Source organism: Metopolophium dirhodum, chromosome 6 (assembly GCF_019925205.1).
Source record: "Metopolophium dirhodum isolate CAU chromosome 6, ASM1992520v1, whole genome shotgun sequence".
NCBI classification, from domain to species: domain Eukaryota; kingdom Metazoa; phylum Arthropoda; class Insecta; order Hemiptera; family Aphididae; genus Metopolophium; species Metopolophium dirhodum.
Genome location: NC_083565.1, coordinates 8,792,629 through 8,936,807, shown reverse-complemented (window position 1 = coordinate 8,936,807; position 144,179 = coordinate 8,792,629). Strand labels below are relative to the sequence as shown.

General features: G+C 28.2%; 4 protein-coding genes across 6 annotated transcripts in view; 2 read left to right on the top strand and 2 right to left on the bottom strand.

The window, feature by feature from the left end:
• LOC132946520 (uncharacterized) overlaps nucleotides 1–43,537 on the bottom strand; it is a 58,919-nt gene extending 15,382 nt beyond the window's left edge. For both annotated transcript variants that reach the window (XM_061016557.1, XM_061016556.1), the window contains exons 1-2: nucleotides 43,263–43,537; nucleotides 9,708–9,833 (exon numbers count right to left, since the gene is read on the bottom strand). In XM_061016557.1, the coding sequence (XP_060872540.1) occupies nucleotides 9,708–9,771 (64 nt within the window). In that variant the 5' untranslated portion in view covers nucleotides 9,772–9,833; nucleotides 43,263–43,537. The remainder of the gene's footprint in view (nucleotides 1–9,707; nucleotides 9,834–43,262) is intronic.
• Nucleotides 43,538–63,619: 20,082 nt separating this feature from the next.
• LOC132946386 (extracellular serine/threonine protein CG31145) lies at nucleotides 63,620–132,933 on the bottom strand. Of its 2 annotated transcripts, none has more exons than XM_061016374.1 (8): nucleotides 132,271–132,933; nucleotides 93,395–94,601; nucleotides 79,998–80,122; nucleotides 79,843–79,921; nucleotides 77,897–77,989; nucleotides 75,516–75,823; nucleotides 71,675–71,948; nucleotides 63,620–64,829 (listed from the first exon to the last, which is right to left on the bottom strand). In XM_061016374.1, the coding sequence occupies exons 2-8, from the start codon at nucleotides 93,892–93,894 to the stop codon at nucleotides 64,550–64,552; spliced, it is 1,659 nt and encodes a 552-aa protein (XP_060872357.1). In that variant the 5' UTR covers nucleotides 93,895–94,601; nucleotides 132,271–132,933; the 3' UTR covers nucleotides 63,620–64,549. The 2 variants fall into 2 exon arrangements, with proteins under 2 accessions (XP_060872357.1, XP_060872359.1); XM_061016376.1 differs by lacking the exon at nucleotides 132,271–132,933 and adding an exon at nucleotides 94,950–95,072.
• Nucleotides 132,934–141,374: 8,441 nt separating this feature from the next.
• On the top strand, nucleotides 141,375–142,704 carry LOC132946095 (cytochrome c oxidase assembly factor 4 homolog, mitochondrial). Its single transcript, XM_061015928.1, has 2 exons — nucleotides 141,375–141,577; nucleotides 142,476–142,704. The coding sequence occupies exon 2, from the start codon at nucleotides 142,495–142,497 to the stop codon at nucleotides 142,702–142,704; it is 210 nt and encodes a 69-aa protein (XP_060871911.1). The 5' UTR covers nucleotides 141,375–141,577; nucleotides 142,476–142,494.
• Nucleotides 142,697–143,360, top strand: LOC132946094 (peptidyl-tRNA hydrolase 2, mitochondrial-like). Its single transcript, XM_061015927.1, has one exon. It carries the CDS (start codon nucleotides 142,697–142,699, stop codon nucleotides 143,177–143,179), a length of 483 nt encoding a protein of 160 aa, XP_060871910.1. The 3' UTR covers nucleotides 143,180–143,360.
• Nucleotides 143,361–144,179: the final 819 nt, after the last annotated feature.

The window sequence follows — 144,179 nt, the reverse complement described above, 5'->3', positions numbered from 1 at the left end:
ACATCAAAAACACTAATGGTGTTTAAACGTAGAAATATTGAAAACCGTCGCTTCCGCGTGGTACAAGCTTAAAACATTTATGCAACCATAATAAATGTGAATTAATTCACAATGCGTCGAATTCGTTTTAATTGAAATTTTATCAATTTTTAAATTATAAAATACTACATACACACACAGTCACACATACACATCAATAAACCGTGTGTTCTAACTTTGTGGTATGACTATTAAAGAATAAAATACATTTTTTTTTAAAATTATATAATAAAATGAAGCCCCTAAAGGCTTATTTAAATAACAAAGTCATTTAATGTCATTATTATTTAATTCGGTTTATACTCGGACGAATTGTTTATGTAAACTTTTATTGAAGGAGAACTGAAAATGATGTCATCGCTTAAATCAGTGAGGGTTAAATGGGTATAATGCTGCATGCTAAAAAATAATTGAAAATTAGTACGTTTTTGGTTACACGTGTTTTATATTTTTTCTGGTATCGCCCTTAAAATTAATACTACACATTGTATTATAAATTTAAAAAAAAAACCCTAGTTCTAAAATTAAACTTATATAAATGAATATACCTAATGATAAATAATAACTTATGAATTACAATGCATTTTTCAATGAAGATTTATAAAAATAGACCAAACAAAAGGACATATATTATTTTTCATGTGCAAACTGAAAAGTTTTCCAGTGAATTGAAGACTTTATAATCGAAACAACAACGTAGTCTACCTGGCAGTATCTTTCCACTCAACAAATTAACTCTTAAAATTGTAGGTTGTTTATTACTTCAAGTCAAAAAACTGTAACTAAAAATTCTTGGAAAAGCAATCTGTTTAATTACTTTTTAGATTTTGAACGGAGTGATGATTGTATTGGCTTAACAATGAAATGTGTTTTTTTGAATATTTTTTTTTTGTATCATTGTTTACTTTTTATAGTAGAAAAAATGCTTAAATATTGAACTTTGAGAGTGAATTCTGGGATAGGTTCCCAATACCTACTCAACGAGTTACACTCGACATGTATTATACAGCAGAGCGACTTCCCCGGTTTTTTATATTTTAGATTAAGAGCGGAGATAGGAATATTATGTTGGTGTTTATAATGATATGACTTTTTTTTATGTGTGTGTCACAGTTATCACATTTTTGTGCAAGCAATATTTTTATCTAGTTGAAATTTATTTTTCTTATTGTAATATATAAAGGACTACCCTCTTTTCGAACTTTCACGAAATATTTTAGTCAGTAATGTCACTATATGATAAGAGAGTTCATAATATTTTACACAGTGGACTTCACCTAATGTGGGCACCAGTTTATGGCCAACCACTTAATGTGGGCAAAATAGTTTGGTCCCAACGTGTCCACGTCAAGAAGAATCCACTATATTTTCATTTTCTATACATGCTAAATAGCAAAGTATATTGGCTCCTTTTATTATTTATATTAAACGTATGAAATTTACAACAAAATTAGTTTTTTCCAATTTTTGTTCGTCTTTCAAAAATCTTGAAAAAGTAGTCGGAATTGCTCTCAAGTCGATAGTTCCTTGTATGTGACTATTTAAAAATATCGAAAATACATATATGTGCAATAGTAGTATAGTACCTAGTATATTTAAATAAAAACTAACGATTTTAGTTATTTTATTGAAATTCAAATATGCATTATATTATATTTATATTAATCGCAGAAACTTGAAATTTTTTGTACTACGTATGTATATTATTATTTTCTCTAAAATTAAATTTTCAATCTAATATTTATCAAGTTTATGTATTTTATATCACACCATTGTACAGTTGTACGTTATACGTTTTTAATAATATTCACTTATATAGTTATATAATATCGTTGACTAAAAAGTTAAAAATGAATGACAACGCTATTACTATAGTTACGTAATATAATTATTATTAACTAGCTGTCCTTGCCTAAAATCTAACTTTTTATAATTGATCTATTATGTAAAAAATTATATTATGTTATATTTCTTCTAGGTAGTCATATAATCGTATTAAATATATAATACGTAAACCAATGGCAATCATTTAATAAACGAAAAAAATTTCGCGAGTTGAAAAAAATTCATGCGTGAGCTACCCTTTAGCTATAGGGGTTTTAAGAAATAAGCTATAAACACCCTTCAAACCTCAAGGGGTCTATTGATTTAATTTTTATTGAAAACTGTCTCGTGGTTATCGAGTCCATCAACTCTGAATGAACCAACGTCCATTTTCAGCTGTATAACCCAACTTCGCACGTGAAAAAATAAAAAAATATAGGTCAAATATAGTGCTAAAAGGTTTATCACGGGTTTACTGTACCTCAATTCGTGTGTAAATCAGCGGTGGTGTACCTCAGCTTGTAAACTAATTCGACCGATGTCGACCATTTGCCTGTGGTGGATTGGATATAATATAACACTTGGTTTAAATCGAACGTGACTTAAACTATACTCTCTAAACTTTCCTGATATCACTAAAGAAGTAAGAACGGTTTGAAATTTTTACAAAATTGGTCAAGTAGTTTTGAGAATATATGTTACAAAACATACATTCAACTCTCATTATTTGTTTTAAGATATAATTTCATCATTCTGTCCCATAAACGCTTCGATCTGATGCATGTTTTTGCCTAATCTGTCCGAGTTTCCAATGACAACCATTCATATACAAATAAATAGGTACTTCTATCTTCTATTACTGTTATAATCTGTAATATGTAAATGGCATAAACAATTTTCAATTTACATCGTAAATTTTAAAACCCTTCTTCGTGGGCAACTTTTATAATTTTTCTTTTCGTAAGAATCTCATTCGGACTATAATTGCGAACATTTAAAAAAAAAATGAGACAAATCGGTCCGACTGTTTTCAAGTGATGTGGTTACCAACGACGGACAGCATTTCATTTTTATTATATAGATTACTAATGGCATGATAAGTTTTAAATATTCTAGAAATAGAGGCTGACATGTGCTCAAATTTTTACTTTTTTATATGCAATAGCTTATCATTGAATTCAAATGAAACACACATATTACTGTGGCTCACTCAATAACGATGTACATTCAAAAACCAATGAAAAGCAGAGTGAGTTTACCGATTTTTTTTTTCGATTAATGTTGACAACATTGTTTTTTTCGTAAAAAATTTTTAAAGTAATATTAGGTTGTACGACGTACGTATTTTAATTTGTTCTTACACCAGTTAAAATGTATCAAAATATGTATCAACATTTTTTTTTTTAATTGTTTGAAGTTAAAACTTTGACGAAATTGGATATTGCCATATTGGAATGTAAAATAATGATTTTTCCTTAAACGATTTTAGGTACCTATATTCCGTTGTAATTTAAAAAGTATTTCTTGAGTTCCTTTTTTTGGTATATTATACATATATATTATATATATATATATATATATAGTGAAATTACGGTGTGTTATTATGGTCAATTTAAGAGATTGATTTTCAAACAAAAATCTTTTAATAATATAATGACTATATAGGTTCCTTTACAACCAGCGTTAAGTTGATCGATATAGTACAACGGGACAATTTGTAGAGATTTACTAATCTGAGACGGCAGAAGGGCAACTCCATTATAAGCCTTAAAACGGTAAACCTTCTTGGCAGACATTTCGTACCCACCTGCGTAGTATTATATATAAGGAACGTATAGAAACTCGCACACCTCGCTTGATGGTCTGATCGCTTTTCCTTTAACGCGTTTTCTATCTGTCGCTTAAATACAGGCGCGCGCAGACACACACACACACACACACACACACACACACACACACACACACACACACACACACACACACACACAACACGCAGAAAACGCATTGTGAAACTTTAACGCGGCTCTGTACGAGTATAGCGTTCGAGCAATTATTTTATTCGTTAATCGCGCGAGGAGTGCCGTCGTTAACCGCACACTCGTCCGGGAGAGAGGATATTAATTATTATTTTTTTTCTCCCCGCACCGTATTATATCGTCCGGCCAAATCCCGTGACGTCTGCCGCGAAATCTCACATATACCTAATATTATATACCGCTCCAAGTGTGCACGGCGGACGCGACGATCTGTGCAGGCGGACAAGGTGACACGACGGCCGCGGTATTACACAGGAGCAAGACCTGACCCCGTCCCCGTCGTCGCCAGGGCATTCTGTAATTTCTGCCACGGTCATTTGTCATTGGAGCTTTCCGGTTGAACGTCATCAATCATGGTCTTTAACATTGTGTGCGGCGCGCCATCCGTCCGCCCGTTCGTTTTGCACGATAATGCGACGACATGTTGTCATCATTGTGTGCGTGTCTGTGTGCACCTACCACGGTCACAATGACGACACGCCACTACAACGGGCAAGAATAGTGGCGGCGGCGGCGGTCCCTTGTGTTTTCACACGCGTTTCCGTTCACACGTATCCCATTACCGCGGTATAATAAAATATTTAGGTATATTGTATATACCTGGTGCTGGTTATGCCAGGCGACCGTCGGTATCATTCAAATCGTTCTACCGCGGCGCGTCCGGCTTCGGGCTGCGAAAATCCAACGTTGTCGTTAAACGATATTCTATACTCTATGGGTAGGTATAATAATATAGTAACAGTATATAATAATCGTGATAATAGTAACGGCGTTATCTGCGATGCACTCAGGACCACCACAGACTATTAAAAATGCTCCAGTATATATTATCAATTACGCGTGCTTGTGTATGTGCTTTCGTCGGGTCGGATACGTCCCTCGGTAAGTGCATACGACTGTATAAGAGTCAGCGGTGGGTCGAATCCATTAATACCTATGTAATACTATACGCATACAGTATATAAGGTATTCGGACATAATATTATCCTACCCTCAACCCCGCGGTCGCGATATCCTTTCCACTCTCGAGGCTCGGAGCTATATACAATCGCATGAAGTATGTATTCCCGTAGTTAAAATATCACCTGATAATATAATATTGTATGGGGTAAAAATTATACTATACTTTATTTGTTATTATAAGTTAATTAGTTATAGTATATTAGTACCGTACCAATACATGTTTGATTTGATGAATATAAAGCGTTTTATGGATAGTGTATTGGTGTGTGGCAGAAACTCGTAGTAGATTCACTTGACAACGCATATTTCAGTTCATATAAGTAATATAAATACCACGTCTGACTTTCGTGAAATGGTTCGAGAGAAGTCCGATTTTCGTGAACACCTTCATCGAGCAAAAAGGATTTTCCGTCGAAATCTTATTGACGCCCTTTGCGCCGTTCGTTTTCAAAGACCGTTGGTAGTACCTATAGTGTCGTTATGGAGTTTTACAGTGCTTTTTTTTGCGATGATGCAAAAAAAAAAAAAAACAAAAACTAACGCTCGTCGATTCATCAAAACGTCACACGGTAGCTCGTAGTTGAGAACGACGCCGGAAATGTTTTTGCGTAAATAGAACCACGCGAGACAAAACGCTTTAGACAATACTTATATCGGCGGAGGTGTACAGGATGATTGATTTAACAAGTCACTCATTATTCATAAAACTATAGACATTTTCGAAAATATATATTTTATAAGATAATTAGATGTTTTTAAAAATTCACATAGATTATGATATAAGTATAATATGTCGTAGGTCATTTTAGAATTTAGTTGTTTTGCAAAGAGCCTATTGTCCTAGGATATCTGCAATGAGGCAGTAACTTTGTTTTTTTTTTTTTAAAAGAGCCAGTTGACTATGCATACGGAAATATTATGACTTAAATGGTATAATTAAGCTCTTTGTAAAATGTGGATATTACAAATCTTTTATTGTGTATAATTTTTAAATTTATTTATTAGAATTTAGAATAAGTTATATGATATTTATAAAAATAAATTACGTAATGTATTACATCAATGAATTTTTTATTATTATATTTTATTTAATAATTATTAATTATATTGTAACAGAAAGTTAAAAAAAAATTTATTTTTTATTATTATCTATTATGAATTAATTAAACACAACAAATAATTAATTATTAAATTTATTTACAGCAAATTATTTTTTCATGGATTTTTGAAGTACAAATTATATTAATTCTTTTTTAAACAGCACAGTGGTTCTATCTTTCAGGACACTTTGCATGAACGTATTTTTATATTTTATAATAATTATAAACTAAATAATATACTAAATCTATGATCAATGTATTATATTGTATTGTTATATTTAATTTAATTATTGTAACAGGAAATTAGAGAATAACCACACGATGCCAAAAAAAAAATGTCTAAACATCACACAATTAATAGGTCTTGTAAGGCTTTTTTTGGATGTGAATTAAATTGAATGATTTAAAAGAGTATAAGTATTTAGTGCATCGACTTTTTCTATATAAATTCCTTTTTCATTTTTATATGAATCGCGCAAACATTTTTTTACTATAGATAAAAATAGATAACAACTCTTCTTTTAAAACAAGTAATACATTTTTCATTATTTTAACATTCTTATTTTTTACTAATATCTAGGCTGGAATTATTTTCAGGAACATCAGTACTTATCCTTTAAATTATTGTAAGTTATTTATAATTATAAGATGCATTGTGATTTGTGGCCAATTTTGTATATGTTCTAGACAGTCCAATATTTGGGTCATTCCCAAATTAAGCTGAATACGTTTTAAACAATATGTTAAACTCAGCAAGTTTCAGTTTAATGTTGAAAATGTAATCAAACTCGAAATCATCTCATTGGTTCATTTTTTAAATAAGTTTTATTTTATGCATTGTAGGTAATTCAAGAAAAATAGAAAACTTTATTATTTTTATTTATAAATGTATACTAATTATACTTGTTCCTGTTGCTTTGTCTGATTACATTGTTTAAAGAAATTAAATTTTACATTTATATACTCATCTATCTTTGTTATAACCAAAGTCTCTTGCACTTTTGATTTTTTTGGAAGAATAAGATTTTAATTTCAATCTTAATTATCAAGACTAGTCTGGGCCGTACAAACTTTTTTTTTTAACGTAACTATTATTTTGACTTTACAACTTCAATAAAACTTTGGTTTGAGGTTTATTCTCAAGTTTTCACTAGTTAGTACATTATTATTTTGTTAATATTATTATTATAAATATTTTGTTGCCACTTTTGAGATAATATTAAACAATTCTTATCATACAACATACCTAATATTTTAGTTTTTGCATACTGATATTATATTATAATATCATAATATATTCTGTACACCGATCTTATTAAAAGCTCAGACGATAGATAATAATAATCAATAAACGTGTAAGTCATTCTTGAACAGTCGAATCACCACGGGCGTCCGCGAGAAAAGCACGAAGGAAAATGTGTTGCTAAAAATAGACATCTAGGCTAGATGATCTAGCTGACTTGATATCTCTTTGACCGAATATAAAATACTGTGTAATAAAAGGACTTTATAGTAGATGCGATGGAGAGGATTATTTTCATAATACATGGTAAAACGGTAAAATCCGAAAGAATGATCTAAATATTTCAGCGGGATCATTGTGTAACTATGGTATCAGCAGTTCTTCACTTTTAGGCTATATAAGATTAATAAGATTTTTTTTTTTTTTTAATCTTGAAATTTAATAATGAAAAAAACATTACGTACTAAACATTTTCCGTGGCCGCTCCAGTCGGGTTATTTTTGCTGTTGTTTCCCTGTGTCTCTCGTTCCGTTCTATTTATCTTTGCTTTTATCGGTTTACTGATAAAATATTCACGGGATTCCCGTTACTGTGGTAGTAGTGTAATGCATATCTAATGGGAAATTTACCGGTCGGATTTCAATTCGCAAGAATAGGGGAGGCCGTATGGAACTCGGCAACAAATATGAAGGTGGTGGTTATTTTGCAATAACAGTTACAGAAATTGGAAGAACCGGGGGGAATGGGAAAGTTATTGTACGTATACCTAGCCAACAGCAAAACCAACCGCTACCACCACCGTACGCTCTTCCGGTATACGCGGCGTATAAATTATCGTTAAGAGCGGACAGCGGCAATATCGTTTTCGAAACTATCGGGGCAGGTAGGTAGGGTATACCTAACCAAAACATTGGTACATATATGCAGCATCGGTACGCACGCCTATATACGACCTCTGTTGTAGGCATCAACTTTGCGATCCCGTAGTTTTGTTGAAATATTTTTCAATCGACATCATCTGTACAATAATAATATGCAGATTGTATGTAGTTATTAAGACCGTTCGTGTATACGTTCTAAATACACAATAATAAGTACATTTTTACTATTATATTATAAGTGCAAAACTATTGTTATATATTTATATTTAACGGTAAATGTGATTGCTACGACTTACGGCAAATTAAAACAAATATAACCGAGTTATACCTATGCGACTCGTCGAGTCGAGTTTTTAGTTTCATGTTAAATATTTAAATAGAAATTAAACTTTTAAGACCGGATATTATTTACGCACACGTAATTCTACTGTTTTCCTCGAGGATTTGAAAAGTACATTCAATGAATCAAAAAAACTTAAATAATAATTGTATAACAAAGAAACGTATATATTATTCTTAACCACAAATACGATAAATTATGTATTCCGACATTACAATTTAAGCCAACATAAATAAGTCACTGATATTTATTCAAAAACATTATATTATGTGGTACCTACAGATTAATTAATATATTACAACATCAGATAGTGGTATAAGTACTGCTGTAATATCTACATTTTATGATTTATGAATTAAAATGAAGCGGGTTAAATACAAATTTCCGATTTTAATTATTATAAGATATTCTTTTTTAGGACAAAATATTAACTAATATAATAAATTGAAGACTTTATACGAAATGGAGTCCTGAAATACGTGTTGTAAATGTATTTTTAATAATTATAAATATATTGTCATATTATATTCATGTACAGCATACAATATGTAGTATATAACCTATACCTATAACCTATACCACAGTAGTATAGAAGATGTGGAAGGTTGCATTATGCATTATAATAATATATGACTTCATCTGAATTCTGAATTGGTTCCCACTGGGATACTTATAAACTTATAAAACATAATTTTCCTGTCCTATTTTTTGAATGGAATATCACTTATAACATTTACGACAGTTTAATACCCAGGTATAATAATAGTACAAAAAAAATGTGAAATGCAACGTATAAAAACCAAAGTTAAATTGGTAGGTATTAATTTTAAATAGTTTGAATACAAAAGTTTTGACGAAACATAGTCCTAATATTTTATTTGAGTTTGTTTACAATAGTTAAAAACTTTAACAAATTATTTTTGAAAGCTATAAAATACTCAAATAAAAATCACAACCGAAATCCATTTAAGACATTTCGGAACTACCGATCACAATCCTCGGTAGATGTCTGGAACGCAAATCTAAATTTATGATTTAAAATGATGTGCCTAGGTTAAGTTATCGTGAACTATATTGCGCGATATAATATAATAATCATGTATAAGAAAAAAAAAAACTTTTTACAGCGAGTAGCTAAGGCAAACTACGGCGTTTCTATTTTTATCTTACTATAATATTATAATCGTTACTATAATATGTAAATTATAGCGTATGATATAATATGAAGTTTGCGTGATCATAATATCGTTGTTCATTTAAAATGGAATACGGTTGACGTACAATTATTTACGGTTATGAATATCAGTATCAGCAGTACATGGATCATGAACGGTAAGGGCTTCATGGTTACGTGGCATTGTATATTGTTGGAAAAATACTGCGTCCAATCTTCCAGCTCAGCGTCATCTGCAAAAGTAAACAAACCTTTTGTAGTCTTGAAAAAATAAAATCTTATATTTACAAGGATTTTATTTTATCCGACAATAGTGTTCTCGAATTTATTCGCTCAGCCAATATATGTATTATAGTGGTGGGTTTTAGATTTTTACGATCACGGTTTCCGGTCTCTAGTGCACACAAGGAGTTTTATTAACAGCTGATGAGACACGTCTTCTGATGTGCGCAGGGACTATCCCACTGGTGTTGCCCGAAATGCATATAAACCGTGGTATTTTATGTCTTTCCGTATTTTATTCCGGCCCGTATATTGATTGGAATATGAGTTTAAGTACTAGAATGTCATTCAGTGCGTAGTAAAAATAAATGTTAGGTTAGGACTCGATAGAGATACCTACCTACATTTACGACTTCGATCTAATAAGACGTTTTATTTAAGCAAACGCAAACAGTATTAAACATTTTTTAGGATACAAGAAATAAACAAAACCATATTTAGTTTCAATGAAATATAGAAATAGGTAAGAAACAACAGCAGTTGTCTTATTAATAATAATTACTACCCAACTACGTTAGATATCGTATTAAATACATATATTATTTCAAATTTAAATCAGCTATAATAAATTAACTATTTATCAGCCGAATTAATAATTTACGTATCATTATTAACTTCTCGTCGTTATATAATTAATATTATATTTTGTTGAATGTTGATTACAACATAACGTTATATTTGCTCCAGTAATTACATGCAAATCGATTTTAGTGCACTTAAGCACACTCTCATATACCAGATAAAGACTAACATTAAAATCCACTTTGAACTTAAAGCAAGTAGTAATTAACTACAATAAAATCGATTTGGAATTATGAACTCGATTCGAATAAATACCATGGTAATTTAGTTTTAACGTAACCATAATAATAATTGTATAGTAATGAATCACTCTATGAATGACTAATAAATTAATAATAATTAAAAAATACTGCACTCGCGTATGGGCACGATTGTGAAAAAGTGTGGAATAGAGAGTTCGATGTAAATCTGTGTTACAAAATAATGATAGAATCTGTACGTGACGTTTGAACTGCTAGCTACAGCAAAACATTATAAACCCGCTTCAATTATTAATGTGTTTCCAATAGGTTTTAGTAAAAATCTCTATTATAATAATATAATAGAACAAAGGTTTTCGGAAACAGTAAATTGAACAATATCAATTGTACGGTGTATTTAGCTACAGAATTTGACGAGTGCCGATTTCCAGCGTAGCTTATATCGAAACCACGAACAGAGGTGTTCAGACGGAAAACAAATTGCTACGAAAATCACACGTAGTTATTTATGTACGGAGTTTGGTTTTGATTTTTACAGGGATTTGATCCGATACAATTCTTAAGCTTTAAGCGGTGCGAAAGGTACCAACGAACTTTGCAACTGCAGGCCCTAATAGAGTCTTAATATTTTATAGATTTCAACTTTTGAACTTCGATATTTTATTCAATCTCGGATGAATTAAAAAAAATAAATATTTTATATGTTTGCACTTTATGGTTATACATAAATAAAATATAAATACAGTATGGACATAAAAACGTAAACACTTGCACTATACTAAAAATATAATCAGATAACTTAACATGGTCAGTGGGATGTAAATAATTTTACTACCTAATTAATACGCGTCTGTAATTTATATTTAAGTTTAATTAACTCATCGAAATTTGACATTGATATCATTAAGGCGGTTAAACAATGGCGTCGGTCTGAATTCGCGAGGAAATTGAAATTGCATTAAATAGTTAATCCCGAGTTGGAGATTCAATTTCGAATGTTGTTTAAAAGTTTTGTGTGATTTCATCCGTTTTATTATATATTATATGCGTAGGTATAGCCATGCTTTATAATATAATTAATATATAATAAATATGACTTTTGCAAAAAGTGATGCTCTTTTTATTTTAAATTTAAAAGAAAATGATAAACTATCGCCAACGTTTTTGAACAGAACAAAGTTATTAAAATCGTTTTTCAAATTTAAAGTTCTTAAATAAATGATTTAAAATTTCCAAAACTTATGATATATAATATTAAAATAAGTTCCAATACTTCGATGAACTGGGTTCAACTTTAGATTATTTGACATTTTACCAAGAAGTAATAATTACTAAATATTATATGTATACATAATAATATACAAAATTACAATTACGTTACACAAAATACATTTGAAATCTGTTACACGAATAATAAATATAATGCACCATGATTTAAGCAGTTAAATTCAAAATGTTCATACATTTTTATAAACTTGATTTGACTATAAAAAATGATTGGCTGAGGTAATTTTCTCGATAGTCCAAATTCTAACAATAAGACTATTAAAAAATATCACGATTGTAATTGTAGGTACTATTTTTGGTATAGACTATACTTCTAAAACACGATGTGATTGATTCTATACTAAAATTAAAACTATTTATATCAAGTTAAACATTTTAAATATATAAATTTAAAAAAAAACAGGTTACCTAAATATTATAAAACTATCATTGTAAGTCTTCTTAAGTAGTTTAAACTACACTTACAAACGTACAACATGGAAAATGTTACGTTCACAATAGTATATTTTACTCTGTAATTTCTAAAACTTGAGTGAATTTATATCCTATAAAATTTAAAGGTAAGAATATTATCTAGGTCGTCTTGGAGGATTTTATTGATATTATTATTTATAAGTAAGTACCTAAGTTAAAAACGTACAGTTTAAAAATGGTAATTTTTACTATTATAAAGGTAAATGCACTCTTTTTTTAGAAATTACGAAGTAAAATGTGTCATTGTGACCGTGCAATTTGCCGCGTTGTACCTACGTTTGTAAGACGAAAATACAAATGCCCGCGTGACGTCCTCTTAATAATTAAATATAGTAAACTAGATTGTAAATAATTTGAAATCGTCAAACTATTAATCTGCTAGGTACTTGATGTTGGAACCAACTTTCGTAATATTCTATGCGTTTTTAAATTTTTAACATAACAACATACCTTTGTAATATATATATAGATAGTAAATTGAGTGTTTATGGACCCGATTAGAGCAATAGAGCATCAATACGACAATACTCAATATAATACACATAATATCTTATGCCTATATTCGTGTTGTCTATCATACCTATCACTTATGTAAAATATTCTTTAGTGAATTTCGTAATATTTCCGATTGTGAATGCTCGAACCTGCATGTGTCCGACGGTGTTTTGTAGTCAATATTAATATTTAATATAATATCCCGTCGGTAATACGTTTTGTCTGACACTGTATTTATAGCGTTATTATTCTGTTTAATATATTATATACGATATTCAACGTAGTAATATGTTTGTTCTTCTTAGTATTGGTATACCTATAATACGTCTAGTCTGTTTGATTTGGATAAAGTTAACACGACGGTAGTTATATCGATCGGCGAGATATTTTTTTTTCTACTTTTGGATCCTGTAGGGAGCTATTGTCCTGTTGAGCGTACAACTGTGCACTATACAATGTTATATACATTATGATGCGTGATAAAAAATTTCTTGCGTTTCGTGCATCACATCCATAGGTTTAAAATAAATATATTGATTGTACATAATATGAGTTATTTTTCGAATTTCCCAGCGGCGTGTAAGAAGCACTGCGCAAACGGCGAAGAATGCAATTGTTCTCTCTGTATAACCAAAAAGTTTACATCTATAAATAAACCTAGATCGGCCTGCTGTTCGATGGCTTTTTTTTCAGATTCATACCGAATGTTATATCAGTGTTTTCAGCTATCCCTAAGCACACCCGTTCCAGTGGTCTACTAAACTACTACAATATCAGCACTTTTTGTAGAGTGACGATAACCGATTGAACTCAAATAAAATGTTGCTTGTTACTGCAAATCATGACATCTAGAAAAAGAAAATACTGGAACAAAATATATTCCAACAATTTTAAATTATAATCAGTTTTTATTTTTGTCGTATTATTAATTATGTTGTCAGTCAATATCGCCCGCCCATGAATCCAATTATATTATGATGTTATTACTGTTGCTGACAACACTGCACTACCTTGTGGGCTTGTTATATTATGAATATTGAGCAAGTTAGTACGGTACAGTTATACATTATTAAAACGTATAAACTATATTATATGAGTATGCGTTTAAATGACTAAACGTAATGTCCTATTGAGGATAACAGAAAATGTATTTATTTTTATAATGTCAGATTTGCATATTTCAAGTAATTGCTTTGAATAAGTAAGAACAAAAATAGACCTCGACGGCAGAGACATTATTATAGAAGCGTTGACATAATAATGACCGTAAAGTTGACCCTCCGGCATTACCGATCGATTCGAAACATAATGTGCCCAAACTTGGAAAATAGATTGCAAATAGTTAATTACAAATTAGTTTTCAGAATATTTACAAATACATTTTTTTTATTTTAGTGAATTTTAATTTTTTTTTCCTAGCTCTCTATAAACTTTTTGCAATTCGAAAGATGGGCCAATGATGTTTTTCTACAAATTATTATTTAATATTTATTTTAATTGTTGCAGTCAAACAATATTATTGTAACATTTTTGGAAATTGGGAGCCTACGTCGCCCTCCGTATTGGTATTTTTCAATTAGTTTTAAGAAAAAATTTTCAAACCGATCGGACAAAGTTTTGTGAGGCGGGAGGGCAACTTCCACAAAAATGACATAATATGGAAAAAAAACGTTGGTTATTTATTTTAATCAATAAATGCACAATCTGCCTAAAACGTATGGGTTTTATTTGAAAATGTCAAATACATTATTATTTGTCCGATACGAAAATATTATATTGACATTGCAGGTATTTTTTGCTGCAGTATTTAACATTTTATTTAAAGTATGACTCATTCATCCAACTCATTTTGAGTGGAATATGTTCACACCGTAAAGTTTTACATTTTACTATTATACTATTATGCTTTAATGGATATGCGTTCGTTAAATGTTTTCTACTTTCTAGTACGCGTACACGTTCTGCCTGAAATAAAAATGTACAAATACAAAATTCACGCGTAAGAATAAATTGCACTATTTTATTTGTGTAGGTTTTCATTCATGCGTGGCGTGTTAATCGCCAACGACAGCGAAACTTTTCAACGCATCACACGAACATTTTTACTCCACGTGACTTCAGGGTTCATTCAATCATATTATGTTGTTTGAGCATTTTACTTTTAACTTATCGATTAAAATATGTATTTATAAACTTTTCTATTATATAATAGGTAGTTGAAAATATTTATGTACAATTAAAACTATCCGCATATCGTTATAAAATAATATTATTTTGGATATAAGTAATAATAATTTCGATTATGTACGTGATTTACTTATTGTGGTCGTTTTAAAAGCAATAACCCAACTATAACTGTTAAGATAATATTAGAATGAACTGAAAAAACGATCTTGACGCACGTTCAGCCCAGTCAAAAAATTGTTAATCGTACTCAAATTATGTAAATATTAGTAATACACATTTTATGAAAATAGAAAGTAATTCTGAAAAATAACTACTATTTTTTTAACTAAACAACGTGTACACCGAATATGAAATAAGTTTGTAAAAATTATTCTATGAGTAGGTAGGTACCTATCGTGTAAGTGGACTAATCTTCTGATCGTTTTTTATAACATTTTACGTTTCCTGAAACTGAGATTACAACGGTAGATCAAGTAATCCCTTAGTCTGTACAAATGCAATTAGACATCTCTTGACGTGACAAGCACACTTCATTTATTCATTTCACGCTTGGACTTTTACTGTACGCACATGTTTAACACCTGTTGACTAAAGTTGTAAGTGATAAACATAGAAAGGCATTTTAGGTGTATCTGGAAGATGTGACATTGTTTGCATACGTAGGTAATTTCAGTAAAAAATTCTCAAAACTTCCAGCTGCACACTTTATGCCTATTTATATACATTAAATATCTATAATAATATATTATTATATTTATCTGCTGTGAAGTCAAAGTAAATGATGTTTAAACAACATGGTCCAACATATTATTATAAAATAAAGTACCTATAGAATATGCTATGCTTCCGACTCTCGTCATCACTCAACCAAGACCCCAACTCAATTTTCGCCTCAATCAACTTCGTCATCGCCGCCAACCTACTCAACAAGATATAACTTTAACCTATTAACGTATTACCAGCTAGTATTTAAGTAGCCTTTCATTATAACTCGTATATTGTTATCTATCAGACATATTATGTAATTTTGAACACGATAAATATGACCCCCATTGGCCATTATTGCTGCGGTTTAATTAATAGAAAATAAAAATGTATGTATACAGATATACAATATATTTTACCATTAGGTACCATACTATAACAATCAAATTATTGTTATTCTCTGTTCTCCGCTATATTTGGATATAATTTTTATGGTGTTACAAAAATGTTATGTTGTTCTTTGAATTAACTTGGTATAAGTATACTAATTTTGTCTCCATCTTAATTCTCTTGCCCTCATTCCCCTCTACAAGTGACAGGAAATGCAATTGAATTGTTTTTGTGAAAACTAAACGCACACTTTGGACAATTTCCAACTCAGGTTGGCTATGGAACAAAGCGCTTATAGCCCGCGGACAGGCGACACGGCCTATTGTTCTTAAGTGAAAATCAGTTGGCAAAGTAATACCGCACACGAATCCACAAAGGTCACAAGAGGTGAATTTCTCTAAATTTAATTTCGGCCACACAATCTATTTTATCTATTTTATTTAATTAACCAATTCTTCTAGAAAATTACAGAAACCAATTTCACATAACACCATTGAGGTTCTTAAAAAAGATTATAAAATCTAATCGAATTTAATTGCCGGTGTGGAAATACACAAAACCACTCAAAACGGTTACAGTCACAAGTATAATTTTATATTATATTGTGTTATTTGATAATATTTTATTTATTTTATTATTATTAGTATTATTATTTTAGCACAACCATTAAAGGAGAAAACCTAAAAGCTCCAAAATCATAAATAGAAATAAATAGAACTTTTTAAATTAAATTTTTAGTATTTTGTACGGTTTGAAACTAATAATTTAAAAACACCACAAACACTCTATTTTACATACCTCTAAATATATTAAAATTGTGAACTTGACACTCAAAACTAAGTTCGGTAATTATAACTAACTAATTAAAGTTATTAGGGTGTATTAAAGTTTTCAAGAAATAATGATGCTACATTTAGTTTGCTGCGGAAAGTTATACTTAATACATTTGAAATAATAATTATTTTCTATTATTTTCTTTCACTCACAAGGATGCGCTTACTTTAGTGAAGTACCTAAAAAAAAATTTAAATTGTATTATTAAACAAATATTTTGAAAATCAAACAATCTAATTATGATTTTTTTTTTTTTTCAGTAGAACCAATAATTATTTTTCCCGATTTTAATATGTAAATATCTCTGAAAAATCCTTAGTTATAAACTATAACTTAAAACTTATAATTTATAAACTAGTAGTTTATAATTTTAGCTTTTTAATTTAATATTTAATTTGTACAGTCAGTTATTAATTTTATTCCTTTATAAGCTATGTTGAAATTATTATTATCATTGTTGTTTCTCTTCATTTTCTAACTAGTATGACATATAAACAATTTACAAGAATGTGGCTTTTCACAGAGTCAAAACACAAAAGAAAATTAAGCAACAACAAATCATTTAAGATTAAGACAAAGTCTAATTTTGTTAAGTAGTCAACATTAAATCATTTAAAACTTGAAAGTAGTAGATATATACTAAATTAGCATACAATTGGTGAAAGTCTAAATATCAATTAATTCTCGTTTCTTGAGGTATAAAGTTAAAATGAATGAAATTGAATATTACTTTTATAGCATTGCAGTAGTTAACTTAAAATTAATTTAACCATTTTAGATCAACCAAACTTTGTGTAAAAAACTTTTTCTCGAATATTCATTATTGTTGTTAATTTAAAGACTACTGTGATCTACTGAGATTCTGTATCACATTTTTTTACAATTCTTAAGTCCTCGTACTTTTTGATTAAATGAATAAAACTATTATTACTAACAATTATCTTTAAATAGTAGAGTACCTACTTTTCATTATTATTAGTTAAATTTTTTTTGTTTAAGGATATTTATTGTCATTTAATCATTCTTAAATGAAACGATTTCCCCCATTTCAAATCTCAATAAAATGTATCGTAAGTCTATTATAGTAATATAATATAATGTAATGGTTCTGAGTCAACCGACCGACTATACCATTTGACCGACTGGACAATCGACCGATAGTTATATAATAAAAAGACATACTTAGTCATTTAATTTAATTAAAATTTTTAAATTTATATTCTTATTTTAAAAATCTACTCATATTGAATATTGACAATGCTTCAACAACAAACGTTTATTAGCGTAAAGTGTGTTGAAATTTTTTTATAATTATTACAATATATTGTTCTTTAAATATATTACAAAATCATTTCATATAAATCTGATTTTTTTTAAATGTATTACTTTGTTGTTCATTTCTGCTTGGGGTCCTAGGATTTCAAAGAGGCATTCTGGTAAAGAATTTTCTTTTCTTGCGTTTTCATATTAGATACAGTCTCTTAAAATATGTTTGATTGTAATGTGGATTCTTCATGTGGTACATATTACATTGAAATTACTTCTTTAGACATTAAGAAACCGTGTGTTATCTTTATGTGGCTAATTCTTAGTCTGTTTAAAATAGATTCGTTTTTTTTTTCTGTTCGAACTGTTTGAGGGCCACTTTTCAGTTGTTCTTTTTGTTTCACTGAGTTTTTGATTTTGTTTCTCCATTTTTTTTCTCATTCTAATATGGAGATATTTTATATTTGGTTTTTGATATCGGTGTATGTTTGTATTTGTATTTTATCCTGGTTTGCTTGTGCTATTTGTTTGGATGCTTTGTCTGCTGTTTCGTCGCTTTGAATGTTGGTATGTTCTGGTATCCATATTAAAATGTCAAATTATACTCATCTAAATTTTGTTATTTTTCTTTTTTTTATAATTTTTTTTCATTAAAATTAACGACAGAATGAAAACAAATAATAATTAATTTTTATACATACATCGCTAATTAAAAATATTACTTGCATTTATATTGCATGCTAAATCGTATTGTCATCACTCATTATCTTATATAAAAATTCAAATTTTACTTCTATTGTGTATTGAAAAATTAGTGTTCTTTGTGAAAATAATTTCCAAGTCAAGTTATTTATTTAGGATGCCATATAATACTCCCCCTTTATGCTTTAAAATTTTTCCAAGGCGTTTTAACCTATTATAATATCAAAACATAGTTTTATGATAACATTAATTAATGATAAGTCATAATGCAGTTAATATAAAATATTAGCATAAAACTACTCGAAAAATGTTGCATACCTTAACGCATAAAAAATAATATTATCTGATTGTTCTATAACTAGATGCAGGTATGTCAATATAAATTACTACTTAATGAATGCACTGAAAGATTGAATATTTTGAAAACATCATGTCATTTTATACTGTAAAAGTTATTATTTTAGGTATAACTCCAATTTACGTATTATTATTAATATTATATCTTTTTTTAAGAACTTTGCCTGGAATGTGAATAGCAATGTATTGTTTGAGCGGAAATTACCACGTGCATTATTTTTTTCTCATTTATTTATCTAGAAACATAAATATGGACCACTCCTGCGTGATAAAAGTATGTAGCCACGCAACGTATTAAATCATTAATGGGTACACCTAAACTTTACCTTTAATGTTCAGGATGGTTTCTAAAAGTTCAAAGATGGCATTAAAATGTAAAAAAATCTTTTAAGCGAATAAGAAATATAATTATTTCGACAATTTATGTTCTAAGAGTAGGGGTAGATAAAAGTTTAATCTACATTATAGTACATTTATATGTATATATATTTCTTTGATAAGTATAAACGTGATGGTAATATTAACAGAAGCATAATTATCAATATAAAGTATAAGAAATTCAAAAAAAAGAACGAATTTTCACATTTTTAATGTAACTTTTCCAATATCAATACATATTAGGTATACTCGAGTAAATAATAATAATAATATGTGTATAATATGTGCTATGCTTATCTGTGATGTTGAATATTGAAAACTTTCCGGATAACCTATTGTTCGCGATCACAATTGTATATTATTCAAGTATTAAATAAATGATAAAAAAAAAAATTGAAGATTTGTATCTCAAATGGAAAATATTTTACGGCATTCTTGTACACATATTCTATCCAGAAAAAATATTATTGTTGACAAAAAAAGGATATCAAAACCATGTTATTACAAATTTTTACTTATACGAGTTATGAGAATGATATTATGTAACATTACTGGTACATAACCTTTATTATGCATGATCTTGTACATCAAAAAATAAAGGCTGTTTTCAGATTTGTGGGTAGATTTTAAGTTGTGAGCAAAATTATGGTGTTATTTTACAGTTTTGTTTTTTCTTTCTATGAACACTTTCGGGTAGTAAAAAAAGATTAAAAGTCCCGTGTTTCACCTTTAGAGACAGGAAGCTTTATTTATACAATGCTTTATACAATTATGATTTAAATAATTTCCTTGCAGTTTCCTCAAATTACTCAACAACTATAAAATCCACCGAGAACTATAAAAAAAACTTAATGATACGCGTGTGGGTATAATTTTGATGAAATTGAAAAAAATTTGACATTTAAACTTTTTAACAGTGGCATATACAATTTATCAACATCGAAGTAAATCGATTTTGTTCGGAATATATTCAAATGCATTCAAATTGTATAATAACACTATAAACTAAAACTCTACTCATGCCTATTTTAGCGAAGTGAGCCGAGTGTATTGTAAACAAGATCACACATATATCTTGTAAATTTTTTCTCAGGCTCGTAGTATATGTTGATAAACGTCATTGTCGTTGGTTTGTTGCATTAGTAAGACTTCATCTCTGTTCATTTTTAAAACTGAATGAAATAAAATATTAGTTTTTAAAACGCGATAATCGACAAAAATGTTGCATTCGATATTACCATATTATAAACACATCTATATACCTTTGTATACCTTTGTATACATTTTTAAAATGTATTGTTTTGTATATTTTTCAATATTATACTGTCATATTATTATTTTTTAGTGAACATTTAAAATTTAATTAGAAAATGCCAAAAAGGTTGCACTAACAATGTTTATGTAAATTACTGTCTTTGAATGTGAAACTTATTTTTCTTACACCTTTTAATAATGAACAAAAACAATTTTGTTTTAAAACAAAGAAAATAAATTCACACGAATAAAACAAAACTGTATTTGATAAACATTTATTTCCGTTAATAATAGTAAGCAATGAGTGAACATAAGTAACACAATTAAATACAACACTGTTCAGATAATAATTGGTGTGAATTTACTTATACTACTCGTGTTTATACAGTGTTTATTAGAGGTTTTCATGGTTTAATAATAGTATTGTTATTATTACTTGTTCGGTTGTATGTGAGAGATAAATAGAGGAAAAATTGATTACATTGTTAAAACTACGAAAATTACTGTAATATAGTACTTTATATTATTCAATAAATCGTAACAATACTGTTCTATAATATCAAATTAGTTTTTAAGTTTAATGAGTTATCTCAATATGTATTTAATTCGGTTGGTCTATTAATTGTTTTCTTATAAATTCATTATAAGTGTATGTTCAATTAATTGTTATTGGTAAGCGATAAATTCAATCATAAAAGTGTTAATAACATAACGTATAAATGAGTTATGTTCAAATAATAACTTTAAAATTTGAAAAGATTAATGTTTTTGTATTCTTATATTAATTAAATAATATGATAAGTACTGTTGTAGATAATATATTATGTAGATTATAATAGCTAATATAAAAAAGTGGAAACTTATATAGAATTTTTTTGCGGATATCAATTATTAAGTTTTATAAGAATGCTACATTTTGAATGGGCTAATTTAAAACTAATTTTTAATTATTCACAGGGTTGTTGCATTATATTTAATAGATTTGTCTAAATTTTATTGAACTAATTCATTGTTTTATTTCAAAAGCTACATAAAATATTAAAATTCCATCCTGGACCTAACCTTTTTGGCATTTATCATCAAAATGTTTTTATTATTAGCAGCGTAATACATATAATAAAATATTATATTACGAAAGTATAAAATTATATTAAATATAAAATAATAATATAAAATATGATATATAAATATATAAATCAGAATTTTCTGGTTACATTGTATTTGAGTTATATTTAATAAAATATTTTAACTAAATTAATTAGGTAATTATTACTATAATGTAAATATTACCATACCAATATTAGGTATATTATATTGATAACACACGATTTAAAAATGTCCAAAAATTACACATAAAACACACTAAAAGATACACATTACACAGTTTACAGTGTCATCTTATAATACTGATAACTTATCCATAAAAAAAAAACCAATACTTTATTGACAATTTTCGTTATACCTAGCTACCAGATGATCACCACACACACAGATTATTAGAATATTTAAATAATTCTAAACCTAAACCATGTAATTGATGGACGGCGCCTTGTATAGGCAAAAGTGGTACACTAGTGTATTCAGTGTATAAACAGTAATATTATAATATTATTCTCTGTTAGATACCCACCCAATATTATGGTCTGATCATAATTTGGCGATTACAATTTCTATGTAAAATATTGTAGGTACCTATTTATACTAATCAATAAATATGTATGTTAGTATAAAATTGGAAAACTAGGAGTTTCAAAAATGTCCTGATCTATAATATATTGAATGGCCTACGTAAGTAGGGAATATCTAAAATATTACATAATATTATGGCCTGGTAATTTTATACGATGAACAAGATCTTGCAGAGATATAAAATATGAAGTAAATTTCTAGTGTTTTTAGAGGTACCTAACTAAGTAAAAACTAAAGGAAAAAATGATTTTATAAGTAGTAGGTTTAATTAGGTAGTTAAAAATTACTTCCAAGAAATTTTGATGTACAAATCCATTTACCAGCTTTGGCACTTTTCACTTGATTTATAATGTTAAAATTTTTTTACATTTTAATGTATATTAGGTATAATATTTAACTATAGTTGATACCCAACTTCAGTTATGAGCGTCAGGTATGGGGTGGTCAGAGTATTATGTCGACTACACTGTGAATTTTTTTGTTATTGTGGTGCACGGTTGTGTTTGGTTAAAAGGTATATTTAAGTAGGTAGGTAATCAGAACGAAAGACACACTTAGTACATTTTAAGATCATAAAATGATAGATTTATGACAATACATTATTACGATATATTAATTGTAGTGAATCAAAAACATTCGACTACTGTCACCTATACAGTATGTGCATTAACAATAATATGTAATAAACTAAAATTGGAAACAAAATACTAATAATTCTAGTTTCAATAGTATTATATTTTTATATTTCAAAAGCGTAATATTTGTTTGCATGAAAGTCCCTGTATAATATATGAATATATTATTTTTAATTTCATATAGGATAAGTTGGTCTTTCTATAAATATCCCAGATATAATGCCCAGAAAATATAGACTATTTTTAAAAATATTATTTATATTTCTCAAAAATAACAGGGCAATGTGTAGAATATCAAATTTTTGATATTTCCCATAACGTAATATAGATCAATTCAAACAACCTAATAACCAAAATCATTGAAATATTGTAAATTTAAACCAACTAAATGTTTCCACTAATGAACTATGATAATATATCACGGTTAAAGATAATATACTGCTTACACAACTGGTGAAAGAAAAAATAGCCCTCCCCAGTCCCCGATTAGTCACGAAAAGGCATGTATAGAACTAAACTTGGCGGTCCTGTTAAAAAAAAAAAGTTCAAACAGTTTACGAAGTTCTATCTGAATATCAAAGTTTTATCTATCAAATAATCGCGATAATATTGAATATACAATAACCACGATCGTAGGTATACAACCGTGACAATAACTAATGGTTATCGTAATTTTCCGCTAGAAGCGCTGAACATTATTTGTCCAACATGCATTTGGAAGCCTAAACTGAACATATAATGGAAGGGGCCACAAATTCGTATTATTTTACCTATCAGTTGTTATCAGTATAATATCTTTAATCGTGCAACATATTATATAACTTCTTGATGAACTGTTTACACACAACTACCATTTTATTTTCATACACTCAATTGCCTACATAATATTATGTATTTAAATCGAAATGTTTTTTTTTTTTAAACACGTATATTTTAGTTATAACATAACACCACGTTAAAAAAGCTAAGTATAGTACTTTCGTGATTTTTAATTAAACTTATACAGAAAAACTCTAAAAAAAAAACCTAAAACTAAAGCATAAACCTCTAATAGATAAATACGAAATTAAACCAATTTGAGAGCTCAAGTTTTCTACCGGAGTTATAGGTTATTTTTAGTTATTTTTTATTTTCAAAGGTCTTAAAAACCACAAAGATGTTTTTACTACTAAGAAAAGGTTTGAAGGTTTGAGGCGATAACAATAAAAAAGTTCATTTAATTTTCAAAATCACCAACAACAAAACGGAATATAGAGCTTTTTATCTATTTTTCTATCATATAATGTGCGTGAACATCATAATTACAAATTATTTTTAATTTAATATTTTAAGTAGAAGAACACTATAAATAATAGTTTCAAAGCGTAAGCAAATTTAAGGGTTCAAATTATTGTATACAAGAACGTCAAGAACTAATAATTAATAAATATGAAAATAGCATGAAAAAATTTTAGTTTTAATAAAATTTAAAAAGTTTTATTAAGGAAAAAGGAATGTGATGTAATTAGACAAAAAGAAAATTCAGCTGCAGGTATTCAATATCAATTATAAGCTTCAATTATTTAGAATGATTTTCTTTGAATTAATTAGTACTTAATAAAACATTTTTCATTTTAATTTTTCATCAGTATAAGTTGATTCAATGATTTTATTTGGAAGTGTTTAATATCCGAAATATATATTTTACGGACTCTTGATACCAGGGTATATTACTTTGTAACTCTATAAAGCGCACAAACACTAATATAAATGGCATTTAATCAATATGTTCACTGCTTACGTCAAATTAAATCATTCAAATTTCTGATATAGTACTAAAATTACTTGTGTATTGTGATATTAATAAACTTGCTTCTCTATTGAAGGTAACTTATTCCTGGATTCTTGAAAAACAACGGTGAAAAAAAACTTATCCAATTTCTGAAACTCACCTTATTTATAAATTGTAAATTGCGTCTAATACTTCTTTTTATTGTTTTTCACTATAATATGCGTTATTATCATTGATTACTTAAGTAGTTTTAGATATTATAAAATTGAACATAAGGGTTCCGCAAATTAGTGACTTCCCCTCTCCTGTCTTAAACCATATTTGTTAACTACAATTTTATTTATATATTATGCTTTCTTCATCTACTTCCTTTTTAGAAGGAAGTTAAAATCATATCACTTAATACATATTTGCTATCTGTCTTTATCTTCTACTATTGTCATCCATTGGCTGTTTGGTTCCACCAACTTTATGTCTCTCTTTAGTGAAAAGGTAGTCCACCAATCCTTTATTTTAAATCTACTTTGCCATACTTGACCGTTAAAAAATGTTTTAAAGTTCGTCGTTATGTAGTTCTCTTCATTCACTTGTATAAGCGTCAAAGTATGCCCCATATATTTTTCTGAGTACTTTTCTTTCAAACACCTTCGGCCTTTGTTTTTATGATTTTTCTCATAGGCCACGTTTCAAATCCATACAGGCCAATTGAACGTATTACGGTTGAGTACATACTAATTCTTATGATCTTAAAACGGCTCTTGAGCCAAGAGTTATAACTTATAAGGAATATGTATATTATATAATGTACGGATTGTAAACTGTCTATGTTTATATAAATTTAAAAAAAAAAACTGCATTACTGGATATTCAGAAAATATGCTCGTTATGAATGTAGTGGATTTTCCTATACACTGTACATAATATACAATATTTACTATATTATGTATACATACTTTTTCTTAAAATGATATGTAAATAAATTCATAAAAAACACGATGTTTAGAACAAAGACGTTTATCTAAATTCAACGTGCCGTCATAAAATAATGGTATAATACTATAATATATAATATAATATATACATATTTATAGGTTGAGTCTGCATAGATCTAAACTAGCAACCAATAATGCAATTTGCTTGAATCTTGAACTAACCATATAATATGTGTATAATGTATATGTAATATTATAATTTGCATAGTATTATTATAATATATATTAATTGTATATTTCTGCATATAAAAATGTTATTGTATATATTATTTAAAGTGGATATTGACCAAACAAATTGCACAAACTGTTTAAATTCCGTTGAAATGCTTCACTATGATTATTTAAGTTATCTATGTAAATTTTATACTTACAGTTTTGACTGAGTATACCCTACACTCTTTGGTTATCTAATATCTTCATAATATCTACAAAAGCTGCAAGTTGAACCTTAATTTGACTCATAATTTAATATAATTTTGAAGTCATTATTAAAATGTTCATATCGTGCTATTGATAAAGGAGTAAAATTGTAACTTAAAAAACTTGCTATTGACATATTATTGATTTAGAATAATATCAAAATAGTTATATTGTATGTGTCCCTACATTTATATTGAAATTATTTATTTTTAAGTTACTTTTTAATTTTTATCGTTTGAATAAACAATTTGAATTTGTAAAATAATTGTTATGAAAATTATTTATTTATATTACGGTTTTACTGACATAATAATAATTAATATTACTGGCTGTACAGTATACATTATGTATATTAAACATTATATTTTCATATACAATTAAACATATAATTATGCTTTTTAATATTTACTTGTATATTTAGATAGCATTATAACAATGTCGTATTATATTTCAAGTTATAGGTAATAAACACATAATACATTGTGTGACGATTTTAATAATTATTTGTACACTGTATATTTCTTGTAACTATAGAATAGATAATAAAATAAAAATATATAAATGGATTAGAGGGATTATATATAATTGTATTATCCGTCTATTTAAGATATTTGTATTCAGTATTTATTGTTTACCACGAAATAAATGGACCTAAAATATTGGATGTATAATGAATTATTATGCCAAATTATGTGGGATTTCTTTACTAAATTAAATTTGATATTGATACATCACAATTTTGACAATACGTACACTTAATGTAGATACTTAATGATGAAAACAGCATTTATAAAATAATTGTGCGTAATACAGTACCTTTATGTTTGTTATTTTATCATTAGGTACATTCTTTGATCTGATAATACATTTTGTAACCTCATTTATAAACGTTGAACAAAAGTTTTTTGATTATTTCAAAGGTAAATAATACTAAATTTATTTGTTATGCATACCACGTATATTTAAAAAGTTCAAATAATGCTGCCCACGCTAATGTGTGTAATCCAAGCATGATAATAAATCATATTACCAAAGGGAAATGGAATCAATCATTCTATCTAATGCTTGTTTTTGAATCAAATAGATAAACATTCAGCTGGTACTACACTATTTTTGTTAAACGTGGTGTATGGTGGTGTAAAATAAATTTAAACTTTGATCGATTGATGCAATGTAAACGATCCATAAATGTACTCGTATTATAGATTTTGAGCTTTGAGCGTTCATTATCTTATTTTGGTTTTAGGTAAAAAAAAACAAAAAATTTTGGAGTAGTGAAAAATGCTCAATAAACTACAATATTTAGTATATCTCTAAACTGGAAATTTAATTTAGATAGTACTTTATACGTCTTATATAACACCTATGTTCAAAATTTAGAAATAGAGAACATAACTAAAAAATAGTCATAATTATTCAAAAAATACACGATTTTATCTATATTAAGCGTACAATATTCAGTGAATAAATATCAATTAGCACCAGCGTTTAGGCGAAATAACTCTATGAATCATGATTAACCAATGATATAAGTTTATAAATATTGCAATCAATAACAATTTAAAATTAAGGAATTTCAATAAAATATAAGTATACATAGTAAAGTTCAATAGTAATATTATTACCAAATTCGTTGAATTTTTTAATCGGAAAGGATTAAGATGATGTATTATAATATGTATTGGTGTTGAAATAAATAAAGTTTGACTATGAAAAAAACTAGTTACCTATAATTGTAATTCTTAGGGTTAATCGTACAATATTAATTTTGTTAAGATTATATTTAAAATAATTACAATATTAATTTTGTTAAGATTATATTTAAAATAATTACAAAATATATTTAAAATTACTATAATATAACATTGACTCATCCATAAACATAATATTATATTGACAAACTGATTTAATCGTAATCGGTTAATCGTTGAGTTTTCTCACTAACACTCATTCTCTGATATATTCTTCTATTTTGTAATAATTATCTTGATTCCAATGTCATTAGATAACCGTAGTGTTTTATTGACGAAAGTCAATCGACTAAACGATAAACATCAAATTAAATATTCATAATGATTTAGTAATATTTTTTGTTTGTTTTAGTTCGTGGTTACTTTATCGATCACTGGAAAAATATTAATCAATACGGCCGAGTGAAAATAATAAGAAAAATAATGTGCGAGCATGATTGACAGTTAGATAGGATTGCGTGTAGGTAGAGGTTTATAATATATTAAATCAGTTATCTATATACAAACACTTAACATAATATTATATAGCTAGGTAGGTAATTGAATTTGAAATGCTAAAAAATAAAAATGAATACACTATAATAATTTTGCATACGGTTATTGGTATCATATTGCATCGTAATACAAATGTAATGCATCAGTCAACAGATTTCACTTTTATCTCAAAATAAAGAATTTATATTATTGTATCATGACTAAAAACGTTACCAAAACTTTATAATATTTAAAACATTAAAGGAAGATAATTTATTTGCATCGAATTACACGTGTCAACGAATACTAAATTATGTTGTAAAAACAACAAGTTATCAAATTAAACAAACAAATGGGAAACAACCAAAAACGATATATTCAGAAAATCTGAAAAGAAACAAAAGAATAAAAATTAATTTATGCGACACACCACACACGTCTAATAAAAATATGCACAATATCATTTAGAATTAAATTTTTAATAAAACATAAAATACATCGAAATTTTTTTTTACCGTTGTAAACAATATTTTTTAACGACATCACATGCGTGAGTTATATAATAGTTATGGCTACGATCCCGCATTACTCGACTAACATATTATGTTCCAACTACAACAAACAGGATAGAAAAGGATCTGCTTTTGACAGGATTTTAAAACATAGTCATTCCGATGTAGACAATGTGGACCGTTGGCTTGAAAAACAATATTCGCTGTACTTGAGTGATACACTCAGAGTGATAAAGCATATTTGGCCGAGAAAATTATAATGGTAATAATAATAACTATAATATCAAAACCAATCGCGTCTATATTAATTACAGTAAATATACGTCACGTATATCGCACGCTTGATTAAAACGATATTGCATTACCCATTTCAAATCATTTTTCGCCGATGTCTTTACAATAGTAATTTTATTCCAAACACATTTTGGCTTCTTCCATCATCGCTAAAATGTAACGACCATGCTGCACACGAACTACACTGAACACAGTAATATTTAACATTTTGATCGTCGTTGATTAAGTAGTGATTAAAGTGACAAATCGCAGCACTATGTCACCCGCCGTCTGGTCACGCGTCGCATAATCACACGAACTTTTCAAACGCTTCTCGAGTCTTGGCAAAAGCAGTGTGCACTTGTCATACGCCATTATCAAACACTTTGAGGTACCTGCCACGCGAATATCATGACGTTAAGTGTTTTGGACGTTTTTACTTTACCACACACAATAACCATTATATTGTTATGTGTGTAATATCATGTCGTATATAATATTACGAGTGCGTCGACGGAAAAAAAAGAATATACACCGACCAAACGTTTCGGGCGTCGAAATAACCATTTTTATCGTATCTTATTATACCGTTTGCAACAATAAGGACCGTATTATAATACAATAAGAATATACGTTCGTCCGATTTTAATTCAAATTTTCAAACGAGACACGCGACTCCGGTGCCCGTAGGTATTGTTATTTTATGAATGTATATAATATTATGCGACACGCGACGAAACCAATGGTCACGCGTATAACCGCTGTGGTAGTGCGGCTTTATCGTTTGTAAATATTATATTGTTTACTATAAATAATAACAACAGTATACTACTCCGTCTCGATTCGACTCCTCTAAACGTATGAACTTTCGCTATGGGCGGTGATAGGGAGAGGAGAGTGGTTTACGGGACTTTACCGCCTTAAGTGGTTCTCGAGGCTACTCTACGGGAAAAAAATCTCCACGTTTGACGAATATTATTATTTTATACCTAGTGATATTGGAACGATTTATCATCATTTTTAAATTGGATTCTATTATGATGTATGTTTAGAATCAATAGCAAGTTTTTTTATGTTGGGCAAGGAATTAATAATTAAACTTCAGTTTATAACTGTACGTATTCAATAAAAAGTTGTGCACATTTATTGCTTTTTGTTGCCATATCATATGTTTAATTATTGTCAAATTCTTATCAATGTTATTTATAATATGTACTAATTGCACAATAGATAATATTTATGATAAAAAGTACAAAAATATTTTAAATATTTGATATTTGAGGGGGAGGGGGGGGGGGTATATAATTATTTGTCTTCCATAATTAAATTTTAAATATATTAGATTTGTCTATACACAGTTTGAGCTTCTTCCTAAAATTTCACTAAATTTACAATGGCTTGTGCTTGAAATGTATATGCCTCGTGTATAATATAGGCACTTACTAAGTAATAATATTATATAGAACAGAAATAAGTGTCCGTGGTTGAAAGCTCAAATCCGTTCATATTTTTCTAAACGGACATTTTAGAGTATTGGATGATAATAATGACATGAAAAAAACAATTTAAAAATGGTTTCCAGTTACACTTGCAATGCGATACTCATATGTCTGCGGAGGTGAAAAATGCGATGGGTATCGTTTCACGAATCGCTCGAATCATTCGATTGGACGTTTGCAGATTGATATAGATGTAAAATGTCGGGTCTGGGAATCATCGTACATATTATTATTACTACATGCACCTTTATAAAATACCCGGCGATTGTGTAGGATAAAAATCACCCTTTTTTCAGTAAAAAACTGAAATGGATAGATATATATAGTCGATATTCTATAGTACAAAAAATGTATAGAAACACAACAGTGGATACTAAAATAAAATGTATATATATTTGAGATATCTAAGAAAAAAAGGTACCTAGCCACCTAGGTATGTATTTAAATATTAAAATTTAAAACACTTTAACATTTCTTATTGGTTATTATAAAAGTTTTCTTTATCCAGAGGCAGTAATAGAGGGAAATTCAAGGGGATCATAAATTGTCCACAGTTATTTACAAACTTGTGGGAGTGCTATTATCATTTTTGAAACTTTATTTTTAACTTATTATTTTCTCAAAAATACAAAATAAAGTACCTACGTACTGAGATGTATAATTAGGTGTTATACAGTAGTTACGTTATTGGAAAGTCTGAAGTCTCAAAATACAGTGGCAATGTTTTAGTGACTATTTCAAGTTCAACCCTCCCCCCCCCCCCCCAATGGACACTTGACGAATATATTTGTACTTACATATAATTATAAATTATAATTCTTGTATATTTGCCCTGATAAAAAATTGAACCCTCCCCCATTTGAAATTCCTGAGCACGCCTCTTGTGCCTTGTGGACACTAAATACAAGGATATCCCGTTAATTCTTAGCAAACAATTGTTTGCATAACATGTGTAAATTTAAATTTGTTCGCGTGAAAATAATAAGTACCTACCTAGTTAATTTGACAAACATTTCAGATAGTGGTTGTTAGACAAAACGATCATGCAGCATTTGGCAAATGTCAGTGAACACGCAATTCAGTAGACTGAACACTCAGTTACAATATAGTTATTATAGTAATGTAGGCGCCACTTCATTATTATAAATATATTCAATATTACGTAACAGAAAATAACTAAAATAAAATAAATAACGTACAATTTATTTTAAACGGTTATATTTATATATTATTCATAATAATAATTTAATTAATTTATAATACATACAAATATTATGTATTATAAATTAAATTTCTTAAACTGATTTATGTATCAATGCGTTAAATAAGAAAAAAAATTGTCTTATCAAATATTTATAGTATGACGGTATGTAGTATAGTAGGCATGTCACCAAGTAATTTTAAATACCATTTGTGTAAAAACTAGCTTCAGAATTTCAGATAGGTTACTTTAACATAGGCCAAGCAGTGTGCAAACGCTTCAGCCCACACGTAACGATACCACAATAAAAAATAAAAATAATACTTTACCATACCACTAGAGTCTAGATACTTAAATGCATTATAAATTATTATATTTTCATAGTTTACAATATACAGTACTAATTTATTCAGTTAACTATATCAACTACACGCAATTCAATTACTGACGAGCACTTGGAATGCGGTTAACTCTGCACTGCAATAAGTAAGATTTGTCTTTCGGTTATCGTTGTACTGTATCGTGTCGTAAACTTGTGGTTAACGATACAACCGCTACATAGGTACCTATCTCCGAGCGGGCCGCTACGAAGACGACTACGCCAAACGTACGAATATTGTGCGAAAAAATACATTCACCTAATATTGTCGTTTTGAACAGACGGAAACCATCGCGGGGGTCGATCAGCAAGTCGCCCGTCGCCCGCCCGTCGGCTACTTCCGTTATCGTTTTAGATAGCAGTGGAAAAATTACGTTAAGCATTATGTAATCATTGGAAAAAATCTAATCATTTAATTTACTTTATATTACTATCACGTGGGATTTTTCGGTTTGTATACACCGAGGTATAAGACGTGCACTGCCAGTGAATAAAGCTGTAGATTTCAAATGCAATAAGTGATAATAAATCCTATCTTATACGTAATAATAAATCAACATTTATAAAGTGAGTTTGTTGCCTTTGCTGGCATATTATAATATTATATACCTTACGCCAGTGATACTATTATTATTATGTTAATCGGTTATATTGGAAATATTGGATTCCGGTTTTCACTGCACGAGAAGATGCGATTTCCAAATTCAAAATATATTATAGCTATCGGCCAAATAATGTTCTGTCAATGGTAATTTGGGTCTGAAAAGTTGTCTTCAAAATGTTTTCATAACATTACACTTTCCAAAACCCTATTGAAATAGGTTATGAAAACCATAAACGATAAATTACAAAATTGGTCAAGTTACTGAATAATATTATTATCTTAGTCAAGAGTTAATTTATATTGCACGTGTCGACGTGTTGCCTAGCTAGCAGTGGTAAATTACTTACGGCTTGTGGGTGAAAAGTTAATCAACGGAATCATTGTGTCATAAATGCAAAACAATTAAAATAAAAGTCCTTTTAAGTACAATATATATTATTATCTATAAAATTAAATTAAAAATTAACTCTTTGTTTAATATAATAATAAGTATAATCCATCTGATGAAGTTTAGAAAATGTCAGGTAAAAAATAAAGTAACTAGTAGGTGCAATATTAATAAATTAAATCCATCTAAATTTCAACTTGTTAACCCACGTTGGATAAAAAAGGTTTTAAACATTATTATTTTTAAATAGGTACTCGTAGTTGTTTTTTTAATGTACTTACCAAAAACCCAATTTGACCCAATTGATTTAATTTCCCACAGAAACTAAACAATATCTCACTCAAAGTTATTGTTTATAACTCAATTATTGAATTATCGACTTGAGAGGTTTTAACAATGTGTTTTTACCTGGAAAGAGCAAACATTCTACGTAGATATGTAAATATATCCTAACGTTAAAAACAAAATACAATAATTGTTTAAGTTCACAGTTCTGATACACATTACACATATATATATTTTTTTATTTGAACTCGGCAACCATCACTTGAATTAATTTCCAACAATAGTCGATTTTATTTATATTAATAAATTGGATCGCACTTCGCTAAATATTTTAATTTTTTTTTAAATTAAATTAACTATCTGTGTCATTTTATATAATACAAATATAGAATAAATCATAAATGTAAATATAAAGTCTAACATTAAAAATAATATTTATAAATGAATTCATCTTATTACACTAACTCCATTGTATATTAATACTTGTAAAAGTATACTATGATTGTGTATAAGAGACATGCAGTTGTCATTATGTTTTGCTGTCTCCGTCTAAGAAAAAAAAATTACCATTAAACGTTAATTTTAAAAAATAAAACAAATTATTCTTACATTTCAAATACTTTTAATTTTAATTTTTGATAAATGTATTATGTTTGTTGTTTCATAAATACAGACAGTTCTAAGCATCGGTCTATGCTTTTACTCACGATTTTCTCAAAGCTATTATTTCTATTTTGTTGGGCATAGTATCATCAATTATGTATTTTCTGAGACCATTCTAAAACAAAGAACCAAACCAATAAATTTAGAACTACGTTCATTAAATGTCGGGTGAATGATGTTTTGGTGGTAGACGGTGATGTAATAACTTTTTTTTATCATTTCACTTGAGTGTTCTACGTTAAATTTAAAATAGTTCACTTCTCGACGAGAAATTAATATGTTGAAATTCAATGTACTTAATAAAAATATTTAATTAAGAAAATGTTTAGTCCTGTATTATATATTATTTTTAATATCTGTAATTAATAGTGTTGTTGAACAAAAGTTTTAACACATAAAACATTTTCTGTCACGTTTTAAATTTATATGTACAAAATCAACCATTTTTAAGAAATCAATGATTTATATTATGTAAAATGTTACAATTTTTAAAACAAAAATATATATTAAATAATATTTATATACAGAACATGTACAACGATGAATGAAAACATAACAATAAATGTAGGTACTAATTTTCTTTTTAAAAGTTGGAAATTAAATAAGAACATTTCAAACTATGATTTTTATTATTCAAATATTGAAATGGTACTTACTCAGTTAAAAAATTTAAATAATTAATGAAATGTTTAAGTACCTAAATTATTGTTGACTTTGAATGTTAAAATATGATCATTGTGGAATGCGTATTACATTATAATGCTTGTATTTATGGACAATTTATTTCGTCAAGTTATTAATTCATTACAATATACGACAGCATGTTAAAAACTTGTTCAACATTCTCTACTCAGTCATAAAATAAATCCAATATTTTTATCACAGTTTTTAAATGATTGAATATACGTTTGACATATTCAATCATTTACGAAAATATAGGATGGGGCCTTACTGCACGTTTTACATAACTTATAAAAATCCAAAATGAATGTACAAAATGTTATGTACGATGGAATTTCGTCTGTAGGTGGAAATAGAACTGTGTATTATTGGTAAAATACTGTGATAAGTACTAAAAAAAAACAAATTTAAAAACGATTAAAAAAATTAATTTAATATTATATACGGATAAATTAGATGTTGAAAAAATATTTATATAAGAATACGTCATGGTAATTCATTTAACACTAAATATTCATTTTAAAAAGTATAAATGGTTTTGAAAACATTTTTTTTTTTACATAAATTGAATAGGTATAACATTTATTTTTTATCGCTGAGGGGCCCTGTGCCAATTTTATACAATTTTAAAATGATATTGTTCATTTTAGTTCGTAATTTAATTATAATACCTTTCCACCGATCTACTGCCCGATACCTATTTATAGAAGGGGTTGATACGGTGTATTATGTCAATAAAAATGACTTCATAGGAAAAACTCTCAGGCCTTGTAGAACTGTTGGATTTTGTTTACTATTTTTTCATCTGAAATAAGAATAATTCCTACAGACTGCATTGATGTCCGATATTTTATTTTATATCAAATTATACCATTATTAAAATAATTTGTAAAAAAGGCTTAAATTTGTCTTATTTTTAAAGATATATTTTAAAGTTTGAGATTAAAATATTAAAAAAATAAAATAGAGTTTAATGAGACCTGTAAAATATTAACCTTTATCAGTTAAGAAAAAAATTATCAAATTTGGTTGAGTCTACGGAACAGGATCAATATTCCCGTAAAGTGTATTTTTATAGACAAAATTACATTAGCGCCAAGTACCTTAATATTTGTTATGTCTTTAACTTTTTTTATGATGATATACATTTTTAATTTCATATTCCATAGCAAAACACTTTTCTAAAAATTATAATGTATACAAATTTAATTTCGAACAAGTAGTTAATCAGTTATAAATATTTAAATTTTAGATAAATTGTGTAGTTAATAGACTTTAATAAATTTATTATTAAAAATCACATAAAAATATCGTTTTTCAATAAATTAAAAACTTCAAAAAATAATAACGATAAATAAATTGAAATATATTTGATTATTTTAAATATTGTTATTTGTATAAATATCTTTAACCTATTAAAAAAATTTAAATATTTATAATAATCTGAGATAATGAATGTGAACTATTACAAAGATCACAAAATATCTCAGTACTTCCTAGATGACATTGATATTTATATTCGTTATTATGGTTTCTGAAGTGTTGTGGTTTCCGAAAATTCGTGTATTGATGTTTAATAAACTAAAGATTTAGTAATAATACTTTAAATCTATTATTCATATTTTAAGTCATAAACATAACATTTTATTTTTCAATAGACAATGAATAAGATATTATTAATAAATTGTGTCTAAAAATTCTTCTTCTAAGTATGCAAATTTAATTGATTGGGGCACATAAAAGTTATGGATAGGTATGCTTCAGTTTATGTATTGGGTTCATATAATATTATGAAAATTAAATAAATTAAGTTTATAATAATAACATAATTATACTTAATTTTAAATATTTTCCAAACAATTTAAATCTAATTTTTATTTTTATATTATTTAAAACTTTGAGTTTGTCAAATATTAAGAATCGGTCATGGGGATTAGTAGAAAATAACAGGTCCCATTCCTGACTATCTGAGGGTGTATAATTGTATTAAATAGTAAATATTTTTTTTACATCTAAAAATGTCTGAGTGAGTTCTAGAGAAATTTCATTATTCATAGTAATGTTAAACTAGTTAGTAATTGAATTCTGTATAGCTGACAGTTAAATAATATAGTTAAAATGAAAATAAAAAAAAAATACTTTCAATATACCTAATCTTTCCGTTTAGATTTTGTCAGTTGACATGTGCCAACGATATCTTTACTTGTAAATAATCACAATACTATAGTTTTTACTAATAAAATATGATTTGAGTATTAGGTGTACATTTAATAATTACTTACCACTTACCAATCGCGTTATTAATTATAATCCACTTGATAATAAATCATGGTCATCAGAAAACAATTACTCGAACTCAACTAAAAGGTATCATATTTCGTTTTCCCTATATTTCCGGGGAAGATATAAAGAAACCTAAAATATTTGTATCTCTAAATTGATTTTCCTTATTCGCCGCAGCCGAAGGCACCTCTACTAATGGAATTTCCAACGCTAATCAAGAATGTTACTATGACGAAACACTTATGTCTCAGTCTGTTTTCATTAAAGCGAAAACAAAATGAGTGACTTCGCCCTTTTCATCATACATATAACGCCTTTATTCTATTTGACTGTAGTCTGGAAGTACGTAGTACGTTGTATTAACTATGTGACTCCAACATATATTTGTGCAGGAAAAACTATAGCAAACAATAAAACAAATTCAAGATTTTAACTTACATCTAGATCGATTTCCATATGCTTGGATACAACTGTTTACTCTATCGGAATAGAAATAAAAATTAAAGCATTTCTATCATATTAATATACTATTGATATGGTATGTTGGTTTGCCTCGTACAATAATCTGGAATTAATACAACCTACACTTCTATTTACAATAAAAAGGACACAGTTTTAACATTTATCCTTAAAAAATCTCAGACGCTTTCCTTCCTGGATTGCAAAAGTTCTATCAAACGACTATAACGTATTCAAACTTAAATTTCTCCTTGAAACTACGGATTAAATTATTTTAACACATAAGTATTCAAAGGTATTCTAAAGATACATAGGCATGATTTTTTTTTATAAGCATTTGAAGTATAAACGAAATTTAAACGAAGACATCGTACTATGATAGGTGGTATAATGACTCAAAAGTTAATACCAATAATAAATTGTATACATTTATACTATTATAATTGTTAAATATTATTTATATAATAAATGCAATTTTTTCTACACAAATTATTTCAACTTACTCATACATAGTATTATAGTCTGACTAAACGACAAGGTGCATTGAACGAATGTCAGTGTCTACTGTACAATAATGCGGTTACCTACTTTCCCTAATTTTAATTTTTTTATTTGTCTTAAGATTATTGCGTTTTATAACTCAATACGTTTTAAAATTTAATATAAGACTACAATTTCAAACAAAACTACTGAGCTGAAATGTATTTAAGAAAAATAAAATAAAAATACTTTTAGTTTATTATTTTAATAATAGGAACCTACTATAAGATATATAATTTTGTAATTAAATACATAATTTACTAAATAGGTTAGTTGAAATATTATCAACGATATATTATAAGATGCATACTTATATGTTATTTTAAAATTACATCTTCAAGTTTGTCTACATATTAATAATTATATACAAATATTATTACTTAGATATTCCATGTGATTTTTTCACGCTTACTAATTTGTTATGGTAGACGGTAGTAAGTTATAATAGTTTGATTAAATTTATATTACTCATAATGTAAAACAATGCACAGTTGAATACTTTTATGTATAACTAAATACAACAATTTGTTTTTGTTTTTTACAAAAATAGTCCAAGCAAAAATACATTAAATATTTAAAGAATTTAAAACAATATATATTATAAAACTTTTCTAAGCTACCTATTTACACGAATGTTTACAAATAATAATTTTAAATAAAGTCTAAATGAAAATATTAAACTTTTTTTACAATTTAACATATTTTGTTTTATATATTTATATTTATATACTAATAAACTATAATATATTTCACCTACTTTATCTGAACTATCCATTACTCTTGTACCAGAATTAATTTAAAACGTTTCAAGACGGGATCAAATTATCAAGGCCATCAAAAATTAAAATTGGTAATTAAAATATTAAAGGCATAATGGCTATACCACTATTAGGTCGTGGTAGGTAATAAACAAAAACAAGCAAGTATGCCTATATCTCAAAACATTTAGGGTTAAGTACCTAATAGTTTGTTTTAGAGATGATCCGTTCAAAGTAAACACTTACAATCGATCTACAGTCTATAAAAAATAAATAATAATACTTGCTATGTTTTAGTAATAGACTATTAAAATTATTGCAAAATATAATTATTAACAAAAAGTACAAGATATAAAAACAAAACCTAAAGCCAAGTATTTTCAATACATATTATATTATAATATTATATGCAAAATACAGCCGTAAGACGTGTTGAGTTATTTAACCTGATAGGTACACACTGCATATTATATTATATTATTAGGTATGTATCTAATTCAAATAAATTAAAGTAGAATAAGTTAAATTTCAATAAAATAAATAAAAAGTACACGTGTGATTTTTATACTGAGATAATAATGGTATACTACTAGTACTGTTTGTTAAAATTTATGGCACTGAAAAATGAATAGATGACTTTAATCAAACATATCGTCCACAGTATTGTGTGTGTTTGTCTTAGATTTTAAAATGAAAAATCGAATTATGAATATTATAGTTAAGATCATATAATTTTGAACAGTAAGTGTTCTGTATAGTAAAGCTAAAACAACTGGCGTGGTGGCAACTCATAAACCAGCTAAAGTAAATATGGGAAAACTCTCCTACCTCGTGTTATCATTACAAGTACTTACACTGAATAACAATATTTATTTTACATATTATAGGATCAGTTTATATTCTTACATAATATAAACAGTTTTGCAAACGCATTGTATTCAATAGAATGAATATAATCCTAGCTTCCTCGATATAAATGAATATTCACGTAGTTTAGGAATCCAATATAAAGTACGTGTTGTAGGTGTTGAGTGTACCTAGTCACCAAGTAGGCACTATAATGAAAGTATTAAATTTTAATTCAATGATAAATAATTGTATACGATCAAAAAAGATTCTGATCGATGACGGTCTTATTTATACTTAACTAAGGTAACGAAACAATTATTTTAATAATACAATATTAAAATTGTGAAAAATATTAGTATTTTCACCCCCGATCATTTTAAAAAGTACTGACATTTTTCAATTTTTACCTCTCAAAAATACAAATTACATCAAAGTTTCTACCAGAAACCTACCCCAAAGTATATGATCAAAGTATTTTTTTACTAAAAAAATTATCTTTAGACACAAAAACAAAAAAAAAACCTCACATCATTGTAAAATTGCTCCGCTCAAAACTTGTGTCACCCTACAGATTTATTACGCTATAGAAACTTTGAGTATTCTATTATAGGCTCAAAGTTTAATCTACGGTTTATATACGAAATTATTGTAGGTGGACATAATTATCTAGGTGTAGGAAATTCAATTAATAAAAAAGATGCTCTAGGAATGCATCAAAAAACTATCTCTTAATACTCGACAAAGCAGGGGATTGGTATTTACTATTTACTGATTCGTTACCATCTGTAAATTCATTAATCTAATATGTTAAACTTATTGTTATTATACTGGAGTATGGAGTTTATTAGAATTGGATTTCTGGTCCTGCTTCAAATGATTCAATGGTTAATGTATCCCAAAGATCGATGGATAATGTGCCTCCAAAATCTATGTCATTAAGACCAAATCCCAATACGCTCGGTGAAGCTTATCGACCAATTGGGAAGACAAAATGTTAGTTTAAAGATTTTTTGAATGATAAAAGTAAAGTTGAAGAGGTAAAATCCTTTTTACTTTTAAGTATAACTATTAGTTAATATTTTTATTTTTAAAATTGTACTCAGTTAAGTACTGAGAGTTTTAAATGTTGACCACCCAAATGTACAAACTGACATTTTCTACCAGAAACCTACCTCAAAGTTGATGATCAGAGTATTTTTTTATTAAAAAAATTGTCTTCAAAAACAAAAACAAAAAGAAATACACATCATTGTAAAATCTAAAAGTTTCATCCTACAGATCTATTAAGTTTTGTTAAAAAAAATATTTATCGAATTAATCTAACTTATAGATACTAAAAGGTAAATACTCGTATGTTTATATTAGGACATTTTCTGAAAATATTAAAAATGTCTATTCAATATTATTTATCTAATAGTTTTAGAACTTTGTTTAGTTAATTAAGTTTAGAAAAAATATTTATGTGCTTTTCGAATAGTTTTTAGGTAAATCGTATTCGTTGGATTATAAATATTGTTAATATCCCCGCTAATACCTGAGTAGCTGACTATGCATAATGCAAATGACAGACGCATTTACTTTATTGTTACTTTTTTTTATAAATAATTGTTTATTTTTAATGAAAAATATAAATATTAAAATTAAACTGTATGGATTATATTTTAAAATATTTAAATCTAAAACATTGAAAAACTACATAGATATTCCGAACACAGTATATAATATCCAATAGCGGGCAACCTTTAGATACTATTTTAAAAAATATCTCATTTTATATAAGTTAATTTACAATAAAGTGAAATACGTTAGCCTCTAAAAACAGTGCCAACTATATTTTATGCGTTTATCGTTCATCAATTGTTAAAACTACAACTATTTAATTTATATTTATATTCTGACTTGTACATAATTATTTTATGTTTATTTCCGTTTTTTTTATCTAAACCTGTATAACATAATGTTTGTATGTGTTTGCAGTTTATTTTTATACTAATTTAATATTATATACAGTATCAACTGTGTTGATTGCTGTTATAATGTATAACGGATATAATGCTAACATTTGAAACGAATGCTATCATTACAATTTTAACCCTCTTATATTGTACAAACTAAAATCTATGATTAGTCAAGTTTATTCTCAAAAGTTAAATCACTAATAATGAAGAGAATAATTAATGGTTTATACCCCCTTGTAACAATAAACCATTACAAGCTGTGTCCGTGGCAACCTTTATAATATTAAGTGGCATACTATATTTACTTAAAAAAATTAGTTGAAAAACAAAAGTAAAATGTAACATTCATTAGGTATTAAGTATTTACTTAAAGCATCAAAATTACTCCATGGATAATGTTATATTTCTAATATATATATATATAAGTATATCTATCTAAATATTGTTGTGAATCTAAAATATTATAAACAACGTTTTTTATACCTCTTAATCGTGGAATTGTTATAATTTTATTGATTAAGCTTTGTTTAAAAATTTATTTTATACTCTGAACTGTACATTTTAACAACGTAAAACAAATAAAGGAAAATGGTATAAACTATTAATTTTTAACGAAGTAAAATAGTATATATACATAGTTTATTTAAGAGTTTGATGTATTTGAAAAATAGCATAAATTATTACTAAAACAATTTTTTTGAAAGTTTTTTGATAATTATATTATTAATGTGTGCACGTTTACGCAAACGGAAAAGCTTTTTAAAGACCAACGAGAACTTACATTTTATACTTTGCACGGTGTATCATAGAGAAAATTGAGTATCTTATAAAAATCGTAATGACGATTTTACAACGAAGGTACAGCTATATAGTACCTATAGTATCTACCTACCTATACGTATAGTAGTAAATTACGTTTCCGGACACGCACCCATATAAGAAAAAACCGTCGGATCTAGGAAGACGTCGTCCGGCCGTCCAATAGTTCTTTTATATACTTCCACGCTCTAGTTGAGTCATTACTCAAATTCCAATCATTATTATAATCAATACAACAGATAGGTATTATATTATATACCTATAGGTACTATATAATATATATATATATTATTTTTACTATTATGAATTTAGAGAGCAGCTGTCAAAAACGACATCGAATTTTCGCTATATTTCATCCGTATACATATTATTTTGTTAGCACTTACTTTTTGTCTTATTTTATTAAAATTTTTTTTCCTCCCCGTTTGTGGCCAAGACGATCGTTGTAGGTATACGTCTACGATTACAATATACTATAGATTGTATTCGCGAGAGTAAGGTGTACTACGTGAACCACTAGTGATTAGAGATCGACGGTCACGCACTACAACTGGACGCGTTCATCGCGGACGGCGCGGAAAACTTTCGATCGGAGCGAGCGCGTGTCACGGGCGCACGGTTCGGCGGCCGGTGCGTTAATGTCGTGCGGTGGCGGCTGGCGGCGTCGTCGTCGTCGTCAGACTACCTGTTGGGGCGCCTAAAGTATAATATTATACTTAAGGCTGTGGGTCAGTCGTGCCAACGCCGGTCGCGCCGCCGTTGGGTATAAACCATAAAATAATGTTTCGTCTCGAGGAAATCCACGTTTTACCGTAGTCTGGTCACTGCGATCAAACGAAATATTGTTGTAATAATAATGTTACCCGAGATATTATAAATTATAATAACACAATATTCTATTACAATCACATTATTCGTATACGCTGGAGATTTTATTTTCTGTAGTTTCATCGAATAGCGCACAGGCCCTAAGAGTCTAAAGTCTTAACATAAGTAAATATATATGTCTATATACCTACTATATAATATTATTGATGGGCAGATTTAAAATGTTTCCTTGAGATCGACTATTCCTAATTCTTTGTTCTATTCATCTAACCCTAAACAAATTATATAAACTAAGTGAAAGTTATTAAAAACTGTCACATTTCAATTTTTAAAGACATAACTCATATTTATACTAATTTTAAGGTAACTCTAAACCTATTCACACCGTAGTACAGAAAGTACCACTGTGTGAATAGGTTGATGTGGGTTAATTTTTATTATTTATTATTGTATACATATGCAAAGTTTTTGGCGAAAAATTTGTTTAACATACCGTATTACCTACTCATAGAAAAATAAATTGCTAATATTAATATTACAAACAAAATATCAAATATCTTTCGACATAGAGAGTGACATACCGTCGGAACCTTCCAATTTGATCACCATTTTTTTTCGAATACAATGATTTATCATGAGTTCAAATTCACATATTTTACGTAAGAAGAGTGAAGACTACAATAACCTGATCAATCACGATTCAAGGTGGATCTACTATACTGTAGCAGTGCGACTTCTTCGGTTTCTCATATTTTTGATTTGAGTTACCATTGCATAAAACGAGGGAAAAGAACCACCTTCATTGTTATTTATTATTATTATTATTATTGACAAAAACAATTAGGTTATAATAAACAACAAAACTCAATAAATTTAAAAATAATTTTAATATTTTCATGTTTCAGACTTTTGATGTCTTAAAAAACTTATGCAGTATGCTTGCATGCATGCCATAAAATATTTTACTGTTTTTAACTTTACACATTGGACAAGTTTAATAAAGATGTTTGATATGTACTTTTTTTACCTTAAAATGAAATATTTCATGAAAAAGTTTTAAAACCGTAACGGCACGACAATAATAATTATAATCGTCAAGTTATAGTTGTATTCAGTCCAGTGGTTGGAGAAGAGATTTTGTTGTTGGTGGGCGTCAAATAAGTTTTTGTCACTCAAGTTGACCACAAGCCAATAATGGTACGAAAGTAGCAAGAAAAAAAACCGTTTACAACGACCGATATTTAGTTCTCCAATAACCCAGAACCGAAGATGAACAGCACTCAGTTCTACAAGACAGAGACCGACTATTTTGGAATAACGAACTGGCCTAGAGCTCAAGCACCCATGACAGTGAAGATCACACTTTGCCGATTATCTACTGTAGATTTGGAAAGAATTGACGAAATGTTTCTATATCACAGAAAAGGGCTAAGTTTGGTTAATATATGTTGAAAATATATTTTTTAAATTTTATTGTTCATATGTATTCTTTTATTTACATAATATATTATTTTACTCTTTATAATATTATACATACTTTATGTTTTTATTATTGTTTTTTTTAGAGATCACGAATGGTCGGCAGGTAATGTCTCGAGGTTTACGTTTTTACCTATAGAGTAACAGCTTGAACATTAATTTTCCTTGCACGCAGACGCACCCTTATTGCGGTATCACGGCACAACATTTTAGGCTATTAAATTGATTTATTATAATATTTTCCTCTCGACATAAAAGTTTGCTGAAAACAAGAACCTTTTCCGCTCGATTCTTACTACTCACCTTACCATTATTCTGTCAAAATCTAGTGTACCTATAATACCTTTATACGTACAACATCGATTTCCTCTACATTGACCCGAGCACAAATTTTTAGAAAATATATTATATGTTCACTTAGTGAGACACATTAATGTCGAGGTCAAGTCTATAGTAGGTATTTATTATGTAGTATAAGTTATTTATTATTATGATATAGTTTTAGTACATAAAAACTAACAGTCGAACAATTAATATTAAATAAACACGCAGACTTTGAAAATAATATCCTCCTGTAATATATACATACATCTTCATTGAGTTGATAGTTATGATTAATTTAAATAACCATTCATTATAAGAAAATTAAAATGTATTTTCAATTAAACTAACAAAAGTAGTGTTTAAAAACTCATTTATTTCTGAAGAAAAACGTTAGATAAAAATTTAAATCGTGTATAATTCAGTATCGATAAAGTAATTTGTAAAATTTTAAATTTTAAAATGCTCATAACTTGCTTCAAAATTAAAATGTCAAAATAGCATAAATTAGAATAAGAACTGGTTAATAAATATTACCATTAAATCATATATATTATATTATTTTATAGCACCATTCACTTTATTATTATAAATAACAAAGTAAAACGGATTTTTCTTAACGTAAGACATAGTAAATACTAAAATTTGCTTATTTTTTGTGTTAGTTGGAGGGAGACATCACATACGGATTCAACGTAGTTTAAGTGTAAAACATAAGCTCTTCAAATACAAATGGTTTAGTTTTCTGTGTATACACTGATAGTGATGAATTACTGATGATGCTGCATGGAAGGTCTTGGACTCTTTGTTTTTATTAAAACGTTGTAGTATTTTCCAAAAAAAAACGTAAGAAAAATAATAATGACAATAATAATATTATTATGAAACAAAAATTTATCTAATAAGGAATTCGAGCTAAACATATTAATAATACATTTTTAAATTGCGTACTTATTATATTTGTTTTAAATTAGTATAATATTTACATGTATGCTGTAAACATATTGTTCGTTATAATAATAATATCACTAAAAAAGCATTTAGTGCGCTGAATATTGGAATGGGCTTTCAATAATAGTCAAGTTGATACTTGAGATATTTCATTAATATTGGGCGTTAATAAAAACAGTGAATCTAAAACCATTGTTGACAAACAGTCAACAAAAATAATTAAACCCGGACCAGCTAAAATCTATTCAATATTAAATTTATCCCGCCAGCAAAATGTAAATTTTAACAAAACTGATTCAATTTACCAAAACTAAATTGTAGCATGCATGCATTTAATTACCTTGAGTAAAGGAAATCCTGCCAAATATTAAACCATTATAGTGTGAAGTAATGATTAAATACAATACCAAATAAATTCATAAACAATTATATTATGCAAGTTCTCATTTACTTATATAGAGTCAGTTTGTTGTTTGATAACCAAATATATGGGAGCAATATAATACTAATTGCTCATAATTAGTGCTAAATGTATATTTAATTACGCGTTCTAGTGACATATTAATCGTATTGATTTACTAGGTATACCGTTGTCCGGAAAAAAACAATTACTGTGCCATGTATACAATATGTGAACGTAAGTTATTAAATTAGTCAACATTCGAAATTAATAAGATATCAACTAAAGTATTTACAATAAAAAAGCTTAATGTGTAAAACTGTGGAAGTAATAGCGGACATTCCATTTTTCGTTATAGTTTTTGTTTTTTTGACGAAAAATGTGTAAAATTTAAAGATAGATTTCAATCGTTTCGACGACCCCTGCATTTATTGCCAACTCAAAAAGCCCATTTAAGATGTAACTTCTGCCAAATAATGTATTATATTTGTTGAATTTCTGTATACAACCATATTGAAACTTTCCATGCTATTACCTCGGTTATATATTTCTATATACTTGTGCCTTATCACGGGAGAGGCGAATAACGAAAGATTAATTGAATTTAGATAAAAAAAAAAAAACACGCCTCTAGACTGAGGTTGCTTATAATTTTTAATGTTTAACATTGAAACGAAATTATAAAAATATAAATAACTCATAAATGAAACCATTAAATTGTAACGATAACACTTTAATAATCAAGTACAACTATAATTTTTAATATAAAAGTTTCTGGATTCAATTCAGTGGCACTGAACTTTGAAAAAAGTGGTCAGGCGAAATAGAAATTCAACGACCATAATTATTATGTCCAGTAGCGTGGAACATAGAACCCAAGGCAACACCTTAAAATATGTGGGTGGGCATTGATAGAATGAAAAATATATAACATTTTATCAGTACCTAGGTTAAACCCAAGCCTCAGCTATAAAAATTAATATTTCATGCATTACATATGATACTATTGTCTTCTGTTATTTTACCATTACAATTTTAACACAATAAAATTCATATTATAAGAGAAAAAAAAATTTCACAAACTAAAACGAAAAGATAGTGGTTTCTATATAGGTCCCAGATACAATTATATGCAAAGAAAGTTTAAGAAACCGAAACCGAGAATTAAACTTTATCAATAATATACTTTAATGTAAGTATAATAGCATATACTAATAAAGTAATAATATACTATTTTGTATTAATCGACTATATTTTGCATTATTACACCAAATAACTGTTGATCCATATCTTCAGGAAAAAAATATCCTATCAGTAAAATAATAAGTTGTATTACTATAAATTAATGATTTTAAATCAAATCAAAATATTTTTACACTTGCATATTTAATCATCCGACTTAAAAAAATAAAACAAGAAGAATTACTGAACAAAACCAACTTAGCGATTAAAAACATAATTTAGTTATCTATCTTACGTTTCCGATACTAGGTGTCATGAAGATTATCCTGCGACCCCCTATTATACTGTCACTAATATTTTTGGCGACCTTCTATTATGATAGCATTAAAAAGTGTAGGTATTGGCAACCATAAAAAAGATTATTAGCTACTCCCAGTTTGAGAATCGCTGAGATATAGAACTTATTGCCTATCCCACCTTCAGATTCTCTATACAAAAAGTAAATTTAAGACAAAACTATAAAATTATAATCAAGTCACAAACTCTCTTTTGTGTTTTGAAATAATATTTGTTATTTCATCAATTTTCAGTATTTCGTATAATTAAGATTTTGAAAATAGAAGCCGCTTTAATTTGCACGAGATTGTGACTAACACAATCACACGTTTATAAAAGAATATGATATACTATTTTTGAATTCAGTAATCGCTTTTTTATTTTAAATTGTATTTGTAAAGGAAGTTCGATCACTGGACGGTTTCTTCCCTCACCCTTTTTCATGTTCAAACTTATTTTAGCATATATTCGTATTATGCCTATGTGCATAGATTGTATATTATCTAAAAAAAAAAAAAATTGTATTAGTGGACGCCGCTAGCACCACGGCTTATTGATTAGATCTTCAATCATAGAACTCCCAACTCAAGACGTTATGCCTAACACAATCATACATGGGTAAGTATATAGTACATTTGGTAATATATTTTTTATGAAAGAATATAATAAAACATTGTTACTTGAATTATTTGTCTTGTATTTCTTATATATGGCCCGATATTGATGGACGCCGCTTGCACCACGACCCCTCGAACTAGTGAGGCGACCGGGTACGTCTCTTTTAGATAATTGATTAAATACTCAATCAAGTCTTCCGATTCACTGAAGATTTATATTTTGTAGACGGGATAATTCGCAGAAAAACTAGGAAATTGAAGATAAACTGTGTCAGTGGTGGGTCCAGGGGAGGGAGCAAAAGGGGCATTGTTTTACACTGTGTTTAACCAATTTTGTAGCCAATTTTTGTACTTTTTGTACTTGTACTTCCCCCAAAATTAAGCCCTGGATCCGCCACTGGACTGTGTGAAGTAACAAAATATTGTGCAGCCACATAACATGTGATTTATACAGAAATCGAAGAATATGCAACAAGTAAATTAAAAACAAAATAAATTTATTAAGTGAGAAAATATATAACATAACGACCCTCCCAAAAAAAATGTTCTGTGCGCACCTGGTTATCGGTTATTTGCGACAATTTTAGGCTACGTGGATTCATTGTGTGGCGTGTGCCCAGCCCAACACAACGGCTAAATAAACGGCCATAAATAAAAATTGGTCAGGCCGTGGCCATAGGAATAGGTGCCAATGCTTCAATAGTTAAATAACTATAAATTAATAGCAAATATATTTTTTTAAAACAGATACATACCTACTTGTATTATGATTTATGAAGCAATATTATACTTTTTTGAATAATGTACCTATATGCAATTACTTACATAAGACTAACATTATAATTGTGAGCTAAATGAAATTGTTGAATATAAAATATTAATGTCTGAAAACACTCTTAAAACAACTACTTTTTTAATTTTAACTTAAGTATAACTTGGACCTATTTTTTCCACCAGGCCGGATGTAAATGAAATTGACAAAAACGTTTGAGTTTTTGGATAAAACGTAGATCATCTGCTTATATAGGTATTTCAAAATAATGGTCTTATGGAGTGGCACACTCTCATTTTCTGTGAAGGATATCAAAATTGTTTACGACATACCCATTACCCACCAGTGGCCACCGCCTATAAAATACACAAAAAAATAATAATATTTCAATCAATTTTGTTACCAAGGTCTATTATATCATTCATAGTAGCATTGATTATAAATACATAATAGTATTCATAATCAATGATTGAATGATAATAGTTATTTGTTCCTTCAAATAATATAATACCTAATTCACCAGTAAATTTACCAGTCACTATAAGAGCTACCCACCACCAATTTTGATAGTAATGTCGACTGATACCCCTGTACTTACTTCTTTGTGTGCATCACTGGTCTTAGGGAATAATATCAATTTTAAATCATTTATTAATAATACAATATACATAATTTATAATAATTCACACATGGCTTATGTTCATAAGTTTCTAAATCTTTATCTAGCAGCTAATAGAAAATTGCTGGTATATAGCTATTATTTTATATAGCATGAATCATAACAGATTAATAAAAATATGTTCAATATTACAAAGCTATTTTTTTTACTTTCGCAATAAACTTTAACTACTTTTATATATTTAGTGGTTTTCGTGTAATGTATAATGCAATTTACTTTATTATTAGTAAGAAAGTTTATTTAATCTAAATATGTGTATACATATACCTATCATTAACATTTTTCGGTAAAAGAGGTTTTATTTATTTATTTATTTATTTATTTATGTTTTGTAACAAACTAACCAATATACGTAGGTACCCAATTTAAATCTTAAGATATTAGTGTTTATACATTAATTACTTTATATTAAATGTTTGGGCAATATTGCTTATTTTTGTCTGTTTAAAATATTGATATCGAATTTTTCATAATTGTGACACTCATTATCCATAACAATTTCACCTAAAATGTTAGTGCACTCCAACAATTGAAATATTAATTACATAGTAATAAATAATAACTGTGTAAAAACCATACTCGAATTTTGGCATCATAAAATGTGATAGCTACTTGAACGACAAACAATATCTGAGTTTTACCTTATCATTACACCGATTAATCTAATTATTATTATTAACCTATCCACATGATTAGTCAAATTATGAAATATATATTATAGAAGTTAAAATACGTTTTTTTCGACTATAATATAATAGGTATGTATGTGGCTAAAGGCTATATTTATACTATAGTAAAAATGTATAATATGCATTTTAATATTTGTATGCAGTTAAAAAAATTAACTCCATGGTAATTATTAAAAGTGTATTTTTAATTTAAATTTAAAATTTGTATTATGTACGAAAGCAATTGAAATTTTAAATAACTTATCATCTACTATTATATATCTTATTAGTTATCATTATACAGCATATATACATTATTGTTGTAAGTTATTAACTTACTCGAATAAGTTCATAAATGTTTTCATAAAGTATACGTATTCTGTGTATACAATATAAATTAAATTATAACACATAAATTTAACTAGCGTAGTAGTCCCTCGAACACCAAAATTAAATCAGTCGGAGTTAAAAATTGTAATGTTTATGAAATAACATCGTAATAAGCAAAATACTATTACACATATCTCAATAACAAATTTCAGGTGAAAGGTAATTACATTATAATATTATATACATGATAAACACATTTTATCTGTAGATAATTTGCATACTCTAAGAAAACAAATAATATTAATTCATTTTTAGAGGGTAGGTCAACCCTCCTATAATATTTTTATATTTTTCACAAACAAATTCCTCTCACAAATTGTCAATTTGGTCAAGATTAATAATTTTTGTGTTAGGATATTATTTTTCATATTGAACATTCATATTATGACGTATATAATTATAATTTACAATAATATATTAAAGTATTTATTTCCACTGTAACATATATATAAATATAAATCTGTTCTTACAATAAAAAAATTATACTTATGACTCTGATAAGTGTACAATATATTATTACGATAAATTTACAACGAATAAGGTTTATACAATATTATACATAGCTGGTACCTACCTATATATATATATATATATATATATAGTAGGTACTCTGTACGTGTATTATGTATTTATGCATAGTATGCATTATCTGATAGGTATACATTTTGATCGATAGCAGTTAAGTATATGTATAAATAATTTTGAATAAAAAATTAAATATTCAATATAATTTCACCTCCCTAAAAAAAAAAAATAAAATAATCCCTATTTCATCATTTTTCAACTATACAGGATTTATTTTTTACCATTTGTACATATTTTATACTCTCTGAAATAATGTAATAACTTTTTAATTTGAAGACTGTCTAATTTTAAGAAAAATATGAATATATAATAACAAAATTTATTTTGTCCCAATTAATTTTTATGAAACCTTTTAATGGTTGAAAAATAATAATTTATATTGAAATTACAGTAAAAATTGTTAAAAAAAAAAAAATGAATATTTAAAAAAGGTAAAATGCACGTCAAGCTTTAAACTAAAATACATTTTTCAATATCTTACAAATTATTATGTATTTTAAAAAGGTAGCTTATAAAATATTGTGATAATTACTAATGTGTAAATTGCCTATATGTTTTGCAGCAGTCATTAAAATGTATTTAAGACGTGTCACTATTACCGGTATGGTAAATGGTTACGTTTGTTACGTACCATCCTTAATCGCACATAATATCATCTAAACTAATATATCTATATAGCTACGCGTCACATCATATGAGTGAAAAAATATAGTTAACGCCGGTGAATGCGTGACACAATAATAGCATTTAAAATATGATAAATATTTTATGAGAAAGGCGCTTACCGAATACTGATAATGCATAACCAATAATCAATGGGACTCGAAATCATCGTTCCACTGGTCCATATCTGAAATGTAAATCACAATGTTCCAGAACTGTCTTGATGCAATACATATCTTTAGGTACCTATTATATTGAGCCTTAATTCATAAACAAGCCAAGTCAATTATATTGTAAATAGCTTATTATATTTTATGCCTCTGAGTACCTAGTATTAAAAATATATTTTAGCTCAATAAAATTTAAAATCAATTAACGTATTTCGTTTAGTTAACTCTTATTTTAATATGAAACTTATACTCGGCTTGTTGTAACGGCTTGTTGGAGGTCAAAAATAAATTGTAAAGAAAAGTTAATGGGAATATATAGAGATGCAAACTTTTTTCATTTTAGTATATTCTACTATAATAGTGCTACGTGTTTTCAATCCTGATAAAACGTTTAGCTTTTAATAAAGTTCAAACTTTATATTAGTTTTAAACATTAATGGTTATAATTAAATTAAATAGGTAAATGTTTAATTATCATACAAACATACAGTTTAATACTTTTTATTATTTTATTAACGTAAGTACCTAATATTGATACAAAAGATAAATTTATGTTATAAATATTTTTGTTATTATATAATTTGCCAAATTCTTTTTTTTATATATATATTTAATTTTTTCTTAAACTATTTTTTTTAAGATTTATGGAATTATTTAAACAACAATTACGGTTTAAACACGATATCCACAATGATACATTTTATTTTAAAAACTGAAATCAGTGACGTATAGATTATAATATAATAACTCACTTAATAAATAATTATAAGCCATAACATTGATATCAATTCTGGGAAAACATTTCAAGCTCATCCCTCATGATCCTTTACTGCGCAATTTCAAAAAAACGACCTCGTTGACAGTTCATTTGGCAGTTATTTGCTATATTATTTTGTTGAATTCTTTTTGATTTGAACAATAAATTTAATTGTCTTCATTAATTTAAATGTCTAATTAATTATAATTCAGTATACCTACCTGTAGTTGCTATAATATTAGTATGTATGATTTAATGATTATGTCTGTCAAAGATCATACAAATTTGACATGATTCCATGAATGTTCCAGGCGGATAAATTAGTACGAAACAAATGAATAACTATAAAAGTTTAATTTCTACTCTAATAGCTATTAGCTTTTTATATTTTTTTTATTACTAAACCTTTTCAATATTTCAATATTTTATTCTTTAGTAGTTATTTATTTTTACGAAAAGTAAAATAAACAACAATTATGTAAATCCACTAATAAAACCATTGTTAAGGATTTCATATTAAACATTATATTGTTTAATTAATCGTTAGCTGTATACAATATATATATTGTAAGTGTATAATTATACTTAATATCGATTATTATGTATATGTTGTAAATAACAAAAATATAATTTTACAGTATTAACTTTTAACAATACTTTTTTACATACCTATTGTTTTCATGTTTTTAACTGTCACAATATTTCAAGTAATTAGAGTAGGTAGGTAATTTGTTTCTTTATATTCTAAATCAAATTGAAATTTAAGTAATTATTTATATTTTAAAGTGTATAAAATGAATTATTATTTTTAAAAGATCTAATGATAATTGAAAAAACAAAAAACTCAATGATAACAACAATAATAATAATAATTAAAATAACCTTTAATGCATACTTTGGAGATTATTGTCACTTGAAGATTACATTTTAAAACAAGTCAAGTGCGTCTTTTTTCAAATGTCAACTATTATTCAAATTTTTGATTTGATCAGTTGGTAGTAGGATAAAGATGATTGATGCTTTAAGAAGCTACTGTAATAAAAATCCGTGTCTAATATGCTCTCTTTCATTGTCATCGAAATCCAAATATCACTTTTGAATTTAATGTCCAAGAACTTTAATATTTTCTATATCTGAGTCTTTAATAATATTAATCTGGGGTCAATGTAACTGAATATTGTAACATAAATTATTTTGTGTAATTTGTTCATTATGCCAATTAACTGTGATTTTTTTTTAAAGTGATTTAAAATTTATTTCTGGCCAATACAACGAAAAAAGTTTTAAAAATTAAGTAAAAAAATAATATCAGTCCTTAATATTCAGTTATGAATAAATTTCCCTACGCCTTTTTGTTTGTTAAATTGTATACAAAAATGGTTATAATACAAACAAAATTCAAAATTATTACAACATCAAGTTTAAAACAGAAATTCACAGTTATAGTTGTATTGAACCAAATAATAATAATAATATTGTAAAAAATAATAACGTGTTACGAATGTACGATCAAAACTGGATTGGACTGTAGCATATAAATTGAAATCAACTAAGCCATTAATATAAATTATAAGTTAAGTTTAATACAATAGTCTTATAATGTCACAAACCATCCCCTGTGGACTGTGATACTGAAAAATAATTATGAAACGCATCGCTGAAAAAAAAACTATTTATTACTATTCTTGTCAAGTTTTCATTTTAAGATATGGTCGTAGAAAGAAAGGAGGTAAGTACGGTATATTTTATATACATATAACTCCAGCATTATCTACTTATTTTTCTTCGTCAGATTTTGGCGTCTAAAGGAAACAATCCTTTCTGAAATACTGTGTTTTATTTTTTCGGAAATTACATTTGAAAATAACAAACGATTATAATTGCCTCAAGTATATATTATAATAAAAATTAAATCAAAATTATACAAAATCAAATGATATTATATGGAGAATATTATTATTTTTAAAAATAGTAAGGTAATTGTGATCATACCACTTTTTTAAATGGTATACAAATTGGGGATATTGCCCGTATAACATAACATCAAATAATAACAATTTTCTAGCTGTATGCTGCCATACATACTAAACGAGCCAAAGGTTATAATTCTAATATTGATTAAATTAACGTAATAAAATAGTTTTTAATAAATTCTCTCGTATTAACAGGTTAATTCCATTCAATTTTAAAGCGAAAATCACTTGATTTAAGTACCTATTAACTGATGGAAATATATATTTTGTAGTTCAGTTTAAGATTTCTCCACAGAATAATATAATATATCAAATCAAAATCAATATTAATATAAAGTTACATAAAAACACTTTTTGTTTCCAGTATTTTGACATAAACAACGTTTAATATTAATTTCGTTTACCATGAATGTATGGTTTAGTAACTAGGTACTATAGTTGCACTACAACCACCAAACTATTACATCACCATTATTCTCTTTCCGTTTGAGCTCTATACACATGTAAAATGTATGAAAATATAACTATTTATTCGTAACAATAAATTGTAACATCAATATTTTAAAACAAATTATGATTGTAATTCAATTGTATGCCTAGTACTAAGGTACCTAGCCAAATATAGTACCTACCTACACAGATCCCTTTCTAAATTATCACTATCGGTTTCACAATCATTAAAAATTATTACGCATGTCTTGGTTCACTAGACTCTTGTACCAAAATTAGTACTTAAGTTCTCGCAAAATAAACTACATATTATCATGTTTGATTTAATGTTTAGTGTTTACTATACATTTACGAGTTTAACCAAAGTGTTTTATAATATATAAATATATATTTAAATGTTTTGCAATAACAAAGTAATTTATTGAACATAGTATTTTGTGTTTCAATGATTCATAACGTTATTCTCGTCGATGTTACGACAAAGCAATTCGATGATATTAACACAATATGTTTTCCCCTTGGAAACCATTATTTGGACAGTAAAAGTACACTACATAAGTTTCACATAGTAAATTTACCTTTATCGATTGGACAGTGAACTAGGGTGGTATTTTAGAGAGGTCCGTTGCCAAAATCGACTATGGTATATAACTAACCGCATTGTTTTAGCAGTTACTTCTTTAATATTTATGTGAAGCCGTGAAGGTATCTTCTAAACTCAGATAAATATTTATTTGATTGTGAAAATAGTTTTTCAAACATAGATCTATATATATAGCTGCTGTTTGTTTGAGAGCTGCATGTGGGTTACCACTTAGTGGCACTTACCTATGTTTTCATTTTAAAACAAAAATAATATTTGATTTTTGATTAGTTTAGTCATAAGTAAGTAATTATTTAATATATACATACTACTTTTCATATCAGAATTTAAAAGTAATGTTGAATGAATAGTACCTAATTATTAACTTTGCCTCGTTTAAATTTACTATATAAGTCACCAATAATCGACCCACGCAATAAGCACATGATTTACTATTATAAATTCTGTCATTAAATTAGGAAATGCTGTTGGTTTTATGGAAAAAATATGTATTTCAATATTTTTTTCAAGTTCCATAATATCACGATAATAATGTGTAGTATGTTTATCAGAATTTATTAAGGGATGATGTTTTTCTTAAATTTATATTTGCAATAAACAATCTATACATTATAATATGTATATGATTAAGACTTAAGAGTGTGACATGCATTGTGACCCCCCATTAGTGACAATAAACTCAATTAATTTATATTTTTCTTTCTTATTATTTTTCTGTTTTGTTTAGTTTTTTTTTTTGAATTTTTTTTGTTACATTATGATTAAATATTATTATATTTGTAACAGGTCGCAACACCGCTTCCTTTTTAATCTACGCTTAAGATTACCTGATAGTATTGGAATGGAAATCCTTTATAAGAGGCTTGGAATGAGTTTGAAATTACTTATGAAAGTCAGTTCTAAATAAAGACAGCTTTAAAGAAAAAATCTAATATAAATAAAATCAAAGTGTTCCGAAATATACCTAGCACTTCGGCAATCTTCCAATGCTCTACCATAATATATCTCCTAACTAACTGTGCATAATGATTTCATAATGAATTATATGAAAAATATTTTTGAAAAAAGATAATTTAAAATAATAATATTAATTTAATATTTTTTTTTATGGAATCAACTAGTTATTATAGAATAAAAATGACATGCACCAATGTGATAACTCTAAGCGGAACTCACTATATTACTTCTAACAATAATATTATTGACTACATTTTCTCAGATATTTATTTTATTTATTTCAATGGCAACAAATATAAGTTGCTTGGATTTTCATACTAAGTTTAAAAGGGTTTTTCAGACTGTTATTATTTTATGATGATTATAAATATTGTTACTATTGCAATATTCATGAAAAATAACATTTTTTTTTTTTATTATGTACCTAAGGTATTTTTTATTTTTTACTAAAAGTATTTTGACAAGGATTAAAAAAAATAATTTAATAGTATATTGTGTGGCAAGGGCGGAAAGTGAGCTATTTTCAGCCAAGGCTGAATTTGCCTTCCTGCAGCATGAGCCACACATACTATTTTTCGTCACGCCTCTGCATTTATCGATCGCGGTAAAGGTAATGCAGATCTATACAACAACTAAACTATAATTTTACGACAACAATATTTCATGAAAGAAACCATTTGGTTTTATTTATTTTAAGCGTCACGCATGGAGGTTATACTATGAACAGAAGATGTAACCAAAAGCTTATGTTTTTTAAGGACCGTGGACACACTAGTTTTCTATCAATTTTTCCATGTTTTGTAATAATTGTTTTATGGTTTTCCGGATTATTTTGAAAAGCAATGGAAATGTTTACTTTCTCTAATTTTCTACCATAATCACTCTCAGAGCTGAAGATTGACAGATCCTACCCTACAAAATAAAAATTACATCACATCATTATAAACCCAATACATTAATTACTCTGCTCAGAATCTAAAAAAAGGCGTTAATATTAATTTTATTTCAAATGAGCTAAAAAAGTGTTATTATTTTTACTCAATCTTCTTTACACACGTCCGAAATTTGTATGTATTCCTATTTTATCTCTATCTACTGGACATTTACTCAACTATATTATTATAATAGTAGATACAATTAAAAAAATAGGTAGTAATAATATAAAATGTATAGTAAGTTCTTATTTAAAGTGAAGAACTAAAAATGTTATTCCCACATCTAACATTAATTGATATTTAAGTAATTTTATTAAAATTCAATCATTATAATATTGTGGATAATAATAAAATCATACTTCGTCGCATAACCATAATATTATACCAAGATACTTATTTTAGTTGCCTTTCGTTATTACAGCCTATTTCCGGCAGAGGGCATCAGATATACCTGGATTCAAGTACAGAAACGAAATATATCATTTCGATTCAATGTATTGTGTACAATAAAAATATGCTTTACATAATATCATTGCATGAAATATTATAACGTAATAAATTGTTTGGAAAAAATCATAGTTGGCGAACTGCACGTCTAATATTGTACTGTTTAAGTACAGCTTTTTTGAATATTGCTCGGTTCGGATTCGTACGTCGTACCTATATACGTAATATTTGTATAATGCATTATAATCTACAGTACGAGTATAATATTATAATGATTTGGAAATGTATTACTTTTTCATAAAATCTATTAAACATTAACGCACAACATATTTTATAATTTATAAAATTGCCGTCGAGTATTTGAATAAAAGTCTTGAAATACAATATTTATAATTTTAAAAAAGCTTTGATTTTTAACATATAAGATAATCCTTTAATATTACATTTAAACAATTTACTACTTTTATATTTTATTCATTTTCTGATATGAGAAACTTATCATCGAATTTTCACTATAATTTTTTAATAAAAATTAAAACCAACGCAATAATTATAACAAACAAAATAAACTATTTTATTTTAAGGAGCTATTGCACACTATATTTTAATTTTTCTATTGATATTAATGATATTACTTAGATATCAGCAGGTACTAAAAAAGTAAAGATACTCACTACTCTGCAAATATTTCCTATCTATAGCCGACTCAGCTACTTGCATAATGAAATACGATTGTGAGTATAACTTACCTATATAGAATACTGAAGAAGTGATTCTATTTTTTTTTTTTTTTATTATGGATAGAATTATGGAAATTTTATCACATTAGCCCACCCGTATTTTATATTAAGTTGTTCTCACCAATAAGTATAGATTTAATTTGTTCCAAAAAATAAGGCTACGTAGCCTACGTTGGACATCTTTATCCAAGAAAAACAATACAAAGATAATGACACTTTTTATTTTAAATACTTGATATCATATTGACATTTAAACAGAGATATCTGTATTTTTCGATACTTATAATATTACACAAAGAGTAATTTTTTTTCCTTAAACAAATATATACGTCAATTAGTTATTGCGGACGACAATTTAAATTGGTATGAGAACTAAAAAAAATATAATAAGTCTCTAGTTTTTATTGTATAATAATTTGCTATGTAGGTACATCATTATAGGTACTACAGTAAAATTATCTGGTATCTTCATTTGATTATTAAACATTTTTTTTAATGCATCGATAAATTAGAATAAGATATAGTTTTTTATATTTTTAACTGTTATAAATCATAATAACAATATAATATTATTTATTATATTTTTATGTGGAACAATTCTTTACCGTATGTTTTTGTTTTTTAATAATTCAATAAATAATCACAATATTATTGATTTTGATGGATTATTTTGTAATTTAAATAAATATAAAAATGACTTATCACCTTAGTTATTAGTTATTAGTTATTACCTACTATCTTCTGAGAATTGAATATTAATGTATGCTGGTAATATTGTGGTTTTTATTATTATTTATTTTATTGTAATTATTGCAGATTTTTGGTAATGAATATATTAAAGAAAATTTTTGAAACTTCAATCATTAGCTTTATAAACATTTTAAAAATAATTTATATTACAAAATGGAATATAAGTAGAAGCACGTAAAAACCGTTATTCGTACTTAATTAATATTATTACTGCATTGTTTATACTTTAGACGAAACTATATTATTATGTTATTCATCTAATTTTTTTATTAAATTTTAGTTGCTGTTTTGCTTTAAATTATATATTTTCTTTATCTTAAACATAAAATATTTTTAATCTAGTTATTTTTTATTATATCATCTTTATCTATTTTTTTGGTTTGACAGAACAGTGCAATGAACACGTCGTATTCTTTAACAAAAACAATGGATTGCAGAACACTAAGTTTTCAATATTTGGCTAGGGGCGTTTCAAATACAACGTGAATAATTCTTGTAATAGATTTTTTTAATCAACTAGTATTTTTTACAAAATGTTATAGTTGGCCAATTTTTTTGTTAAAACATTAAAAACATGTGACACTCGCATTTCACACATGTGTTGTTTTCGAAACAAATAATCAAATAATTATAATATGTGAATACATACTGCCTATCCACATGTTTGTTAAGCTCGTCGTATCACGACATTTACAATATTTTAAAATTTATTTTGTATATTTTTTACTATATACCAGTATCAATTTTTTTCAAACATATAGCAAGAGTGTATGTTTAAAAATACACCATAGTTTCATTCATGTTAAAATTGTTTTGTAGGTACACGGACATACTTGATATACCTGAAGTGTTCGATATAGCAGGCACGTATTTAAGTACCTATACATTATTGTACCTAATATTTATGAAATGTATAACTTTTTATCACAATGAAAGCAAACAGTGGTTTATAATTTTCTAACTACGTGTGGTCACGGTTAGCTATAAAGACGTATATAATAAACATATCGTTTACTTATAATAGACAACACGTAATATTCCGGCAACAAAAATAACACTTAATAATAATAGTATAAAAATATACGGGTTTTATTTAAACATTTGTAATCAAAATCAAATGTGTAAAATAAATGTTATAATTCATCATACATTTGTACAATATTTAGTTGGTTACCCTTTATACTGTGAATTTCAGAGAATTTTTTTCTGGAAAATATATTATTGAAAATGATGCGTAACATATAAATTAATATAACTTTACTTTAAATAAATATACAAACAAATTTAACATGTATAGTATTATATCACACAAACATTGAACAGTGAAAATGTATTAAATACAGAATCGACAATACATATAGGTACATAATATTATTATCTCAAAATGAACAATACACGCATAACTTACTAGACTTATGACTCATAAGTTATGAGTTTATGACGTATTGAACATAAATCATTTTTTTATCTAAAAATTAACAAACCGTATTATTTTATATTTTATTATTTGTTTTTAATTAAGTGGACTGAGCATTAAAAAATTGATAACATAATAAAAATATAAATATACCTTTAATATTGAACATTGTAAACAGTATCTATTATAATTTATAACTTACAACGTTTTTGGTACGTTTTATCAAATTTTAGTTATTACTGCAATCGTGAATATAATTGTATTTGAAATAATATTAAATATATACTTATAGTAAGGTACCTACGCATTTTATGATATTTATTTACATATAAATAATTTAAAATATAAAAAAAATAACATTATCAAAGTTTAGAACACTGGAATGTCTAAAATAGTATTACAATAAAATATTCTAAAGATTCTACGATAATGTATCTTTGATTTTGTATTGAATATTTGAATCCAATGTTAAACATGACATATATTTTATATTATGTTTTATTTATTTATTATTTCTTAATGATTTGGAATAAAATATTCATGCGAACGTGGTTATTAATATTATTGCAAAAAAATAATAATAATGTATCAATCAAATTAAAAGTGAAATATCTGTCAAAAAAATTTAAAAGTTTCATCTTAATATAAAATTATAAAATGTAAAACAATTTAATTCTTCAAGGCCAAATAACCATAACGTGCTTTAAATCACATAAAAGATGACTACTATCATAGGTATGTGGCAATGTTAGCATTATTTATGAATATCACGTTATTTGGGTAAAATATTACATATTACACGTTTGACAGGCGTGGGGAAGATTATTCAATATAAGTATTATCTACACATTATTTATTCTAATTAAACAATTAAAAATATATAAATAGGAATCCGTTGACAAGTCCGTGAACTATATTTAAAAAAAAAAAAATGTTTTATCATTAAATAAGGTACCTATCGTAGTTTCTACCATAGATATATACAACAACTAGATAGCCGTCTTTATACTACAGTTGTGAACAATGTTGAAGTCGGCCGTCATTTATAAATCAAGCAATGTTTACATTTATTTTACATTCATTCATATACATATCGACTTACATATATTATATATATATATATATATTGATAATATTATTTCGTAAGCTTTGCCTGCTTTGTAAATGGCGGCCGACTTAAATGATAAGAAGGAGACGGCTATCTATTTGTTGTATATTGCCATGGTTTTCGCTGTGACGCTAACACTGACAATAAGTTAATCATCTACAATGATATCAACACGAACTAAAGGGTTCTGTGTATCGTAATTCGTAGAAAATATATAGGTAATAATGGAATATAATAAAATATTATACTGTGGTTGTGGTGGATACAGGATATTGTAACATTATTGTCTAAACACTCTAAACCAATCGTTTCAGACTACAATAATTATTATAGGTATGGGTAATGAATGACGTACGACTAAACGTAAAAATGCGCCTACAATTATAGGTACTTGCCTACATTATGATAATTGTAACGTTTGCGACGCGTCGTTCAAAAACAAACGTTGAAACATATTACAGATAGATAATATAAATAGCACCTATTTAGGTACTTTAAATTGATATCATTCTAGATGAGTTACTAGTTGAGCACAATATTATGCGATACAATAACGAAAAGAGATCAGTGTAGGTAGTGAACAATATATTTTGTTATAATAATTATAACATTACAATGGCAATCGAGCCTCGTCCACCCTATTACCGATTGACAAAAACAGTAGATACGCAGCTAATAATAAATAATAAAAATAATAATATTTTACGACAGCGAAATACGTACAGTACACAAAATATACAACCAAAATATACAACATATCGGACAATCGACGTCCTTTGGATAATAAAACCGCGTGAAATATCGATGCGTCCGAATTACACGCCAAAGAAAATTATGTGTCCGAATTGCATGCCTTAAAATTTAAAAACGATGGCTTTATTATAATATAAACATTATATTGTTATATATTATTTTATTTTTTTATTGATCATCGTTCATTACTTTGACAGCTTTGTCATTAGCGTTACATTTATTTACATTTATATAATGATATTTATTATTATGTACATAATTACTTAGTTACTATAATATTGTATTTATATTGTTTACCTTTTAAAAAAAAAAATTAATTTCTAACATTTTATTTCCCATTAAATGTATTAACTATTTTACTATAGTTATACTGTGTCACAAATAATATTGTACTTAAACCTTAAAAAAAAAATCCGTAATAGTAGGTAAAACAATAAGTGAACTGGGGCCTGTGGGCATAGTAAAACTGTTGAAAAAATATCAATTTTGATTATTTTTTTTAACTTTTAGAGAAATCACGCCTAGAAATTGACTTCCAACATTTTTTTTTTTTTTTTTATTTGATATGTTAAGTGTCTATGACGTGATGTCGATTGGGCCACGGCATCCAACTCGGACAGACCTTTAAGACGGCAAGTAACCCGGACAGACGCGGTCGAAAATATAATATCGTGTTCAAATTGAACGCGCTCGATCCGTCCGGCGGCGGACACGGACATCCAGAGGTCATCAATCTCCGCCTCACGTTTGTTCCCTAGACCTGGCCGTGTATTTGGCTCCCTGTCCCAGATCGCCCATGTCGACGTCGAACGTGGCATTAGTGGAGGGCCCGGAATGGGATTCGTCGGCCGCGTCCTCGCCGCTCATCGTGCTCACCGACAGACATTCGCGGACTTTCTGCAGCACAAGTCCCACGCGCCGGTCGATGGCCGTCAAGTGCGGTTCCCATAGCACGGGTGACAGCTGATCGTCGTCCATGGATTCCCTCATGTGTTCGCTGAGCTTTTTGACGTTGTGAAACCTGAAAACAACCACAACACACGATATGAGTGTCTGTCGCGTATGACCTCGTTGCGGAGCAGGCTGTCAATGTTCATTTTCTACATTTTTAATTAATATATTATGTATACAATTCACGATTATTACGACGGCCGTTGCGCCGTGGTGAACTTTTCAAATCAAAGTCAACGGTAGGTAGAGGTGCACGTGCCCAATACGAAAAAAATGTCCAGTTTGTTTTCATGCCACGAATACCCAGCGGATTGGTTGGTCATCGCTCGATTGGTCAGAAAATTTATTGGAACGTTGTTTCGTTTTTTTTTTTTTTAATACTTTGTCAGGTTTACAACACTAGTTTGTAACATTGATACGAGTCAAAAAACGGTTTTATAAAATAAAGAAACTTCCAACAAATATTGGGCCCAAACCAACAATGACCAACACATATTCTATTGGATGACTTCCAAAGTGAACTATTGACTTTTTTCTGCCAAATTCATATAATCGTACGGACGGTGGGCGTGAAAGTGTAGGATTCGGCGAACTTATAATAGGGGCTAGAGACTAGAGTCTAGAGTACCTTTTGTACTCAATAGAAGTTGTAATGAAGACTGAAAAATATAATACTGCAACAACTGACTGGAGTATACAGCATGAATGATTCAAACTCAGTGGCGTCATTTGGGGGGGGACAAGGTGGGCATTTGCCCCTGTCTGATTTTAAAAGCAGCCCTATGGGCCGGTGTCCAGTTATTGCCGTTTTACCGTTATTATATTTTATTAGCGTAAAAACGTGCCTACAATAATGTTATAATAATATTTTTAGTCAAACATTTGCTGTCTGGGTATTTTATAATATTTTCAGAAAATATTAAAGTATGTACTAAGAAATTATTGTCACAATGATACATTTTTACTAATTGATAGTTGGAATATATTTAGACGTATGCGGGGACGTACACATTGTATGTATGGGTATGTATTTATGTATGTTTGTTTGTGTGAGTGTGTTTTGTGAAGGAAAATGAACAATTAGTATCATAATCTCGTATAGTTTAATTTCTAAAATCTAAAATGATTACAAATTCTAAAAACAACAACCGATTGACGCTCTTATCATTGATCACGGACTTCATAACTTGCGACAGTCGTGTATGATTCAACTATTTTGCGTATTGTGTTAATTTAGTTGAGTACCTAAATTAAAATTAATTTTTTTCGTGACGCATGTTTACATTAATCTTTTAATTTGGGCAAAATATGATCTAAAAAAAATAGATGGGTGGTATTAGGTGGTGCGACTAAAAATATAAAATTACCGCTAACTGCTCGAAAAGTATCGAAAATAATTTCTAACATGTTAATAAACAGACAAAACTTGAGCCGGTAATCAAGCAATAAAAAAAAAATATATTATAATTTAAGATAATATTAATTTGTAAATATATCATATACTTATATAAGATAATATATATATACTTATATACTTATAATGAATCAGGTAAAATTGATTTATAGATAATGCAGTTAATAGATTTTCAAAAATAAAAAAAAGAAGATATCTTAATAAACTACTAATATTTTTGCGGTTTTTTTTACCCATTCGGGCCGGTCTAAACCTTTGCCCCCCTCTATTGAAAACTGAAATGACGCCACTGTTCAAACTTTGTGTACACTTTTGTAAGGTCATAGAGACATTCCTTATTGAATGGGTGGACATACTCATTTGCTTGGAATAGCAGACTCGCCACAGCTAAAGAATACCTATAGTATAATGTTTATCAAAATGTGGTTAAGAGCGCCCTATTTGTTTTATCTCTCTGGCCCACGCGCAACATATACAAATCGCATTTACGCAGAATAATTTTTTCTATGTTTTTAAATAATCTTAAGAGTAAAATCACTCATTACAAAAAAGATGGAAAATAGTATTTTTGAGGGAATATCATATCGATTTGTCTAAATATTGTCTCAAAACAATTAAAACATAATTTAAATGTACAACATTTTTTTGTTTATTTTGAAAATCGAATAGAAAGTCAAATAACAATAAAATATAAAGTCGATATGTCATTCCCTCAAAAATATTTTTCTCTATCTTTTTGGTCATAGGTGATTTTACTCTAAGATTACTTAAAAACATAGAAAAAATTATTCCAAGTTAATGAATTTTTCCTATGCTGCTTTTGGGCTAGAGAGAGAAAACAAATAGCGCGTTGACATCCTCTTAAATACCACGACAGATTACGCGTTTGAAATTTGAATTCGATTATTTCACATTATATAAAATGTTTATAATCGATATGACTTGTATGACTGGTACGACGATTGTATAATTGTACTGCAAGGCCGTTAGTCGTTTTTCCTTTCCGTTTGTTGTGGCGGTAATGTAATTCATTCAATGGCGTTTTCTAACATTAAAGAGAATTGAGAATTACAACACAGAGGCACAAAAATAAATTATTGGTACTCTAATTAAAATGTATGTGTAATACTCAGGTCCGTTCAGAGGGGTGGGATAAGTGAGCTAAACGGCTTTTTAAGTAAAAACATTATATTTGTATTTTTTTCTGAAAAAATTTAGCCCCTCTCCATTTTAGATTTCCAGATCCACACCAGGGTGGGATTTTTTTGACTCTGAGTCAACATTGACCAGGGTCCCCGAAGACCAATAAATGAGGGACCCCATGGTGAATGGAACCAAAAAATCTATTTAATGTAATCTTAAAAAAAATTCTGAGCCTTTACAATATTTCGGTGCCCGTATGTCTACTATTATCTTATTATTATCTATTAAGTATAAATAATAATAACACCATATAAAATATGCGTTATGGTGTGTATTATAATTTATAATTTATGAATCATGAGTTCATTAGTTCTAATTTGTCATATTATAAAGTGCAAAGATAAATGATTATTGTTGAAATATAAAGATGTCTTATACTTCTGATACCTATACTATCAAGTCTCTATTGAAGCATTTGAACTTAAATGGGTCTATAGAAAAGTTTAAGAGCAATCCACAAAAAAAGAATACATTGTTATTTATGCGCCTATATAATAAAATATATTCACCTAATTTAAACACTATAACATATTCCTTTTATTTTCAGTGTTCCACTTCACAAACCCAATTTCATCTAAAACAGCTATTGGTTTCTCGCAGTTCGATTACCAGGAAAATGACCAGACGTTTAAACTTTTCACATATAAAAGTTTTTCTTCAAATTGACTTTTCAAACGATTATATTATCCGACGCACATGTGTATTTTCCTCGGATTGTTTAGGTATTACATTTAAGTTACAATCAGAAATACATTTTATATGTATAGGTACGAATAGACCAAATTTCCCTATACGTAACTTTATTGCATTGTTCTCAATAATATAATATATTATATTATGGTTTGGGTTATTTACGTCCTCACTGCCATCCATTAATAATTGAACTCCCGACCGCTTTTATATGAACTATTTTTGTAATACTTATCAGTTTTCTAAAATAGAATTTTATGATTTTGATTTTCTTATTTTGCATTCTGAATAGTTTATCAATTTGTAATGCATACATGCGCGAAAATTTATTTTATTTTAAAATCATTAAGGCTTATATAATAGGAGTAATGCACCAGAATGTTGTTGATTAACAACACGACTTTACTCATTCTGCAGAATATATTTTAAATGCACACAAAGTTGTATAAAAAAGTTACAGGTGCACAAAAATATTAAGAATATTATTTTGTTTGAGAATTTAATATAAACAAAAATATGGAATTACATTAATAAAATGAAACCCAAAAAATCATTGTGACAAAAATATTAAAAACGTTCATTTTTACACAAATATGTCTGATATAACAATAAAGTATTTCTAATACTTGGATAGCATTTTACTTCGTGTTTAATAATGCAGTTCGCCTTATTATTAAATACAAAAAATAGGATTATCTATTTATATTGTTTATTATAAATACCATCGCTTATTAAGCAATCCAATAAAACTGACGGGGGATAAGATAAGAACGAGAATTAACATAATCATACTGTAATACGGAATAGGTACTGAATTGCGAAAGTACGTATTGAGTTATTAATATTCTAATTATTTACATCAGCTATATACATAAGCCTATAGACGGTTTAAATTCGCTATATTATTATTCTAGTCACTTGGTTAATAATTATATTATACTCTATTTCAACCAATCGTGTTTCTTATTTAATTATTTTGTTTGAAAACAAAAATACGCCCAACAAAACACTGGAATAATCACAATTTATATTGAATGGTCGGTGTTTGAACGGCGAACCGTGGCGACCGGAACGATAATTGAATAAGTAATGTAATAGGTATACGCATTACGCAGTATAATGCACACGTCATACAATAATATTATGTCGTATTGTGTAGGTACTTTTATTGTGCGCACCAACCAGCTTTATCTAGAATTCTGGCACGATATATTACACGGGTATTAATAGTATTGTTGTTACTATTATTTTTGATGTGTTCGGAGAATATTACAATTATTGTTTTTGCATTATTATTGCACGGGTACACGCGCCCACAATAACTGCAGCTGCATTTTAACGCAGTCCGGCAATAATAAACGCGTTTCCTTTGTAGAGCGTTTGCGGCTAAAAGCCGTATCGAGGGTTCAGCGCAAAAGCACACGGTTTCGAAGAATCGCACCGAAACCCGAGTGCGTATTAGGTGGACGTATACTTTCAGTCGTGTCGCGGCGGCGCGGTCGGATGCAGTGGGCAAAACCGCGGTGCATTGCGGTTTTACAATATTATGTTTGTTATACGGACCGAAATAATGGTTTACCGATCCCGTACACAGCTATACCGGAATTATTTGTATATATATATTATTATAATAGTCCGTCGCGATGATAACAGATAATTATGCTAAGTGCCCGTGACGCGCGTACCTGCCAATGTGCAAGCCCGGTGCATAATGCTGTGGTCGGCTCGCACGAGAGCTTTTCAGAACGTCGTCTGGCTTTTTGTCCTCGTTGAATATTTTATCGGGTCCACCTAGTGTTTGCGAATGTCCGTAATGGGTTTTCCCAACCTCTTAACGGCTGCCGTTTATTTAAGATTATCTCTATCGTATACACTATATATGTAATATATAAACAGGTATATATATATTATATAGGTACGCGAGGCATGGACCAATCTCCTTACCACCCTCCACCGGTCGCTGGACGGCATTGGCACGCCGCCGTTTATTCTCTCGGGCCCTTTTATCCGTCGACGTGCAGTTAAGTCCGAATATCCGCGTTCACAACGACTCTTCCACCTTTACCCCCTCACCCCTACACCCTCGATACTCACCGGATGCCACTCGGAGGCAGTGGCGGTGGGCCGCCGGACATACGTGGCAGAAAACAAACACACTTTGGTGGTATTATATATAGATATATATTTATTTATTATGTAACATATATACACATTATATAGGTACAGTGGACGCTCTTCTCCTTACTCACCACTCAATCCCGTCATCACAACTTAAGTCCTGGAACGTTCGTTTGCAAAGCCGTTTTAAATTCCTTACATTTTACGTTTTTATCACAACGTCAATTAAGTCGACAGTGTTTTCGTGCACTGAAGACAATAATATACGCCGTTGTAGTTTAGTGCATAGACTTTATATATTAATATAATATTCTAATCTTGAATACGATGGACGAAAGTACTACAAATAATTTAATATAGACGATCGTTACTAATGCACGATCCTCGTCCCTCACAAGTCTCGATAACACAATATCGTAATATGTATTATAGGAAGTGTTGGAATTGTAATTGTAGTGTGTGAGGGTAAGGGGTTACAAATGGGAGACTGAGTCATCTACTGTTTCTATATTTTGAGAGCAACCTAACTCATTATTTTCATTGAGGGGGACGGGGATAACCGGGTTAAAGACCAATACGCTCACAGTTTGATATAAGTACTAAAATATATTATACCAAATCAATTGCCCAAACAAATATTATATTGAATATTCAGAGATAATTATATTATGATTAGCTAAAAGTGAATACGTTTCAAGTTGATTGAAAATATACAATAGGTAGGTACACGGATTTTTCGTTAATTTAAAGATCTTAATGATAAATCAAATATTACATTAGACTTAAACTTCTTGTTAGTAAAAAGCATTGTGATTTCATCGGGGGAGTGTAACGGGAACTTAGTTCTATTAACAATTTAGCGACTACAAGTCCACAAAAAGAAATGCTTAAAGTCCAATTCATATTTCTTTACTCATGATTTATGAATTATTATTATTAATTCCGTTGGATATCCGATAAGACTTTCAAATCAGTTTATATAATTATTATGTGCGAAGCCTATATGGGTCTGTATTAAATAATTGTAGGCACGAATGCACTTATGCAAAATTCCATGCACATCGTTCTCGTAGACAACGGGAGAAAACAATTAATTGTCCTGTTAATTGAACAAATCGTTTTCCTACACTGCCGATACTTGAGAAGTAAACCTTCTATTAGGTATACTTGTACCCACGGTTATCTTTTGTGAGACCGTTATTAATTAAATGCCAAACATTTTTTATGCGATTTGAACAACATATAATGTTTTCCTTTGTCTTTCTATATTATTGTTTTTACATGACAAAGAATAGAAAAAAATCATGGATAGATCTTTCTGACTGATCTTTCCCGTGCTGGCTGTAATGCCTAAAGGTATGGTTACAGTGGTATACTATTACATACGTCCCCTCTAATAATAATGATTAATTATCCGATTGGAACCACAACGCTTGCGATTTTATTTTATACGTGTTAATGAATGCAGTACGAACGACCAATATAGGTACCTCAGCAAAGTCTCCAGCGTAGACTTTCGTATATGACAACACTGTATGATTGGAGCCAATATACTCATCTCGTCGTGGAACGCCTTGCCAAACGCCCGGCCGTGGTCGAGGTGAATAGGAAATGAATCGTTTCCGAACAGTGTGAACGTTTCGTAATGATGACGGTCCATGTTGCCCATGAGAAAGTCAAACACGGACAAGTCCATAATGTCCAACATCCGGCGACCACTATTGTATGGCGGCAAGTTTCTGATTAGTTCACAGTAATTCGGATCTATATCGGATATAAACAAAACAAAATAACGATTTCGATGAGTGGATAAAGTATATACGCGCCAAACGACGGAACATAAGGATAATAATTTGGAAAATTATAATGTCAATATTTTTGTTTATTATTTGCGTAACCTCGAGTACAATATTCATACTTGACGGTGCCATTTTATCACCCCTACTATAACATAATATTTGTTTGACCGACAATTTACAGACTTTATTCACTCTATAAAAGTATCGAAGACAAAATCTATTTAAATAAAAAATCCTGTCGATCGCAATAATAGATTCTTATATATTTATTTATGTTAACCTTATGTGAACGCATATTTTAATTCCAAAATAATCACGTTAAATAGATTTCCAGTATAGAATTACAGTAAATCCAATTATTGTACATATTTACATTAAAAAAAATAATCTGAGGTTTGAATTATAAATACATTAAGGACAATTATAAAGTTCCGTACATTTGTTTATTAATTACTTTTGTTATCAACAATAAAATTCACTGTAGCGAATACGCCATTAGAAATTAAACGTTCAACATTTCAGTAAGTCAACGCTATAAAATAATAATAATAATAATAATCATATGTAAGTGACATTATTATTATTTATATTTTATTTTATAACTTATTTAAAGGTTCTTATTTTAAGCAAGTTTATAACTATAATGCTGGGGCCTTAGATGAAAAATATTCCGTTAATAAATAATAAGTTGTGAAAGACATTTTCGATAAATAAAATAGTTTATATTTTAAACATGGGTAATCCATAACATTTTCATAAAAAACATTGTCATACCACAATAAAGGCGTAATTGAAATTTGAAATTAAATATTCGCTAACCTAAGTAATAATGTATTAGCATGTTATAATTGTATAATATTCTTATATTAAAAGAAAAATTAAAACTTTTTAACTTAACTCTTTATCATCATTTTTAATGAATTATATTTCTTGACGCATAATAAATGGAAGTGGTAAGCATTTAATAATTGTAAAGATTTAAAATTAATATTTATAGTATTGTTCAGGCAAATATAATACCATTGTAAAATGTCTAGTTGTTGATTTTAACTATTTAAAACAAATAAAGTACCTTCGTTATACAGACTGTATAATAATCAAAAACTCTATCGGTAGTAAGATGTTGGCGTTAAATAAATTATTTAATAATGTTTAATTGTTCCATAATTGTGTCTAAATGCAAGTTAAATTATTTTGTAAGTAAAATATTGGAAAAATTGTCTTAACATTTTGAACACAACCACAGTTTAGTTTTAATTTTTTGAGGATAATTTTTGAAGATGTTTTTGTTGTAGGTTTTAAACATGTCATAATTTGTTTTACAGCATAAATATAAAAACCTTTTTTGAGTTTATAATCATAAACTATCTACTTAACATATATGGCACCTACTAAATATTAAATATGATAAATCACCCATAATACAATAAATTCTTTATTCTTTATCACATGGTTATATAATATATAAATAATATTATCAACTAGTTAACAAAAGAGCCACATTCGGGTTATGGCCGGTGGGTCATTGATTTAGATGTACCCGAAAAATGATCTACGGTCAAACGATATCCGTCGATAAATCTCTAACAAAAAAGGTCACCGATGAGATTTGTTACCTATATAGTATATACCTACGTCCTACCTAGGTACTATAGGAATAACTATATTATAATTTGTAGATATGTTTTGTTTATTATTTATATTTTAATTGTTTTCCAAACAGGAGTTTAAAAATATTTTTTTCAACCATTGTGAATGTAATAAGTAAGTATTAAGTTATAATGTAAAATCAGTATAATCAAACTTCGCCCGGGAAAAATGAACAACATTTACATAATACAAAATACATAATACATACATAATACAAAATACGGTGCTTATCCGTGTACCTCAGTTCACGGATAAATCGGTGTCAACGTACCTCGCTATTTGTGAACTAATTCTACCAAGATGGGAAATCCACCTGTGGATTGGATAATGGATATAGCATTGACATATTTTTTAACGTGGTTTAAACTAGTCACTACATTATCCTGATGTTATTTCTAAGAACAACCTCTGAACATTTTGTCAACATTTGCCGTGTAGTTTTTGAGTACATAAGCTACAAACGTGCATTTATTTTTTAAGTATAAAACGTAGAGCGACCAATACTCATATGAAATTTGTCTTTGGCAAACGGAAATCGAATATTTTTTTGTTTACATAAATTGTTTGGTTACAGCTAGATTATCTATATTATTCTTATTTTTTTTTTACTTAAAAACTGGTTAAGGGAGGGTGGTATAAGGAGAGGTTGGTTTAATATCAAAGGGCAAAGGCTAAAATTGGTCATTCGAAAACTTTCAGGGATTATTTGGAGTAACTGTGCAAAATTTCAGAAAAATCGGTTCAGTCGTTTTCCCGGTTAGCAGTGACAAACAAAAACCGCTTACTACTTTATATAGGTACTTGTATATATATATATATATTTATACATATAGATTTAATTTAATTTTCTTACAAAGAAATACTAATTGAGGAAAACTCGTGAGGGTATTAAAATACTAAAAAGTAATATATTATAGTTATATAGGTACTACCTACCTATTTCTTCTCAATAACGTGGAAGTAACATATTATTATATTTTATAATAAAATGTATACATTTAATACTATTTTTTCTTCATACTTTACTGAACTTTTTATTAATTAATTAATTTTAATAGTAGAAAAACCTTTGATAGTTAAAATGATAAATATCCCGTATTATATATTTCCACGTATAGTTGTATACTTAATAGTAAATGATCAACTAAATAAACATTTATTTTTTTGATAGTTCCTTAAATTTAATAAATTAAAAACATTAATAATAAAAAGAATAAATTTTAATTTTAATTAATGATTATTAGTTTCGATCAACTTTCTAATGTGAGTATGTGACAATCAAAAAGTTGTAACAATACTCCATTAAAATTATATATTTTCCGTGATAAAAAAATAAAACAAAATTCACAAGTTTTAATTGAAAATATCTGCAGGTGTATTATACCATAATAATCAGTGAAATATTCATCAAAAAATCTATTATGTTATAAATTGATATAATATTACATAATATAAGCTATAGCTATACTCACAGAGTACTTATACTAAACGTCAAATATATTTTATTAGTAAAAAAAATTCATTTGTACACCATTTTAAAGTATAACCTTTGGTATGAGATCATTAAAACCGTACACTTTCAACATATTTATATGTGGCTGATATATTTACCCCATAAATTAAATTTGTTCTCTTTATTTCGTTTTATCTATAGACAAAAATATAGATATCCTTCAAATCCTTGCAGTCCTATATATATTCGGTATTTTTTAAGATAATTGTCATCGTATTCTGCCTGAATCATTGTATTTATCATCGATAATATTAAAATATATATAATATTAAATTATATATTTTTAAGGTTTTTGAATTCCAACGTTCGGCGTTAATGTAACACATAATATTATTATTATTTATACATAATATCGTTCTGGGCACTGACCTGTTTCCCATTTAGCCTTCCTCCGCTTGTGGTAGCTGCGTCTCCAAGGATGCCTCCACGTCTTTCTCTCCAAAACATCTTGGGATGGCAAGTACGCGGCGAACGAGCCCTCCAACATGTCGGGATTTCCACAAATGGCATGCGACGTGTCACAGTAATAGGAACACTGTCCGTGAAAGCACACATTTTTGTCAGGTGACACGAAGAATGTCTTCAACAAATCGGACGCGGTCACCTGGGCCATAAGTTCAGACGTGATGTTCACCAATCTGCCACTGACCGGCATTGCTCTCCGAAACCCCAATATCCTATGGACAATATTATAATATTATTATACAAATATTTTCTTACTGAACTCTTGTAAAAACGGTGATGCTCTGAAAAATGTACATTATATTATAATGTATATACATACATGCGATAGGTTTAGTTGGTGTGGAGTTGATCTTTGGTTTTATTTTGTATGCATCTATATTCTATATGTATATCTATAGTAATCGTGATCGTTATAGATCGGATTTGAATTAAATGAAAATAAATTTTAAAATTAAAAAAAAAATTCAAGAGGTTGATCGATGTGGAGCGTGCATCTAGGTAGAACTTTTCGTGTCAAGAGTTTTATTAAACGATTTTAATCGGCTACAGTTTGCGCACATTTTAAAATTTCTCATTATAACCCGGAACTTATTCGCCCACAAAATATAATGCAATTGACCACTCATTTGCGCGATAATATACTATGCATTCATACGCATGGTAATGGGTAATAGGTATGCAAAATATTATTTTAAAAATATTTTTACGAGAGAGTAGTATTTGGTTTTTAGATGATAAACATAATTTCAACTTCACAAATATGTAAGAAACACACCAAAATCAAAATGTATGTACCTACCTACTCACATTTTCAATCGGAAACTTATGGTGTGTATTAAGTACATTAATGTTGATTTTGAACAACTAAGTACATGGCAAGAATATATTATTAGATATCCTTTATATGTGTAATATGTATATTCTATGCACAAATAAGATGTAATTTTAGTAAATGTGTGCAAACTAGGACAGCCTTTTTAACCAACCTCACCCCCACCCCTCACCCACACACCACCGTAGATTAAGATTCAGAATTTATATACGTCACTGGCCAATACTATAAGCTAAGCTCGACGCATATAATATGTGTCGATGTGTACTGTGTAAATACTAAATTAAATACTTTATTTGGAGTTCTGTAATTATTATTGTTGAATGTTGTAACTTGTGGTGATCGATTAGCAACAAAATAAAAATTCAGTTATTTATTATAATTACTATAACAATTTATCAATTGTGTTAGAAAGATGTACCTATTTTTTACCTACTTTGTTAGCATTTCTATAAACGATAAAATGTACGGCAAAACCCAATGACAAACAGCTGAATTAATTACTGTACTTATTATTAAAATATATAAACTATGTTTGATTTATATTCTTAAAACTTTTAAAACATGTAACTAAATTTCTAAAAAAAACAAAATCCATTTGGATATTATATTCCGATCGAGGGTGGATGATATATACAAAGTGAGATGATGGGTGGACGTATACAAAGTAGATGACGAAAAATACTTAATGGTCCATGAAAAGGCATCGTTCTAAACATTATATTATTTAGAAAATTGTATTTGTATTACTTGATAAAATGAAAAAGTAATACAAATAATAATAATATATATTATTATATACATATAATATTTTTAATTATATGTTGGTACACATTGTTATTTGTATAGTGCGCCTTATGATTACATTTAACAGATATGTGCGTATTGTGACGATTACTATGCACATTATATGATGGCTGACTAACATCGTTATAATAATGTTATAAGAAAACGCTCGAAAAAAAACTAAGAGATTCATAATTTCCTAGATGAACCTATGACGTCACCAAAAATAATTATAACTTTATTTTTATGACCTACTGGAGTTAAATAAAGAAAAACAACAAAAAACAATGCTATAGGTACATATTCTAATGGTTATCAAATTTTATCAATTACCCCAGTTCTCGATACTCCGTTTTTGATAATTATCTGAAATTGGTAACAACCACAACATCATTTTTGACAGATCTCACTAAAATTATTTTTTATTCTTTTTCAGACAGCAAAAAAAAAAAGATATACCTATACGTATATAATATAATATAATATATATAATACACATAGTTTATATCATTTTTTGGATCGAACCGCATTGTTTCACAATGTACAACACCGTGATGTAATGCACTGGATTGCACGGACCAAGGAATTGCTTCATTCACAATAACGTTTACGACCGACTATCATTCGGAACTAATGCGTATGATTTTCGTTTTAGCGATGGACTTACCTGTCGAGATGAAACGCAGCAATTTCGGCGTTGTGCCTTTCGTAGTCGGTGAAGTAAAAATGATTCGGCAGAGTCTGTTGTTCTCTTGTGAACCTGCGATCGTAAAAAAAAAAAAAAAAAAACATTTTCAAAAGTATATCTACAACGCGATACTAATAGGTTAATAGGTATAGTAATATACACAGTTGGTACCTAATGTCCTAATGTGTATAATGTATATAGGCATATATCGACTATGGGAATCCTTATGTGCATTATCTTAAAAATAGCTTCGTTTTATAAACCATTTTTTGATAAAATGTTGATATACTATGATCACCTGCTATACATTTGTTAACTGTGTTACAAAACTATGACTTTTCACTTAATACATAATAATATTATGGTTAATATATTATGAATATTATATAATTCCGTAATAATCTGACATTGTAAAGCGGTTGCCACAAAGTGTGCGTGTCAGTATAATCGTACAATAACCAATATGACGCGAAGGTGAACTCAATGGACTAAATCGGTTAAAGAATTTTAAAATGCGTGTAAATAATATATTAAAAATTACAGCCCGATCACCTATATAGAAAGAGAGTGGATGTTTTTTGGCTGTCGTCTCGCACTGATCACCTTGGTGCAACTGATATTTTGCATTGTTATTGGGTATAAATTAGCAATTGTATAGACTATCGGAAATGGATACTAAGCATTTTTAATGTATTACAAAATACCATAATATTATATAAGCGTACCATATATATATTAAATTTAGAAAAAGTCCAACTTTGGCTACTTAGAAGGCAAGGTATTTTATTATTTAATACGCAATACAATTACAATGAAGATGATGGATGATATACAAATAATTAGAACTAACAAAAAATGTGTATATAAATAAATAATTTTTGTCAGTTCTAATAAAAAATCTACATTTTAACTACCTATTTAAAGTCGAATGATGATTTAGTTTATTTTTTATAACTATAATTATTATCGTTTCCGATAATATCAATGATGGAATCTAAATAATGCTTATAATATAATATTATAATACACGTAGACAGGTAGGCACATAAAAACCAACATCTATTCATAAAACAGTATACGTTGTACATTATTCAGTATTCGATCATAAATATTTCCTCAAACAGTACCTACATGTTTTATGTTGTACGTGCTTCCTGTTTTTTATTTGTCCAAAATTATCGGCAAATTGCTAATTTTTATTTCTCTGCAATAGTACAATATAATATGTTACGATTACTGAGTCAATAAATGCCACTTCATTGCAATATAGTTTCGAATAACTTTAGTAGCATTCTAAATAAATATTTAATAAAAATATTTTATCTCAAGCTATAAATCAATTTACTCTAATTGTTTTAATTCTTAAGTTTTAAATGTTTTCATAACTATGAATTTAAATCGGACTTCAAAATTATAATATTGTCTATTGTTTATTTTTTAATTTTTTTTTTATATATATAAATCGTTAAGACATTTTTCATTTTATTCAAATGAAAAACTGTTTTCATAATGTTTAGTAAATAAAATATTATGTAGCTACGGTATTATAGTGGATAAACGAATTTATGAAACGCAGACCGTCGAAGATTCACTGAAAAAAGTGTCAACGTCGCAAAAACAAGATTCAATTTAGAATTTGTTAGTAATTTACCAATTATTTCAACTTAAAAAAATACCTGACGGAACTAATCAACAATAGAACATGCTTTTAAAACATCAACATGTCCGAGTCAGTTGGAAATAATAATTACGAATAGTCCATTTACATACATTAATTTCTAATGTTCAATTAACGGCTACTTTGTTTGATTTTAATTTTATATTATATTTCAATTAAATACTTAAAGGTCATTTATATGTAAATAAATTATTAATACAAAAGACCACCCTCGTAAAAATGTTGAAAAAATACTTAAATAATTTACCTCATCGGTTTCATAAGTGCTTTGTCTCCGTTTGAATACTCTATAACAAGCTTGAGTTGTGTGCCTCCTTCTTTTTGGGCTAAAATATAATATATTCAATATTGGCAAACTAAATATATTATTTTAGCAATAAACAGGTTAATCCGAAAACTCACCTACGCTTAAGATACGCGCACTGGACATGTTTTTTAAAATTAATGGCACATACGTGTCGTTCTTAGGATACATTTCTCTTTTTGATATTCTTGAGTGGAATATGGTTAATGCTGTCGTGTTTGGCCTAAAAAATATTGATATTTAAGATATTAAACACATTCAATTCTAGTAAAGTACATAATATAATAATGATATAATATATATACAATATACATATATGTGTATAAATCATAAATAAAACATCCAAATGTGTATAAGTGTTTAATATTATTTACACAATTTAACTTTTCGGTACTCCTTTATTAAAAAGGACATTTCAAAAGGTATACGAGTCTCCTTATAACGGTTTCGAATGTAAAATTAAATTTAAAAGTAATTAATGGAAACTCTTGGTGGAGATTTCTTCGCGGTTGATTAAAGTGAAAAACGACCCAATTATGCGCCATGTTTTCAGTAATACAGTAATAATAATAATAATAATAATAATGAAATAAAACCATCGGGTTTTATCGCGTGAGAATAAAAATCAAAGATATATGCGCTCTTTTCCTCCTACCTATGCAAGGACTTAATGAGAATTTTCCCATTTTACTTTTTAATAGAAAATATTATTTCTCTGGTCTTAAAAACATTGCAAAATCTCTGAGTTCTTGATAAAACAAAAAGATTTAACTGAACATAATATTTTTATTAAAACCACCTTACAATAAATCTAGTATGTCTGTAGCGTAGAGTTTAAACTATAACATAAAATATTTTACTACGGCAAACACTTAATAAAATTATTAGTTAGGTATTAATTAATATCGTATAATATAGGTGTACACGTCACAATATTACAATAAAACACGATTACAATCTTAAATGCTTCCGATGTTATTCAAAAAATCATTCGTCTTCGACAAACACAACGATTAAGTTCTCATTCATTTATAATTTTCATTTAAAAAGTATTTTCCTTCTTGTTGATTTTTTTTTTTAATTTGCTTTTTATTATGTCGTTTTCACTTTTTACCAATGCATTTGAGAATTTAAATAGTTTTGACTCATAAATGTTGATATTCTTCAATTGTTATCTTTATGTCAAAACGCATAGTTTTACAAGAATGAGTATATAATAGAGTATACAATTTATCATTTAACAAAATATATATGGTAAAAAATCTTTTGTTAAATAAATTTAAAAACAACAAATTAAAAAGTATAGCCATTAACTTATTTTATATATACTTTGATAATAAATAAATTCATTTTTTGTTGTTGTGTTTCAGTTAAACTTGCTGTACAGAATGTACTTAAAGTGTTAAAATACACTGTAATAGGTATTTTTGCTGAGTTTCACTAATAAGCTTTTTAAAAATTAGAATAAAACTTTCATAATCAAACTACATTAGTGACTTAGGTAATAGTAAATAAGTAAAATTTAATATTATTTGAAATAAATATTCCTACGCAAATCCGTATGGTTGTTAATTTGTAAGTTGACAGGTTTTATCTTAAATCTAACATTTTGAAGATAAATTGAAAAATATGAAGTCAGCAATCATAATATAAAACTTATAAAATCTGAAAAAAAACTTGTGTTTAAAATACTTTAAATTTAATATTACATTTTAACACAAATAAACACTAATACCAAGTGCAAAAAAATTATTATTTCAAAATCAATATTTTTTAATCATAAATAACACGGTGTTCTAATCAACAAATATTTAAATCATACTCGATACAATAATAATTAGGAATGCCGAGAATTACAAATAATAACAATATTGAGAACTGTTCTCAATATTAAATGTGGGAAAGCTGCATGTGAAAAAGTTCAAATGTCGAAAAGTGTTACTTTATAAAACTGAATTTACCTTGTTTTTGTATTTTCGGGTATTTTTCAACATTCGAGTGAAAAATGTTTTAAATTTTAACATGTTGATATTGATATATTATTATAATCATTTATCACGTTCGTCATATGGTTTAAATTTAAATAGCAAAGCTAAACGTTATTAAATATAAGACAATGACGTTGTATTAAATGCACCTACTATTATAATGATTGATAATATTAAACATATAATAACTTTAAAAGCCTTCGAGTTTAAATAAAATAAATATTGTAGCAGGGTTTTTATCATACTATGGTTTTGGAACCTAAGTCATTGTTATATTATTTAATTTATGAATAATTTATTACATTATATAAAATACGTGAATATCCATAACCAATATTATAATAAATTGTTTTGAACTTTGTAGTTAAATTATTATATTATAATAGGCATAGATTATCGTACAATAGTCAATTCGTAATCAATGTTCTACATTACTTTGGTTCAATTAAATGTATTAATATAATAACGTTGAAATATTAAGATATAATAACATCAATGTCAAAAATAATGAAATAACTAACAAGTAGCCAATATTTTTTTTTATAAGTACATAGTGATCCAACTAACGTAAGACCTTCGTTACTTTAATATATAGATATCTACTAATAACGTTTTTGGAAATATTTCTTTTGCATAATTTTAAGTCGGAAAAAACAAGTTTTACTATTTTATCGTTATAATTTTGTTAATGGCAAAATGCATTTTCATTACTTTATTCTGACGCAAAATATTTTATTGTAGTACTTTGATGTATAAAAATCAAAGTAGTTTTTACGTAGTCTTAACGAGTAGTTTATGAGATATAAATATTTAAAGTTTAGATAAGCCGAATTGTGTATCCATCAAAATAATAGTCCACTACTCTGATCATTTAAACTTTAAATATCTACTTTTACCTAATAAACTACTTGTCCGAAATACAATATTCACATATGGGTATCGAAATACTTTGATTAATATTCTGCTTCGGCATATGAAATTAAGAATATATGCTGCTATTCAAAAGTGTAAAAAACTTAAGAAACGATAACCATAACAAATCGTAAAAAATCATATTTTTTAACGGATTGAAATTATGTATAAGAAATATTTTTCAAAGTGTTACAGTTTTCTGTAATAATGTGTGTTTTCCGTTAAAGTATCACTCCGTACATACTATATACCATATTATACGCATTTATCTTCTGAAGATCAAAACCAACACCCGAACCCAGTTTATTGTTTACTATTTTTCCAACTATGTTTTTACAATAACTTTTTCAGTTATGACTTTCACAGTTTAACGTACATAGTAAACCGACGGAAGGTCCTAAATCCTAACTGACCACGATTGTCGAAGAATTTTTCGAGTAATTATAATAATATGTTAAAAGTACAGGCATATGTAACGGAGACATTACGAAGAATAGTCGAAATCAAGAGAGGTGCAATTAATAATAAAGTGATAACGTCTTACACGGCATGCTTTAAAATATGATTCTGATACAAAATCGTAATAAGAAACGATACTGTTGTAAAATATAATGCAGTGTAAGTGTGAATAATTATTTAAAACGTATAATCAATTATCTAATTATTTCTCAGAATCAAAATATAATAGATGTATACGAACGTAGTGTTTGACTTTGACATTCTACATGGACACATAAATTAAATACCAGGGTGGTTGGCCAACAAGAAGAGCGCCGTCGTGAGCCGCATCGATAAGTAGATGTACCTAACGCGAGCGAGAACCGACAAAATAATGGTTTAACATAAGTTCCGTTTCCGCTGCAGTCATGGTTGGATGCGTTTATCTCTGTTCTATACCGTGGTCCGCCTATAATTTGTGTTTACTGTTTTTTTGAAATCGCCGATAAAATAGTATGATCTTCGTTGTGTTGTGTTTGGAGCACCGTTAAAATGTTTTGCTTAAATAGTTTTTGTATTCCACATGGTGATAGTATTATCATCACTATTTACCGATTTACCATCCTAGGTCGAAACCGCGAAAAGTAGGTCCAACATGACCTGTATAGTAACAATTCAAAATGTAAGATTCCCAATATATCTATTGGCTTTACATGCGTGTTCGTGTGTTCTTCTCAAGTCCGGGGAAACTGCAGTCAAAAGCAATAACGTACCTGGCCACCTACACGAACGTTTAGCGTTATAGTATTATCATAACAACTCAATTTCTCCAAATAAAAAAAATTAATTTAGACTTTGGTTCTAAAATGTTGAGTTGAATTCAAAAATATAACAGATATGGTTATCTATCGGTCGTTACGAATGGTATTCGAAAAGTCATATCAGTTGTAATTCGTCAGATTACAATATTTTACCAGTGATAAAAAATGTGAAAAATCCACAGATTATTAATGTTTATATTGATCACTTTTCCCATCATAACCCGTTCTCTTCATGTGATGTTGAAAACTACGAGGGAAGTACAAGTATTCAATAGGTACTTCAAAATAATTGTTCGCGATTCCCCATCGCAATATTGTATATTATCCTAATTGGTATAAATGTCTAACCATCCTATTTATTATCATCATTATACACTGCCGTACTACGCGTGCAATACGCCCACGCTGTTCAATGGCACTACGATAGTGATGTGTATTTTACGATCGCCGTGCGACTTAGATAATATGATTTTATTCAGTCACACGACTGCGTTTCTTTAAAATGTAAATGTTCTGTTTTTGAACGTGATGAAATTAAAGATGGACATCCGCGAATAGACGAGTCCTGTATTCATTGTATTATATAATAGGACGGTGCTGCATTTGGTACAATAAACGACATTTGCCGATATCTTCACCTTTTCAGCCGTCCTTTCGTTTTAAGCACGGGTATAGTTCCAAAAACACCGATACAGCCGATAAATCTTCAATCGCGGGAGTGGAGCAGTGTCAAAGAGATAACGCCCCCTTTCCACCCCACCATAGACAATATAGATATCGTGGACGGCGGCGATATAAATTACATAAACGTCGTTTCGTATTCAACAGGGACGGTGCCGGTCATTAATATTCCATATATGTGCGGTTTTTTTCCTCTATCTATGTATATAACGTACGTATACCTTATTTTTTTTGTTTTTCGTCGTTGTTATTTTACCGCGATTTCACGTAGATATATTATTATGTATATAAACGCGCGTAGGTGCCCGCAATGATATTGAAACCACTCGATGGTACGGCAATAAAATAAAACAAAAAAACAATCCGTCTCCGCAGAGGTCTCGCGACGATTCATTGCACAGCGCCAAGAAATTGACCACAATCCAAAAAACATCGACTAATAGACACACAGGGGACCCATAAGTTTCACTGAAGGACAAACACTAGATTATATATTATTTGTTACATGTGTTATTTACGGATATAGATATTTATTGTCGAGCTTCGGCGGTGTATGCATATTGCATATTATATTATAATACACACATATACGTGGATCAGTATCATAATATACGGTGTACATAAGGCGTGCATAATATTATTATTGATATATTATATTTTATGGTACCTAGGCGTGCGTTGTTATTAATATCATTGTTGTTCAGAAGTCCGAAATTATTTTTCTTCGCGTAACATTTCTCAAATCCACCCTACATAGATCACACGTGACGTATGCACAAAGTAAAATAGCAACAGTGAACCAAATACGGATATGTTATTCGTTCTGATATTTAGGTGCATATGATTGAAGTAACTGGCCTAGACGGGCTATACAGTCATTGTTCGAAATTTATGAACAATCATCAATAAAAAAATATATATTTTACAACTGTTCGAAAATAATCATGCGAAGCTTAGAACACATTACACACATACTATACATGTTTGATATTATAACGTTTAGATCAAATTTACATATTTTCAATTCAATGAAGGTATTTCAAACATAAAATATTTTTTTTAGGTAGATAGATGGATCGTTTAAAAATAGAAAACTCTTCTATTATTGTTTTGTTCTTGCCGGTAGTTATTTATTTTGATTATTTTTAGCAATACTAATGTTCTAGGCAGGTTTGCTTAAAATGTTTAACAAAAACATAATATTATTATCTAATTTTTTTCAGCTTTTATATCAAAAACCAACTTAAGAATAACAATAAAGAGGTACCATGTCGTACATTTTGATAAACATAAAGGACAAGTGTATAATCAGACACCACAGATACACGAATTTATTTTGTAATATCTAAAAAAATAATGGTGTCTACATTATACAATATACATATAATATTATATTCTAATATATATTTACCTAATAAATATTATATATTAATATGAAAAAGTATGGATAGTAGGTAAACTATAGAACTCAAAACTTTATAATATTTCGAAACAAAATAAACATAATATCACCATTAACAATTACCATTACCTACAACATGATATAAATGCAATTTACCTATTCTAAACGAATTTGACAGTTTAAAAAATTAATATTTTATCATAAAATATTAAAAATATTATGGTCTATCCATGGTCTACGCTCGCTATTACAAACCAATGAAATGATAAGTCCATAAAATAATTTCACAAACACACGTCGATGAATAATACGCAACATTTTCAATAAAAAAATCGATGAAACCGTTTTTTTTTTTTTTTTATCCTAAATGCATTTAACTTTTGTAAACGTCGAGTGTTTACATAGATTTGACCGGCCTAAGAACAAGTCTGTAATAGAAAATAGCGTGTCCGACAACTACAACATCTCAGACTCGTCACGTATGTGTATTTGTTATTGGTTGGGAAAATGTTATGACAAAACATATTTATGTATTATAAGGTCACAGTGTTTGTTCGTTTACCAATAAGTTACAGCGAGGACGGTACCCATTCGTAATATTTTTTAACGTGATGAAATAACAATGGGAAACATGTTTTTTTCAAAAATTTGTCGCATACAGCTCGAAATTATCATTTTATTTCCTTTTCAGCGTATACGTACAATATTCCGTATAAACATGCATGCGTGCGCATTTGTCACTGCTCGAGACCGCACTTCGGTGTCTCGGTGCAAATCTGTGCTGATGTCAGGAACATAATATTGTAAATTTGCAACCAACGGTAGTAGTTCAGACTTTGGAGTAGGTACTATAGGTATCTTACGTACGGAGCATCTACCTATTACATATTATTATTATTATTATTATTATTATTATTATTGAGATCGAGTGTTTAATTCAATTTATTATCACGCGAAATTCGTGCGGTAGATACCTATATTGTACACGACATACACACTGCGGTACATCATATTCAATTTTATATATAGCCCTACGCCCTACGTCCACCCAACGCATAATATCGCGCACTTTATACGTATAGGTACCTACTGCGCACAAACATATATATAGTCACTGTGTAGGGGCCTATATATAATGCTATTTAATCCGTCAACGTATTAGTCATGTAATTATTTAGTATAGATATCAATGAACACTTTTGTTTAAAATTGATAAAATAAATTCGTTATGATAGTCGTGTCTTTCGTCGCGTGCATATCGTAACAATACGCGTTTCAGCATTTTACACTATACAAACATTTCAAACGATATCGCTGTGGGCGGACGATGTTTTGGTAAACATGAGCGAAATCGTAAAAATAGAACTATGCTAACTTTCTGTGCTCGATATTTTATAATTTTAGTTTTTATATTTTTCTTAATTCTGTATGAAACGAAATGTGAAATTTAAATCTTGATACAATAACAAATGAACAAAATATTTGATCAACTTGACTCGTTCCATTGAATATTCCTATACACGTCTATGTTTTCAAGTATCGTATAACGAATGATTGGACGGAAGTATAGACGAACAATGGCGGCGAATGCGGCTCAATAATATAGATATTTCTCGGTAACAGAAAAAAGTCTGATCACTGATCAGTTGTATTAACAATACCATACTGCAGATCCCCAGAATTTTATGTATTAATATGCACTACAATTTACATGCCAATATACTATAATACACACTTCATAGATACGAGGTACCTATCACATTTCGGTATTTCACACAGAGTTCATCGGCTATATTTGATCAGCCTAGTGTTGAAGCATATTTATTAATTATTCGTATGCATGATATTATATCATGTAATTTTGAAAAATAATATTGGAATACAAAGCCATAAGTGTTCAACTGTATTAAGTGCATATACTATAATAGTGCGTATTGCAATTCTAAATTTTAATTTATTATCATTGAACACAATAAAATAAACGTAACCTAATCTTGTATACAAATATTGAATCGTGCAATTAAAAAAATATTTTTAATTCCTACTTGAGATGAGGACGATCACCGTGGAATAATATGTACGTTTTGCTATTATTCGTTTAGCGACTGCGCATTGAACAGAGTCATACAACACTCGTAAGTACTTATAACTTCATAAGATATGTCTATCATTTAATGATGCTAATCGTCCCATACAAACTCTACTCTGTAACACTAGGTATTATTATAAATTATGATATTATGCAATAATACAGTAATACACGACAATTCTTTATTTCACTTGTTGCGAGATTGCTTTATTTTATTATAATAGAGTTTTAAAAAAAAATGTTTGCTGCTGTTGGAGAATAAGAGTTTTCACCCACCAGAGCTCATAATATTATAAAGTATAAGATACATAAATTATAGTGAATTTCGGTGGGCATTAGTTAATACATGATACCTATATACATATATATATATATATATATATATAATATATTACATGTTTGATCAAATGTTATAAAATGTCTGCCATGCATCAACGTATATTACGTACTATATTAATATTTTTTCGATGTTCCGTATTTCGAATGGCTAAAGCCGATGATTTCATCTAATGAAAATAAATAAAAATCTATTTATTTAAAATATGCAAAGCATTGTGCCGATCTGCCGTGGATTATCAGGGCAAGCTCATTTTTGATTTTCTGCGAGGATTATGTGCCAAGCACTGGAATATTTGGTGCATTTATAAATATTTTAGGATTTTTTTTTTAAATAAAAAGTAATAATATTGTCTTCAACTACTTCGGCGATTCACGCGTATTTTAGCATAACGGTCATCCGTACACTAATGAATATTCATTTATCTACTTACTTATTAATCGAAAAATATTTAATATATATCAGAAGTATAGGTAGACATTAAAATGTGATGAGACAATTTAAAAAAAAAAACTCCAACGGAATTATTTATTATCGAATATCGAAAAATAAATATTAAATTTGAAATTCGATCATATATTTTGGTCACGATTTCGATTTCATCTAATTTATGATAATACACGATGTAATAAGTATTAGTATTAGTATAAGTGTTTTATACCGAAAGATCCAAATAATGCGTACAAAATACAAATTATTATTTCAACTAAAAAGTTGAAAGTTTTTCAAAATCAACAGTTTTTAAATTAATAATTGAAAGTTTATTCAGTCACGTTATACGCATAGTAACCGTCCTTCAAATACTTTAGTTCCAAAGTATATTGATAAACATTTATTTTCAAAAGTTTTAACACAAGCTTAGATTTATTTACTCTTTGCAGTTTTGGATGTTTAGGTTGTTCTATAAAACGTGGTTATGACACAAATGTGTAATTATAAAGTAATTGCGGGAACTAACAATATTAGTTATTAAATTATAATAGGAACGAGATTTAAAGTAAATAGTAACTTAATAGCTTATACAATACAATTATATGTATTATATGCGAGTTGGTCTAGAACCAGATTTAAACATTAATTTACATCGTAACTCATTGTAGTTTAATTTAACAAATTGTCAAATATCCGAACACAAACTTCGCATCTGTACATACCTACTGTGATAGTGTGATCTATTGTGATCTTCTAAAACCAAATATTTCATGAAAATAGACAATAAACAAACCAATAAGGAGGGTCAACAATCACAGGATGTCAGCTGCATAATCATGCATCACGTGCCAAGAGTGCTAATAAATATTAATAATGTAACTACATGTAAGTATGCAACTGCATACTTTTGAAGTACTTACTAAGTTTTCACTTTTTCTGAATATTTTTAAATACATTTAGAAAAAAATATTTTATTTGAAACACTTATTTATGATTTTATATTTAAAAATACAAAATTTTAATAATAATAAAAAAAAGATTAAACATTGTTTAATATGTTTGTAAAATTATATGAGAATTTATCAATTGACTTAGTCTCCACTTAATTAAAAAAATATTTAATCATCGTATACAAATATGTATACATAAAAAAAAACTTACTAATACAAATTTTGACCCAGAATAGTTCACATAAAAATATATTTAAAATATTTTTCCACAAGTATTTTTTTTTTTTATAATAATATTATGATTCTGATGTGCAAAGCAGTGTAGGTACTGTGTTACGGTTACCTACCTTATCGGTGGAAATTTAATATACAGCTATTGGGGGCTAACATTTCAAAATACATAAACAATAAGAAAATGTTTTCGATTCACTTGATAAACCGATGTTACAATTTTTTTTGTTGCAACATTACAAATATATATTTTTTATTTAATAGGTATTAATTATTATTTATTAGTATTATACTTATATCAATATCTATATTTTTACGTGGCAATAATTATTATTTATTAGTATTATACTTATATCAATATCTATATTTTTACGTGGCAATAATTGTTATTTAATAGTGGTAAATTTTCCTGCGTATTTTATAATTTATATTTTTTAAAATAATAGCAATTACAGGTTGTCGAATCAGCTCATAGAAAATGAGACATTTTTACTGAGAAAATATTTTAAGTAAATTTTAATGAACAATATATTCATAAAGATAAATGTAATAATTAATAACTAATTTTCACTTCATTTTAAGAAATTCTTGGATAACTTTTGGGGGCTAATAATCTCCCTCCCTAAATTTTCACCAATGTTGCATGCGTACACGAGTGATTCCGGTATAAGCAATAGTTATTATTATGAGTACTTAAAATCTGTATAATATAGTATTTTCGGAGATGATAATATGAGTGAATTGTGCTTGTGCACTGTACATTAATAATAAAATATAAAAAAACGTAATTGTACGCTGTATTACATCGATGGACATAGGATATTCCGAAGGCACACGAAACTTACTGTGTATCTATATCAGATCTCCATAGATCTCCACACACGAATGCTTACACCATAATAATTTACACACACTATTATCTATAAATTATAATGCATGTTTGGCGGAACCATCGATATAATACTAACTATAACATTATGTAATATTCATTTTATATAGTGATATAGTGCAATACAAAAATACACCATAATATAAGCTTTTCACAATATTATAAAACTATATATACAGTTATATTATACTCGTGCTGAACATTATTAATTAGGTATAACTATTCAATTGGGTACTTTTGACGAATAGTTTTACGATTTAATAACGATGTGTGCTGATTGAACAAAAAACAAATGAAACGTTTTCTGGTTAATACGTTTTTGTATATTATTTCAACGATTTTTGTGCCTATGCGGTTTATCGATTTAAATGAAATAGGTTCGTATATTATTTGACGATGGAAAAAAACATGATGAAAAAATAGAAACATTTAATTTTTAAATATCGTGTGTTTTGAATACATCAATACATTAATAGGGCCATTTTATTGAGTTTTAACCAGAGAGGAAAATGGAAATGAATGCAATTCTGCTTCCAAGCTTCCGCCGCTGCTGATTTAATAACGTTAATCAAATACTTATTGGATTCGCAACGACCAAAAAGCTACGCTACATGATAAGTGTCTGTATAATTTGTAGAGGTATTTTGTGTGTACACACAAACTTCCACAATTTCACTAGAAAAATATTTTTATCCATCATCATTTGATAATAATATACTGCAACGATTTAATTAAAAACTTATTAAAAAAATTAATGCACCGTTAACATGTTGCCAGTATTATATGTCGCAATAAATGGATAATGGTTCAGCACAAACGAAACTATAAGCACAAAATAGCCGTAATAATGTAATTGTATATTATTGTGATTATTATTTACTGTCTCCTATAAGTCACATTTGGAAGTGGATCGTTTCTCCAGAACCGATACGGACCGTGTGTGTGTTTGGTAATTTGTTCGGAGTCTAATCGGCTGTCAAAAATACATATTATAGAATAAAAATCGTTCCACATGAATAATAAATCGATATAATTGTTAATCATGTTGAAAATATTAAGCTGTACGCGTACGCGCATCAAGATAATTGGGGTATAATATTATATTATGTTTTATACTCGACAACAACGCGTTTAATCTGACCTTTTCTTGACCTGACCTCTGATAGCACATTGTCAGTCGGATTCTTTCGGAATAATCGTATTTCATAACATTGACGAATAATAAAACAATATATTAATAATGCAACAATAATGACGAATCGTCAAACAAATTATAATAATAATATATAAACTATAACGACGAGAATCTTGAATAGAAACAAACTAATATAAATCGTACAGCACGAAACGGAGCGTCGGCGTGCTCGTCGTTATCGCTTTTTTTTTTTTTTTAAATACCATACTAGAAAACCGACGGTTAAAAAAAAAAAAAAAACAATATAACATTATACAGTGTGTGCCACCGTGTTTGTGAACGCCGGTGTAACTTTTTCCAACCGGTCAATTCGAAATCGGTGCTTTTTTTTTGTGAATTATAACTGTCCTGGACGGCCACACGTGCGTTTGCTGACGAACGAATACGACAATAAACGGCGGTTCAACACATTTTTTCAGAAAATCCGTACACGCACAACCCGTTCTTTGTATTTCATAACAATATGACAACGAGGACAATCTCAAAGTTTAAATATCGCCAATATGACGATATTATGAAGAATACATATTTTGGCGGGGCCCGTCTGCAGTAATGACGTAATAGCTATGCATATTTGCATCGGTATTTCATATGATCTGCAATGACTGCAGACCACCTATCCACCTGTATGAAAACAATCACGACGGAAAAAAGCTATCTACGCGCAGGAAACCGACTACAATAATTTATATTATCGTATTTCAACGTATCAATGACCCATAGTATTACACCTACGTAGTTTTGCACTGTATTGTGCGGTGTAGTGCGGTATTGTGCGGACGTATGCGTCTAGAGAACGCGTCGAGACAAATGATTCCGGGGAGGTTCACGAGTAAAAAAGTTAAATATGTTTCCACATCTTTAATAAACAAAACGTTGTCAATTTATGATCGTTTGATTATGACGTTTGACGAGTGTTTCTCTTTCGAACTATAAAAAATCGCGAAGGTCAATGTGGATAACGCGTACATGAAACATTTTTTCGTAAACATTTTCGGAAGGAAGAATTAGTGTTCAACCCTCGAAAACCTCATCCCTACATAATATGTTCGTGTCCGGGTAATAGGCATGGAATAGTAAATAATAATACGTTTTATAAAAGCATTGGCGTGTGCAAGAAGGACACTCACCTCAAACCGTCTTCCAAGAACTCGACGACGTACTCGTTGCTGGTGGTGCCGTCGTCGTCCGTGTCGTCGACGATCACGTCCCGGACGACGGTCCAGTCGGCTATGTTGCCGCGATGCCGCCGCGTTTCGGACGACCGGGACAGGCGCTCGGTGAGATCGGCGAACCTGTCGCCGGCGTACAGGTCGGGCACCGCGGGCTTTGGAGGACGTCCGTCGGCGGCGTGCGGATACGGTTGCGGCGCTCCCGGACGTGTCGGCGGCGGCGGCCGGCTTGACGGCATCAGCGTGGACACGACGAACGACGCGGCCGCGTTCCAGGCTGATTGCGCGTCGATGGCGTCCCGGGACCGGTCGGACCGGCCGTGGAAGTGCGACGGAGCGTCGCCGTCGGCCACTGCCTGCCGGCGGGCGTTCTCGTTCTGCAGGTCGACCACGAACAGCACGGTGACCAGGACCAGCGACAGGCAGAAGCCGACCACCACTCGGTCGCGGAGTTTCATGGCGGCAGTGAGTTGTCGTTACGGGTCCGTCGGCGTCGGCGGCTGCGGCTGCGGCTGGCGTGACGGGAACGCGACGCGGCGGTAAAGCTGCTGCAGACGGCGTTGACGAACGGCGGCGGCGTTGGCGCCGGACGCATCGGATCTGCTGCTGCGCGTCGCTGACGAACCGGCACCGGCGGCGGCGGAGTGCCCTACGCCGCGCCCTCCCGCCACCCGACCGTGTTTATACAATTGTTTTATGCTTAAATATTTTTCCACAGATGTTGCAACTATAGTTTTTGTCGCTTTTGTTATCGCTGTTATTATTGTTGTTGTTATCGTCGTCGTCGGTGGGTCACGTTATATTTCAGCTACGCTAACCGTTTTGCGATCGAGCCCCGCGCCCAACGCCGTCACACTGTCGTATCGCGTTCGAGGTCCCGCGATGGCTTTCGGTTCGGTTCTGCCGCCGCTGCCGGGTGCACCGCAGCTGCCGTTATCGCCTCGACCTTTGACCGCCGACGTGGCCGCGTCATCGCCGCGCCGCCGAGTGCCCCACGCGGTCGTCTCTTATAACCGTAGCGCGCGCGCCCCTCCCCTTTCCACCGTCGGACCCTACAACTGCTGCCGCGTCTCGGCCGCCGTCGTGAAGCTCGGGCACATCACGGCCGCCGTTCCTGGCTCTGCTCGGGTCCCGCGATGTGGCCGAGTCCTGTATAATCCAAGTCCTGAAACACACGGTATTTAAATACGTATTAGTGTGGTTATTTCCGTATTCCTATCGAACAGTGCCTACCATTGGCGCGCACATATTTATAAATTATAATAATATTAGGTAACGATTATTATAGCGTTCGTATTTTATTTGACACGAAAGTCTTCCGCTCGGGCGCAGTTGAAACGTCACGAGAAAACCGCACGGCGCTGTTATTATGCCATGTTATATAAAATCGTATGCGTGTAAAACCAAATGTACCTACACCTATGTACACCATAATATAAGCGTAATTCACTCCATAAATAATAATAACAATAGTAATAATAGCATTAGTGTTTGCCAAATAGGTGCTACCTACCTGCGTGGCTTCAACAACTTTGTTAAAATCAGTAAACAATCTACTCAAATGCCATAAAAATCAGTGATCGTTAATCGTTATGACGAAGCGAGTGTCGTCTGCAGTTCACAACAATGTTGATTATAACGCAGTATAATGTATTATTGCTTTACTTGTACGGAAATATCAACTGATATTATAGTTTATGAAAACATGTGCTATTACTGTTTGTTTAGTTGGTTGTGATTTTATGTGTTCTGGCGGTTTTTACAAACGAGGTCACGTGTTCATCGCCGTTACACGCATTATATTATCGATGCACACCTGCGTGACGACGACTCGATGATATATTTATAACACTGTAAAAGTGTAAAACACTCCAATAATTAATACTAAAATATTGTATAGCGATGCATTGCTAAATATTTTCGTGGGTATATGTATTTGTCACGCAAGTAGGTGACAACCAGTGGCGTACCCGTTGGAGGGACGTTGGCCCCACCCCCTCCTGTGAAGATTTTTTAGCATAATTCATATGTAATTTTGGTTTTGAATTCATACTATGGTTGAAAGTGAGGTATATTTAGTAATTTTCTTTTCCCGAAAATCATAGGTCTGGTATAGTTGTGACCTACGCCACCGTTGACAATGGTAAAAACACTGCCATTAAGTCAAAAAAATTTTTATTTCTTGCGGCCCTTATGTTATGACTGTCACTTATTAAATACAACTGATACAAGTGCTTAATACTTTTGAGGATAATCTTTTGTGGATATTTATTGACGTATTGTAGTACTTTATCAAATAAAAATCATGAACACCCGATGAAATATGTGAAAGGAAAAGATCACACATTGATGACACATTTTATTTTTGGAAACTTTAATTAAGAAAAATTAAATTAAATTAAATATGGGTACCCATGAGCACCTATAAGGTAGATAAAAACAGTTAAAAAGTCATCAAATTATTATTTGACATATGCCTGATATTTACCTACTAAACAGGTAGGTATCATCTGAGAATTGAAAATTACAAATAATTAAAGAATATCGTGTATAAGTATCACCACGTATCATCGTGCTTTTAGATTATATACTAACAAAAACTTACAGGAGTGAGTATTGCACTATCGTCATCGTCGTCACACGTATAATTAATTTTCTGCAGTACACGTCATTTTGAGCGCAATCGACTTACGGTCGTAAAAGGATTCTAAATCCTCAACACTTCCCATAAAACAAAAACAACTAGATAGGTTGTGCCTATAATATAATAATATTATGTTGTTACAATATTACACAGAAGCGCGTGTTGAATTGGCTCGAGTTGGCGAGCAACAGGTGCCGCCGTGCGCCGTCCCCGCGAAAGTTATTTGCCCTGCGGGACCGCCCCGCGCACGCAAATATTTAACAAAGATCAGGTGGTGTATCAATCGCTGCTTTTACAATGCATAATATCGCAGAGATATACATTTCATTCATACACAACGTTATTCAAAAATTCTCTCGACTGAACGTAACAAAAAAAAAATATATTTATAGGTATGTTTTTATTCGCTTATTACTTATTAGTCATTTCAACTTATCATGGTCGTACTCGCGAGGGACTGGGGTTCATGGGGTTTAAACTCCCCCCCCCCCCCCCCCAATTGGTCTTTTTTTTACGTTGCAGGGTTTTCGGCTAATATAGCACCCCTACATAATATTTTTCTATAAATTGTTCACCCCCCCCCCCCCCCTTGAAAATTCATGAGAACGCCACTGCCACTTATCCATTCAATTGTTTGAAAACCCAATCGAAGCCCCAAAGATTATTAGTTCGTCATGTAAGTCCGGGCTCGTTCAGTATAAGTCATATTTTCTGCGGCGCAGACTCAACTATACAGTGTATAGTAGTACTGTATTAGAGTTTATTATTATCTCGTATAATACGATTTTCGATTCGTTTTGATCATAGATAATTATTTTCGTTTTACAAAATTCAACCGTTGACCGTATTCTAAACGCGTGTTATAATCACAATATTCATATTCGCGACGAGTGACGACATCTTAATATCAAAATCTTCGTGACGTTAGCTCGTTCCGTTGGTAATGCTCATTATATACATCACTATACATATAATATAATAATGGAGCTATATTCAGCTATCTAGTATCTATGAATTATGATAAAATGTAGGCTGCAGAGTGCAGGACGTCAAAAGTCAAAACCAACACCCAACAGACGATATCGACACCTAGGCGGCTCGGAATAAAGAAGTCGAAATATTATGATTTATCACATTATCCGAGAGTTAAGACTAACATTGATTGTAATCGACTGCATTGGTTTCAATATTAAATAATGTTTGTTGTTTTGATTGTTGATATTATTGCGGTCATAATAAGGTTAATAATTATTGCATGTTCTCAACAAACAAGTATATACAGTGAATTCGTAGAAACATGTAAAAATAAAGATTCTAAAAAAAAAAGCATAAATGTAATAATTATAATAATAATAAATGCGATTAACATAATAATATTATCATGACGAAATCGTAAATGTGACGAACATTTTAAATAACACTATACAGCCAACAGATAATCCGCGCGTTATCGGTCCGTTCTGTGGAACATAAAGTATTAAACAATGACCCCTATATGTGCCACGTATTTAAAATTTTAAGTTATAAAACAATAAATTTCAACAGCGTCGGCTTGGCTCGCTTTTAAGGAACAGTCATTTTAACGTGTTATTATCGACATCTATAGAGAAGTATACTGAAGTATCTATAATAATAATAATATTGATTAGATAATGAACGGTGTGCATAATCGTTTATTTTTTTTTCAATTTAAATTCAACCTATATTTTCGTTTTAATAAACGGTATGATCACTGACGTGTTGCTCGCTGGGATATGTGTTCTTAAATTGAAATCGCATCCCATATGATTCCCGATAATAAATTGTTAAAGTTCTGCGGCTACTCTTTGATGTTGTATATACTGTAAACATATTAAATAATATATTCGTGTTCATTCAAAACGACGTGCAAACAAAATGCATACACCGTTCAAACACATTAGCCCGCGCAAGTACTTATACCTATACCTTCGTATACGAGAGATACTTTTTGCATTTTCAAACGGAAAATTTAATCAAATAGTCAAGTTTTCAAACTTTTTGTACGTTTTGTGTGTGTAGTACACATTTTTTTCACAACGTATAAAGTATCGACAAAAACTGTTACGTATAATTAAACAAATACCTATATATAGAGGTATACTTATATGTTCGACGGAGAATATTGTCTAAAAATTATTAATATATTATTAAAAAATCTACACGATTTCTACCGGGTCTTAGTGACTCGAAATTTATTACAAATATATATTTGTATACAATTACGATTTACACATATATAAATACCACAACGTCTTGTGCGATTATATACCTACGTCCTACATATTATGTGGTAGGTAGGCATTATTAACACTAAATATATAAAAGAATATTAACCATCGCCGTGAAAACAAGAATATAGAATCGTTATTATCCATCCAGCCCTATCCGGGTAAATAAAACACGTAACAGTTTTTGTTTTTACAGACGTCCAAATAAAATTGCAAATTATGTCTGTTTCGACACATCTGTATAAATGACAGCATATTATTATATCTAAATGTAACAAAATCGGTAAAAAAAATGTTTCATTACTCAAAAGTATTGTACTTATTAAAATGTTATTATCTACGTCGTACCTACTATTGAATTTTACTTTTTTTTTTTTTAAATTTTTTGACAAACTTTTTTTGTCAAATGTTTAAAACGGCCTAACCTATCGCATGTATGTAAAAATTTGTCATATATCTTGAAATTAATTTGTTGAAAGTTCCTATACGCAAAAATAAATGGATTAGTTAGATTATTTCTGTCATAATTATATATATATATATATATATATATATGTATCTATATTATTCTAGGTATTTATGGAATCCGCTTAAGTAAGTTAATATAATATATCGTTACCTGCCCATTAATCTTGTGGTGTGGGGGACAAACATTCAGATGACATTCGTGCACATATTATGTACACACAAAATGTAATATTTGGGACGTTTACCTATATATGATGGGTGGCACATAATATATCTCCATTATTGTCAGTTTTGACATATAGGTTATCGTCGTATTTACCGATCTACACAGTAACTCAAATAATTACGCGTTTTGTCATTGCAGGTATACAAATTAGGTATATGTTAACTTATGTAACTTAGGTGTCCGTGTATACACGAATATACTTAACGTGTTCGCATCAGTGTTCTAAAACGTGTATTTACCGCATAAAAATTAATAACTGCGTACCTGCAAAGCAATTAGCATAAATATTAAATACAATATCAAAAGTTGAATATTTATTATGAAAAACATTTATATTGAAACAACTTTAGAGTTAAGACGGAAATGGACTTGAAAAAACTCGTGGTATCTGCATATATAACACGTTATAACGAATCTCAAGTATCTATACACCAGCTAACTTGTAGTAAACAGACCATACAGTCATTATTGTTCATACAATAGATAATATAATTTACTGATTATATATATTTATGTATTAGTAATATATTGTTCATATAATATATTAAACGATCAACGATAATATGATATATACCTACTTACCTCACATTTATATATTTTATTTGTACGTAGTTGATGAATTATTGCCGGTGATACTCAAAAGCGCAAAATTAATTTTAATTTTTGTATCTCAGTAGTGGGCAAAAGTGCAATAATAAATTTTATTAGTTAACTAGTACAATATTGTACATTTGTACTTGTTGCATTATAAGTTTCAGTTTAAAATTAAATTTAACGCTCGTGATATTTAATGAACTTTGTTGAACTCAGTACTGATCAAGTTCAGTTGACAATATTAGTTGTATTACATCGTATTTTATCGTTTTATTATAATCAAAATACCACCGTTTACTGATTATATTTTAGTAAATGTTATTGACAATGACAGAAGATGAGCCACCTTCAAACGAGCCAAGGACTCCCAATGGTCCATATAATCATATCATCATCACTTGAAAGACCGATATTACGATCCATGCCCATCAATGTATAATTATATTGAAGTAATTAAAGAACACCAAGCAGAAGTTTACATATAACTACAATCAAATGAACGAAAAACGACTAATCTCAGCTCTAAAGTCATCTCTAATACCTATCAAAGCATGAAACATGTATACAGAAAAATAATTCTAGAATGAATAACCAAAAGTAAGTTGTAAGTCGGTGCACACTGAATTGGGCAGTCATATTATTATTGTAATGTGTAATGTGTAATGTGTGGTTTTCAGGGGTTTTCACGTTTCACAATTTCCATAAAAAACAATATATTTACATGCATAATATATTGCATTTGTGTTGACATTTTATTGTTAACAACTGGCATCACACACAATGTCATTATTATACTAAAATATAGACGAGTGACTCGTTTAAGCTATTTATAATTTTTTTTTCTGTTTTGAATGTTCTAACCATGCACACAACGTTTACACTAATACCTATACATATATTCCAATTTAACAATTTGTTACGTTAAATCATGGATACAATATTTTATTATTGACCACTTTAAGATTACCAAAGTGATCCATTCTACACAATCAAAACTATGCTAAAACCGTTAATCCCATACACGAAATCGTTTTTAAATTGAATTCACCGAGTAAATAAACTAGAAGCCTTAGAATTTTTTTTTCCAAACCCGTTTGTGAGGAATATTTTATTTAACAAGTACATTATAGACCTGACTGACCCATAATCCTTCAGGAAATGGAATACTACCTCAATAATAAAAGAACCTTAAATTGTATTCACATTATGTGTAATGTTAATAGCATTATACAGAACTAAATACAATTATCATCAACGTATGTGAAATCTAGGCCAAGAATAATATTCTTATCCGAGAAAACTTAACACCGTTTTTTTTATCATACAATCGATTACATATCGGACAAAGCAATTTATTGTGTTCCCTCGATCATTAGGAAAACATGATGTATGAAACATTTCTATTCCACTATTAGCTACTACATTATGACGTACTTATCACACTTTATAAAATATTTTTGAATAGGTATATACGATACTAAAAAATAAAAATTAAGGTGTTTATTAAAAAACTACTTGAATATAAAAGTATAAAATTAAACAACATGCATCAATTGCAAATTTTAATTTTAGTTTTTTTTTTTGTAAAATTTTAATATTAAAACTATCGGATTATAAAAATGTCTAAAACAATTAAAAGTAATAATTTCCAAACTTAATTTGATGATTAAACCAAATCATATAATGTGAAATAGGCTTAAAGTAAATACATTTATTTAAAGTTGTATATGCATATTTAGATTTTAGATTTTAGATTCTGAGCGCTCTGATAAATGTATTGATTTTGCAATGGTGTGTGTTTTTAATTTTTTAATTTTTTCCTGAAAATCACCTTTTAGGACAGTAAAAATACTTAGATTTTCTTCAACAGTATCTTTTCTGATATGAAAGTAAATCTAGTAGGTACTTTGGGGGGGTCAAAAGTAAAAAAATCCTAATAGTTTTTAAAAGCGCAGGGAAAAACAAAATAAAAATTAAAGAAAAACGGGAATTTTTACACAAAATCGGTTTTTGACAATATCAATTTTGGTTATTGGTGTAACTCTAAAACAAATGACAGTAGACAATTTTCTTAATTTGCTGTAATTCAATAACAAATAACCGTAGATACTTGAAATTTACAACATATGTTTATTTCACTAATTCCTATACTCTGTAAAATTTTCAAAATATTTTGACTCATTTTGAAATGTTTACGTAAATTTACAATTTTTATTTTTTTTTTGTTTTTTTCATAAATGTCAATAGTATTGTATTTGTTGGGTCACAAAGCGTGAAAATTTAATACAAGGTTCCTGTATATCCTATTTATATGAACAAGGGACAGTGATGCAGGTTACTATGATCTAAGTTTTTATGAAGTAACCTAAATCTTAATTAAATTCTTAATAAATATTGGAATTAAAGACACCATTTAATATCACCTTGCGTTTTCAATTATTATTCTATTAAAATTAAATAACTACAGAAGAAGGTCTGGAGAAAGAAGGATTTTGAATTTTTCAATCCATCTGTGTACCAGCATAAAGTAAAATAATTTCATGATCTTTTTAAATTGTTTGTATTTTTTACGCTTAAGTTTGTCAAATTCAAAACGTCAACGAATTTGTGTGTAAAATTGATTTCCGGTGAGTTGATCTCCGTTTCGCTCTTCTCCGTCAACTTCGTTTCACATTGGTCACTGGTTCCAGTACACAGTGCACCGTGCAATGGTTCGGATAGTTTAACCATTAATTAATTAAATGTGATTAATGGCCCGAAACACTGATCCAACGTTAACAAAATCTATGATAATTGCTAATGATTTTTTACGCAATAGAAACTATAGTATATTCAATAAAAATAAAAACGTTAGCACTACAATTTTCTTTTTTTTCAGATGAAAAATGATTTTGCTTTTACTACAGATTTCGATTTCTTTGCTGAAAACAAATCATACGATCCTTTATTAGGTATAAACATAAAATACTTGTGACTAAATTAGTGTTACTACATTTTATCATATTTATCCTATTGGATACAGACATGATTTTTAACTAACCATCAATACAATATATTATATTCATTAAAAAAAAAAAAAAAATCAATTTGTAGCATTAAATCAGATGCATACTTTGTTGAAGGAGGGATATCTATTTATTTTGTAAAGTGCTTTAATTGGCCTACAAATACTGAAATGAACGTGTGAATGTATTTTTAAATTCGATATTGAGTTAGTACTTTTTTCTTTTTACTTTTCAAATAAAAGCTTGCAATAATGACCTGACAATTTATCAACTACCAAGAGAAAAAATTGATAACTAATTTTATAACATAAAAACAAACTAAAATGTATACATGGCACATAGTTTTAATTTGTACATAATATTACAACCACGGGCACGATCTAATTGTTAAATCGTGATAGTAAGAAATTACAAATTGGTAATTAAACTCCATCGAAAAGAAAAAAAAACTCTAATAATACAATTTCTACAGGTTTACATTTTAAATCGCATCACCTATATTATTATACATATTATGACCATATCGATTACATTGTAGTCTGTTAATGATTAACATAAAATAGGCTGTAAACATTTTGTCACCAACAATAAAAAAAACCTAAATAGCGCGCATGACAGTTTTATATTTCGTTTGAATTAATATCATTAGAACACGGCAAGTAATGGATGGATGTTCAAGGCTCTATTTAATCTGGTGTACAGTTGGGTCCATTCTACTTGCAATAGGTGAGTCTCAACTGAACTTGGATGACCACAGCTGCTGCAGGTATAAATATTTTGCCTCGTACAAGTACAGGTGCTAGGAAGCCCAACGGGTCAAACAAGCTATTTAAACGTTATGTTGGACGATAAAGTACGCTTGGACCGTTTGGTCATCCTAACGGACGGTGTCTTAGGTTGAAATATGTATTGGAAACATCTGGGGCGCACAACTATTGATATTATAACATTTTTTCGAGGTTTTTACGAATGTTACGCAGTAGGTAGTTGTATAGTTTCGTGTATGTATTGACTGGATAGATAAGTGAAAATATTATTATTACTAGACTTTGACTTTTTATGAGTTATAAATAAAGTATATTTAGATATTCAATATTATCCATACAATTTAAAGTTTGTGATGAGTAGGTAAACAGATAGTAGGTATATTTAATATATATAATCAGTATCTCGTGGAATCTAAAAAATAAAAATACAAATCAACTATCATATTAAAACAATAAATTGTAAAAATATTTTAACAAGTACCTATTTCATTTATATAGAAGGTTAGGTTTAACCTAACCTACCTACTATAAATTACTGATGGATAAAATGTATTAATTAATTAAATGTAAACCATTGTATTAAAAAATAAAACCCTCAAAGCTGTTTAGTATACATCAATCTAAAAATTACTTTAACGAAACCGTTTTTTATAAATAAATAAATATTACAACAGTGGTGAAGTAGTTTAACACTTAGCAGTTATAATTTAAAAAAGGGGAAAGTATAGGTAACCTCTTACCGTACAATAGGTGTTGGGTGTTCTTCGTCGTTGAGTAAGTCACAGTAATGTATAGTAATATGTTAAATGTGAATTCAATGATAACTCATTGCATACGAAAAACGATTCTCAACAAAAACGGCCAAAGTAAGTCACTATATTGTCTATTGCTATAAGTAGGTAAGTACCTATATTATTGTATGATATATTTGTATTGCTATTAATTATTATTTATTATAGTAAGTAATTTATTTTACTATAAGTAATGATATGGTACTGTACAAATAGGCTTAAAATAAATCTAAATATTTTTTAATGTCATTGCGTATAGTAAAATATACCCACTTAAAAGTCCCCACGAATAATATTTTTAAATTACAACCAAATAACTAAAATTGTTATTTTCTGTTTAATATCTAACTTCGTTCAATTCTGAACTTCAATTATCTATAAAAAAACTGTTAATATATATTTTTTTATATTTTTTAGTTTCGGTATTTATGAGGAACTCTATATTGCATTTTCAAATATTAGGTAGGAATATTAAAAATTTTATGAAATTTAACTACATAATAATTTGCAAATGTGTGCAATTTTGGTAAATTCTAATTTTAAACACTTAGAAAAAGTATTGTGACAATGAATTCTCGATATTTTTTTAATTAGCATAATATGAGGAAACTTGTATTCAATTACCAAGTTTTTTGATCAAAATGAAATTTTTTTTGCCAAAGTTTATAAAAAAGTCGATAATTTAAAATAGAGAAAATTATATTAATAAATAACATAAATTATGTTAATATACGTTAACTAGTATAATATTAATACTTGAATTATTAAAATTTAAAATATTAACATTAAATCATTAAGTATAATAGATACCTACAAAATATATATATATATGTATTTATATATTATAATATTATGTATAATGTAAATAAATGTATTTTCAGCCCCCAAAACTACTATAAAAATATACTACGATAAGTTGACTAATAAACAGATGGGTGTTGTTAAAATACGAAAAACTAGTAACGAGTAGATCATAATAATGTGAAAAGTGAAAACTAAACATATCATATTGTATCCTATGCAATATAAAATATATATCAGATCTAATATGGTGTTAAAAAGGTATATATTATTTTTATATTGATACAACAATATGATTCAATCGTTGGTGACAAAAGAATACATGATGTGTGATATTATTTTCTTTTGAGTGTTCGTTATTCGAAAACGAAATAAGAGTAGGTATGTACATATCGGATAACTATATTATTACATAATAATATAGTATATTAATTATTAACACTTTTGAAACTCGAAGATCCAATTTGGTACCATGAAAAGAACACCAACTCTCAAGTTTATTGAACACTTTTTAACATGCACTAACAGTTTTTAAACCTGTTTTTTTTCATTACAATGGTAATATGGTATTGAATAAATACAATTAAAAAAAGTAACCAGAAAGCGTGTTTGACACATTTATTAACTAAATAGACATTGTGTTGTTTGTAGATCGAGGCAAGTTTATCAACCATGTTGTTCAAAATGATCAATATTTATTATTTAGTGAAAAGCGAAAGTGTAATATAAATTTCAATATTAACATTACTAATGCCTGCAGGTATAGTTATAGCTAATAAAGTACATATTATTATAAGTATATACCTATAAGTACCTATATATTATTTTTAATTTGTGTTCATTACTAATTAGGTGCTTCTCATTCTCGAAAATGCATTAATGTAGAATATATTTTTTAAATTAATATTTGATATACATATTAAATCTAGAAGCTTTTTAAAATACATTGAATTTTTAAGAATAAAGTTATTGAAGTGTTCCCTTTTATTTGAAAAGAAAACATATTTGAAAATTAAAAAATGACGAGGATGTAAGTATATTATAATGACTCTGCAGGATAAATACCGACGAAAACCTTTTTCAACTTTTTAAGATATCATTAACGTGGAAATATTACTTTATATAATATTATGTACAGGCCAAAGTCTAAAATGGACATTCATATTGTATATACTTATCAGTCATCATTAATGAGTATAATAAACACAGTTGAGGTTTTACGTTTTACGAACGCATTAAAAATTTGATAAAGAACGCGCGATAGTGTTTTCGTTTTTAGTAAAGATATTAATGCTGGCTGCTCGCACTTATCTATAACTGCACGTTAATTTATTGTACTTGACTCGTTTGTACGACATAATTGAAAACAAATCGTTGAGCATTGGTTAAATATTGAGTCGTTAAAAGAAATGCTTTTCTTTACATAAAATGTATAATGAAACCACGTGCACGGCACTACGGTGTAAGTACCTTAAACTCGAATAGAGAGTACACAAATCGTGGAAGTGTGGAACGTAATTTATGCTATGTAACGCGTGAGACACGCAGAGAAAACGAATCTGGTATATATATATATATATATATAGCATCGTCTTAAAATAGACATTTATAAACATTAGTGTCAACATTGTTATGTGCCTATTGTGTTTTATTATTTTTAATGTTTACACAAAATTTACACTATGATATTGTACCATTTAAGTTCATTATTAATTTATCATATTAATATTGTTTGTCGTTGAAAATCGTATTTTCTATTCACCGAACAAATGTAATCTTAAATGTATTATATTTTTTGAAAGTATTCAAACGACGATTTTTTGCCTATTTGTTGGAGGTAACCAGCCTGATATTATTTCAGCTGGAAGACAATTTCTAATTTTAACTCTGATGATTATAATACTGTATAGGTATGTAGGTACATTATGATAACGTCGGTACATCAAATAATAATTAAATACTGTTTACAAACGTTTTATGACCATTTTAATCAGTTACATAATACATTAATGTTAAACACGTGCACTTTAGCGATATCCACAAACACTATGCTCTGAACAAAATACTTAAAATACCTTTTTGTACTTCATACCTAAATATTGTGTTCAATCAATCAGAAATGATTTTAATTTCAAAAATAAGTATTTAATTTGAATAAATCAATATGACTAGAAGGTGCTTCATACAATATTGATTGAAACCTCTTAATTGTTGGGGGGTTTAACCCGTAACATTTATAATAAAGTTAATGTTTTTCACTACTTATCACAGATACAATATAATGGTTATTATGACAGTTTAGAGTACATTAAATATTTACAAGAAACTTAAAATGGTCTTCTATGCAGTTTATTCAAATAATTTTTCTAAGAAATAATGATTTTTTTAAAAAAAAGAAATGTTAAAAGCACCCTAGATCAGTTTATTTCACTAGAATTCATTAATTTACAAAATTTTATAAATTCTGATTAGAGCGTGTAATGTATTGGTGATGTGATACAGTTTTGTCCGATATCACGTTTTAGAGCATACAATTTGCTTTAATCTTCAACATAAAGGGTGGTATCTGGTAGATGATTTGATCTAGTTTGTATTTTGAGGTAGTCTAATTAAGTCAGTATAGATTCCCAATATACTTTTCATAATAGTTAGGAAAAACTAACGAAATAGCGAGAAAACCGGAATATTTACGCAACACTAGTTTTCGAAGAAATCGATTGTGTTTTTTTTTCTGTTTTAATTAATAAGCCATAGGGACTTGCAATTTTCACCAAATATTTGTATTAGAATTTTTTACATCATTGATAAATGATAATGGAGCAAGTAATCTCAAAAGAAAAAAAAACCTAATTTTTCATGAGACTTACATTTATAATCAGGGTAAAAGTAGGTAATAATAAAAGTCAAAATGATCATTATGGGAACATGCATGATATTTCTGGCAAAACAGTGATCACTGATTCACGTAGAATTGCACATTAATATGGTGATAGGCGATTCTCATCAAAATGTTAATAATCGATTTAGGTACATAGAATTAACTGTTAAAACTTTTAATTTTATATACTCTGGAAATATTGAGCAATACACATGAATTATATATATAATGATATATTATTTTTTCTAAAAATTCGATGTAAGTACCTACTACCTATATGTCTAAAATCAATTTTTTGACTTGCCACTTTACATGGTACTGCTTCTTTACCGAGGATATACGAAATACAATTAAAATATTCAAAACATTTTGGAAAGTATTTGAGTAATTTATAGCAATTTATATTTCAATATAATTTAGTTTTTTTTTTCGATTGAAAAATGTTTAATACGAGATTCCTCATAATTTGTATATATATTTGTTTAGCAATTTTAATTTTTTTAATTCAGGCGTTTGATAATATTATGTAGCATCATTACATTATATATTTATTTGATTGTATAATGTTTATTAGTAAATCTATATTTTTTTAAATGACATCCCAACTTTGTCTGGCATTTGTCCAATACTCGAGTGTCGATTACTACTCGTATGTAAATCACCTATAAAAGTGTATATAAACCATATTAGTTATTACTATAAGTAGGTAAACTAGTATACAGAGTACTTCTGAAAAATATTTCATTCGGTGTAATGATTTATTTTTCATATACAATCTAATTATTGCGATAATTAAATCAGCGAAATCCAAACTTCCTATTTGGTTTGAATTGTTTTTCATAGTGTAAAAAACCTTGTACCTAATAATTACTAATTTTATTATTATAACTTGATTTTTTTCATAAATCGACAATTGATTACATTTATTTTTTGCTTGTGAAAAATTAAATTATAACATCTGAATAAGTCAACGATTTTGATATAAAAACTTGTTATAATAATATTATATAGAATATTTAGGTACTACAAATTAATTTATCATTATTTATCATAGTATATTTCAAGAGCCAAGGGGGCGTCATACTGACGCAATAACATGGTATATTTACATGGTATACTTTCGGAAGAATCCATTAATTAACAATGCTCATAAGTTACTTCAAAATATCCAAAATAATCTACTTGGGGCTCAAATTAATATACTTACATTTAAATGTAGATAATTATAAATTCAACTCACTCTAACATTTAAAATAAATAAATTCTTCTGAAAGTAAAATTTTCTTGATATTAGTAGATCGAGATATCACATAAGGGTACGACGTCCTCTTTGCCGACTGCAATTAATAAAATAAATTATAATGTGATGGTAATTCAATAATAATTACGGGGTTAAATTGACGAATAAATTATAGTTCACCGCAAGGAATCTTGAGCCAAATCCAAATTATTAAATCAAGTTGTTGTTTTTTTTATGAATATCCTATAAACAAAATATCAATGTTTTAACATTGGTTTTTTCTTACCATCAAATTAATATTAAATAACAATTTTGGAATTTAATCAATTTAGAAAGAAACTGCACTATTATATAAATAGTTTTTTACTAGACTAGAAAACCTTCATGATCATCTCAAAATAATGGCTTACATACCTCTTTATTTGATAGAAATCTTCAGGCAGAAGAAAACGGAGCCATAATATTTTGATTTAATTATTTTATTTTATCTTGTAACCTCAATAATCCAAACCTAATTCTCTGACTTGGAATGAAAGGGTTCGATCTTTTTTATTTTTTAACCGTTCTGGATTCAGAAAAGAGATGTTCAGAATCAACCGTTAATATTTTTTTTTGGTTTTTAAAGAATTTATTTCTTTTTTTTATTTAAATACCTATACCTATTACCTACTATTATGTTCTACAAAATTAACAATTGTTTGTGGACTTTATTAACATAGAAAATAGATTTTGATTCACCCAAAAGTGATTCCTGTCCTCAGTTTAATGTTAGCGTTATTCTATAAATATTAGCACTTTTTTCAATATTTTAAATTTTGGGAACATTTATAAAAAATTAAAAGTTGATAAACTTTTAACTTGAGGTTATGAGATATTAACGTTTAACATCATATAGGTTTAAAGTATCAAATCATCTGTATACAGCCTCAATAGAGTAGGTACATATTTCAGTTCCTTCATATCTAGTTTGTTTAAACATTATTTGAGTGATTAAAAACGTTGATTTATAACTTATAAACTGTACTTACATAAGTTATAGCTAACTTGTGTATTTTTTAAAGCATTTACCTATAAATAATATAATTTCCATTTAAATGTCTGAAATTGCAAATTTCCCCCAATGGGAGTATTCTTTATTTTATGAATCATGTCTTGCACGTAATCACATTTACTCATTTTTCAATTTATTTATGAACAGATTGTGAAATAAAATAAAATTTAAAATAGTTATATAAGTTTTAAACAGTTATATTATTTTATATGGGTAGTTCATTTTTCATTATTTTATTTAAAAAAAATTGTATTCTCTGTTTATTTAGACCAATAATTGTATTTAAAATCTGTATTTTCTCCAAAGGAAATGAAATTGTATCCATAATATAGCGTGTGATAAAATGAATCGAGAGTTATTTAAAGGCAAATTTGTTATTTTCTCGTCTTTTAAAATTCATTAATATATCATTAATAATATTCTATAAAATATTATATTAAGGTTTTATGAAATATAATAGGTATTATATAACACTGTCTGCCGTCTGGATACGACCGAGCCAGACACCAGCCACAAACACTAGGCACTATACAGGCAATGGTATAGTGTAAGTACCTATTTCATTTGTATAGAAATGACAACCGTCAAATCGGGATTAATAGAAAGTCATCACATTTTTTACTGGATGGTGAAAATTATCATGTTGAAGTAATATAGACATGCAATTACCCGGTATGTTATCTCATCGATAGTTCTTTGCGGCAAGACCGACTTATGAAAAGTGACATACTCGTGTCATTCGGTTTGACAGCGACCAGATAAAAAAACTTCAATAAGTACTACCTGCTTTAAACATTTCGACATTTTATTAAGATTGTCAGATTTGCATAAACAAAACTGGGCTAAAATTTAGGTCATAATGTATTGTAAAAAAAAAAAACCATTAATTTCTTCATTAATGTTTTTATCATATACAATATCATCCAGTCATAATATGTTATACCCTAGTCACTATAGTTGCTCTATCCTATTATTTTTGCACTTTAAGAAGTACAATTTATTAAAAGTTTTCAAAACAAAAATGAAACTATTATATCATCCAAATAAAAGACGTCCTTCACAATGTAGCGAAACTGACAATACACAAATGTTCTATTTTTTAATGACTCTGAGAAATGAACCAAACAATTACAATTATAATGTATAGAATTTTACACGAGTCAGTATCTAAACAAATCTGTATTTGTTTAAAAATTATTAAAATAATAATGTAAAATTTAAAACCATACAATATACGTCATACGTCTTATACATTGAAATTAACAATGTTATTATTTCATATTTTAGTATTTTACATAACTTGATTCTATTAATCAGTTTCCTAATAAATAATAATCATAATCCATAATAGTTTCATAATATAAATAAACTTGTTGGTTAGATATCGTTTGTCATTTGTGCATATCTTTTTCAAAACACACAATTTTCTATGAAATGTCAATGTAGTTCTAAAATGTGTGCATTTAATTTATAGTTACTCTAGAAAGGTGACCACTGACCGATAAATATTTTTTTCCCGAGTCAAATTAAATGGAACCGATTAAAACAGCTTTATTCTCGGCCGAACTGGTGTTATTATTTTTACAAGGTAGGTGACACTTACATACAATATCGGCCACATGCATCAACAGCTTCAATAAACTTTGACATTGCACGGAAGATGTCACGGGGAATGTTCAATTGGCAGAAAGTAAATTAATAACAATACGCGTCATACGAATCCTACGTTACAGTTAAATTATTTTTATTTAAGAACTACGCGTCATTTATGGTTTGCATTTGAAGATTTGTTTCAAAATGTATTTAAATAAAGACACCATACCTCTATATGCGAAACACGCATATTAATATATTATTGTTGTAAAACAAAAATGTTTCAAATAAATGTTCTGACGACACATTCAATCATGTCTGTCTTATTATACGTAGATATACGTCATAAATGTTCAATACGTGATACACGTATAGGCTCTTATATAATATTATGTTTGCCCGTGTGTATACATCATACATTTTGAGACGAATAATGAGATATTGTTCGTCAAAGAAAATTATATCAACAACCTGTATGCACTCGATTGACAGGAAATGCTCGGTTAATTGTGCAACATAATATTAATGTTTTCCATTAAAACCGTGAAGGTTATAAACGTTGGTATGTGTACACATTTTCCGACTGACCAAACGATTAGCCAGTCATAGTGCATTATTTGTATTTCACAAGTTTTACAAAATTTCCTCCGTATATTTTTTTTTTTATTTTTAATAATAATAAAAAATTAGCCTTTTGTGTATGTATTATATAATACGTATTTATTTTTCGTTTTTTGATGGGACCCGAAATTAGGGTTAGATTGAACGCGTAAAATGTTTTCAACGAAGTAATATAGGCACCTATATAGGAATAATCAAATTGACCGCTGAAAAATGTTTTTCTACGCTTTAAATTAAATGTATTTTATTTATTTTGTGTGTAAACGCAGTATTTGTTTTATACCACTGTATTGATTGATATTTTAATATAATCTGATGGACAACAATAATTGCTTTACGAGAAGGATGAAAAATAAAAATAGAATAAATCGCCCGAGTCAGATAAAAACAAAGAGTATGATTATAATTTTCTAAGAAAACAAAAGAGTATTCTTAATGTTAAACGCATAAGCCATTGGTTAGTAAATGTTCTATATTCAACGTAAGGTGATTACAGTTTGTAAAACGGCTTCAATAAAAGTTTGTTTTGTTCGATTAAAATGCTCTTTTTTATCTATATAAATCGAATACAGCTATATAAAATAACAGATAAAAACAATTTTCCGCACATTTGCTACTATTTTTCTTTTTAATAGGGGGTGATATGTTCAATCGAAATTCACCGGAAATCCAGTTAAATAAAGTAAATGACTTCAATAAATTGTTGATTGTTAATGGTTATTGAAACGTATTTGATTTGATTTGATATTATTAAAATTTAAAACATAATAATGACTAGTATATTAATATTGGTGCTGTCTTTTTTATAGTTAACTAAATGAAAGGAAAATAGTATACGCCGTAAGGTATACACAGGTAAAAATTGAATAAAAGGTAACATTTTTTATTTTTTACTGACCGTTTCAATAAAAATATAACTTCATTACCATTCGATACAACAATATAATATTTACATAATACAATCAAATCGTACTAAAGTTTAAATAATAATATTTCATTATCTATAGAACTTACCTATTATCTTATTTTAAACACAATTTTTTTAACGTGGTGTTAACATTTTATAAATTATATAACCGTTTGATCCACTCAAAGACATCTAGAAAACTAGGTAATACAATTCATTGATGAAGCTTAACTCCATCACCCATTTAATAATATATAACCTAAGTAAATCAATGCAAAATTAATATTAATATATATAAACGTAATTTAATGTAAATTCAACGTAACTTTAATATATATTATAATGTAATCACCAGCTGTTGATGCGCATTAAATAAAATAAAAAATTTTAAAATTTAAATATTTGATTGCATATATGTATTTACTTTACTAGTTGTACCTACAATTTAGATTAAATTTAAAATAAACTAAATTAATATTACAAAAAATATAAGGTAATAGCTTATGATAACGAAAGTGAATAGCAACGATTTTACATTTAAAATTTTCTTTTAAAGTATCAGTACTCGGTTAGTAATATTGCATTATTGCCTTACATTTTACAATTGTATTACAGTCAATTGCACTGTATATTATTTTGTTATTGAAAAATAAAGTTTTATTTAAATCGTATAATAACACAACAATTTACACTTGAACTGAACGCATACAAAGAAACATTAATGTCATTATGTAATGGTTATTGTTTACGAAAAATAATCGTGAAAAAATGTGAGTAGGTATAAAAAATATTATTAAGCTATATAAAAACACTATTCACTAGGTAGTTCTTTAGAAATTCAATCTTGAAATATGTATAGATAGGTATAAGTGTATAACTTTTTATAATGTATTAGTTATTTATTTGATATTTTAAATAATTATATTACAAAAAAATGTTCATAGTCGCATTTAGGTATTTTTACATATGATTTTGATGTATAACTATAATACGTTTAGCCAACAGCTATGTTTGATAGTAATTTTTAACATTTACGAAAAATGTGTGTTTGTAAACAGAGGCTTTTAAGTAAAAACGGATTTGCTTTCAACGTGATAATGTTAATGTAATATATATGAAATAGTAACAAGTAGGTACATGAGTATAATATTGTTCGGAAAATACTTATGTGTCAAATGAAATATGATGTACTATATTTTGTTCGTTCATAATATTGCAAATCGATGTTAACATTTTTCTGTTATATTACTCTATATATGCTTTCCTCACAATTATTTGTAACACCAAAATAATCAACAACAATTCATTTCCTATAATATATAAAATGTCATTTTCAATCAACTGATTTATTAATTCCACTACTAGAAAAATGATCCAATATTCATTTTGTTGCATCGTAGAAGTCACGAACAAATTTCGATCATTCTGTCCGTACTCGCAGAAAACGCCCAATGACATAATAAATCAAATATGACGTTTGCTCCACTATTGTTTAATAAACCAAAGGAAGTTATTTCAATTTTTGAAAAGTTTAGTAAGCAACATTCAAGAAAATACTTTAAGCTAATCATTTTTCCACAAAAATTAATTTACATTTACGTGCTTGTAATAGGTATGTAAAAACTTAAGATGGGTAATTTGAAAAAAAATACTCAACTCGTTATGAGCTTATAGTTATAAAGTTTTAAATAAATATGATGGATAGTTATTTATGTTTACTCAAAATCAGGATAAGTACAATATAAATTATAATTTTTTTATAATACTGTAACTTACAAAAGGTACACTAGGTATTGCAATTATTATTATCGTGACCCGGAATTGTTTATTTTCCCGTGGAAATCAGGATGAGAGTTTAAAAATAATCAATTATAATAATATTTAGTTTAAATTAAATTAATTTCAACTACTTGCTCCAGTTGACAATAGGTCAGCAGTGAGCACTATAGTTGAAATACTTTCCGTTTCAAAACAATCTACACAAATATTTAAATGTTGCATTCAATAGGTTTATGTTACGCGAGTAAAATAGATAGGACAGATAGACTAAATTATGCGCGTGTTTGTGGTGCATAGCTTAAACGCAATCTCGACCGCAAGAGACATAAAAAACACTGTACGATTGTTTAGTAATTTTATATGTTAGGTACATTAGCAATTATAATATTATGTGAATATTTTTTTTTTTTGGTGTTGGTAAACATATATTGGTCACATAAAACGTTTACTATCGGAAAGAAAAAATCGTGTTTAGTTTTTCGTAAAAAAAAAAAACAATTATACAAATACCTATAAAGATGAATTGTTATATCACTTATATGCATTATACGAGTATATACTATAGAGCATACCTAGTAGAATAATAAATATTTTAATAATATCAAGACCAAAATTGACGGAAACAAATATTTTATTTTACAAATTTATTACGATACCGTTTTACTACATTATAGGCGACATAAAACGTCTTGTAAAACAAATATCTCGCCTATATCGTCTGTATTTTACTATTTTAGCCGCGAGTTACATTTATCAGTACCTAAACAGTTGTGTACTTGTGTATAACCATCGTTTGAATTGAAAATTATCGTTCTATTTGTCGAGTACTGTGCCCCACGCTCCCGTGTATAGGTACGTCAAGTTAAGTTTAATAACTCGGAATAATAATAATAATAATAATAATAATAATAATAATGAAATGTTTGAATTTATTCAACGAAAACGCGTAGCAGTTCATTATTTAATTTCAATGGAAGCACCTATACACCTATATACTAAATATAATAGAAAACAGGCGCGTTTCGCGACAGCATCGCCGCTGAAATGCGTCTGCTGCAGATTTTCCCGGCCACACCGTCGCGGGTTCGTCCGCCGTGCCGTTATATATATAATATATATACGTATATAGTTAATATATTTTTTATTATTATTATTGTACCGCACAATATAGAACAGTACACACACACACACACACACACACACACAATTATTTATTACTCACGCGGGGGGACCGGCAAATTGCTCTTAATATTGTAATAATAAACGGGCGACTAAACGGCGCGGCGTTGCGCTGTTACGCGCGACGAGACGTGTGTCGGCGGTGGCCTCCCGAAACGACACGCACCAACTCGGAACGGATACAATATTATATTATTATAATACCTGCTAATAACAATAATAATAATAACAATGATAATAAGTCCTATAATGCCATACATAGACACCTGTAATAGTATAGCGGATAGTAATAATAATAATAATAAATAATAATTATAATTATTATTATTATTATTATAGCAATAATTGGCGACGTGAAATCGACCAAAGACCATCGGCACGCGAGACGCACTTGTTGCTGCGTTGATCCGGTCGGGTAGGTATAATAATCATAACAATACAAAATAAATTGAAAGCGTTTTACACGTAAAAAATATTATTAACACGTATAATTACAAACGCCTGTTGTAATACTACATTGCCGTCTGCGTATTTTATAATATTATGATAGGTATTGTCATGGAATTTACTCGTTTGGGCTGGTTTATTATAATTTATACCTTATATTCGCAATACGAAAATATTGCGAATTCCTCAAATCTCATGAGCAAAAAATACCAATTTTTTTAATATAACCCCTCTCCGTTAATTCAGTTATTCACGATACCACATTTCTGATATTATACATAATAGGTATAGGTACTGCACTATGCATACATGTACCTACGTATATAATATTTTAACATCCCATTCTGGCGCCGGCACTTGAAAGTTCAAAAATAAATTGCACATTATATAATTGAACAGAAATTAATAAATTATAACCGAATAAATTCAAAGGATGTACGGGTTTTTTCGTATAGTATTATGCTAATATATTATAATTTATAGTTCAGTACCTATTATACACGTATACGTATTATATTTATGTCACCACGTAGGATCACTAATATGGTATTTACTCAAGTACCCACCTGCATAACAATGGTGCACCAGAGGGGGCAGACTCTGGGTCCACTCATTCGTAAAATATACAGTCATACTATGTTAATAAAAAATTGCTAGTTTTTATTTTTATTTTACCAACCTATAGTTAGGTAATAAATAATTGTTGATGATATCTATATTATAACAATTTATATTTGATACTTATGCATGTCAGTAATAAAAATGTGATGGCGATACATATTTTCTCAATTATACACATAAAAGAATCCTGGTTGGCCACTGGTAGACAACAATGCCGATAGAATATTCACACCAAAAGGTAAAATTTGATATTCCATAAATTAATATTATGATTTCTATGAAGACATCTGTCGTGATTTAGTATAGTCATTACATTAGATAGGTATAGCTATTGAAAAATAACTCAACTATAATATATATAATGTAATTGATCAGACAATAACTTTAACATTGGCTAATTATTTCACTGTAATGGTTATTTTTTAGCGTGAATAAAATATAAGTACTTAGCATCACCTCTAACGTTGCAGATATTATATTTTTTATTTTTATTTATTACGTTTCAATTGAAATGGTTATGACGAGAAAGCGGCGTAAACGGATGTACGACAATCTAATTATTATTACCTATAACTTATAGAACCTGAAGATACATCGTTTGTCGAAAGTATTCTTCTACTACTATATTGTTCACGTCATCTCAATATTTTTGATACATCTATGATATGTAGTTATTATTTTTATATATAAATTATTTACTCCAAGATATTTTTTTTAAATGTTATTATGACTAAATACAGCTAATTAGTAAATATCAACTAAACATTCATTGCCAACATGATACCTACCATAGGCACGAGATAGTCGAATTGCACGTCTTACTACCTAAAAAGAAATGGTCAAATTGCACTTGAGTTCAAAAAAGAAAATTGTCGAACTGCATTCGTTCAAAAAAAGGAGTTAAAATGTTAGATCACTATGGACGTTCACTTTTATTATTATAATACTATTTGACGATTTAAAAAAAGAATTACTAAAAAAAATTAGTAATATTTAACGATATAAAAAAAAGAATAAAAAAATTATGTATATATTATTACTACAAAAATTATCAAAATTAGTTATAAAAATGACAATAATAATATTTTATGATTTAATATAATATGTATAATATATAATATGATATTAACATAATGGACAATGGTATGTATAAAACAATCATTTTTAACTACACCAATAATTAAAATCATTGTCAGTCCTAAACCTGTAAGTGGGAAGGGAAATTAGTCTATTCTAAACGTATAACCCCTTCAAATGCATGATATTTTTGTCGGAATACCTTTTTTGAGCCCAAGTGCAGTTCGACCACTACCTACCTGCTTTTTACCCATATGCAGTTCGACCATTACCATTTTTAAACCTAAGTGCATTTTGACTAAAAGAAGTGCAATTCGGCCATACCCCATAGGCAATATCATTATTAATTTTAAATAGTACAGAAAAAATCAATAAGATATTAATAATCTTTATTCAAACTCTCATTCTAAATAATTAATCAATTGCTTAGTCTACTTTGTTTATCGAATACTCACTATTTTTTTTATATGCATTTAATTTAACTAACCAAGTAAATTGAAGTAATTGGTTTTGATTTTTAAACCATACCAAATTGTAACTATTCAACTAGAATAATAAAAATTAAAAAGGATTTCAAGTAAGTATACCTACTTAATTATTTAATTGTTTTATATTTAATGAATTTCTCTCTAAGTTATATAATTAACTATAAAATAACAACACACTTGAATTGTTATATATCTAATAATTCTAGCTAATATGCTTAAATTGTTTCGATATGTATTCGTAATACTAGTGTACTATTGCATTGAACGAATCCTTTATCACACATTAATGATTAATAAAAACAAAAATAACTAAGTACCTATTAATATTATGTATTAAATGATATAAGATAATATTATTATCTCTTCTTCTATATTAATAACATTTATACACAAATAATAAACTGTATTAATATATAATAAGACAAATGCCAATACTATACCTCACTGGATAATAATCATGTTAAACAATTATTTACAACAACTTATACTTATTAATCGGTACCAAAAATAAAATTTACTAAAAATTTAAAATGAACTAAAAATTCTTAGAACTTCTAATTTTGTACACAGCTAATCAGGTATCACACCATTCACATTTCACATGTTTATATTATATTTTTTATTGATCTCGACAGCAAAAACTTGAACCTATAATGAAAAAGTTTACTTAAATAATAATTTGTAACCAATATTATTCCATCTAATTTTTAAAATCATTTTCTCGCACTCTTTTTAAATATTAAAATATAATAAATAGGTTTTATTACCCTTTTATACATTATATATGGGGGATACGACTACGGTTGGAACACGTGTTTCTATGTGGAGCAGGGATTCGTTCGATGCCAAGAACCCGGGTGATCGCCCATCCAGGAGTTAGCGACGCTGGACGATAGTTGACCGCGCCACACCTAGCCCATAATTTGGTATTATTTCGTAAATATTCATACATTTTTAATTTTCTATAAAAAATTTAAATCCGTTTTGTAGGTGCTCTGATAATTTTAATTCACGGAGGATGGAGTGGCCGAGCGGCCTAAGGCGTCGGTTGCGACGCGCACCAACGCCGGTCCAAAACCTCGGCAGCGGGCGGAATTTTTCTTTGGGAAAGTCACGGTGTCCGGAGAGAAGTTCCGCCATCCCCCACCCGGGCATGGCAGATACCTACAGGTGCCCAATAAAAATCTGCTAAACCAAAAACACGCGTGTTTTCTAAACCTACAATTTCCTTCCCTACAAAAACAAAAACAGCTAAAGGCCGGGCTTTACAATCAATAAATAAAAAAAAAAATAATTAAATTGAATTCTAAAAAATATTATTATTAACCAGGTTACATCTTCGACTTGTTAGTAGCTAGTATAGGGTGGCCGAACGTCAAGTTCTATATGGAAAAGTATTTTAAATTCTGTCCCGGTGTCCTGACAAAAGCTTTCGGGACGCTTAATTCTCCAGTTTATTTTAAACATGTCTCATTCAACATCTTAAAGTTAACAAAAAATTATGTGACGAAAATTGCAACCGCAGTAGGTGTTGGACGCCAAAGATGCATAAACTTTTACCAGCGGTGAAATATAGGATATACCTATATTAATATCATTATGTAAATACTAAAAATGTCTTTTTTATACAATAAAGCCCGATATTATGTTATTTTATTATTTTATTAAAAACAAACGTTTCATTTTAGTAATTATAAAAGTAATAAGTAATTACTAATCGGGTACCTGTTTAAGTATTTTATATCTGCTCACTCTAAGTTAGTAACGATACAAAATAGTAGATGATATTATACATTTATAATATATGCAATTTTTTTTCTTTACACATTTTACTATTTTTTTGAATACATCACATATAGGTATTCGCAATTATTCAATTGTTGTTTATAATTCCGACGGATTGATATCGTAACTAAACATGGGATTTCAATAAGGTTGATTTCAAAATTTAAATATCTTTGAATTTTGATGAGAAGGAAAAAAAATACGATAAAAATGTGGTCAATTTAATACTATGGGCAGATGAGCGCAATTGTATTTCGACCGGTACGCCGTGACAAATCGATTACCCTCGGTCGGTTTTCAGATGTAATCCTGCTTGTAGGCAAATGGTAACAAAAAAAATAAATATACATCTATAGGGTGGGTAGTGATGTTCTCGGCGATATAGATCGTAGGTATAGTCGTATGGATAACGCACGTGGAAACTGAAAAACGCCACAGAGGCACAGAGCACACTCTATGATATAGGAAATAGGAACCGCCGCGTTCCGATTCGGGTAAAAGCGTGGAGTAATCGACGAGGAAAAATACCTCTATATAGAGTAAATTGTAGACTATATTATTTTGATCCATTATATTATATTATTATATGCACGTCGTATTGTTACGATGGATAAAACACATGTGGTTATAGTATTATATAGCAATGTTATTATTCTATTATAGATATTATATAATATTATAATGTACACGTTCCCGGGCAACAAGTAAACACGATTCGGTTTAACCGTGGTACCTAGGGACCTTATAGCATAGTATAAACGGTCTATGGATTTAACATCGTTTGCGGGACATTATACCTATTAGAGTGTTCATAGCAGCGCGTGTGATTTTCGACTAATGTAATTAAATATATACACACAAAGATAAGTCTGACGTTGAATAATGATAATAATAAGAATTAATGAAATGGCTTTAATCAATAATATTGCAATCGCTTAGGGTTCAGAATAGATGAGGTACCTTATATACTCATTATAATTTATTATTGTACAATATTAAAGGAAACCGCGGGCCAATAACGTATTATTATTCAATGCTGATGATATTATGACCCTTGTTTAATGGCCCTAAAGTGGATGCATCTGACGGAATGGTATAAGAGTCATATGCTGAAATTTAGTGAATTTTAGATGGAAAACGCTTAAATTATTATTTTTAAATAATTAATCTTAAATTTACATAGGGAAACAAACTCACATAGCAAGAAACTACCAGTTTTTCTAATAAATGTTTTAAATATTTTTGTTCTCTACCTCATAAATATTACTTAAAGTGTAATGACTAACTTATTATATATAATAAAAAAAAATGTCAATAAAATTAATATTTATCGAACATACTAGATAGATACATAGGTAGGTAATAATTTTATAACAGCAAATAATCAAAATTTTGTTTAACTTTTTTAATACCTTTAATAAACTAAAATGTTTTCATTTCCGCGTTAAGAAGGGTCGGACCGAAGATATAACGACTTATGGTTGACGAAAAATGTTTACTAAAATAGAGTCAAATTTACAAATTATTTTGAAATAATAATGAATCGTTTCACTATGACAGACTATAATAAAATACTCAACTATCGTGAATTATTTTTATATTACAAACTGTTATAAATAGTTTTAGGAAGCTTCTGTAAGTTCCCTTACTTTCACCCGGCCAGTCACCGCCTATACAGTTGTCAGTCATTCGCCACCCTCGTGCTGTGCATAATATTTTATTTCAATGTACCGACAAATGCTGCTTACCTGATACCACGAATGTACGTAAAACATCAAGGTTACGTCTCGGAGCACCAGAATTTAGTCAACCGGTGATTCGCGGAATAGCGGTATTCAATGCGTGCGAGCTAATATTAAAAATTCAATGCACCTATCCGTTTTGTAATTCGCCCGTGTAAATCTTTTAAGGTCGTCATTTGAAACACAACATATAAATAGAAATATATTATTTGTGGACATTTTTGAAAAGCACTCGAAAACGCAGAGCGTGTTTCCCACTATAAATATCATATAACTCATAAGTCATTTTACATTTTCACCAATAGGCACTTACGGTGTTAACAAGATTGATCACGCATATTATGCTTTAAAAAAAGCTGTATTGTATTATAGTAACAATTACACTATGTAAAATGTAATAATAATTTTAGTATTAATTTTGGTTTACTTAAAACTATTTATTTATATAGTTACGATGCCGGACACTTACTTGGAGGACACCGAAGTCCATTAAGTAAAATACTCGTCTATACCTTTATCTTGCACACATACATAACTAATATCGTCATTGCAATTTTATAAGATATTCAAGCAAAACACTATTCAACGACATGGAGGAAAATACAAAAATATTAACAATAAACATAACTACTGCTATATATTTTATTCTTAAATTTTATCACGTAATTATTTATTATTTACAAATGTAAAAGTAAATATCGTTTTAATTTTAATAACGTTGCTATTAAAATGTTTTTATTCATAACTTGGTAATAGGTATGTGACAGGTGCCCATAATTATTTGATATATATTATTGTATAATATTATGATAGATATATTATAATATATTACCTAATATTACATTATAATATATAATATTATCTGATATGACTAATCATTATGATATATTATTTATTTATTTAATAAAAAAAAGTGTTAGGTCTGGTATTATAACCACAAATTTCTAATTTTTATTTAGAACTATCTTAAACTGAAGACCGGAGAACGAAATTATGAGCAATAAGCATATTCTTTTTCATATAGGAGTAATTATTATATTAGATCGGGATAAGATTACTGAATTTAACTATATTTGCAAACAAATAGTATAATGCTAGTGAAATTAAAGATTTAATATTAGGTATACATTACAACATTAGTCATTAATACATTATACCTAGGTACCTTATTAAGTATTAAACAAAAGTTAATATATGAGTTATTATGTTGTAACCACGGTTATCTAGATATATCTAGTTTATAATTTAAATTTTACAAATTTGAAGTAAATAGTTTCCTTATTACATATAAATTATATAATTAGGTTAACTTTTAACATTAACTTTAATACCTAGATTTAAATACAATTTACAAAAATTATATAACATTAAACATGTATATAATGTACCTACTGCACTATATAAAATAATGTTATATATAGGTATATTTTTGTTTAATAACTTTAATGCAATAAATTAAAATGTAGTTTTAAATATTTTTTTTTAAATGTTAACAGATCCATTTATTACATTATTAAAACTCACATACTTACTAATTACAATTTATTCAAAAACCTAATTTTAAAAACAACTAAATATGTAATCCCATTGGGATAATGAGCTAGACAAAGTTTTTCGTAGGTAAGTATTTAATTTACTGCCCATTTTAAAGTTCCATCTCAGCTAGTTTTTATATTCCATTCGAAACCAAGTTTATTCTCTCATAAAAATTATATTCAAAGAATAAAATTGTTTATCACAACCAAATTACACTTGAAATAATATTATAACCCACTAAAAACATTGGTTAAAAAAAGTCTACTGTAATAATATTATTTGTTATACAACGGTATCTATATTATATACCTTATTTAAAAATTAAATAAAGAATAACTATGTTAGGTAATAGGTAGGTAACTATATATAAAAATATAAACAATTTGACAATTCAAATATTTAAATTAATAATATATGTATGGGTAATATTGTAATAATTATAATATTATTTGCACTAAAGAGATCGTATATTATAATTATTAGAGAATTGTTTGGCATAGAACCATTTTGTAGATCAAAAAAGTAGCAAGTACTTTTGCTTTTAAAAAGTTAGAAACATTATTATGTCCCTATTAATAAATATTTCTTACCAATATTAATTGTTTAAATTGAACTGGATTAAATTAAAAACTTTTGTTAATAAAAAAAGTGGGTAAACATTTTATTACTTTAAATCATCTTCAAAAAAAGTCAATAAAGCCAGGTGTATGTTAATAAAATAAATAAATTAAAAACGACATTGCCACTACACACGTAGGTATAATATTATACAGGTAGGTTAACAGGTATATTAACGGATATAACCAGGTTTTTATTTACGATGGTCCAACAAAACTTTGTAAAAACATAACTTCGCGTGGTAAATATATAAATTACACTTATAATATATTGTTATATAATATATATATATATATATATATTGTTTAAGATGACAAATAGTTAATCATTTGTACTTTAATTCTATACATTCAATCGGTTTTATAATATACCTACTATTATGTTCAATGAGTTTTTTTTTTTTACTTTAATTTGTTGCTCGTTAGAATAAATTGTCAAACATTTATTTTTCCTAAACATTTAATTTAATTTTTATGTTATTCAACAAATAAGTAACGGACATGACTTATTTGCCTGTTATACTTCAATTATAATGATGTATATAAAAAATATATATTATATAATATTATATGCATATAATGTAATATTTGTATACAAATATATAGTTGGTTCCTACCCAAGATAAAAAGCATCTATGTAATTCATTAAGAAAACTCAACATTTTTTCTTACATCGCCCGGTCTTAGGTAAAAATAACATTTCTAATATTTTGACTTGTAAGTTCCCTTATTAAACGGTCACCATGCGTAGTTCCAATGTTAAGATTAACATATTTTTACTATTTCCGTGTATTTATCTTGGGAGGTTCGGTGTTCAGAACGGTTATGAAACATTTTAACATATTCGTATTTATTATTATCATATCGAATATTGAACACATTTAGTTTCGTCACGTTTTAAGGGTAAAGATAGTGTCACACTGTCATAAATCTAAAGTAGAGTGTACTTTATTATTGTTTTGCATATTATGCCAAAATAGCAACCGATGTGGAAACACTGTGTAAAATAAATTAAATCTGTGTCAATTTTTAACCCTCTCTCTCTCCCCTAGTCCCCTCTTTACTGTTTGGTATTTATTCAGCACACTAAGATTTAAAGTATTTAATAATATACTATTTATACTTTCTGAATAGATTTAATGTTTACTATCTTTGATAAATCTGAAGAATTTGTAAATCGGTGTGCGATTTATCATATTAACATTATTTAGTAAAATATTCAATCATGTAATATTTAAATATAAATGCACTGTATAACATTTTAAATATTGATTCATAAAATAATTTTTGATTATTCCACATGCCGCCTCAACTAACCAAAAAGATAATAGATAATATGCTAAATACTAACATCCGGCTTAACACAAGTCATTCAATTCAAGTTATCGTATTTATTGCTTATTTTTAATCATTATCAACAATCGAAATAATAGTCTTATATAATATGAATAATAGATATTGTTACGATACGAACAACTTCACATTTATGAATGAGTTTCGTCAGAAATTTAAATACGAATTTCCGAGTCAAATTTTTACAAACATCCGATTCGACATTTCAATGCAAATATAATATATTGTATTTTTTTAGTTGAATTACAATACATTTCTGATGACGTACTGTAGTACTATATGTAGATGTTTTGCATTGTTATGTCATGCCAATTAAACAAATCGATGGACATGATTCGTAATGTCTCAATAGAATATAGGTAGTAGCGGATACTGAAAACCGTTTCAATCTCAATGATATTAACATAATTATATGTAATATGTATGTATGTTTTTTACTCGTGGTCATTTAACCCGTATTTTCATGTCAAGATTGCGTTAACACCTATTTACGTTTGTGATCGTAAAAATCTATTGACACTTTTTAAACGTATTCAAACATTAAAAAGAGAAAAACCATCGATATGTTATTTAACTGTATTTTTGTGTAGATTGTAGATGTGCGTGTTTGCGTAAGTATAGGTACGGGTATAATATTATTATACCGTGTACATTATACTTACGTACGCTCTAAAAAAAATAAATAATAGCTGCACAGAATTAATTTTTAATAAATAATTTTTTTTAATCTATACATACAATATAAGCTGTTTTATTATTCCAATATCACAATATTATTTTTGTCAAATGTTTTTTACACGCGGTTTTTGGTACGGTACACATTTCAAACTCTCATTTTTAATTGATGTTTTCGGAGCAAATTATTTTCCAATTTTTAACACGTTATTCTCCAAACAACTACTGTACACAAGATCCGTCCTACTTTCTCCGTTGCTTCAATGACAGAAATCTGCGACGATAATAGACTGTTAACAGAAAAGGGTCCTCGCGCACGTCAAACACGTCTGTGTAGGCAATCGTACAATGCGAAGTTATAATAATATTTAAGCAACGTAAAATCAATTAACATTTAGACCGTTATCTACAATGTACGAGTAAAAAACAACATTTTCAACATTGCTATACATAGTGTCTGATGACTGATGCACTGTGATGATTACACAACGATTTTTCTTTTTCATTTTTTTCCCTTTTTTTTCGTCAATTGTAGTGGACTTCACGGCCCACGAAAATATAATCGACATTGTCCTAATAGTGTTATTGTATAGGTACACGGACATGTCTGAATTCCACAACAAAAATAACAATTTTCTTGTTTGTTTCTACTTTTTTTCTTTACGCTCATAGTTCTCTTACTAAGCGGCAGAGGTGGCCCTACACTTAAATGTTATAATGTGAATTTGGATTTGTGCCAAAATTGAACATAAATCATCACACGCTTAGGTACTATAGACGCAGATTTTAAAGCATACTAAATTGTGTTGTTGTTTCTTTTTTAGCGACAGATATCAAAGTGCGCGTGAAGTTTTACCGAAGAAAATATGTCTATTGTTAACTGTTTTAATGTTTTCTTTTCTTGTACATCATATACAAGATATTTAAGTAGTTAGGTACCTACAATGAATGGTTCATCATAATGATAATTTCGGTTTCGATAATGACAACGTAGTAATATTCGTTATTATTTCCATTCTCCCGTGGATGCGAATTAGAGCTGGTCAGAACATATTTATACATCTAAAACAATATATATAATACGCTTATATACTGAACTACATTAACGAAGATGTCATTTTGTAATGTTTTTATTTTCCAAAGATAGCATTGTTCTAATTTCTTTTTATATTTGTATCATTTTTTTACTAGAGACTTATATAGATTATAATCAGCTAACTACCTACGTATAATATGAATATTAGATACCTAATTTTTTTATATTTTTGTTACTTTAAATTATATCAAAATTTTGAATAACAACTTAACTACTCAGTACTCGTATATTGACCAAATAGATAATTTTGACGATTTCGACTTAAATGTCATACCTTTAAAATAAGTAGCTATAGCTAAAGAAACTTAGATTAAAATAAAACAGTACTATTAAGTTTATCTTAATTTATATTTTACTCATAGCCGGAACAACGTAATCTATGTTTTATTAATAATTACATACCTACTATTGTTATACTATTCATTAGATTTTTTTATTTAACCTTGATTTTAATTTTCCTATAACACTTATAACAATATATGGTAAAAAATGTTCGAAGTAGTTTTATTTATACTAGTATAATACGTAATAATTAAAATACAAAACCTAAAATATTCAAGGCACTGGGTCAATCAAATGCAATGCTCATCACATAATTGTATATTTATTTAGGTATAATTTGTTACCATTCCATATTTTTTACGCAATTTACTATAGAGTTCTGAGCTGATTAAAAGATCCTGGATCCATATTCGTTTTTAAATGTTTGCTTATAAAAAACTACAAAAATATAATACAACACCATTAAATTGGATATTTAACATTAGTGAGCGATTGTTTTAAAGAGTACCTAAAAGGTTTTATTCATATTTATCAGTAGTTTTCAGTAGGTAGATAAATAGTAACATTTACGTTAAATTTGGATTCGAACATTTAAGTCCCAACTCCCAGTAGTCCACCCAACATTAATTTAAATTAAAAACATTTTCAATTTTCAAAAATATCCTATATAGGTAGATAATTTATTCCTCACATTATTAATATTTTAGCGTAAGGAAATAAATATATTTAAAATATAATAATGTATTTTATTTTTATATATTTGTAAAATTACATGCATATTAATTTTTGGTTGTTGATTTATTTATTATTACCTATGTGGCTATGTATCAATATTACCTAAAGATATGACGTTTATAATACTTATGGCGTTTGTGAATTTGTATTTAAATTATTTATACAAAACTGTTTTCTATAATTTAAAAAGCATTGACCGTGTTTTATTTATTAATAAATTATACCTACCTAACTATTATTAAATAATCAAAAATCAAAAAATCATGTAAGTAATTATAACGTATTATAATATTAGGGGATAATATAAAAATTAACAATATGTAAATTGTTATAAACATTTCAAACAAATATTTTTAAAAATATTTTACGGTTCAATCAATAATTTTATTTTTATATCTAATATATATATTCTTATTGGATATCAATCTAACTGATCAAAATATTTCTATATTAATTTATAGTACTTTGTAAATATTACGTTAAACAAATATTATTTAGTATAAAATATCATGTTTATTAGAGAACATCAATGTATCATAGTTAAAATTATAAAAATATAAAGTTATTAGAGAACAAAATATACTAATAGATAATAGAGAAATTACCTATCATCTATTACTTTTTAATTAAATGTGTATTATATATTTATATCCATATAGTTCATTAGTGTATGTAGAAAATTAAAAAAGATACAAAACTGTGTAGAGAATCTTGTTTAATATTATAATATTATGTCATCATCCGTTTTCAGTTAAATGTTGTTGATGTAAATGTTAAACAAAATTGTTTTTATTATTTCAACGTATGCAAATAATTTTAACTATAAACTGATATATTATTAAATAATTCTATAATATATAACTTGTAATAAAACCAGATAAATCTATAATCACGAGTTTATTTGTGAAAAACATCCGATACATAGTATATGAAATAGAAAACTTAATTAAACAAAACAACATAATAAGTAGGTAATAACTAATAAGTATCAAGCACTTGAATTATAACAAACAAAATAGAGGTACCTATTAAATTTTAATATAGAAGTTTTAAGATAGGGTTGAATGAAGTATAAATGATTATATAAGTAGCCAAGTAGGTGGTTTGTACAATTTGATCCAATATATTTTATTCAATTTATTTAGATCCAACATCAATTTTTGTTTAAAATAAAATGTTATCAAAACCAATTTGTATTTGTTCAAAAATATAATGTAATTTTAAGATTTAGGACCAAAAAAGATTAGCCTAACACGAAGTTGTTCATAAAATGGTGTCCAAACAAGAAACGATAAATTAAATACAGAATATAAATATGTATAAGGCTTCAATATATTAAATATAAATATTTGTATATTATAACCAACTAAATTATTGATGTAATATTTTAAACTCAACCAACAATTTATTAATAAAAAAATGTTGTGCTATATTGATAGTGGTTTCAAAAATTATATAATATTGTCTAGAAATGTAAGGCAATATTATTTTAACTAGCAGCACCATTATTTTAATTATAACAATACCAAAAAATCTATTGTCGTTATGAAGAAAACAATGAAATTAAAATATACCAGTAATATACCAGTACCTTTGACTACCAATTAAAAATGCTCAGCCATCTACATTTTTAAATTTAAAATATGATGCTTGTGTGTACATTCAATGTTTAATGTTCAAAAGTCTTATACCTACAGTTGAAGGATACCTATATTTAAGAATGTACACAATACGTCAGTACGTCACTAACAAAATCCACAAAAATAATTAATTTTTATGGTTCACGCAATATTATCAAAATTGATTGAACACGTCATGTATTAAATCAATTCATATAAACCGAAATTAGTTAAATTATTTTTTGGATCTAATTAGACCAAATGTATCCCAACCTAACAAACAATAAATATTTGTTTAGTTATTTATTCTTCAAGATGATAATGTGCCTACTGAACAAATAATATCTACGAACATTTTAGGAACTAAGATATATTAGTAACTTTTACGTATTACATAAGTGTTGATTTCTTGTAATGTTTACTTATGCATATTATAATTGGTAAATCATATGACATATACTTATAATATTTTATCAATACATTTGCAAATACTTAATTAGTTAAAAAAAAAATTAAAATCGTATTTCTCCCAGTACACTTGAGCTCCCACATACAACAAAAATAATATGCATAGGATATAAATAAACGCAATTGCACAAATTCGTCTTGGTTATAGAAAAACGGTACAATATATAATATTGTAATACACATATTATTATCTACCTACAGTCTACACTCTACACATATACTTTTTGTTTTATAACAGCGCGAAAAAAGCGCGCGATAAGATTAATGAAGAGTAAAAAAACAGAAAACAGCTTAAAGATCACCAACCAATAGTACCTACCAACCTATCTATTACACTGTTCCAACAGTGGCGTTTGGTAATAAACAAAACGCAACTAAGGATTAAGATAAAAAAAAATATAGAACAAAAAGAATACCTCACACAAATTATTATTTACACACAATAGTATAATTTATATTATTATAATAAATATATAACGACCGTCAATATTTATGAATTTTAATGTATTTGGTTTGATTTTTCAATTTTGTTTAAATATTATTTTTTATTCAGAAAAAAATTAAGTTTTGTATTTTTAAAATAGGTTTTTATAAATAAATTAAATAAATTAAATATTTTAAACTATGTAATTAAAAAAGTTTATAAAATATTTTGTTACCAATACTATATATTATTTATTATAGAATATAGAAGTATTATTAAAACATATTTAAAATATTTCAGAATTATGAAATATACTAAATACAATAATAATGCAAATGATTGTTATATTTTTTAGCCTATTTATATAATAACATTTATATTGTGAGAACAATATTATTATCTATATAAACTATGTTTGAACAATATTTAGTTGTAGAATATTTTAATAAAAATATTGTTATTATATAAACATTTTAAATTATAATATATAGTGACAATTTCAGCAATATTTGATCTTCTGCCAAAAAATGATATAATAATTTTGTAATTCTTCGACAATATATAAAACATTTTCTGACAACAACTTAATGCTTTATGAACAAAATGCATTCTGAATAGATAGATATTATATTAAAATTGAATAATTGAATATTCAAAATATTTTGCAAATATTAAATTTTAATTTTAAGGGTAGCCATCAAATGATCACATCCCTATATGTTTTAAACGTATTAATATGGACAACTATCTTTAATACATAAAATGTATAAATTCAAAATCTACTCGTTAGAACTTTGACTTTTAAAAGTTTCAAAAATGTATAGTAAGAAATTTGGTTCTCATTTGTGAAAATGGAAGTCTGGTTCGTTACAGGACACTCTTTAAAAAAAAATTGAAAATATATGGTCTTAAAGAAAATGTATTTATAAATTCTAAAAATCATAATTTAAATAAATGCGATATATTATGGAAAATATTATGTGAACATATACTTGGTGAATATTTGTATTCTGTATGTGTTGCTTTTAAAAATGTCACGTTTAAGATATAATTAATGTTATTATTTTATTAATTACCTGCAGCAGTGGCAGACGGCAGTGCGTTTATGATTATATCTTTCCGTGTACACACGTGAGCAGCGTTTGGCTGGGTATAATTTATTATTTTTCGTTGAAAGCTGCGGCGTTGACGACACGCGTATTTGACGCAGGACGCCGAGTTGATACACCTGTTGATATCTATATAGTTTTCGTTTATTTTCGTCTTGTTATGTTATTTTTTCCTGCCGGCGTCGGAAAATCCATGACAATAATCGAGAATACGTGTCGCATAACGATAATAATAAAGACGCGTCACCGACGGTGGTGAGACTGTGATGGACCAACAAAAATTACGTCGGCCTTTACGCGTTTATAAGAAACATATAACACGTATACCGCGGTACAGACAGGACACGGTTAAGGCGGTACATCAATATCATAATGATGTTTATTACTATTACGAGTGTTACGCGGTTGTCGAAACGAAGACCGTATACAATTTATAATAATGTTATTATTGCAGTTGTACTGCAACAGTCAGATACGAACACTGCAGCCGCAGAGCTGTTTTTAATACGCAATCGCCGCGCACTTCAGCGGACACAATCCAAATCGTTGGCGAGCGCCGCCACTATCTTGAACGGTAAGCGGTCGGCGACTGATGCCGTGCGTGGAACACGACCCGGTGGCGAACGCATGTTCGTTTGTTTCGGTCTCCGCGTGTCTCGGCGGTGGCGGCAGTGGCGGCGTAACGTCATCCTGTTCACGAGTAGGGAAAAGTGACATGCGCCGCCACTCATAATAACGCGCCGTTTTATATTATACAGAATTATTACCGCAATGGTTATTTTCCAGCGGTAGGGCCGTACTTAGAACTTTGACACTCCAGCTCACATATGAAATGCCGCCCCTCTATTAGGGTCTAGGGCAAAGATGGCAAATAGGATTTGTTCAACAATAATTTCAGTTGTGCCACTAATTATATTTGTTAACACAGAGAATTTTCACAAAATATAAATGAAAAATAAATGATAATAATGTAGATAAAAATCAATTTTTATTGATTGTTAGAAATATTTTACTTCATATTACTTGAAAGATTTTTTTATGTCTGATTTATGTCTGGTTTACATGAAAGTCTTCGGGAGCTATTGAAAATTTCTCGCGTGCCAAGCATGGCACACGTGCCACTTTTTTTGCCATTCCTGGCCTAGGGGGTTTGCCATATTTTATATTTTACTTAAACCAGAACTAGAGATGGTAAATTCCCGGAAGCACAATGTGACGAGAACCCCTTATAAAAAATGAACATTGAAGGAACTAAAAAACAACTAATCCTACAAAATAAATTGTATAATTGTTGTAATAACAATAGTGTACACAGACACAAACAAATTAAAATTAAAAATTAAAAAATTAAAAACACACATCATTGTAAAATCAATACATTTATACTTCCGCTCATATAATATATAGTAATAATCAACTTGTGTATTTTATCATTGTTTTCTACTAGAAATATTTGATAAAATACAATATGTTAACATATGAATCAATAAGTATACTGAAGTTTAATTTTGAGACCGTTGGCTGCCTCGAAACACTTTTTATGACACCGGAACGGCAGAACGTAATTTTCTAACCCGGTACACCTATATACCGGACTATATTCCGGCCAAACCTGGACAAATGGCAACAGTAGCCCCCTCCCCCCCAAAAAAAAAAAAAATTAAAATAAAATTATGTGTGTGTAGAATTATTATTAATAATTATAATGTTAGGAATCCCGTGTCAAGATTTCTGTAATTCATAAATATGTAGTAATATGTAGGTAATAAGTATATAGGTTTTAGTACAATTCTTAGTATATAGGTATTTTATATAAATACATAATGAACTTACATAGGCCTTCGCATTTTGGGGCTTAAGTTTCACATCAAACTATTGTTTCATACACTAATGACCTTTTTAGAGCATTTTAATTATAAATAGTAAATACCTTAACATTTTTTTGTACACAGGTTATTTTTTTCTCCACTTACAAAAGTTTTTTGTACGTCACTGATATATATATAGTAGGTATATACGCAGTAAAACTTTAATATTATGAAGTCTCATGGAGTATTAAACAAATTAGTACTATAGAGAATTTTGTTAAATAGAATTGAATAAATTTGGTTCTAATTTGGTTTGATTTTCAAAAATATATTTCGTTAAACGGAAAATTTTGTTAAATGGAAGTAAAATATATAATATACGCTGTTATATCAAATTTTTAACATTAACCCATAATCAAGCACACTACATAATAATATATTTGAACAAATATAAACTATAAGTAGGTAGTAATATAAAATAATAACAATTGTTACCTACTTAATAATAATACATATATAAGTTATAATATACTGAAAATTACCAGTAATTTGGAAACGTGATCTATAGATTGAAATATTGTATTATCAGTCCCAAGATTTCCCGTATTTTATAGATTTTACTCATTACTCTATGGTTTTACTACTGTAGTAGGTATATGATATATAACCGATCGTGGAAAAACACGTTGTCGATATTTCAACAACAACGAGGATAAAGCACGCGTTATCGGTCACTACGATGGACCGTCTATGTACGCGTAAAACCGAATTGAATTTTCGTGTCCTCAATCATTGGTTCTCACTTCTCGTCCGAATAACATTAATTACTAATCCGGTCCGATTTCTTGTAGGAAAATGTTTCCGCATCATTGTCACGTCTGAGTACGTAATTACGATGGTTGGTTGATGACGACAATAATTTTATCTTTACGATTATTTTAATACATTTCATTATTCAAAATTGATAGAAAACAAACAGACTTTAAAGTTTTTATACCAAACTTATTAAGATAAAAACACGGTACAATTCTAAAATTATAAATTCCAAATACGAACTATAGACTATAGACTATTAACTATTAGTTAAAAGGTCTACGATACGAACTTGCAATATCTTTGTTTATTCCTTTTAGAGTAGGTACCTACCTACTTAGTGAGTATGCATGGTATTGGATAGGTTTAGTTTAGGTCAGGCGTTATTCTTATTTTCGTTTATTTTAAAAACATTTTTTTTTTTTTTTGTAAATCATTTCATTTTTCTATTATTTATTATACTTATATATTTAGTAAGTATTGACTATTAACTATTAAGTGTCTGTATATTATAAATCATAATCAGCAATCTATAATATTTGATTTCCTCAACATTAAACTAATCTTTATTTAATAAGATGGGCGTTAGTAATTTAAATATAATATTAACTCGGTAGTAAATAAATAAATTTTAATAATATATTTTAAATAATTTACTGAATAGTATACATAATATAATGCCATAAAATATAGTATTCATAACTGGTGACCAATAACACGTGCTTTATCCTTGTCTTTATATTGAAATATCGTCATGTACAATGTACTTGGGTACATATATACAACATAACTAAACAACTGAAACAACCAAGTTTTTTTACATACCAAGTAAAACTGTATTGTTAAAACTTAATAATATAAAAGTGCTCATACAAATGTATAAATTATTTTTAAACACAAATATATATTTATAAATTATAATAATTCATAAGTTACATTTAAAAAATATGTCAAGGTTAATGACCTCCAAGCTTTTTTTTATATAAATAGATGGTTATTATTAATTTTTAAGCGATTCAATTAAATGAATTATTTAATCAAATATAGAGAAAGTATACGACTATATAGTTGATGTAAAAAATGATTTTAAGTATGAGAGTATTAATTTAGATTTGTTTAAATATTATAATTCTTTTTTATGATATATTTATCATACATATCATAATCATAACATAATGAAATATAATAATTTATTTTATATAATTGAATGTTGTAATATTATGCATTTATGCCACCTATATTATTAAGACACCCGATACCAGTGTCATTTTGTCCACAAAAATACACTCTACGGGAAAAATGATCATGTCCTGTAAAATTAACCAAATTTGATAATTTTTTTTTAAACTAATACATAGAGGGTAATATTCTACAAGACGCATTTAACTCTATTTTTATCAATATAGTTTTTTTTTTATTTAGAATATTATTAGGTAACAATTGTAATTCACAATAAGGAATTAAATAGTGGCATTCCTTTAGAACAGCAGTATTTTTTGATTATCCACTTTTTTCTATCTGCGGATAAAAAAAGGCGGATAATCAAAAAATGGCTTAAAAAGTCAAGCTACTTATGCTTAATTTAAATTCTTTATATTTCATTATTTTAGTTTTATACGTAGGTACCTACTAGTAAATCTATCTCAATACTAAATTATAATGTAATCATATTTACAAAACTGATCACATATTCCAGAAAATATTTTAAAAAAGAAAATCAAATAATAATATATATTTATACCTAGCAGGAAATACTCATATAGGTATCTAGTTATTTTATTTAAGTAATTATATATATAGGTATAAGGAATTTAAGTATCGAATAATTTATAATAATACGTGAATGATAAATACACGTAATAATTGAGCTTTCGAATAAATCAGAATATCTTTATTACAAAACGTAAATGAATGTTTTATCGTCTTATTAATAAATTATACAATTTGTTTATAGGTAGACAAAATATTTGCAAAGGCTTTATAATTGCATCGAGATACGTGTAAACAATTAATATTGTTTTTTTCCCAACCTACAAAACTTTTGTAAACCAAGTATTCTTATTTATTGAAAAATAAGTAAGTTATTGGTAAGAATTTAGTTTGATACTTAAAAGTAGTAACTACCATTTTTGGAAAGCATATGGTAGAAATTTGGATAGTCAGTAGGACCTACTGATACCTGGCGTATTACAGGTCCTAAAAGCGAGATATTATTTACTACATTGTAAAAAGTTAAAACTGCATTTTTTATGCACAATGGACATACATAGCATTAGTATAATGACTATAATGTATTATGTATATTGCATATAACAAATAAACCTTGGAGCATAGTGCTTATTTATAACACATGAATAAATCAGATAATATATTATGTGTACATAAATGCATTTCTACCTTGCACACCGCACGAAATCAAAATTTACATGATACGTCATATAACATAATATTATACGTACGCATAATTTTTTGAATGAAAAACGAAATCTATTTTATCCACTGTATTTTTTAAATTTTTTTTGCCATATGGTTAACCCAAGTCCCGAGTTTACTAGTTTGAACGTATGATTTTGGTTGAATCAATTAATAGATTAATATTGGTCTATAATATTTATAGATTTCGAAGAAAGTAAACGAAAACCTGATCATTGTCAAACAAATATAATATGGTAACGGATATGGTTCTAGTGTGATTCAGTGATTGTGATATTAATATTAAACTATATATAAAACGTATATTAAATATTTATATTTATCATAATATTTAAACTTTTAGGCATCCAATTCAAAATACGATTCTGAGATGAGGCATGAAGCTGTTCAAATGGTAAACGTGCATACCGGGGACTGGAACCAGACCAAAAAGGACCTGTTTTGGAACTGGAACCTCACCGAAACTCTTATTTAGATTAATTTTAACACCAGAACCCCTATAAAATTTAAATTTAAGAACTGGAGCTTTACCGGAACCGATACTTTTACTTTTATGGAAAGCTTTCTTAAGATGTATAACCTATTTGATATGTAATTACGTTAGTTTTAGAACAAATATCCGTATTAATAGCTTAATTTTAAATTGTAATACTTACAATGATATACATTGATAACCGTATTGTCAAATGTGAAATGATAATTACAGGTTTCCTTATCTATTTTTTAAAATAGTTTTTTTTTTACTTGGATTATTTTTATTTTTAAGCGTAAATACAATTTTTAATTTTCCAAAAATTCGGTTTTTATTTTAATTATGAACATTTTTAAAAATGTATTATTCTAATTTTTAATATTCTCCGATTTTTCCAAATTTATCAAGGCTCTGGGAAAAAATGGTTGTTTTCCGAAATTTTCCCGAATTTTTCTGGCATTTTGATCCCTAGTTTTTTTTTATCTACGAGGTTCCGTGGTATTAACTTACTATTTACCGTCCAAAAAGAGTCTGCTGCAGATATTTTGAATGATTTGATGGTTTATAATATATGCATAATTCATTAAAAACGTTGTGAAGACGATTTTTAAGGAGTTTTATATAGGCAATTTAAATAACGTTTATAAAAATTAATAATTTTACAAAAGATTTTAAGTTATTTTAACGAGTTTACGTAGGTAAATGGTTCAATGCCAGTACATCAGCACATTTGGTTTGTTCACATTTCTAAAACTAAAAAAAAATAGAAATATTTAATTTCCAACAATTTCATACAATTATAAATATGTTACAATCTAGTTTGCAAAACACCTTCTAACAAATAAATATTTACACGTACCTAACTACATCATCAGTAGGGGCCGGAATTATATTCTTTTAAAATAGTCAAAATAATGTGCTAATATTCTCTCAAAAAGTTGAAAATACTCTTCCAATATTCTTTAAAAATTATAATAAACTATAAAAAAAATATTCTCTTGAATTAAAAATATGCATTTATATGCAAAATAATTGAACACATAATACAAAAAACTGATATAAATCGATACATAATAGGCAAAATAATTAAGCAAATAATACAAACTGATATAAATAGATACATAATAATATGCAAAATAATTAAGCAAATAACACAAAAACCTGATATAAATAGGTACATAATAAAAAATACTACATGTTAAGAAAAGTTTAATTAAATTATTATTAATAATAATATTTAATATTCAATTATTTTAAATTTTTGACTAAGAAAAACTAACTAATAGAAAAAATTTATTTTGTTCCATGATGCTCTGGTGTCATATTTGTACGACGGTCAGTTAAAATGTTTTTATATGATATATTCTCTAATATTCTTTATTATACGAAATATTCTTTTATCTTGAAATATTCCCAAATATGCAAAAAAAACTTTTGCCATTAACTCAACTGTTTCATTATTTGTAAAGATTTCGATCCCCCATCTAACTGCATAGACTAAAAAAAAATATGCAAAAGAATATAATTCCGGCCCCTGATCATCAGGCTAGGGACTGAACCGTACCGAAATAGACCGGTTTTGGTCCAAAACCTTTTGAAATTCTTGGGACAGAAACCGGACTGGAACCCTTAAATACATTTTTTAGGAACCGAAACCAAAACCTTAATTTTGATGTAGAGGTTATTTCGGGTATTTTCGTTTCCGAAATTCAATGGATATTTTATCTATAGTCGGTAGTATGTATAAGTTAATAAGTTAGTTATTACTTATATTAGTAAAAACATATAATTATAAAATCATAGATCTATAAAAGTTTATCAATAATAAGAATATTATTATGTGTACAGTGTAAAACAGAATTGTCAAAAAAACAAATTCCAAAAATCCAAATTCTAATTTCCATGTAATTGATAATAAGCCCGGTACCTGCGTTCAATTATTATTGAATCGCAAATTGCAATTCGCAATTCGCAATTGTTGATGTAGAATTTATAGTAATATAAAAGTAATAACAGTTTGTACGTTTATAAGTGTTTCAGAGTAAATTGTCATATAATTGATACCTAACTAATATGGTACCTGCAGACTGCAGTGATAATATTAAATACCTGACGTGGGTAAATCGTATACTCTGTACGACTATAATACTATTGTCTACTAAACTGTTTTCCCGTCTCCGTTACCGTTAATATTATTAAAATGATGCAGTACCTATGACACCTATACACCCAGAAGACCAATTATTAGTTAGAATAAATAAATTATTTGAAAAAAATTATTAAAAAAAAAAAAATCCTCAAGAGTAAATTAGTTTACTAATATAAATTATATATTTTGGATATTATATTAATATTATAATGTTATAATAACTATCTTAACACATATATTATTTATGTATTTTGTACCTACCCCTCTCGATTAAGGATCCTTAATTATAATTTATAATATACTGTAATAAAGATTTATTTATAACAAGGTTGATTATCTTACCATTTAGTGCACTATAATATACTATTTATGTTTTGTATGTTTGTCTTCTAGTTTAAAATTTCAATATTATTAACTGATAAAATAGGTAGGTTATGCCTAGTGGACACATAGTTATGTTTTAACAGGGCCGGACTGAGTCAAAAATGTCTACCGGGAAAATAAAAAAAGTCGACCCACTTAGGTATACCTATAAAAAGAACCCTAAACAGACATATATTTTCATATAAAATGATTGTATATTATTTCAAGAATTTAAACACTTCATATCATTATTAAAAATTGCAAGTTAGTATAAAGAAATGCTATCATTTTTATTTAAAATACATACCTATGTTTAGACTCCAGAATACACATTAATACATATTAAGCAAATTGTTAAGGTTTGAGCTCTTTCGCGAAATTGTGTGCACCGAGCACATTATTATACTTCAGTTCAGCCACTACAGCGGCACCGGAATAGGTGTGAGTTTGTGTGATGATAATTGTCGCACATTTTAGGCGGTGCAGACGTGCGTTATGATAAGGTAGGGATTACCGATTAACTAAGACAATAATATGACACAACATACAAGCATCCATTTTTGACAATTTAATTGAATTTATACATTTTTTCATATATATTTTGAGGAATTTCCTTAACTCTAAATAGTTTTCTAATACTAATTAATAGTAATTAATAGTAAGCTTAATAGTAATTAATGTAATGTGTTATAACAGTTTATTCCCAGTTGTTTTATTTTATTATTTTTTCGCACAGTTATAGGTAATAATGTTAATAAAAAAAATCTAATTTTTGAATACAATCAATAATCATATTTAATTAATTATAATAATTCTTAAGATCAGTTATGATAATTGTAAATTTTAAAGAAAACTGTAGGTAATAGGTATTGGCCGAAAAGGGAACGGCAAGTTTTTGGCCGAAAAGCGAAGGGTACATTTTAGCTTAACCTAACTAGTTAATAAATCTATGGTGGTTGACTGGTGATAAGAGAAAACATAATATTTTAATATCAGAATAAAATGTTATCACTTATTATTTTAAAACAGTTCTCAAATGTCTATCTTATCATTTTGGTAATTGGTAGGTAAGTTTTTTTTAAAAATTTAATTTTTTTTACTGTAGGTTATAGTACCTACATCGGCTACATCTTAAATATTAATAATCAAATTAATCGTAGAAATAACCAGAATGAAAATACCTAACTACCGCACATGGAATCTATTTAAAATTGGAAATTGGAATTAAAATTTTTAGTAAGTCTACCTACCTATTAGTAATTTGTATATTATATTAAATTATTATATTTAATAGAAATTATACATCTGTATATTATATACCTGTTATCCCTATAGAAAAATGCTGGATAAACTTTTTAAAAAGAATAATACGTCTCAATATTTTCGTATTAAGTTACAAAATAAAATGTACCTAATTAGGTACTTAAATAAACCATCTTTAGATATAAATATGATTTTATGTTTATTAGTACCTACTTGCTTGTCACCTTTTTTGCACGCACATTCCATGAGACTCGGGGAGTGTTTATAAGTTTGTTTTTCAACAAATATGTTGTTATAAGATGGCTCACACCAGTTTTGTATGTAGGAATTATTTTTATTATGGTCCAATTTACCACAAGCGTTTATTAGTCAAGGATAGCACTAACATAATTAACCATAACTAGACACTTTTTAGGGCCGAGTACCTAGTTATAATTATGACACGAACAATACAAAAATAGAGATTTCACAGTTTTATTTTATAAATAATATGTAAAATTAATTTTTATATGTGTGTAAGTCACGGGATATGGCTAAGTAATATAGTATATACATAATGCTATATACACGCAATGTAATGAATGTCACTATATACGCCACTGGCTCACGCAGGAATTTTGATTTGGATCACTAAAATCGAATATTTTTTTGTATATATTTAGGGTTTTAATGTCTTATTTTTTCTTGTGATACTATTACTATGTACTTATATACTGTATAGGTACACTAAACATATTATCTGGAATAAATATTGAGTATATAAATAAATTACCTTTTATCAATAACTAATTAAGTAAAATATTTAATATAGGTAAATGGTTCATGTGTATTATGTGTTAGCTTAAATCATTAATGATGACATTTTTTTTAGGTTAAGTTTAAATACTGAAATGCACTCGAAGGGAGATTCCAGTCAAGCAAAGGATGACATTGATTTACTAGATGAATTACTAAACAAAACTAACTGTGCTCACCTACATTATAAAGTCCAAGACTGCATAGCTACAACGAAAGACTGGAGAAAGTGTCAAGCTGAACTGAAAGAGTTTAGACTGTGTATTGAGAAAAATCAAAAACTTGCAAACAAGGACAATGTTTGATATTTCCAACCATGAATTCATTACTCCATTTGTTGTTGGTCTTCTGATTGGCACAGGAGTTTCATACGGTTATCGCAACATTCGACCACTACTCTCTGGTCCATTAAATGCACTTTCTGTAAACAATAAACTAGTACTAGTGGTTAGAAATGATTTAGGAATGACTAAAGGTAAAATAGCGGCACAGTGTTCCCATGCTTCTGTTGAATGTTATAAAGCGGCAATGCAACATAAACCTCAAATGGCAAAAATGTGGCAAATGACCGGACAAAGGAAGATTGTAGTTAGTATTGGCAGTGGTGAAAAAGGTCTTCAAGAATTGTCAAAGGTTGCAAAATCCCACAAAGTGCTTTCTTGCATTATATATGACGCTGGAGCAACTCAAGTTAAAGCAGGAACATCTACTGTAATAGGTATTGGTCCAGCTAACTCCGATGTTATTGACCAAATCACTGGCCACTTAAAACTAATTTAAGTTATAGAATTTCAATATAGTATTTTATTTTTAAAAGTATTGATTTTGTTTATTATTAAATTAACTGTCAATCTCATTTGACATGTATATTTTTGTATAATTTAGGTACATTAATAACACAGTGTAATACTTTATTTAGTTGGTAGAAATATATTTTAATATAATATGTCTTATAATTTGATGACAGCTATCTCCATTTTAAAATTTAACTATCAAAATATGATATAATAAAATTATATTATTCATTCTTCATTCAAAATGTACTATAAAATAATATTATTAATAGAAATACACGTTTCATATTTGTCCTAACACATTCAACACTCCCTTTAGCCAATAGGTAACCTAAAAGAAAATATCTTTGTTGAATAAAAAGTTGCTATAGTATGTTAACTAAGCATATGGTGGACCTAATTCGGCCTTTGCTAGTGTACAATTTTTTTTATTACTTATCAAAATCGTTAAATTAATAAGGAATTATTTTTTCTTAACTGTACCTATATAAATATAAAGTCGATAAAATCTAAAGTTTGATAAATTTCTTTAATGTAATAATAATAATTTTATTATTCTTAAATACCTAACCGACCATTTAATTTTGATGATTGAAAAAAATCTAAGGTCTTCAGGAAATAGTTAAAATATATACCTAAATCCAAATATTTCACGGCCCCCAATTTGTGAAGCACTGATAGTACAGAGTAGGTACCACTGTTGTAAAGTATTTGAGTAAAAGTATTCAAATACTTTTTTAACTACAGACCTAGAGTTAACTACAACCATGTTGTTTATTTCCATAGTCAGTTTTATGAGCTGTCAAAAACTATTTTACTTTACATTTATACACCAACATTGCATTCATCCACCAACCCCATTTTCTTGTGAATCCTTTGATACAATTGAAATATAACACCTTTAAACCATGGACCTATAAAATATGATTAAATATTAAGCCTTACATCAAATTGATTTATATAGGTGCATTATTATTTTTATTTTG

What these genes read in the sequence shown, in the direction of transcription:
- LOC132946094 (XM_061015927.1), top strand. Translation starts at nt 142,697, where the DNA reads ATGTTTGATATTTCCAACCATGAATTCATTACTCCATTTGTTGTTGGT.
- LOC132946386 (XM_061016374.1), bottom strand. Translation starts at nt 93,894, where the DNA reads ATGAAACTCCGCGACCGAGTGGTGGTCGGCTTCTGCCTGTCGCTGGTC. An exon ending in TGCGCGTATCTTAAGCGTAG is followed by an intron (nt 79,922 to 79,997) that starts GTGAGTTTTCGG and finishes ATTATATTTTAG; the next exon opens with CCCAAAAAGAAGGAGGCACA. An exon ending in GCACTTATGAAACCGATGAG is followed by an intron (nt 77,990 to 79,842) that starts GTAAATTATTTA and finishes TTACGATCGCAG; the next exon opens with GTTCACAAGAGAACAACAGA.
- LOC132946095 (XM_061015928.1), top strand. Translation starts at nt 142,495, where the DNA reads ATGCACTCGAAGGGAGATTCCAGTCAAGCAAAGGATGACATTGATTTA.